The sequence below is a fragment of the Triticum urartu genome, chromosome 4 (assembly GCF_003073215.2).
Source record: "Triticum urartu cultivar G1812 chromosome 4, Tu2.1, whole genome shotgun sequence".
Taxonomy (NCBI): domain Eukaryota; kingdom Viridiplantae; phylum Streptophyta; class Magnoliopsida; order Poales; family Poaceae; genus Triticum; species Triticum urartu.
In genome coordinates, this window is record NC_053025.1 from 514,117,890 (window position 1) to 514,262,068 (window position 144,179).

The following is a 144,179-nucleotide window of genomic DNA, read 5'->3' on the forward strand; positions in this document are numbered from 1 at the left end:
GGCCAAGGGGTGGCTTCCCCCCAAGCCAAGTGGGGGGCGCCCCCACCCCTAGGGTTTCCCAACCCTAGGCGCAGGGGAGGCCCAAGGGGGGGCGCACCAGCCCACTAGAGGCTGGTTCCCCTCCCAATTCAGCCCATGGGGCCCTCCAGGATAGGTGGCCCTGAAGGAAATATGCCCTAGAGGCAATAATAAAGTTATTATTTATTTCCTTATATCATGATAAAAGTTTATTATTCATGCTAGAATTGTATTAACCGGAAACATAATACATGTGTGAATACATAGACAAACAGAGTGTCACTAGTATGCCTCTACTTGACTAGCTCGTTAATCAAAGATGGTTATGTTTCCTAACCATGGACAAAGAGTTGTTATTTGATTAACGGGATCACATCATTAGTTGAATGATCTGATTGACATGACCCATTCCATTAGCTTAGCACCCGATCGTTTAGTATGTTGTTATTGCTTTCTTCATGACTTATACATGTTCCTATGACTATGAGATTATGCAACTCCCGTTTGCCAGAGGAACACTTTGTGTGCTACCAAACATCACAACGTAACTGGGTGATTATAAAGGAGCTCTACAGGTGTCTCCAAAGGTACATGTTGGGTTGGCGTATTTCGAGATTAGGATTTGTCACTCCGATTGTTGGAGAGGTATCTCTGGGCCCTCTCGGTAATGCACATCACTTAAGCCTTGCAAGCATTGCAACTAATGAGTTAGTTGCGGGATGATGTATTACAGAACGAGTAAAGAGACTTGCCGGTAACGATATTGAACTAGGTATAGGATACCGACGATCGAATCTCGGGCAAGTAACATACCGATGACAAAGGGAACAACGTATGTTGTTATGCGGTCTGACCGATAAAAGATCTTCGTAGAATATGTAGGAACCAATATGGGCATCCAGGTCCCGCTATTGGTTATTGACCGGAGACGTGTCTCGGTCATGTCTACATTGTTCTCGAACCCGTAGGGTCCGCACGCTTAAGGATTCGATGACAGTTATATTATGAGTTTATGCGTTTTGATGTACCGAAGGTTGTTCGGAGTCCCGGATGTGATCACGGACATGACGAGGAGTCTCGAAATGGTCGAGACATAAAGATTGATATATTGGAAGCCTATGTTTGGATATCGGAAGTGTTCCGGGTGAAATCGGGATTTTACCGGATTACCGGGAGGTTACCGGAACCCCCCGGGAGGTATATGGGCCTTAGTGGGTCTTAGTGGAAGAGAGGAGAGGTGGCCAGAGATGGGCCGCGCGCCCCTCCCCCCTTGGTCCGAATAGGACAAGGAGAGGGGGCCGGCCCCCCTTCCTCCTCTCTCTCCTCTTCCCCCCCCCCTCCGCGAATCCTATTCCAACTAGGAAAGGGGGGGAGTCCTACTCCGAGAGGGAGTAGGACTCCTCCTGGCGCGCCTCCTCTTGGCCGCCCCCCCCTTTGAACCTTTATATACGGAGGCAAGGGGCACCCCTAAGGACACAAGTTGATCCACGTGATCATATTCTTAGCCGTGTGCGGTGCCCCCTTCCACCACAGTCCTCGATAATATTGTAGCGGTGCTTAGGCGAAGCCCTGCGACAGTAGTACATCAAGATCGTCACCACGCCGTCGTGCTGACGGAACTCTTCCCCGACACTTTGCTGGATCGGAGTCCGGGGATCGTCATCGAGCTGAACGTGTGCTAGAAATCGGAGGTGCCGTAGTTTCGGTGCTTGATCGGTCGGGCCGTGAAGACGTACAACTACATCAACCAAGTTAACGCTTCCGTTGTCGATCTACAAGGGTACGTAGATCACACTCTCCCCTCTCGTTGCTATGCATCACCATGATCTTGCGTGTGCGTAGGAATTTTTTGAAATTACTACGTTCCCCAATAGTGGCTTCCGAGCCTAGGTTTTATATGTTGATGTTATATGCACGAGTAGAACACAAGTGAGTTGTGGGCGATATAAGTCATACTGCTTACCAGCATGTCATACTTTGGTTCGGCGGTATTGTTGGACGAAGTGGCCCGGACCGACATTACGCGTACGCTTACGTGAGACCGGTTCTCCCGACGTGCTTTGCACATAGGTGGCTTGCGGGTGACAGTTTCTCCAACTTTAGTTGAACCGAGTGTGGCTACGCCCGGTCCTTGTGAAGGTTAAAACATCACCAACTTGACAAACTATCGTTGTGGTATTGATGCGTAGGTAAGATTGGTTCTTGCTTAAAGCCCGTAGCAGCCACGTAAAACATGCAACAACAAAGTAGAGGACGTCTAACTTGTTTTTGCAGGGCATGTTGTGATGTGATATGGTCAAGACATGATGCTAAATTTTATTGTATGAGATGATCATGTTTTGTAACCGAGTTATCGGCAACTGGCAGGAGCCATATGGTTGTCGCTTTATTGTATGCAATGCAATCGCGCTGTAATGCTTTACTTTATCACTAAGCGGTAGCGATAGTCATGGAAGCATAAGATTGGCGAGACGACAACGATGCTACGATGGAGATCAAGGTGTCGCGCCGGTGACGATGGTGATCATGACGGTGCTTCGGAGATGGAGATCACAAGCACAAGATGATGATGGCCATATCATATCACTTATATTGATTGCATGTGATGTTTATCTTTTATGCATCTTATCTTGCTTTGATTGACGGTAGCATTATAAGATGATCTCTCACTAAATTATCAAGAAGTGTTCTCCCTGAGTATGCACCGTTGCGAAAGTTCTTCGTGCTGAGACACCACGTGATGATCGGGTGTGATAGGCTCTACGTTCAAATACAACGGGTGCAAAACAGTTGCACACGCGGAATACTCAGGTTATACTTGACAAGCCAAGCATATACATAGATGGCCTCGGAACACGGAGACCGAAAGGTCGAGCGTGAATCATATAGTAGATATGATCAACATAGTGATGTTCACCAATGAAACTACTCCATCTCACGTGATGATCGGACATGGTTTAGTTGATTTGGATCACGTAATCACTTAGAGGATTAGAGGGATATCTATCTAAGTGGGAGTTCTTAAGTAATATGATTAATTGAACTTAAATTTATCATGAACTTAGTCCTGGTAGTATTTTGCAAATTATGTTGTAGATCAATAGCTCGCATTGTTGCTTCCCTGTGTTTATTTTGATATGTTCCTAGAGAAAATTGTGTTGAAAGATGTTAGTAGCAGTGACGCGGATTGGATCCATGATCTGAGGTTTATCCTCATTGCTGCACAGAAGAATTATGTCCTTGATGCACCGCTAGGTGACGGACCTATTGCAGGAGCAGATGCAGACGTTATGAACGTTTGGCTAGCTCAATATGATGACTACTTGATAGTTTAGTGCACCATGCTTAATGGCTTAGAATCGGGACTTCAAAGACGTTTTTGAACGTCATGGAACATATGAGATGTTCCAGGAGTTGAAGTTAATATTTCAAGCAAATACCCAAGTTGAGAGATATGAAGTCTCCAACAAGTTCTATAGCTAAAAGATGGAGGAGAATCGCTCAACTAGTGAGCATGTGCCCAGATTGTCTGAGTACTACAATCGCTTGAATCAAGTGGGAGTTAATCTTCCAGATAAGATAGTGATTGACAGAATTCTCTAGTCACCATCACCAAGTTAGTAGAACTTCGTGATGAACTATGATATGCAAGGGATAACGGAAACGATTCCCAAGCTCTTCGTAATGCGGAAATTGATAAAGGTAGAAATCGAAAAAAACATCAAGTGTTGATGGTAGACAAGAACACTAGTTTCAAGAAAAGGGCAGAGGGAAGAAGGGGAACTTCAAGAAGAACAGCAAGCAAGTTGCTGCTCAAGTGAAGAAGCCCAAGTCTGATCCTAAGCCTGAGACTAAGTGCTTCTACTGCAAAGGGACTGGTCACTGGAAGCGGAACTACCCCAAGTGATTGGCAGATAAGAAGGATGGCAAAGTGAACATGAGTATATTTGATATACATGTTATTGATGTGTACTTTACTAGTGTTTATAGAAACCCCTCAGTATTTGATACTAGTTCAGTTGCTAAGATTAGTAACTCAAAACGGGAGTTGCAGAATAAAGACTAGTTGAGGGTGAAGTGACAATGTGTGTTGGAAGTGGTTCCAAGATTGATATGATCATCATCGCACACTCCCTATACTTTCGGGATTAGTGTTGAACCTGAATAAGTGTTATTTGGTGTTTGCGTTGAGCATGAATATGATTTGATCATGTTTATTGTAATACGGTTATTCATTTAAGTAAGAGAATAAATTGTTGTTCTGTTTACATGAATAAAACCTTATATGGTTACACACCCAATGAAAATAGTTCGTTGGATCTCGATCGTAGTGATACACATAATCATAATATTGAAACCAAAAGATGCAAAGTTAATAATGATAGTGCAACTTATTTGTGGCACTGCCATTTAGGTCATATTGGTGTAAAGCGCATGAAGAAACTCCATGCTGATGGGATTTTGGAATCACTTGATTATGAATCACTTGATGATTGCGAACCATGCCTCATGGGCAAGATGACTAAGACTCCGTTCTCCGGAGCGAGCAAATGACTTATTGGAAATAATACATACTGATGTATGCGGTCCGATGAGTGTTAAGGCTCACGGCAAGTATCGTTATTTTCTGAACTTCACAGATGATTTGAGCGGATATGGGTATATCTACTTGATGAAACATAAGTCTGAAAAATTTGAAAAGTTCAAAGAATTTCAGAGTGAAGTGGAAAATCATCATGACAAGAAAATAAAGTTTCTACGATCTGATCGTGGAGACAAATATTTGAGTTACGAGTTTGGTCTTCAATTAAAACAATGTGGAATAGTTTCACAAACTCATGCCACATGGAACACCACAGCATAATGGTGTGTCCGAACGTCATAACCGTACTTTATTGGATATAGTGCAATCTATGATGTCTCTTACCGATCTACCACTATCGTTTTGGGGGTTATGCATTAGAGACAGCTGCATTCACGTTAAATAGGGCACCATCTAAATCCGTTGAGACGACACCGTGTGAACTATGGTTTGGCAAGAACCTAAGCTGTCGTTTCTTAAAGTTTGGAGTTGCGATGCTTATGTGAAAAAGTTTCATCTCGATAAGCTCAAACTCAAATCGGAGAAATATGTCTTCATAGGATACCCAAAGGAGACAGTTGGGTACACCTTCTATCACAGATCCGAAGGCAAGACATTCGTTGCTAAGAATGGATCCTTTCTAGAGAAGGAGTTTCTCTCAAAAGAAGTGAGTGGGAGGAAATTAGAAAACTTGATAAGGTAATTGTACCTTATCCCTTATTGGAAAATAATTCATCACAGAAATCTGTTCCTGTGACTACTACACCAATTAGTGAGGAAGCTAATGATGATGATCATGTAACTTCAGATCAAGTTACTACCGAATCTCGTAGGTAAACCAGAGTAAGATCCGCACCAGAGTGGTACGGTAATGCTATTCTGGAGGTCATGTTACTTGACCATGACGAACCTACAAACTATGAGGAAGCGATGATGAGCCCAGATTCTGATAAATGGCTTGAGGCCATGAAATCTGAGATAGGATCCATGTATGAGAACAAAGTGTGGACTTTGGTGGACTTGCTCGAGGATCGGCAAGCCATTGATAATAAATGGATCTTCAAGAGGAAGACGGACACGGATAGTAGCGTTACTATCTACAAAGCTAGAATTGTCGCAAAAAGGTTTTCGACAAGTTCAAGGTGTTGACTACGATGAGAGTTTCTCACTCGTATCTATGCTTAAGTCTGTCCGAATCATGTTAGCAATTGCCGCATTTTATGAAATCTGGCAAATGGATAAACAAAACTGCATTCCTTAATGGATTTATTAAAGAAGAGTTGTATGTGATGCAAAAAGATGGTTTTGTCAATCCTAAAGGTGCTAACAAAATATGCAAGCTCCAGCGATCCATTTATGGACTGGTGCAAGCATCTCGGAGTTGGAATATACGCTTTGATAAGTTGATCAAAGCATATAGTTTTATACAGACTTGCGGTGAAGCCTGTATTTACATGAAAGTGAGTGGGAGCACTACAACATTTCTGATAAGTATATGTGAATGACATATTGTTGATCGGAAATAATGTAGAATTATTCTGCAAAGCATAAAGGAGTGTTTGAAAGGAGTTTTTCAAAGAAAGACCTCGGTGAAGCTGCTTACATATTGAGTATCAAGATCTATAGAGATAGATCAATACGCTTGATAAGTTTTTTCAATGAATACATACCTTGACAAGATTTTGAAGTAGTTCAAAATGGAACAGTCAAAGAAAAAGTTTCTTGCCTGTGTTACAAGGTGTGAAGTTGAGTAAGACTCAAAGCCCGACCACGACAGAAGATAGGAAGAGAATGAAAGTCATTCCCTGTGCCTCAGTCATAGGTTCTATAAAGTATGCCATGATGTGTACCAGATCTATTGTATACCATACACTGTGTTAAGAGAGGGAGTACAATAGTGATCTAGGAGTAGATCAATGGACAACGGTCAAAATTATCCTTACTGGAATAAGGATATGTTTCTCGATTATGGAGGTGACAAAAGGTTCGTCGTAAAGGGTTACGTCGATGCAAGTTTTGACATTGATCCAGATGATTCTAAGTCTCAATCTGGATACATATTGAAAGTGGGAGCAATTAGCTAGAGTAGGTCCATGCAGAGCATTGTTGACATAGAAATTTGCAAAATACATGCGGATCTGAATGTGACAGACCCGTTGACTAAACTTTTCTCACAAGCAAAACATGATCACTTTTTGGGTATTAAGCACATAGCGATGTGAACTAGATTATTGAATCTAGTAAACCCTTTGGGTGTTAGTCACATGGAGATGAGAACCAATCACATAAAGATGTGAACTATTGATGTTAAATCACATGGCGATGTGATCTAGATTATTGACTCTAGTGCAAGTGGGAGACTGAAGGAAATATGCCCTAGAGCAATAATAAAGTTGTTATTTATATTTCCTTATATCATGATAAATGTTTATTATTCATGCTAGAATTGTATTAACCGGCATAATACATGTGTGAATACATAGACAAACAGAGTGTCACTAGTATGCCTCTACTTGACTAGCTCGTTAATCAAAGATGGTTATGTTTCCTAACCATGGAACAAGAGTTGTTATTTGATTACAGGATCACATCATTAGGTGAATGATCTGATTGACATGACCCATTCCATTAGCTTAGCACCCGATCGTTTAGTATGTTGCTATTGCTTTCTTCATGACTTATACATGTTCCTATGACTATGAGATTATGCAACTCCCGTTTGCCAGGAGGAACACTTTGTGTGCTACCAAACGTCACAACGTAACTGGGTGATTATAAAGGTGCTCTACAGGTGTCTCCAAAGGTACATGTTGGGTTGGCGTATTTCGAGATTAGGATTTGTCACTCCGATTGTCGGAGAGGTATCTGGGCCCTCTCGGTAATGCACATCATAAGCCTTGCAAGCATTGCAACTAATGAGTTAGTTGCGGGATGATGTATTACAGAGTAAAGAGACTTGCCGGTAAAGAGATTGAACTAGGTATTGAGATACCGACGATCGAATCTCGGGCAAGTAACATACCGATGACAAAGGGAACAACGTATGTTGTTATGCGGTCTGACCGATAAAGATCTTCGTAGAATATGTAGGAGCCAATATGAGCCAGTCGCTATTGGTTATTGACCGGAGACGTGTCTCGGTCATGTCTACATTGTTCTCGAACCCGTAGGGTCCGCACGCTTAAGGTTACGATGACAGTTATATTATGAGTTTATGCATTTTGATGTACCGAAGGTTGTTCGGAGTCCCGGATGTGATCACGGACATGACGAGGAGTCTCGAAATGGTCGAGACGTAAAGATTGATATATTGGAAGCCTATGTTTGGATATCGGAAGTGTTCCGGGTGAAATCGGGATTTTACCGGAGTACCGGGAGGTTACCGGAACCCCCCGGGAGCTATATGGGCCTATAGTGGGCCTTAGTGGAAAAGAGAAGGGGCAGCCCTAGATGGGCCGCGCCCCTCCCCTCCCTTGGTCCGAATAGGACAAGGAGAGGGGGCCGGCCTCTCTCTTTTCCCCCTCCGCGAATCCTATTCCAACTAGGATTGGGGGGGAATCCTACTCCCGGAGGGAGTAGGACTCCTCCTGGCGCGCCTCTCCTAGGCCGGCCGCACCCCCTTGAGCCTTTATATACGGAGGCAGGGGCACCAGAGAAACAAGTTGATCCACGTGATCATATTCTTAGCCGTGTGCGCCCCCGTTCCACCATAGTCCTCGATAATATTGTAGCGGTGCTTAGGCGAAGCCCTGCGCAGTAGTACATCAAGATCGTCACCACGCCGTCGTGCTGACGGAACTCTTCCCCGACACTTTCCTGGATCGGAGTCCGGGGATCGTCATCGAGCTGAACGTGTGCTAGAACTCGGAGGTGCCGTAGTTTCGGTGCTTGATCGGTCGGGCCGTGAAGACGTACGACTACATCAACCTAACGCTTCCGTTGTCGATCTACAAGGGTACGTAGATCACACTCTCCCCTCTCGTTGCTATGCATCACCATGATCTTGCGTGTGCGTAGGAAATTTTTTGAAATTACTACGAACAGTGGCATCCGAGCCTAGGTTTTATATGTTGATGTTATATGCACGAGTAGAACACAAGTGAGTTGTGGGCGATATAAGTCATACTGCCTACCAGCATGTCATACTTTGGTTCGGCGGTATTGTTGGATGAAGCGGCCCGGACCGACATTACGCGTACGCTTACGCGAGACCGGTTCTCCCGACGTGCTTTGCACATAGGTGGCTTGCGGGTGACTGTTTCTCCAACTTTAGTTGAAAGTGTGGCTACGCCGCAGATCATGGTTGCAAGTACAAGATGTGGTGATCTACTACCTGTAGACCGACAGCGGAAGCGTTAGCACAACGCGGTTGATGTAGTCGTACGTCTTCATGGCCCGACCGATCAAGCACCGAAACTACGGCACCTCCGAGTTCTAGCACACGTTCAGCTCGATGACGATCCCCGGACTCCGATCCAGCAGAAGTGTCGGGGAAGAGTTCCGTCAGCACGACGGCGTGGTGACGATCTTGATGTTCTACCGTCGCAGGGCTTCGCCTAAGCACCGCTACAATATTATCGAGGATTATGGTGGAAGGGGGCACCGCACACGGCTAAGAGATCAATGATCAATTGTTGTGTCTTTGGGGTGCCCCCTGCACCCGTATATAAAGGAGCAAGGGAGGAGGAGGCCGGCCCTAGGAGGGCGCGCCAAGTGTGGAGTCCTACTAGGACTCCCTAGTCCTAGTAGGATTCCACCTCCCATATGGAATAGGAAAAGAGGAAGGGAAAAGGAGAAGGAAGGAAGGGGGCGCCCCCCTTCCCTAGTCCAATTCGGACCAGACCAAGGGGAGGGGTGCGGCCACCCTTGAGGCCCTTTTTCTTCTTTCCCGTATGGCCCAATAAGGCCCAATACGTATTCCCGTAACTCTCCGGTACTCCGAAAAATACCCGAATCACTCGGAACCTTTCCGATGTCCGAATATAGTCGTCCAATATATCGATTTTTACGTCTCGACCATTTCGAGACTCCTCGTCATGTCCCCGATCTCATCCGGGACTCCGAACTCCTTCGGTACATCAAAACTCATAAACTCATAATATAACTGTCATCGAAACTTAAGCGTGCGGACCCTACGGGTTCGAGAACAATGTAGACATGACCGAGACACGTCTCCGGTCAATAACCAATAGCGGAACCTGGATGCTCATATTGGCTCACATATTCTACGAAGATCTTTATCGGTCAGACCGCATAACAACATACGTTGTTCCCTTTGTCATCGGTATGTTACTTGCCCGAGATTCGATCGTCGGTATCTCAATACCTAGTTCAATCTCGTTACCGGCAAGTCTCTTTACTCGTTCCGTAATACATCATCTCACAACTAACTCATTAGTTGCAATGCTTGCAAGGCTTATGTGATGTGCATTACCGAGAGGGCCCAGAGATACCTCTCCGACAATCGGAGTGACAAATCCTAATCTCGAAATACGCCAACCCAACATGTAACTTTGGAGACACCTGTAGAGCACCTTTATAATCACCCAGTTACATTGTGACGTTTGGTAGCACACAAAGTGTTCCTCCGGCAAACGGGAGTTGCATAATCTCATAGTCATAGGAACATGTATAAGTCATGAAGAAAGCAATAGCAACATACTAAACGATCGGGTGCTAAGCTAATGGAATGGGTCATGTCAATCAGATCATTCACCTAATGATGTGATCCCGTTAATCAAATAATAACTCTTTGTCCATGGTTAGGAAACATAACCATCTTTGATTAACGAGCTAGTCAAGTAGAGGCATACTAGTGACACTTTGTTTGTCTATGTATTCACACAAGTATTATGTTTCCGGTTAATACAATTCTAGCATTAATAATAAACATTTATCATGATATAAGGAAATAAATAATAACTTTATTATTGCCTCTAGAGCATATTTCCTTCAGCAAGCGGCGCACTCCGGGTACTCTATCGCAAACAAACAAGCATACAATAAGTACTCAACTAATGCACATGTAAAACTCGAATCAGAGATCTAACCAGATAGTTCAACTTAAGAACTCTGGTTGGCAAAAGAATCAAATCGAACGAAGCAACAAAAGACAAACGGCAAAAGAAATAAGCTCCGTTTAGTAATTTGAATCTAGGGCAATTTTTACAGAGGCAAAAACTTGTTTGAGTTGGTTAGACGGAAAGAGGGTTTCGAGACGAAACTCCAGACGCTTGAATCGCCTGATTCCGACAAATGAGCGAAAAGTTAAATTAAAACGAACATCGGATCAGAAATCGCGATCAGAAAAATCGCGGATTTAATCCGAGAAAAGAAAAACGACGAACAGGTTAACGACCGAACGTTCGTTAACAGGAACTAAACAATGAACACGTTCATTAAAACGAACGGACGAGCGAACGCTCGCTAAATAAATAAACTGGAGAAAAACTGATCTATTTAAAAAAATGAAAACTAGGGGTTTCAAAAAAAACTGAAACGGCTTTTCTCCAAAAAAAAAACCGGGGCGGCGGCTACCTTGGCTCGGGGCTCGCGGGCGGCGGGTGGTGCGGGCGGCACGGGGCGGCGGGCGGCGGCGGGCGGCGCGGCAGGCGGCGGTGCGGCGGCGCTGGAGGCGGGGAGGCGGCGGCGGGTGTGGGGCTGCAGGGGGGGCGGCGGGGGGTTAAAGGGGGGAGGCGGCGACTTGGGGGAGGGGTCGGCCTCGGGAGGCGGGTCCTCCCCGGACTCGGCGGACGGCGGCGTCGGGACTCCTTGTCCCGACCCGGCAGGAGGCGGCGGCGGCTGGGTGGGCCGGCCTGCTTGGCTGGGCCCTTGGCCCAGTCGGGCGCGGGGTCTCTTTAAAAAAAAACAATTTCGCTGTGACTAAAGAAATTCTAGAGAAATAAATAAAATTCTAAAAATGCCAAAACAAATTTTCATCGTCTAAATAAAATATTTAGAACAGGATGAACATTTTCTTGGCCCTAAATGCAATTTTTGAAAACGTGCAATTTTTCCTAAATTCAAATAAAATAGCAAATAAAACCAAAATAAAACCTCATTTGATTTTTTTATTAAATCCCAAATATTTCTATATTTTGGGAAAGTCATTTTATTCCCACTCTCATAATTTTCATAGTAGAAATAATTGAAGATAAAATAAATAAAATCAAATGATCCTATTTTCAAAATTTGAGAATACTCAAATATGAAAATAATGAAGTCCCCAACTCTTTCCGAGGGTCCTTGAGTTGCGTGAAATTTCTAGGATCAACCAAAAGCAATAAAATATGATATGCAATGATGATCTATTGTATAACATTCCAAGTTGAAAATTTGGAATGTTACAAACCTACCCCCCTTAAGATGAATCTCGCCCTCGAGATTCGGGTTGGCTAGAAAATAGGTGAGGGTGGTCCTTCAACAGATCTTCCTCTCGTTCCCAGGTGGCTTCATCTTCCGTGTGGTGGCTCCACTGAACTTTGCAAAACTTGATAACTTTGCTACGGGTGACTCGGCTGGCATACTCAAGAATCTTGATTGGTTTCTCCTCATAGGTCAAATCACTGTCCAACTGAATCGCTTCCAGCGGTACTGTGTCTCTCAGCGGTATGTCAGCCATCTCTGCGTGGCACTTCTTCAACTGGGAAACGTGGCACACATCGTGAACTCCTGACAATCCTTCGGGCAATTCCAACTTGTAGGCTACTTCTCCCATACGCTCCAAAACTTTGTATGGTCCTACAAAACGTGGTGCTAACTTTCCCTTAACTCCAAAGCGCTTAACTCCTTGAAGTGGAGATACTCGAAGATAAACTCGGTCTCCGACTTCGTAAACTGTCTCCTTGCGTTTCGAGTCTGCGTAGCTCTTCTGCCTGGACTGGGCTACCTTGAGCCTATCGCGAATCAATTTTACTTTCTGTTTAGACTCCTTAATCAGATCCGGTCCAAACAACTGGCGGTCTCCAACTTCATCCCACGACAACGGGGTCCTGCACCTCCTTCCGTACAGAGCTTCGAAAGGGCCATCTTCAAACTGGATTGGTAACTGTTGTTATAGGAGAACTCTGCATATGGAAAATTCTCGTACCAAATAGATCCATAATCTAGCACACAAGCTCTCAGCATATCCTCCAAAATCTGATTGACTCTCTCGGTCTGTCCATCTGTCTGTGGATGGAAAGCTGTACTGAATTCTAGCCTGGTACCCAAAGTTTCATGCAACTGATTCCAGAACTTTGAGGTAAACTGGGTTCCTCTATCCGATACAATGCTCCTTGGAACTCCATGCAGACATACGATTCTAGTCATGTATATCTTTGCCAACTTTGCACTGGTATAGGTAGTCTTCACTGGGATGAAATGAGCTACCTTTGCCAAATGGTCGACTACAACCCATATCGAGTCATAGCCTGAACGAGTTCTGGGCAATCTGGTGATAAAATCCATGCCTAACTTATCCCACTTCCATTCAGGTATCGGCAATGGCTGTAGCAATCCTGCTAGCTTCTGATGTTCCACCTTTACTCTCTGACATACATCACAAACTGCTACATACTCCGCAATATCCTTCTTCATTCCGGTCCACCAGAAAATATCCTTCAAATCCAAATACATCTTGGTATTTCCTGGGTGAATTGAATATGGTGAATCATGGGCCTCTTGCAGAATTAACTTCCTGATCTCCGAATCATTAGGCACATAGACACGGTCTTCAAATCATAAGGTATCGTGCTCATCCTCATGAAATCCTTTAGCTTTTCCTTTACTCATTTTCTCCTTAATAGAGGCAATCTCCTTGTCAGTCTTCTGGGCTTCTCTGATCTTATCCATCAACGTAGACTGGATCTCCAATGCTGCTACATAGCCTCTCGGAACTATTTCCAAACATAGCTCACGAAGATTTTCGGCTAACTCCCTTGGTAAATCTCCTGTCATTAAGGTGTTGACATGACTTTTACGGCTCAACGCATCAGCTACTATGTTAGCCTTTCCAGGGTGATAATGCAAGCTCATATCATAATCCTTGATGAGTTCCAACCATCTCCTTTGTCTGAGATTCAACTCCTTCTGCGTGAAAATGTACTTCAAACTCTTGTGGTCCGTGTACACCTCACAATGATTTCCAATGAGAAAATGTCTCCAAGTCTTCAATGCATGCACTACGCCTGCTAACTCCAAATCATGCGTAGCATAATTCAACTCATGAGACTTGAGCTGTCGTGAGGCATATGAGACAACTCTTCCTTCCTGCATAAGCACTGCTCCAAGTCCTTGATGTGAAGCGTCGCAATACACCTCATAATCCTTGGTCTGATCTCGCAAAATCAACACTGGTGATGTAACCAAACGTTTCTTCAACTCCTGGAAACTAGCCTCACATTCCTCAGTCCATATGAACTTGGTATCCTTCTTCAGCAACTCCGTCATAGGTTTCGCAATCTTCGAGAAATTTTCAATGAATCTCCAGTAGTATCCTGCAAGTCCAAGAAAACTCCGGATCTCTCCAACTGTTGTTGGTGCTTCCCAATTTGTCACAGTGTCAACATTGGTGGGATCCACTGCTATACCTTCTCCAGATATAACGTGTCTGAGAAATCCAACTTCCTTCAATCAAAACTCACATTTGCTAAACTTGGCATATAACTGATGTTCTCTGAGCTTACCAAGTACCAAACGCAAATGCTCCTTATGCTCCTCTTCATTCTTCGAGTAAACCAGGATATCATCAATGAACACTACGACGAACTTATCCAAAAACTCCATAAACACTTTGTTCATCATGTTCATAAAATATGCAGGTGCATTAGTCAGACCAAATGACATAACGGTATACTCGTACAGCCCATACCTGGTGGTAAAAGTTGTTTTAGGAATATCCTATTCTCGAATCTTCAACTGATGGTATCCTAATCGCAGGTCGATCTTGGAAAATACCTTAGCTCCTTGCAACTGATCAAACAGATCATTGATCATCGGTAGTGGGTACTTATTCTTGATGGTTACTTCATTCAATTCTCGATAATCAACGACCATCCTTAACGATCCATCCTTCTTCTCCACTAGAAGTACTGGCGATCCCCAAGGTGAAGAACTTGGGCGAATATAACCTTTATCCAGCAACTCCTTAATCTGCTTCTTAATCTCCACCAAGTCCTTTGCGGGCATCCTATATGGTCTCTTAGATATTGGCCCTGTGCCTGGCAAAAGTTCAATCAAAAACTCAATATCTCTATCCGGTGGCATGCCTGGCAACTCTTTTGGAAAAACATCAGGGAAATCCCTCACTACTGGTACTTCCTCTTGCACAACTCCTGTTAGGCAATTTACTTGAGTCCTTTCGGCACATGCCGGGATACATACTTGATCCTTCTTCCTTCTGGGGTGGTAAGCAAATTGACTCACTGGCACATTCAATGTTCCCTTCATACTTCGATAACCAATCCATGCCTAATATCACATCCAATCCTTGAGATTCCAATACTATTAGGTCCGAGGGAAAAACATAGTTACCAATCCTTAATGGTAATTGATCACACCATAGACTAGCCATATACTCTGCTCCAGGTGAGGTTACTAACATGGGTGACCTAAGGGCTTGGGTTGGCAGTTTATAGTTATCCACAAATCCCCTTGATATGTATGAATGCGATGCACCAGTATCAAAAAGAACGAGTGTAGTAAATGACTTAACCAAAAACATACCTATTACTGCATCAGGCTGGGCTTCAACTTCCTCCACATTTACGTGGTTCACCTGTCCCCTATTGAAAGGGTTCAGCTTCTTCCCAGAGCTTCCATTGCCATTTCCATTTTGGGCTTCAGGACATTCATTGGCATAATGTCTGGTCTTCTGGCACTTAAAGCAAGTGACTTGGCTCAGGTCTCTCTTGGCTGGGGTTGATGGGTTGGTGCGATTCTGGCCGTTACTTCCTCCATTCCCATTACCATTCTTGGTGCCATTGTGATTGTGCGAGCTACCTCCTCCATGGGTATGCTGAAAATGTCCTCCCGATCTAGGGGTAAAATGTGGCTTCTGCTGAGCTCCTGAATTGTACTTCACTTGTCCATACTTCCTCTTGCGGTTCTCAATTTGCTGCTGCTTCCCTTCAATCATGAGAGCATGACCTACCAATTCCTGGTAGTTGTTGAAGGTGGCTACCATCAACTGCATGCTCAACTCATCATCCAGTCCTTCCAGAAACTTCTCCTGCTTAGCTGCATCCGTAGCAACGTCATCTGGGGCATAACGTGCTAGCTTACTAAAGTCCTCCACATACTGGCCAACTGTCCGTCCTCCTTGGTGCAAGTTGCTAAACTCTCGCTTCTTCAGGGCCATAGCTCCTGCTGAAACATGGACAGTATGGAAAGCCTGCTGGAAGTGGTCCCATGTGACAGTGTCAACAGGGAAAGTGACTGTGAAATTCTCCCACCATGATGATGCGGGTCCTTCAAGCTGGTGTACGGAAAACTTCACCTTTTCCGCATCTGTGCATCCTGCCGTGGTCAACTCCCTTGCTGTCTTGCGGAGCCAATCATCTGCTACTATCAGCTCGGTGCTACTGGAAAACACCGGCGGATTCAGCCTAAGAAAACGGGCTAGGTGATCAACAGGTGGTGGTGGTGGTGGTGGGTTGTTGTTGTTCCCCTGATTCTGATTCTGGACTAGCAACTACATCAATGTGTTCTACTGCTGGATCAACTGGGTGAGCTCCGGTGGGAAGGTAAATCCGGGGTCACGTCTTGGAGGCATCTGAGTGTTTAGAAAAGATGAGATTTAAGAGTAGAGAGGGGTCTAGACAGAAAGCAAACAATTCACTTCATTCAATCAAACAAGGGCATACAATCGATCTAACTATCGCAAAAGTGCTCAGACTACTATAATTACATGGTGGACTACTACTACTGTTGGGGTGGTCTTCGAGAAATATTCTTCGGTTGCAGACTCCATGATATCTGCTCCAGCTTCATCAACATAGTCATCATCGCTATCATCTGGATCGGAGTCGGTGTCGTCAATGATGATGTAGTCTTTCGGGCGAATCTCCTTGGGTTCTTCGTCTTCTTCTACTAGTGTAGGGCCTCCCATAAATATTCCGATCTTCATTGTTAGGTCGGCATTCTTATCCACTAGTACTTCGATTTCCTCTTCATAATCTTCACGTGTAGCTTTGAGTTCTTCCTCCAGTTCCTTGATTCTTGTCCTCGCCTTCTTCAGATCTATCATGTCGGCGCACATCTGGTTCTCCTGACGTCGAGTGTGTTGGTTTAACTCCTGGATAAAAGTTGCAATTGATCTATCCTTCCTGGTGCTGATCATCTCCCAGTGCTCATCTCGGCGCCCACAAATCTGGTAGATAGTATCCTTGAGATCATTGTGGTAAACTTCTCCAATGCGTCCCATGGCGATGTGAGCTGCCATGCTCTTTCCTAGACTCCAGGTTGGTGCATCAAAAGAAAACTCTATGGGCTTAGTTACTAGCATGGACATCCTTCCTGGAACTTGAACTTGAATCATCCAGCGCTCTTCTTCAGGTAATGTGGCGTTGTAGGTTCCGGTGAAGCTTGGTACTCCTATGTTCAGGTATCTTGTGACTTCCTTCAAATGACTTCCAAAGGGTGTATCTTCATCCGGTTGCGTGAACTTGTTCCTTGCATCCGCCATCCTAAAATAGTAGAAAAGATGAGAGGTCAGAATGAGAAGAGTGAGTAGTGATCTAGGGCTTTAGCTTAGTGGTTGTGTCCTACAGTCAGCGTGTGCTCTGATACCATCTTGTAGTGACCAAACCTCAAACGGTCCAATCTCTGTGCTCAGGTGTCATCCCTGGATCAGTAATGCTGACACCACACAGTACTTGAAGGATTTATAACAGAGTAGCAATCACACACTTATTGCATCGAGAGTCTCAAAAGAGAACTTATTACAATAATAATGGCTTAAGGACATCTAATAACGATAACAGCGGAAGGCTTGGAAGATATGTGAGTCCATCAACTCCAACGGCATCACTGAGTATAGATCCACGACCTAAAAACACCTTACTCGTCGTCTGAAAAGTCTGCAACATGAACGTTGCAGCCCGAAACGGGTCAGCACATGGAATATGCTGGCAATGTAACACATAGAGAGTAATGAAGAAATAAGGCTATACTACATGCATATTTGGCTCGTGGAAAGCTCTATGGTTACAATTTTGCGTAAAGCCAATTTTTCCCTACTACAAAGGAATAAATTTTGTTTAACTATCATGATAGTTGTTAAACATTGAAAATGGTTGACAGCATTCTCAATCCCAATTAAGCATCATCATTAATAACCAACAAATTAATTAGAGTAGCATGATGAGATTCACATGATAATCCAAGTACTAGATACTCAAGATGTCCATAACCGGGGACACGGCTAACCATGATTAGTTTTATACACTCTGTAGAGGTTTGCGCACTTTTCCCCACAAGATTCGATCTCCTCCGTTGGATTTCTCGCACTGCATGGTGTTTGAGAAACGGATGACCGAGACATAGTCTTTCAGAAGCTCTAGCACCTTACGATGGGTAGACCGTACCACCTACATCCCCTACATCTGCTAGTCTACCACTGTAAGAGTTCGCACGACTTAGTCAACTATGCTAGAGCCCATAGTAGCTTGTGGCTGCACACGGAAGTTTCTAGCATGAATAATCTCATGATCCCTTTGAGCCTGGGTGGCGGTCCGAAGAAAAACAGGCAATCGCTGGAATACCCAGGTGCCTCAATCCACCCAGATGTGTATTTAAGTTGCCACCTTAGATAAACCATTAATTTAACAAACTCACATCTGTCATGGATTTCACTCACCCAACCACGTCTACTGGCATAGCATGGCATAAGCAAACGTAGAAGTAACTCCCAAAGGTTTGATAATAACAGGTAATAGGTACTACCTCATCTACTTCCCAAACCCACAATTTAATTAGATCCTAGTCAATGCAATGTGTGAGGATTGATCTAATGCAATAAAACTGGGTAGTAGGAAGGTATGATCAAAGTGTTACTTGCCTTGCTGATGACCCGCAAAACCTAGCGATTCGAAGTAGCAAGCGGCGCACTCCGGGTACTTTATCGCAAACAAACAAGCATACAATAAGTACTCAACTAATGCATAGGTAAAACTTGAATAAGAGACCTAACCAGATAGTTCAACTTAAGAACTCCGGTTGGCAAAAGAATCAAATCGAACGAAGCAACAAAAGACAAATGGCAAAAGAAATAAGCTCCGTTTACTAATCTGAATCTAGGGCAATTTTTACAGAGGCAAAAACTTGTTTGAGTTGGTTAGACGGAAAGATGGTTTCGAGACGAAACTCCAGGCGCTTGAATCGCCTGATTCTGACAAACGAGCGAAAAGTTAAACTAAAACGAACATCGGATCAGAAATCGCGATCAGAAAAATCACAGATTTAATCCGAGAAAAGAAAAACGACGAACAGGTTAACGAACGAACGTTCATTAACAGGAAGTAAATGATGAACGTGTTCGTTAAAACGAACGGACGAGCGAATGCTCGCTAAATAAATAAACCGGTGAAAAACCGGTCTATTTAAAAAAAACGAAAACTAGGGTTTTCAAAAAAAAACTGAAACGGCTTTTCTAAAAAAACAGGGCGGGGGCTACCTCGGCTCGGGGCTCCGGCGAGGCTTCGGCGGGGCTCCAGCGGGCGGCGGGTGGTGCGGGGCGGCAGCTCCGACGCGGCTGCAGGCGGCGCGGGGCGGCGGCTGCGGCGCGGCAGCGTGCGGCGATGGGGTTAGAGGCGGGGAGGCGGCGGCGGGTGTGGGGCTGCAGGGGGGCGGCGGCGGGGTTATAAAGGGGGGAGGCGGCGACTTGGGGGAGGGGTCGGCCTTGGGAGGCGGGTCCTCCCCAGACTCGCGCGACGGCGGCGATCGGGACTCCTGTCCTGACCCGGCGGGAGGCGGTGGTGGCTGGCTGGGCCGGCCTGCTCGGCTGGGCCCTTGGCCCAGTCGAGCGCGGGGTCTCTTTTTTTAAAACAATTTCGCTGTGACTAAAAAAATTCTAGAGAAATAAATAAAATTCTAAAAATGCCAAAACAAATTTTCACCGTCTAAATAAAATATTTAGAACAGGATGAACATTTTCTTGGCCCTAAATGCTATTTTTGAAAACGTGCAATTTTTCCTAAATTCAAATAAAATAGCAAATAAAACCAAAATAAAACCTCGTTTGATTTTTTTATTAAATCCCCAATATTTTTATATTTTGGGAAAGTCATTTTATTCCCACTCTCATAATTTTTATAGTAGAAATAATTGAAGATGAAATAAATAAAATCAAATGATCCTATTTTCAAAATTTGAGAAAACTCAAATATGAAAATAACGAAATCCCCAACTCTCTCCGAGGGTCCTTGAGTTGCGTGAAATTTCTAGGATCAACCAAAAGCAATAGAATATGATATACAATGATGATCTATTTTATAACATTCCAAATTGAAAATTTGGGATGTCTTATATTTACTAATCAGAAGCACCGTTTAAGGCTCCACGTTAATCCTCAAAAACTAATCAAACTGTCCGTTCGATCTATTCATTAACTATTTAATAGCCGTTCGATGAGTTATCTCTGGAGTCCTCACAAATTTTCCCACGTCCATGCCTTTGGATCTCAGGGAGTCCTCACAAATTATCCCACGCCCATGCCTCTCGAGCAAACTCCTCCACGGGATGCCAAACATCTCCCTTGAAGTAAAAAAATCATCTCTCACCCTAAAAAATAAGATCTCTCTTGCATATTCCTTCCTCTCACGGTCCTACCCTACGCCGCCGACGCAACGACGCGTCATCCACTGACCCAATGCTCCTCCTCATGATCCAATCAGCCACTTCATGCAGCAATGCCCCAAGCCCCCAACTATGCTGCGATCCATCTTGGCTATGAGGACGAGGCCCTTCTCCTTTGCTTGATGCCTCTACCAAATTGCAATCTGCGACGGATGATGGAGCAGAGAAGGAGATGTATCGAAGATAGTTTTAATCAGATCGGACATCTTCCATTGTTTATGAAGGTTCATGATGGAGGTACTATGATACTAATGCCGCCCCGGTATACATCTCCTACGCTGCTGGAGTTCGTGGCCCATCACTCCTGTACTCGCAGTGCAGGCACGTAAGCAATTATCCTCAAATCTGTGCTCTATTCTACAGCCTGTTCAAGCTATAAAACAATGCTCCCTATAAATTTGATTAACGCCTAACGTCTGATCAAGAGAAATTGGTGTTGTGGTGTCCATCTATCAGCACTGCTCATGACCAGATCATGCACTTAATTTAGGGAGCAAGGGGAACCAAAAGGGGTGGTTTGTTGTGTGCATCTCCTACATCGCGCTCAATCCCTGCAGTATAGTATGACAGTTTTGTGCTCTGCCCGGAAGCTGCACATGGTTTCAAATTTCACTCGCATTGTGACTTCAGACATTGAAATAATTTTTGATTAGATAAATGCTTTCATTAGTTTATTTATGTTCTGTATATAATTAGTAATGGTTTAGATTATAAGTCCGAACAATGTTAATGCTAGAGAATTATTCATTATTTTCATCGGTAGCAGTTTTAGTTCTGCCATCGCCAATTCATATAAATAATCTACGAGTTATCAACTATCAGGCTGACTCTGCACATTGATGCGGGCGGTGTATTGTGTATGGGCTCCAATCTGGACTGCAGGCACGGCTGCATGGCGTCGGCGCACGCACATGACTTCGCTGTTGATTCCGATTAGACACACAAGTACATGATCTGGGTTTGGAGTCAAGCTGTTGGATTGATTCAAGTTGGAAACACACACGTACATAATGCAGCCATCTACCTAGCTTTTGATCGGCCAGAAATACACGTACATACTACAACCTGCTGGGCTCATCAATTTCCACGGTCCGCTCCGCTGATGCTTTTTTCCAGCAGCAAAATGTAGCAGTGCAAACATGTTACATGTGGAATGATGAGACAATGGGCAGCACTGCTAGAGTCAGCCAGGGACACCCGAAGGGACAAGATGCATGGACTCGGCCTCGGATGTGTTAACGGTGAACTACAAGCAACCTTGCAAAATTCAGAGTACGGTATTTGTTTTGTCACCTTCAATTCCTCTATGTCCCCTCCATTGGCATTTTTATATTTCTAACTGCATTTATAGGTGTAACACCCCGCATGTAACCTTCCCAATTTGTACTCCAACTCTTGCCGTTTCCGGCGTTAAGTTATATTTATTTCCTCGGGTTCGGGTCTTTGTCTCCGTGTGTTGTTGTCGTTGTCATGCATCTCATATCATGTCATCATGTGCATTGCATTTGCATACGTGTTCATCTCATGCATTCGAGCATTTTCCCCGTTGTCCGTTTTGCATTCCGGCGCTCCGTTCTCCTCCGGTGGTCATTTCTAGCTTTCTTTCGTGTGTGGGGATTAAACATTGCCGGATTGGGCCGAGACTTGCCAAGCGGCCTTGGTTTACTACCGGTAGACCGCCTGTCAAGTTTCGTATCATTTGGACTTCGTTTGATACTCCAACGGTTAACCGAGGGACCGAAAAGGCCTCGTGTGTGTCGCAGCCCAACACCCCTCCATTTTGGCCCAAAACCCACCAAACTCTGCTCCATGTCCTAGAGCGTTCGATCACGATTGTGTGGCCGAAAACCGCACCTCATTTGGACTCTCCTAGCTCCTCCTATGCCTATATATACACCCCCATTCCAAATTCGCGGTTCCTCTCCCCCCTAACCCTAAAAATTCCCAGATCCGCCACTCCGGACGTGTCCGGGCAGAGCCGGACAATGTCCGCCGCCACCGCCGCCCAACCGGGACGCGCCACGTGGCGCCCGGCGCCCGCCGCCGCCACGGCCCGCAGGGGCCCGAGGCCGGCCCTCCCGCGCCGCCTCCCGGGCCGCGCCCCGCGCCGCCTCCCTCCTCCAGCCCGGCGCCGCCCCTCCGCCGCGGCTCGCCCTCGCCGGCCGAACTTGCCGCGCCGCCATCGCCGGCCGAGCCCGCCGCGCCGCCCCAGGCCGAGCAGGCCGCGCCGCCCGCCGCCGCCGCCCGGCCCCGCCGCCCGCCGCCGCCTCCCGGCCCCGCCGCCCGCCGCCGCCTCCCGGCCGCGCCGCCAGCCGCCAGCGACCACCCCGGCCGCCTCCTCCACGCCAGCCCGCCGGCGAGCGCCGGATCCGCCGGTGAACAGTGCGCGAGATCCGATCCGGTTCGCAGCTACAGTAAACCCTAGGAGAGGTTAATTTTTTTTTACTAAGTTCCGAAATTCTTGATCCATATGCTCCTGTTCGCGGCTCCGTAACTTTGCATCCGTAGCTCCGATTCATGCATATAGCATATCAAAATGTTCATCTCAGAGAGTACATCATTTCATTCCATTGCATCATTTTCATTTGAGCTCATATTGATGCCCGAAATGCTGTTAGAAGAGGGCTACTTGAGATAATTGCCAGATCTGTTACTCCATTTAGCACTTTTGTCATTTTTGCCATGATTAATGTGTGCATGCTATGCTCGTGAGTTCTCATATGTTTTGTTAAGGGTTTTGTCATCTATTCAGAGGTGCAACCCATGTATTTTTAGGATGTGTGTGATGAATTGTGCAAGCTTGCAAAGTGGTGCACTTGCTAATTCTGTTTTCAGGGACTTAGTGATTTCACTAAGTCCTGGGATTGTTAATCTCATGATGCCATATGTTCATGTTGTTTCCTAGTGATCCGTGCCTCTTTTGAGGATGATCAGTAAGTGAGTTTTGTTAATCTTGTAGTGCTCTATCCATCCATGTTTTTGTTTGCAATTATGGAGCACCCTAACTTGAGTCAATCGAGCTCTACTTTGCTTCGTTGCGAATCTGGGCAGATCGTCAAATTGTTTGCGATTTTGCCGATGTTATTGTAGTTGATCCGTGCATGCTATGCCATTGTTCTTGCCATGTATAGCTTGTATCTTGTGCCTTCTTTAGGGATGTATGCTTGTCTTGCCATGACTTGCACCGTAGTGAGTACATCGAGCTCGTAAACATGCCTTCGTGAGTTATGTTTCAGCATGTCCATGTTTTTCACTAAGTCTGAAACTGATTATGTTTTTGCTATGTTTGTGTGCTTGTTAGTATATTTTGTGATCCCTTTTGACTCAAGGTCACTAAGGGACTTTTGTTAAGCTTGTTGAGTAGCTCCATGCCATGTCTTTCTTTGTCATGTTCAGGTCCTGTAGCATGTTGTTTTGTTGCTCCGAAGAGGGCTATATGATCTGAAATTCCAGACAAGTGTTAATTTCACTAAGTCTGAGATCTGTTTTACCATTTGCATTTTGCCATGCTTGTTTGAACCTCCTAATGGATGATTTGGCCGTAGCTCAGTGCTAGACTTTTATTAAGCATCTTGTGTGCATCCCTGCCATGTATTTTGTTGTCATGTTTGGGTGCTGCAGCATGTTCATTTCGTTGCATTTAGATGCCTACTTGCTGTAAATCGCAGACCGGTGTCATTTTTGAATCGCATGCCATTTCCAAACCGTAACTCCGATTCCGGCGTTCTTTATATCGTTTTCAAGCGATTTCATCTCATCTTTCCAGTGGCACACTTGGAATTCCATGTTGAGGCCAGGTTCATGCATTTCCTATCATATCTTGCATTTTGCATCCCGCATCGCATCCCACATAGCATATCATCTTTGCATTGTGTTGTTTGAGTTTGCACGTGGTTGATTGTATCCTTGTTGCTTGTTTGTCTTGTTTGGGTAGAGCCGGGAGACGAGTTCGCTAACGAGGAGCCCGTTGAGTTTGCGTTTGAGGATCCAGTCAACTCTGACAACTGTGCAGGCAAGATGATCATACCCTCGAAATCACTACTATCTTTGCTATGCTAGTTGCTCGCTCTTTTGCTATGCCATTGCTACGATGCCTACCACTTGCTTGAAAGCCTCCTATATTGCCATGTCAAACCTCTAACCCATCATTGTCCTAGCAAACCGTTGATTGGCTATGTTACCGCTTTGCTCAGCCCCTCTTATAGCGTTGCTAGTTGCAGGTGAAGATTGGAGGCCGTTCCTTGTTGGAACATCTTTTATTTACTTGTTGGGATATCATCATATTGCCATGTTATCTTAATGCATCTATATACTTGGTAAAGGGTGGAAGGCTCGGCCTCTCGCCTAGTGTTTTGTTCCACTCTTGCCGCCCTAGTTTCCGTCATATCGGTGTTATGTTCCCGGATTTTGCGTTCCTCACGCGGTTGGGTTATAATGGGAACCCCTTGATATTTCGCCTTGATTAAAGCTTTTCCAGCAATGCCCAACCTTGGTTTTACCATTTGCCTCCTAGCCCTTTTCTTTCCCTTGGTTTCTACAGACTCAAGGGTCATCTTTATTTTAACCCCCCCGGGCCAGTGCTCCTCTGAGTGTTGGTCCAACTGAGCGATGTCCGGGGCTACCAGGGGCAACTCTGGGCTGGCCTACCCGATGTCTGGCTCATCTGAGTGTGCCCTGAGAAAGAGATATGTGCAGATCCTATCGGGATTTGTCGGCACATTCGGGCGGTGTTGCTGGTCTTGTTTTAACCTATCGAAGTGTCTTGAATTACCGAGATACCGAGTCTGATCGGAACGTCTTGGGAGGAGGTCTATTCCTTCGTTGACCGTGAGAGCTTGTCATGGGCTAAGTTGGGACTCCACTGCAGGGTTTGAACTTCCGAAAGCCGTGCCCGCGGTTATGGGCAGATGGGAATTTGTTAATGTCCGGTTGTAGATGACTTGAACCTTAATTAATTAAAATGAATCAACTGAGTGTGTTACCGTGATGGCCTCTTCTCGACGGGGTCCAGGAAGTGGACACGGTGTTGGAGTAATGTTTGCGCAGGTTGCTCTCTAGTTTCTCGCCCGCGCTTTGCCTCCTCTTCTCGCTCACCTTTGCGAATAAGTTAGCCACCATACTTGCTAGTCGCTTGCTACAGCTCCACTCATATTTTACCTTGCCATACCTGTAAGCTTAAATAGTCTTGATCGCAAGGGTGCGAGATTGCTGAGTCCCTGTGGCTCACAGATTACTATTACACCAGATGCAGGGCCTGGTGATTCCGCTCCAGGAGACGCGTATGAGCTCAAGTGGGAGTTCGACGAAGACTCTCAATGATACTACGTTTCCTTTCCCGATGATCAGTAGTGGTGCCCAGTTGGGGGTGATTGGGACCGTTGTCGCATGTTGGGTTCTCTTTATTTTGGCGCCGTAGTCGGGCCATGAGTGTTTTGGATGATGTAATGTTATTTATGTACTTGATTGACGTGGCGAGTGTAAGCCAACTATGTTACCTCCCTTTTTATTATCATATTACATGGGATGTTGTGAAGATTGCCTAACTTGCGACATATGCCTTCAATGCGATTATATCTCTAAGTCGTGCCTCGACACGTGGGAGCTATAGTCGCATCGAGGGTGTTACAATAGGATAGATATATATCTACCATATGAAGCAAAATAATTATTTGGAGATAGGCTGACGAATATGTAACAACATGAATGCTCAGTAGTGTTCATCATAATAGATTTTGTAACTTTTGTGGCTGCTTAATTTCCTAAGAAGAAGAGGAAGCGGACGAATGTTGAAGTCAGGTTTCTGAATTGATTTGTGTGACATGTCAAGCAAGCATATACAAATTTCGTCCAGTGGTTGGTTATGTTTTTTATATATACAATGAGAATACATGAGGTAGCAACAGTACTAGAAGGCGATCTCAAATATTTTTAGAATTGAAGATGCTAGAGGAATGGACTTGCGTAATATAAATAAAATTAAACATTAAATTTTTACATGATGTGTGCATGATCTGTTTATATTTTTTCTTTGGTATGTTAATTCTGTGCAAGGCCTTCTGCTCAACCAGACAAAAAGGATAACTAACTATAGCTAGAAATTTCTGGTATATGGAACATGACCGATATCTTTAAGTTTTTGGTATTACAAGCAGTACTGTATGTTCTACTATATGTCTACATGATGTGGTTTTTTTTTGTTTCTTTCGGTCATCGTGCATTGCTTGGGGACAAGTGAGCTGCTTGATTCAATGAGTTTCCGTGTCATCTATACGTAAGAAAGGCAGAAAAGCACCGCCGGTCAAAGGTTCAAATGTGATCTTAATCTATTCTTCTAATTACAAATTTCTTATATCTAGATAATCTGCCAATTAGATTATAGAGAAAACTATTCTATAAATAATATTTTTGTTAAATAAATTTAATGAGCTTGATTCAATGTATGTCAATGCAATAATGTTCCTGATGTGAACATTTTTACTTAGTATGAAGGTAGTGGTTTCCGATGTATGTTATGTACTTCTGGGAATATCTCTATGGTTTATTCTTCATATCTATTCCTTATTTCTAAATCTTATTTCTGTTTGTAGAAACTAGAATTGCTTGATGGCTAAAACTTTTAACACATAACATAATTGGTTTGTTGTTTGTTAACCTCGATGACCTGGCATTTCCATTTATGGTGGTGTTCGAATACAAGTGTAGTTTATCACATTGCTACAATTATATTTTAACACATAACATAATTGGTTTGTTGTTTGTTAACCTCGATGAGTTGGAATTTCCATTTATGGTGGTGTTCGAATACAAGTGTAGTTTATCACATTGCTACAATTATATTTTTCTATATGTTTGATTCCGCTCGAACAAGCTTATGTCAATAATCATCCAATCTATTAGTAAACCCAACATGATTAAGCAACAGTTTGGCATTGTAGTGTATTGTCAACAAGTTCATAATTATTAAAGGTAAACTTAGCCTTAACAAACACAATAAAGCTTCAAATTCTTTGCATTCGTTTTATCCCATAATTATCAAAGGTTGAAGAAATACTATATTTGTTTGCAATATATGATGAGACCAATTATATACATATTTCATGTTCCCTAAAATGCAAGTACAATATATATTTTTGTGAAATCCTACCAAGTATAACTGTATGTGACACTAGCCCGTGCAGATTAACGGGTGGAGGACTAGTTACATCTAATCAAGTTTCCAGTGCAAACATACAAGCTCATGTTGTTCTTGAGCCTGAAGTGTCTAATGAACAGACTGCTAATGAAGGATTTGATGCAAACATTTTACATGCTCCTGGTGATGAACATATAGTGTCTAATGAGGGATCTAATGCAAGCATTTTGTAAGCTCATTGAAGGATTTAGTGTCTAATGATGATCTACTATGTTGAGAGAGACAGAAATTTGCAGGCATTGATGACAAGCAAATTATAGTGCATTTTCATAGCTTGAGGAAACGTCGAGGCCATCTACCAAAAAGTCCCCGTATCATGACAACATAGCATAAATACTTTTCTAATCTGTTGTTTGAAACTATTGGCATACTTGTGCAGGATAGATATATTGATATGCAGTTTGCGCACTGGTTATACATGCAATTACACTTCGATATTTTCAGCCAGAGAACGAATAATTCAAGCAGGTACAGACCATGTTTGTAGTCCTTGTACACCATGTTGCATTTTGTGTTTTTTGGTGCTTGCATCATTTAGTGTTTATAATCTCAACTACTTTGGATCATTAGCTGGTTTTCAAAGTGCATGTAGCTTCACATTTCTCAAGTTATGCTCATTTCCAGAGTGCAAGTTCCTTCATATTTTTTAAGTTAAATGTTCGCCCCTGGTAACTTGAATTCATGGATCAGCCACTGCACACAAATCATATACGAATGCCAGTACAAATTAAATGAAATGCAGGGACTTACGCTAGCTCATTGTACAGGCTCACTGCAGCTCTGCTTGCGCTTGGGATGTTCCATGTACAAGTCCATGTTACCACTTGCTTGGATGTGCAGGCCTTGTGCTCCTTGCATCCCCCTCTGCATTTTTGACACGGCGAATGGTTGATCAAATAAGAGGAATCGACCTTGATGTTGTACCGGAGGACAGATATTTACAAGGTTATACGGGTGTGCAGGATGTGTACCAGATCCCGTAGCGCCATCATGCTTCGCTAAAATATGGATTTGCTTGTTTCAAATGATATCTCTAGAAGAAATAAGAGTTAAGGTCAGACTTGCATAGGCGTGTAAGCTAAGAGAGCAGTGAAAGGATATCCAAACATCGTCGGAACAGTGCACAAGGGAGTGATGTGTGGATACCTAGTTCGGGCCGGCGTTTGGGCATGCTCGCCTAGCTAGAGTACGGGTCACTTCAGAGTCGTTGAGGGTGATGCGCTGGCGTTGGCTGGCCGCGCACGGATGCAGATCTTGAGTGGCAGCGGAGCGCTACGATGCGGTGGACGAGACTGTTGGTGAAGCCCCAACGGCCTCGGGGGGCGGAGGTGCGACGATGTGCTCGGTGAAGTAGCCCCGATGAGCTGGGAGACAGCATCGGTGAAGCGGACCTGATGCGGTGGAACTCGGTGTCTGTGAGGCACATCGGTTGCAGCGGCCGACGTTGTTGGTGGACCACCCGGTGCAGTGGACGAGGGCGTAGATGAGGTAGCTCCGGTGCGGTGGTGAAGCACGACCGTCGTCTTCGTTGTCGTCGTCCGGCACAGAGGTGGGGAACGGTGGGGAAAGAGACGAGACGAGGGTGATTCGAGGGTTGGCGGCGAATTAGGGATTTGAGGAATCTGGGCGCGGAAGGGGACGGTGGAGAAGAGAGATTTTGCAGGGCTGGAATTGGGGCCGCCAGATATTTCAATCCGCAACGTGGAAGCGCGAACTTATATTGTCGTCGTCCTTTTTTTGGGGGGGAGGGGGTGGGTGGCTGGGTGCTACACGTCCGTCCGACACACGCGACCACCCCGACAGGACTATGCTTCGGTGCCTTAAGGCACCTGCCTTTCTGTCCATGACATATGGTCCCAACAGGTGGCTGGCCCACATGTCAGTGACCCAAAGGCAGTTGCCTTTAAGGCACCGAAGCAGCGTCCACCCCGACAAGACCCTGGTTTGCCTGGTGCGCCTACATTTGAGAATGCAAACGAATCTTCTTTCATTTGCAAACGAATCTGTATGTATTACCATGCCCGTGTTTTCCTTGCAATAATTAGTCATTCAAAACGAGATACTCCATCCGTTCACTTTTGTAAGCCGTTTCAGACAACTTAAAATGAACTGTTTTCCACATTGTCTGAAATGTCTTCAAGGTCTTGTAAAAGTGAACAAAGGGAGTACTATAAATTAATTAATGAGGAGTTATTTGAAAAAAAAAATCGAAACAGTACCCATGCTAACGTGGATTAGAGTGTGTGGCACATAATTAGTTATTTGAATTAGAGTGTGTGTCACGTAGTTAGTTATTTGAATTAGAGTGTGTGTCACGTAGCGATCTCCAATTCTAACGTGGATTTCGCATTTCACTGTATCCACGCTACTTTTTAATACAAATTCATATGTATATGATGAACATCATGGTAATGAGAAAACTTTTGGATGGATTCAAACATATGACCTACAAAATAGCACAACAAACTGAGTCAATGTCAACTTTTCGAAACTTAGTATGGCACAAATTCGAAATAATTACCCATATGCCTGGTCCTCGGTTCAAATCTTACAATGTACATCGAATTGAAACATCGATATTAAGTCTCGTACTATGTACATTCAAATGTTGTTTTTAGCCCCCCCCCCCCCGCACAAACGCTACATACTTCCTGTATCGGTCAATCTTCCTCTCCTAACCACCTTAGGAAGCTATCGGTTTCCAACACACGTTCATTCTTTATCTTCATGTTTCGATCTCTAAGTCTCTCAACTACACAACCCCTTTTTCCACTCTGTTACCAAATGTATTTACCTCACACACCCGCCATTGCACCCCATGCCGAGCTCTCTCTCTCTCCCCCTCTCCCTCTCACCCTCTCGCGCTAAATACATGCATTGCCTATCTAGCCCCCCAACCTCTCGTGCATGCGCACGCACGCACGTTGTATATCTAGGTCACTCCCTCGAGACTGTCTCACTCTTTCTTCCGCACGGCGGGCCACACTCGCTCAATCTCGCTCTCTTTATCTGAGTCTCGTTTAACCTCGTTTTCTTTCACACACAAATGATATATCTCCCTGTTCGGGCCTCGATCGTCACACTCTATACTCTCTCACGCAGATTGTCTATCTAGGTTAGTCCACCCAAGCTGCCACCACTCTTTCGACCTCATGGTGGGCCACGCTCACTCAATCTCTCTCTCTCTCTCTCTCTCTCCGTATGTCTCGATTGACCTCGCTCTTTCTCGGACAAAAACGATATATCACCATGTTTGATCCCAATTCGACCTATTCACATTGTATACTCTCTCACGCACATCGTCTATCTAGGTCACTCTCTCCAACCCATCTCACTCTCTCGATCGCACGGTGACCCTATGTGATCGGTTGACCTTGCTTCCTCCCACGCACAAAATATATCTACACGTCTGTGACTGGATCATCTCTCAAGCTCTATCTTACAGCCCTCACCCTTGCCAAAAAGCTCAATCGGACAATATATCTCCAGAGCATATATATTTGTTCAATGAATGTCGGACCACACTCACTTTGTCTCTCTATCTATATGTCTCTCGATTGACCTCGCTTTCTCACACTGTATCTTCCACGCGTTGAAGCTACTACCTCTCCATCCCTCACAAAGCCGGAGCTATTTACATTGCGAGGGGCACTCCAACCTTGGATTAATTTGTGTAGGCATTTATTCCGGTCGGTTTAGATTATATTTTCGTAGCATTCGGCCCACAACTACTCCAATCGCCGTAGCGGGTAATTAAGCTACGGGGAGCACTTAATATGAGCACCGGGGAGCCGTTGGATCGAAGATGCAGCGGCACACACGAGGCCTGAATGTTTTATTTGCAAAAAAACCTTTGGAGAGTTTGGAAATTGCGCATAATTACAAAGACTACTCCCAAGCCATTGGATCTCACTTCCAACGATGTAAAAACTCGTATCACCATAGTATCTAAGCTGCGGGGTGGATGTGATATTCTATGCCGCTGTCATTTTTGTTCGTAAACTTGCAAAAAACGTGTAACTCGTGCCGTTACTTGTCTAACCGCGCAAAGTGTTTGTTCAAAAAAACCATCCTACACTGAAATATCAGAACAACACACGGGGGTCCCACTTGTCATTAATAAAATTTGGACCTAAAACTAACAAATCTGAAAGATGAGATTCGAACTGGCAACCTGGACTACAAATCGTAAGTCGATAGCCTGAAAAAACCAACGGTTGTTGGCTTTGTCCCATAACTTGATTTTATACAGTACTTGTCGTGGATTTGTCACGGCAGATGTCCTTGTAAAAGGACTTAGTCGTGGAGCCATCGCTACGGGTTAGATTAAGGGGTTAAACCGGACAAGGGGACACGGGGAATTTTATACTAGTTCGGCCCCTTCGAGGAAGGTAAAAGCCTACGTCTAGTTGTGATTGGTATTGCTAGGGTTTCGAAGGCCAGGGAGCGAATCCGCTTTGTCTGGCTCTCGAGTTGTTGTCTGTCCCTAAACCACTGCCGGGTCGTCCCTTTATATACATAGGATGACGCCCTCCGGTTTACAGAGTCCCGGAGCCGGATCATAAACGTATCCAGTTCGGTCTCTATCCTTCCAATCTTATAATACAAGTTACATGACTAAGCCGGTTTACATTACAGGCTTTAACCCGCCTTTGGGCCTTGGGCCTCCATGAAGTGCCATCATCATTGCATCTTTATGGGCTTCTAATCTTCCAGGAGTCAACCCGACTACATAAGGCCGGTTTACCTTCAGTAGTAATATCCCCAACATTAGGCCCCGGATTGGTTTGAACTCGTTCATGTCAATCTTCTATAGTTAGAAAAATTCTTCCCACATATCTTCACCTCGATCTTGTAAACCGTCGTGACGTCATAATTTAAGATTATGATAAACCTCCCTGACATCATCTATCCGTTGATGTCGAAGATTACCTTCATTTAATATGTCTTCAGCCATCGAGGCGACACCCCTATTAACTTATCCATTTTGGGGCTCCTCGATTCCCGCACTTGCCGTTTCATCTCTTCGGCCTATAAATAGGGACAGCAGACCCCTTTTCTTTTCTTTCCGCTACCCATTCATCTCTTCTTCTTCCTCTCGATGACCTCGCACCCGAGCGCCGCCGTCATCTTCGAACTCCGCCTCTGCTTCGCCGTTGGCCGCTGCATCAACCTGTTCGCATCAGAGTTTTCCGCTGCTTCCACCGTCGCAGTAAGTCTTTTCCCCTTTATTTCTTAGATCCATTAGGGTTTCCTTGTTCTTCGTTGTTCTTGAGGTTCGTAAAGCTTTCAGTGTTGCTCTTTCATGGCCTTTAGGTGAATACTTCGTATCTGACGCACTCCTTGCCGTAGCTAACCTTCCATTATCACCACAAACCCTTATGCGCAAAGAACTGATCTAGTCCTTCATAAGTTGCTTCGGTTCTGCACCCCTTCTAGATCCAATTATTTTTACTTTTCTGTCTTATATTAGATCCGAAAATTTCATATGTCACTGTGAGATATGTTCCTATGTCCCTGTGAGATCTGTCTCTCCTTGCACCAACATAGGCGGTTTAACCTTGTATGAGCAGTCTATGCCATTAGCCCTTTGATAAACCGGAGGAGCATTTTACCTTCATAATTATGCTCCGGTTTAACAGTGTCTGAGTAATCCTGTGCTACTATTACCTTTTTCCCTTATTGCATTAGTCTCCGGTTTACACCATTTCACATATCAGTATGTTTCTTACTCCCTTGTCTCTTGCATATAATCATGCGTAATTTATAAACCGGTCTTTCATTTTCAGCTTGTTTGTTTCACAATGGCCAAACAATTCACTGCCTGCAACTGGGCTCGTTCTCGGGTTACTGAGACTCAGTTGAATAAGATGGTTAGCATCGGCTCCCTGCCTAAGAAAACTGAAATCAAATGGCGAGTTCCGGGAACAGAAAATCCTCCAACCCCAAGGCAGGGCGAGGTGGTGGTCTTTGTTGACCATATAGGTTGTGGCTTCAAACCGCCAGGGTCAAAGTTTTATCGAGATGTGCTTGCCAACTTCCAACTTCATCCGCAAGATATTGGTCCCAACTCAGTTTCCAATTTATGCAACTTCCAGGTCTTCTGTGAAGTATATTTACAAGAAGAACCAACTGCAGAAATGTTCCGGGATTTCTTCCACTTAAACCGGTGCATAGAGTTTGTAAATGGCCCGAACACAGAACTTGGTGGTGTCTCGATTCAAAAGCGGAAAGAAGTTGAATTTCCTCATGCCAAACATCATAGCTACCCAAAGGAATGGAACCAAACATGGTTTTATTGCAGAGACACTTCGCCTAAGGATGAAAATCCCCTCCCCGGCATTCGTGATCACAGACTATCCAATACTTACCCAATGCCACAATGCCTGAGCTCTTCAGAAAGGGCGAAATACGCTCCTCAACTCGCCAAACTCCGGGCCTTTATGGCAAACGGTTTAACAGGCGTGGACTTTGTGCGCTGTTGGATATCCTGGAGTATCTTGCCACTAAGCCGGCGTCCTGGTTTAATGTGTGAATATACCGGTGAGGTTGGCAACCCTCAACGCCATTGCAACATCCAATTATCTGAGGAAGAAGTTACTAAAGGTGTAAAGAAGATTCTGAATGAGTCGGAACTGATCTGTAGTAAAACCAGTTTGAGTCCCTTCTATGCCAAGAACAAACTGCCTGTTGTAAGCATTATACTCCCTCTTCATCTCTAATATCTTTAACTTATGCAACCTGTAACCCTTCTTCTTTATATGTAGGGTGATGACCCCTTCTGGAAATGGAAAACCGTAGAGAAAGCGGCAAAGCCGACTGGAGACAAAGCGGTCAAGCCATCCTGCCCAAACACCAAAGCCGTAAAACGAATGTCAAAACGGAAAACGGCTGACCGGATTAATATGGAGGTTGATGATGATACTGATGATCCAGAAGTTGAGGTAGAACTTGACTCACTTGGCTCTCTTTTCATGCATCTCATTAACAATGATCTTCCTCAGGAGGACGCAGAAGCTAGTCAAGCTGATGACGTAGAGGTAATTACCCTTTCCTCTGGTTCAGACTCTATGACAACACAAAAAACTTGCCAAGCAGTCCAGAAAGTAAGCTCTTCTCATCCTCTTGCTCACTTGGATCCAACATTTATTTTGAAGACTCAGCAGCATGAAGCTCGCCGGACAACCCGGCACAGTGGCCAACAGGTCACTTCAGCCGGTTTACCTGATACTCCGGTTCGGAAGCGCTGGTCTGAGGTCTCTCCTACTTCTGACCATTCTTACCCCAAGGCAGGTTATTTCAGACAGCCTCTTAATCCGTCTGATTCAAATTATCAGGTGACACCTCCTTCATCTTCTGGTGAATCGACAGCAACTCAACTCCCCCCCTTTGAAAAATGTGGTCAGGTGAGTTATAAAAACATTTCCTTTCACTGCGCCATAAATCCTTTGAATAGGATGTTAATCCTCTTTTATTCTGTTTGCAGGGCCAAAGCCAGACCCAGCAAGAAAGCTCGGGTCACCAATCCGCCAAAAGACCCTGTCACCGAAGAAGAAGAACCAAGAGGTGAACTGGAACAGACTGGTGAACCGGAAGGCCCTCATCCTGAAGCTACTTTTGATGATCCACCCCTTGAAGGCCAACATACTAATGAACCAACAGATGTTGAGCCTGCCACACCCGGTACTGAACCGGCAGAACCAAACTGAGCTAGTCCGGTGAAAGACACTGAAATTCCAGTATCATCAACCAAAAATCCTGAAGGCCAAGGTGATGATGTTATTATTACTGGAATGGGCCACAGCTCTCCTGGCCATCCCGTCATTTTGGCTCAGCACAGTGCCAAAGAAGAGCAAGCTGCCCGGGATAAAGGTAAATGGAGCAGCGACTTATCAAGCTATGCTCATCTTAACGCTGATGAGCTTCATTCTGGCTTCTTGAACCGTCTGCACTCAAACCGGAATTATGAAGCCGGCTTGGTGAACTTGATGAAAGAACGATATGAGGTAAATTCCTCTCCTTTGTTGATTGATTTACAACTGAATTACTATCCCAAGTGGCCCCCAAGGGCCGTTTATATGATTATTAATCATAAACCGGGTCTTTGTAACACTTTACACTTCTCATCATTGATCCTAGCAATGGCAGGTCTCTAATAAGAGATAAAACTCATCTTGAAATAATTAGATAACATTCTGCAGCATAGCCCCCAAAGGCCGGTTTAACTTAGAAGGTTAATCCGGGTTTTAATCTGCACCTCCACTTTAGAATCGATGCACATTAGCCCCCAAGTGTCAAGGATAATGCTTGCATTCTTTTGGAGACTTGCAAAAATTGTAGCACTTTTAGAACAAATAGGCATTAGCCCCCAAGTATGAAGTGTATAACTTGTTATATGCTTTATACTTAGCACATATATATGTTGTTTGTTGAATATACTTTCAATGTTTGCAGGCTGAACTGAGAAGCAAAGATGCCTGAAATTCTGACTTGCAAGAAAATGTGAAGTCTCAACAAGCCGAGGCTGCAAAAGCCAAAGAGGAGCTGACCCAGGCCCTGGCCGGAATGGAAAAGCTAAAAGAATCCTTCAACCAAGAGCGTGTTGAATGGGAAACCGAGAAATCCGGTTTAACTAAAAGAGCTGTAGAAGCCGAGGCAGCCCTGAAACCAGTGGTTGAAGAACTAGCCGGTTTGAAACGCCAAATCAATGCTATGACCTCTGCTATCTTTGGTAAGTGTCTGCTTATGTGTGTTGCGCCAGTCGATGAATCTTATAACTGACCAAAATGTTGATAAAATCTTTGGCAGGCACTCGGATCGCTCATCTTGGTACAGATATGCGGATGAAGCTCAAAGCGGCATATACATTGGTTGAACAGCTATAATCTGGGTCTCAGCGGGTTATTAGCACGGCAGCTTATAACAAACCGGCTCCAACTTTGATTAACGAGACCCTTGAGAAGCTGGGCATGTTACCAGCCCGTATTGTCGAGTTGAAGAGAGCAGCTGCTAGAGCAGGAGCTTTAACCGCCCTTATTCGAGCCAAAGCCTGGATTCCAGACCTTGAAGCGGAGGATATCATTAAAGGATACCCAGGAGTTAAAGAAGACGGTTCAAACTTCAACAATGATGATCTTTGATGGCTGACCAAACAGAAGCGGCCAGCAGCCAGCAAGTTGGCTGATGATACCGATCTGTCCCATTTTCAACCGTTTTATGATGCAGAAGGGAAAAGACAGCCGGCCGACATCCATGAAGTCGAAGAACTTGTGCCTCTGATTCGTAAGCACACTTACGCCCCTGATATTAACCCTTCCAATCTTATCCATGAGGAAGCAGTGTTCCAAGCGTTAACTGGAATCGATTGGTCAACGGCTGATTTCCAGCGTCTGGGGAGGGATGAAGAAGTGCCTACACCAACTGACCCTCAACCGTCAAACCGTCGCGATGAAGAGTCCTGATTCGGTCGCCGGTTTATATGGCTACTGTGAAAAACAATGATACTGTTTGAGCCGCTTTGAAGCTTCATGTAATAGGATAGCTGAAACTCCGTTATCTGCCATGCCATCGAGTATGTTTCGTAATACTTTTTGACAATCTGTGCTGCCCTTTGGGATATATTTATGCATAACCCATGATGAATTGCGTTCCTGGGTACAACAACTTAAAAGTATCTAGCGGTTTACCGCTAGACGTGTCATGATGTCCAAGAAGTATATAGTACCTAGATGAATAATCAAGTGTTTGTACAAAAAGTAATGTAAAGAACATACCTCATTGGTTGACCAAACGTGTATACGGCAAAGGTGTTAATACCAATCCGGAACGTTGATAACTCCATCTTCATAATGCTGGTCTATATATTAAACCGGACCGGGATAACCACCAGATTTTCTTATAACACTGGCGATTTAGTCAAACCAGACCGGATCAATGAACACCGGTTTATAATTCATCATGTGCCCACAACTTGTACTTGAGAAGCAAGCCGGTTCAAGGACGCCGGTTTACCAAAAAATACTTATGATTTTCAACAAACAAAATGCAAACAGGAAAATATGCAAGGCTTTTTATGAGTTGCCAGGCTCCAAATCGAGGCTTTTCATGGGCTGCCAGGCCTCTGAGTGAAACCATTTAACAAAGCCTTTTAAGATGGGCCTCCAATTAACCAATCATCATTTTAACTGTGACAAGTTCAGGGTCTGTAAAATATTGACTTATCAAACATTCGATGGGTCATACCAGGATTACCTGGACAGGAGTGGCTTACTTGATGAAGGAAGGTTAACCCGGGTTTTTAGGTGAATACACCAGGCTTCCAAGTCGTGGCTTGATAGCCAATTACAAGGGTCCTTTCAAACTCTTTGTTGCTTTGCAAAAAGAACCCCCAAGTAACTTTGTGAGCGATGCTCAGTGTGTGCCCATGTTTGAGTCTGTACTGTGTACAACACTCTCTTTGGCTCCACAAATTTTTCCCTTTGTGGCTTAAATGCCTATCAAGAGGTGTAGCTCTAGTGTGAGGACAACCAAGCCCGCTAGTGATATCCCTTCGTGATTTAAAAACCGATCAAGAGGTGTAGCTGTAGTTCAAATATGACCAAGCCCCCTAGTGATTTTCTTTATATCTATGCAGCTGCTAAAGTCGGATTTAACAAAAACTCCGCTTTGTCAGTTAACTTGTAAAAGCACACATAGGATATAAAAAGAACAGATACCCCGCTTATAACGGAGGCTCCGGTTTATTATATGATATATACACTGTCATAAATATGTACAGATGAGGAGCCTATGGCTTCAAGTATAGTAAGGCCTAAGGAGAGCTATGTTCCATGGCCGCTTGGTCTCCTCCTTCGATTGACATGAGTCTTCATGCTCTCGAACATCAATGAGGTAGTAAGATCCGTTGTGCAGATTTTTGCTGACCACAAAGGGTCCTTCCCATGGTGGGGATAACTTGTGCATATCAGTCTAATCCTGGATGAGCCGGAGCACCAAATCACCTTCTTGAAAGGTTCTGGTTTTAACCCAGCGGCTGTGGTAACGTCGGAGATCTTGTTGATAAATCATCGATCGTGCTGCTGCAAGATCACGCTCTTCATCCAACAGGTCCAGTGAATCCTGACATGCCTTCTCATTATCAGCTTCAACATAAGCTGCCACACGGGGCGAATCGTGACGGATGTCACTAGGAAGAACTGCCTCCACTCCATAGACCATGAAGAAAGGTGTGTAACCCGTAGACCTATTGGGTGTGGTGTTAATGCTCCATAACACAGAAGGTAGCTCCTCAACCCAACAACCCGGCGTCCGCTTTAAGGGAACCATAAGCCTTGGTTTGATACACCGTAGAATTTCTTGGTTTGCCCTTTCTGCTTGACCATTAGATTGGGGGTGAGCCACCGACGCTAGATCAATCCGGATGTGCTCACGTTGACAGAATTCTTCCATCTCCCCTTTTGATAGATTAGTAGCATTATCTGTTATAATGTTGTGTGGAAAACCAAACCGGAATATCACCTTCTTGTTGAATTGAACCGCCGTGGCTGCATCACACTTGCTGACTGGCTCTGCCTCCACCCATTCAGTGAATTTATCAACTGCTACTAATAGGTGGGTCTTTTTGTCCTTAGAACGCTTGAAGGGTCCAACCATATCAAGCCCCCAAGTTGCAAACGGCCACGTAATTGGAATCATCCGCAACTCTTGAGCCGGAACGTGCACACGGCGGGCAAATTTTTGACATCCATCACATCTCTTGACTAAATCCTCCGCATCAGCATGCGCCGTCAACCAGTAAAAACCATGGCGAAAAGCTTTGGCAACCAACGACTTTGAACTGGCGTGGTGACCGCAATCCCCTTCATGTATTTCTCGCAAAATCTCACAGCCTTCTTGGGGAGAAACACAGCGCTGAATTGGTCCTGAAACACTGTAATGATGTAACTCCCCGTTGAGTATGGTCATGGACTTGGAACGCCGGATTATCTGTCGAGCCAACGTTTCATCATCTGGTAACTCGCCCCGGTTCATGTAAGCCAGATATGGGATCGTCCAATCCGGTATGGCATGCAGAGCTGCCACCAACTGAGCTTCCGGATCAGGAATAGCCAAATCTTCTTCGGTTGGCACTTTGACCGACGGATTATGCAACACATCAAGAAAGACATTGGGCGGGACCGGTTTGCACTGGGAACCAAGACGACTTAAAGCGTCTGCCGCTTCATTCTTCCGCCGGTCTATATGGTCCACCTGATAACCCTTAAAGTTACTAGCCACTGCGTCCACCTCTCGCTGATATGCAGCCATGAGCAGGTCCTTAGAATCCCAAGTGCCAGACACCTGCTGAGCCACTAGATCTGAATCGCCGAAGCACTTAACCCGGCTCAAATTCATCTCCTTAGACATTCGAAGACCGTGGAGCAAAGCCTCATATTCAACTACATTGTTAGTACAAGGGAACATTAAACGGAGGACATAACAAAACTTGTCACCTCGTGGGGAAGTTAGTATGACTCTAGCCCCCGAGCCCTCCAACTGTTTGGACCCATCAAAATCAATAGTCCAATATGTATTATCTCGCTTCTCCTCCAGTGCCTACAACTCCGTCCAATCATTAATGAAGTCCATGAGTGCCTGGGATTTTATCGCTGTGCGGGGTATATACTTGAGCCCGTGAGGTCCAAGTTCAATAGCCCACTTGGCAATCCGGCCAGTTGCTTCTCTGTTTTGAATGATGTCGCCCAGAGGAGCTGAACTGACCACTGTGATGGGATGGCCCTGAAAATAATGTTTAAGCTTCTGGCTCGCCATAAATACCCCATACACCAGCTTCTGCCAATGCGGATACCTCTGCTTTCACTCAATGAGCACCTCGCTGATATAATAAACCGGCCGTTGAACCGGATATTCCTTGCCAAGCTCCTTGCGCTCTACCACAATGGCTACGCTAACAGCCCGGGCATTAGCAGCCACATATAATAATAATGGCTCTTTATCGATCGGCACTGCAAGCACGGGCGGTTCAGCTAGCTGCCTCTTTAGATCCTCAAACGCTTTATCAGCTGTCTCGCTCCAAACAAAGTTATCTATTTTCTTGAGCATCTGATATATAGGGATGGCCTTCTCTCCAAGGCGATTGATAAACCGGCTCAAGGCTGTAATCCGGCCGGCCAGACGTTGAACATCGCTAAAACACGCCGGTTTAGCCAAGGATGTAATTGCTGCAATCTTTTCCGGATTAGCCTCAATGCCTCTGTTTGATACCAGAAAGCCTAAGAGCTTACCTGCCGGGACACCGAAGACACACTTCTCCAAATTGAGCATCATCTTGTAAACTCGGAGATTGTCAAAGGTTTCTCGTAGATCATCTATCAATGTCTCCTCTTTTCTGGACTTGACCACAATATCATCCACATATGCATGAACATTGCGCCCAATTTGTTTATGAAGGCAATTCTGAACACATCGCTGGTAAGTTGCTTGGGCACTCTTCAGTCCAAAAGGCATGGAAACATAGCAGAAGGCTCCAAAGGGAGTTATGAAAGCTGTCTTCTCCTGGTCCTTAACCGCCATTTTGATCTGATGATAACTAGAGTAAGCATCCAAAAAACACAAATGGTCACAACCCGCCGTAGCATCAATTACCTGATCAATGCGAGGGAGAGCAAAGGGGTCTGTAGGGCAAGCCTTGTTTAAATCTGTGTAGTCCACACACATGCGCCAGGTGCCATTTTTCTAAAGAACCAGTACCGGATTAGCTAACCACTTTGGATGAAAAACTTCGACGATAAACCCTGCGGCCAACAGACGGGCTACCTCTTCACCTATAGCCTTACGTCTCTGTTCATTGAAATGGCGGAGGAACTGTCGGACCGGTTTAAACTTAAGATCAATGTTGAGTGTGTGCTCAGCAAGTTCCCTCGGTACACCTGGCATGTCAGAAGGTTTCCGTGCAAAGATGTCCCGATTCTCATGGATGAACTCGATGAGCACGCTTTCCTATTTGGGATCCAGGTTAGCGTTGATGCTAAACTGTTTGGATGAATCACCAGGAACAAAGTCAATCATCTTAGTGCCTGTAGCCGATTTGAACTTCAACGCTGGATCATGTTCTGTAGTTGGCTTTTTCAAAGAGGTCATGTCTGCCGGATCAACTTGCTCCTTATAGAATTTCAGCTCCTCCGTGGCACAAACCGACTCAGCATAAGCCGCATCACCTTCTTCACACTCCAAAGCAATCTTTCTACTTCCATGTACTGTGATAGTCCCTTTATGACCTGGCATTTTAAGCTGTAGATAAACATAACATGGCCTTGCCATAAACTTAGCATAAGCCGGCCGCCCAAACAAGGCGTGGTACGGACTTTTGATCTTTACCACCTCAAATGTCAATGTTTCTGACCTTGAATCATAGTCATCTCCAAAAGCTACCTCCAAAGCTATCTTGCCAACAGGATATGCAGACTTACCAGGCACCACACCATGAAAGACCGTATTTGACGGTTTAAGATCCTTATCTGTCAACCCCATACAGCGGAATGTATCATAATATAAAATATTGACACTACTTCCCCCATCCATGAGTACTTTAGTGAACTTGTATCCCCCAACTTGAGGGGCCACCACCAAGGCTAAGTGACCTGGATTATCGACCCGGGGTGGGTGATCATCTCTACTCCACAAAATAGGCTGCTCAGACCAGCGTAAATACTGAGGTACTGCTAGCTCAACAGAGTTTACTACCCTTTTGTGAAGCTTCTGATCACGTTTGCATAAACTAGTAGTGAAGACATGATATTGCCCGTTATTCAGCTGTTTGGGATTGCTCTGATAACCCGACTGCTCCTGATGATGATTCCCCTGATGGTTGTAACCTCCCTGGTTGCCTTGGTGCCCTTGATTGAAGTTTCCGGTTTGGTTGCCTTGAAACCCTAAACCGGAACCACCACCTCCGTAACCCGGCCCGTGGAAACCTCCTCCTGAACCGCCGGGCGGGCTGTTGTCATATTGGAACATATTGGAATTCTTGAAATCCCGCATGATATAACAGTCCTTCCAAAGATGTGATGTCGGCTTCTCCTTCGATCCATGCTTTGGACAGGGCTGATTTAACAAGCGCTCCCAATTGGGGCCTGAACCTCCACCCCTCTGGGGCTGCTTGCCCTTACGGCGTTGGCCATTCTCCTGCGCGTTGGTATTTGCAACAAAGTCCAAGCTACTGTCGGCCTTGCCCTTACCACCATTTCCATGGCCTGCCAGATTATGCTGTTGACCCTTGGCATTGCCGTTCTTCTTACCTTTCTCCGGTTTGTCCTCCTCTGAATCCGGATCCTTGGTATTATCTGAATCGGCGTATTTAACCAAAGCGGCCATGAGTGTTGACCTTTCATTGCAGTGACGTTTGAGCCTTCCCAATTTCTGTTTTAGCGGTTTGAAACGACAATTGCCCTCTAATGTTAACACTGCGGTGTCTGCATTGATACGATCTGATAAATGCAAAATTGCTGAGACCCGTTTGACCCAATGGGTTGTGGACTCCCCTTCCTCTTGGACACAAGCGGCCAGATCCATGATTGACATCGGCTGCTTACACGTATCCTTGAAGTTCTGGATAAACCGGTGCTTCAATTCGGCCCATGATCCAATAGAGTTGGTCGGCAAGCTCTTCAACCAAGTGCGAATTGTTCCTTCCAACATCATGGTGAAATATTTAGCACACACTGCCTCATCCACATCTAACATCTCCATTGCCATCTCATAGCTCTCCACCCACGCTTCTGGTTGCAAATCGGCAGTGTAATTTGGTACCTTACGAGGTCCCTTGAAATCCTTAGGCAGTCTCACATTACGCAAAGCGGGGGTTAGACACGGCACCCCTAAGGAACTGAACATCACTCCTGGCTCCACAGAGGCCGTGGGGTGAACCGGAGTATGCTGTCGTGCTCCATGTCGAGCCGCCAACTCGGCCTCCCGACGTGCGCGGCCATGGTCCACAACATCTTGCGCATTAGCGCCTCCCCCGACCGGGTTGTTCCCTCATGGTGAATTTCGGCGACGTGCACTACTAGACACAGCGGTTCGTCCTCCACGTGTCTGCTATAGCTCCGGCTTGGACGGGGAGTGGAATGAATCCTCTCACGACTGTGTGAATACACCTGATGTTGATTTAGTGCTGTTTGAAGGAGATCCCTGGCCCGACGTGCTTCCACTGCAACTGGTGACTCGCTGTCGGTTGGGAGGGCCGCCAGGTGTGAAGCGGCGACCACAATGTTGTCCAATGGGTTGGAATCATGCCCGGGCGGTGTTGGTACATACTGTGGCACAATGTTGTTCTGGCGAGGCGGGTCCGTCGTGCGCATTTGAACCGGCGCTCCTGTTCCCGGTGCCCCTGCCCGGTTTAGTGTGGGTTGGCTACCAGCTCCTGCTCCTGGTGTGTTGAAGAGATTCTGCGGCTCATAAACCAACGGGAGACGTGATCGATACCTTCTTCTCATGACTTCCTCTGAAGCATTCTGATCCAGTCTAATCCGGTAGGCCTGTGCTTCCAATTCAGCCCGCTCTGTAGCCATCCTAGTATTCTCTGTTGCCAGGTCCGCTTTAGCCTGGGCTATCTGATCTTTTACCTTTGCAATCTCCGCATTGTGCTGATCCCTGGCTGCTGCATCCACCTCCGCGGCCATCAACGTTGCCAAAGCATCGAACAAATCAGATAGGACTTGGGACGGAGGCGGCGCCGAGCTTCCTGCCCCTGCTGGTGTGGCCGTTGTTGAACCGGAGAGCATTGCTGCGGCGGTAGATGAATGAGGCGCCGATTGTGTGCCGGCCATGAAGATGGCGGCCCGGTTTGGTAGATCAGGGGAATCCGGAATACTGTTGCCCTCGGATCCTCCATCAATCCGGCCGTCCTGCAACTGGTAAAGTGATTCGGTCTCTCCAGAAGACTCGTCATCAGAATAGACCACGGTCTCTCCATCGGACACCGGTCCATCCTCGTACCTCGATCCATGGATGACACCCACGAAAACATGCCTTGCCTCGGGCTGAACCGGCGAAGGACTTGCACGCCGAGCCGTTTCGATGATGTCGGTGCAGATGTCTGGCTTAGGGGCCGGTTCGCCGATCTTGCCGATGAATACGTGAATCCCACCAAAGGGGACCCGGTACCCGTATTCGATTGAATCGGCCTCGGGACCCCATCCTGCGTTGTCGATGTAGAGCTTGCCGCGACGACTCTTCGTCATCTGGCCCACAGCGTATCTGTCGGTGTCAAAACCGGCGGATCTCGGGTAGGGGGTCCTGAATTGTGTGTCTAAAGCTGATGGTAACAGGAGGCAGGGGACACGATGTTTTACCCAGGTTTGGGCCCTCTTGATGGAGGTAAAACCCTACGTCCTCCTTGATTAATATTGATGATATGGGTAGTACAAGAGTAGATCTACCACGAGATCGGAGAGGCTAAACCCTAGAAGCTAGCCTATGGTATGATTGTATGTATATATCTATCGACTAGCCTGGCCTCGGTTTATATAATGCACCAAAGGCCTAGGATAACAAGAGTCTTAGCCGAATACGCCGGTGGGGAGGAGTCCTTGTCTTGATCACCAAGTCTTGTGGAATCTTCCATGTATGCGGCAACTGTCCTAACTGGCCCATGAGTATACGGCCATGGGGGTCCTTGGCCCAATCTAACAGATCGGGAGATGACGTGGTGAGTACCCCCTAGTCCAGGACACCATAACTAGCCCCCTGAACCGGTCTTCAAGTTAGAGACGCTCCTCGATTCTTCCGAATTGTTCTTCATCTTCGGTTGTCGGTCTTGGAAACTGGTTCAACAAATCTTCCCATCTTCGATCTTGAGGATCGCCGAAATGCATTCGACGAGTTTACACGTCGGGTATCCAAGGAGCCCCTTTAAGCTTCCGGCCTTTATCAAAGCCTTGTTATTTTTATGCCACACCTCGGGTTTGAAGTTGTTCCCGGGAGGCAGTGTCCTCTTGCATCCGAGCTCTAACACCGGGTAGCATTCGAGGTATCTTTTGCAGCCGAGCACTAATGTTGGACTGCTTCTGAGCTCCAACGCCGAAATATATCCGAGCTCCAACGCCGGACTGTGTCCAAGCTCCAACGCCGGACTATATCCAAGATGACATAGATCATCTTGGTCCAAAAAAGTTGAAGGAGTTTAGCCGAGCTTAATGCTGGAAATGCCCTCTATGGAGCCAGCCACTAGGGCCCGAGCTTTATGCCAGACTGCTTCCGAGGTGGTGCACCACCCCGACTGTGGGCCGATTTTTGTCAATATTTTTGATTGGTGCAATTTATTCTCTGCCGAGATATATAGCCAGTAGCCCTCAAGGTGTGTATCGGTTTAAAACCCGAGATGCACCTGAAGGATGACGTAAGACTGCTAATCCCAGTAGCCGCTGAGACTCAGGTTGATTTGTAAAATTGGCCTGAGGATCAAGTCCTAGCTCGGCAGGATACTTCGGGACACAAAAGGCGGCATGCTCAGTCCTCGAGACTCAGGTTGGGTGTGGCCGACCAACCTGAGGATCAAAATCTCCTCGGAAACTGTATTGCACTTAAAATTTTCTGCATTGGATAGGCAATGCAGTAGCCCCCAAGACACTGGTCGGGTGGCAACACCGGATCAGGGGATCGATGTGCCCCTTTAATATTTGTAAATAATAAGCCCAAAGGCCAGTAGCCCCCGAGCCTTAATACGGGCACGGGTGGCCGAATTAAGGATCAATATCCATAGAAAAATCACAAATTATGTGTAATGACTCTATGTATCCAAGTAATTTACGTCATTAATGCTCGGATCTTCATTGTACAAAACTTTGTTGACCGACCATCGGCTTCCACCTCCTCGGCCAGTAGCCGAGGAGTGTTTGTCCTACTTTATAAAGCCTTTATGAGGGCAAAGATTTGCGACAAACAAGGCAATCTGGCCATACGGTTTTATAAACAAAGGTACACAGAGAGATATGTTATATTACGGTTTAACATAAGAAATGTCTTCCAAAGAAAATAGTCCCGCTATCGGTTTCTTTCTTTGGGTTGTCATGCTAAGCATGATCATGAAACCTCAGCTCTAATGTAAGAGAAAATATCGAGGATTTAGTTTGGGAGGCAAGTTAATAGCCCCCGGTAGTGTTCGGCGACAGTCGAGGTCAAGCCATAAACACTTCGTCCATTGTTATGAGTGGCCCGTCATTTAACACAGTCATCGGATCGCTGACCAGTTTACGCTTATTGTGACAGTCAGTTTTCGGCTTTCTCCACTGAGGTGCTTAACCGTGTGAGCTGGAAGCACAATCGCAGTGGTTCTCCCTTTGCACGCCTAGCCGAACAAAGCGGAACATAGGAAGCAAGTGCAGGAGCCGGGCAACCCAACTATTGACCGAAGACACAATTCGAAACCGATGCATATATAGCAATATCCGAGAATATTTTTGCTGAATCTATAAAGGTGTCCGGCATTGCACTACGAGACTTGTGCTGAAAACACACAAATAATTTAAAAGTGCCATAAGCTTGGAAAACCAAAAAACGTCAGTAAAAACTTGACGTCCGAACAAGATCAAGTGTTCGGTGCCAATCCGAAAATTGGTCTTAGAAAAAAAGAGTTCTTCTGTCGTGCTTTAACATTACACATCCGATCTCAAGACTTCAAGCGGGTCAGCCTACGGCAGCAGCCTCCTATCCCGAAAGCGGAGTGCTTCTCGTTAGACCATTTTAGCGAACTAAACTCGAGCGGTCACTAGAGAGAAAATGGGTTATCTGGCTATTGACCACACACTCACGTCGAAAAAGGAGCGATAGAAAAAGACTTTGCAACGACCAAGAAGAAAACACATTTACTATAAAATAGCTCATATAAATTTTAAGAGCTCCCAAGTGACTTGGGTAAAATATTTTATGTATAATGATTGTATGTACCGAAGTACTTATATCATATCTTTGTTCAACCGAACTTTAAACGTGTCTTAACTGACCGTCGGCTTCTCCTTCTTCGGTCAAGGACCGAAAAGTGTTATGTACTCCACCTGTTGAGAATATCGACATTGTTTCCAATAACCAGGCAACCGGGCCATAAGGCTGTAACAGACAAAGCGCGCTCAGGGAACTTATGCTATATTACAGACGAAGTGTAAGGAGCATCTTCGAAGAAAATAGTACCCCCACCGATACCTTTCTTTGGTGCTCATTATTACTATGAGACTTGTGCAATAGATTTTTTGTACTCATGAGTTCCGTTGTGTGCCGACCATGATTGAAAACAATAAGAGCGCTAGCTTTCGGCTTCACCCAGTCTGAGGTCAGAGCTCGGAGGACCCGGTCGTGACAATCGCAGAGGTGCTCCCTTTACTCCCTAGCCGAACAATCGGGAACGTAGGGGTAAGCATAGGAGCCAGGCAACCCAGCTTGCAAATCGCTTAAGTCAATATGGTGCATATTGTGGCGTAATACACGAACAAGGTACGAAGACGTACAAGTATAATCATATGCAAGAGGAAAAGCTTCATAAAGGAAGCCCCCAAATAAACGGGGTATTTGAATTTGTGCGTCACAAACAAAGTTTGGACAAGGGAATTCTCTACAAGCAACTTTTTTTTCAAAAAGGTAAAATGCTTGGTCGAACCGAACATAAGTTAAAATTTTAAAACTTTGAGCATGAAGGCAACTTAGCTGGTTAATGTGTTCGGAATTGATGACGCGGCCCGAGCTTGATGCGGGACAAGGTTCCATCCCCCAAGCCGGTCCCAAGGTGGCGGAGCAAATAGCTTGGCACTCCGAAGTGGTGACATAGCACGGTCAATGCGGGCCGGCAGAGTGATGCCAAAGTCCCTGGCATGGGGTAATGAAGTGTTGACGAAGCCCCCCATCTAGCCGAGGTGGCATGGCATGCCAGTACGCCGAGTTGACGATACTGCCCAACCCGGATCATTTTCCTGTGCACAAAAAATAGTGCAAACCAGAGATAATAGTAGTAATAATAATAATAATAATAAATCATCGCATAATAAATAATTTATGCAAAGTGAGTAATAAAAGAAATATGGCCTGGCGCCAAAGTCAATGTTGATGCAGGGCGTCGGTGTGATGTGGCAAAGGCGTGGCAAAGCCTGAATTCACAGGTCGGTCCGAGTTCCGGATGCGGCATTCGCCGGACTATGTACGAAAACTGACCGAACCACCACGTGACCGTCGTTAATGCGGCCATCATTTGATAGACCTATGTACAGATGATGGACAAGCCAGAGTAATAATTCCTTGGGAAAAATAAACCCAAACAAGCAAAAAATACTAGGATTAATAGCACCTGGTTTATTTGTTGTAGCAATCCGAAGAAAGGTGATTCCCAAAATTGGGATTCGATCTGCACACCCATTGCCTGATGGTCGATAAAGCGACGGTATGGCGATGCTGACGAAGGTTGGCTCGCCGAGGCAAAGCCCTCGGTCCAGCTATCATGACGGAACTGGTCGGCTAGTGACGCCGAAGTCTCTGGAGTAGGTTGATGAAGAGATGGCGAAGCCCCCGGTCCAGCCGAGATGTCGAAGCCTCGATGTCAGCCGATGAGTTGAAGTAGGTCGGCGTGGTGGACACCAGCTTGAAGAAGCAATAGTGCGGCCCTGCCGATGCAGGTCGTGACGTGGTTGATGCCGGCTTGATGAAGTGACCGTGCGGCGATACCGGTATGTCCGCTTCGTGTAATCCGTGGGGCGGTGATGTTGGTGATGATTTATCCTTCGCGATGCTGGACTCTTGTTCGGCTTGCCGAGATGATGATCCGAAGAAGTTGAGCTCAGCTCAATAAAGTGACGACGTGTCTAGCGCAGGTCGGCAGCCTTGGAGCAATATCGCCGGTCTGGTTTGACACCAGCATGATGATGAAGGCGACCTCAAGGGAGGCTTAAAAATTTATGGACGCGTGTTTAAAAACAACGCACAATACCCTAGAAGAGAATTCCTCTAAAAAGGTTGTCCAATGTCACGTTCATAAAGGAACATGAATTCGGGTCGGATCCGTATTCGCGCAGAAAACGGATCCGAAAATTGATCCACTCATCGGAAGTTTCCCGGAGTTTGAACCGTCGGATCGATCTGAAATTTGGAGGAGTGGTAGATTTGGGAATTCCGCAGTAGATGAACGGTTGGATCTTCCAAAGGACATCCGAGCTAGGCTCTGGAGACCACGCCCTAAACTCGTCCAGATTCCCGTCCAGATTTGACAGGGCTTCGGTATATCGTAGATTGTCCGAGATTCCTCCATCGGAATTCGACGAAATTTTGCATGGCTGTTGTAGACTCAATTCCACACAATTCCACCAAAGGGATTGTCAAAGCGATGCTCTAAGAGGTGGTGGCAGCGGATACAAGTTTGCTGTTCGGAAAAACAGCACGGTCGCCCGAGGGCAATGTTGACGTTGAGCCCCCGAGCTCCATGGATGATTCCTCCATGATCTTGATAGAGATCGGAGTTGATGTTGATGAAGGCCCTCGTCCGAACATGATGATCGGAGATGGAGCATGGTCCTCGGTTGAGCCGGCGAAAGATGCCGGCATCACAGTTGACCTGCAGACGAGCCATCGATCCTTTTGCCGATCACACAGCGGAACTCTCAATGAAAGCACCAATGTCGGTGTCAAAACCGGCAGATCTCGGGTAGGGGGTCCCAAACTGTGCATCTAAAGCTGATGGTAACAGGAGGCAGGAGACACGATGTTTTACCCAGGTTCGGGCCCTCTTGATGGAGGTGAAACCCTACGTCCTGCTTGATTAATATTGATGATATGGGTAGTACAAGAGTAGATCTACCATGAGATCGGAGAGGCTAAACCCTAGAAGCTAGCCTATGGTATGATTGTATGTATATATCTATCGACTAGCCTGGCCTCGGTATTTATAATGCACCAGAGGCCTAGGATAACAAGAGTCCTAGCCGAATACGCCGGTGGGGAGGAGTCCTTGTCTTGATCACCAAGTCTTGTGGAATCTTCCATGTATGCGGCAACTGTCCGAACTGGCCCATGAGTATATGGCACAGGGGGTCCTCGGCCCAATCTAACAAAACGGGAGATGAGATGGTGAGTACCCCCTAGTCCAGGACACCGTCAGTATCCCTTAAGTCCACCGAAGCTGCCCTTCAAGAACTCAAAACCATCATGCGATAGCCCCACGGTGGGCGCCAACTGTCATGGATATGTCACGGCAGATGTCCTCGTAAAAGGACTTAGTCGTGGAGCCATCGCTATGGGTTAGCTTAAGGGGTTAAACCGGACAAGGGGACACGGGGAATTTTATACTAGTTCGGCCCCTTCGAGGAAGGTAAAAGCCTACGTCTAGTTGTGATTGGTATTGCTAGGGTTTCGAAGGCCAGGGAGCGAATCCGCTTTGTCTGGCTCTCGAGTTGTTGTTTGTCCCTAAACCGCTATCGGGTCGTCCCTTTATATACATAGGTTGACGCCCGCCGGTTTACAGAGTCTCGGAGCCGGATCATAAACGTATCCAGTTTGGTCTCTATCCTTCCTATCTTATAATACAAGTTACATGACTAAGCCGGTTTACATTTACAGGCTTTAACCCGCCTTTGGGCCTTGGGCCTCCATGAAGTGCCATCATCCTTGCATCTTCATGGGCTTCTAATCTTCAAGGAGTCAACCCGGCTACATAAGGCCGGCTTATCTTCAGTAGTAATATCCCCAACAGTACTTGCGTTGAGTAGAGTAGAGGGAGTGCCTCGTCAACACGTGCATGACCATTATCTCACTTACTGGTGGGTCCCAGGTCTGCGATCTCAATCTATCTTCTCTCCATCGTCTAACCTTTGCACGGGCACACACGAAGAGCGGCGCTAGCTTGCCGTGGTGTTATTACAACTAAAAAAAACTTGGAAAATAGAAGAATTGCCTAGAACAAGAGACGTTGTGGCTGGTCGAGATGGAGCTAACCACATCTATCCTCCGTGCCACGTTTGCATGATGAAGTTGTGTGGCTAGTGGGCTGTTTTCAACCGACTGGCTGGGTCCCGAGGTCGAACCATAGGTACTACGTCTAATACAATATATTTTTACACGCACATTTTTCCTCCGTGCCGAGACGTGGCACACCCTACCGCGCGGTTTCGGGGTCCTCCCGGGTGGTGCATGCATATATTCTTCCTGAAGTGGGACGCCCTACCGCGCGTTTTCTGGGTCCTCCTCGGTCGTAGCGCCGAAGCAAGTAAATGAGTCGTCAAATCACGAAAGACCACCTTTCCCGCCAAGTACATCAGTGAAGCACGGTGGCTAGCTAGTTGGGCTAGTTCGACCGATTAGCTAGGCCGCCGCCACATTTGTTTTTTCACCCCTTTTTTTATCTACTTGCCGGCAGGTAAATTTAAATATCCACCGCGGCGTTGCTCTGGTGTTTGGGTGCGGCAGGATTTTTAATTTTTTGATTGACGGGAGCAGGCGCGGCAGGATTTTTAATTTTTTGATTGACGAGAGCAGGTGCGGTAGCAATTAGTCACGATGACTCCGCCTGTACCCACTGCTCCCTGATGTGAGAAGTCATCGACTGGTGTTTTCCTGTGGTGAAAACCAGAAGATTCCCCGCTCCCTCCGCCTTTTCGTAGATTGCATTGCCTTTCAGCCGTTTCTCCCCCTTTGCTTCCTCTCCCCATTGCTTCTACCTGGTGCCATGGCGGCGCAGCAGATCACGGAGTCCGAGGTGAGGCTCCTGACACAGGAGCTCCATGCCAAGGATGTGGACCTCAGGGCCAAGGACGTGGAGCTCCGTGAGCTCAAGGAGGAGAGGAGTGCCATGCTTCTCTGTTATGTGTGGGAGTTCACAGAGCTTCAAAAGCGGCAGACATCCACCACAAAGATGCTCGAGGTGTCGGCGGCGTTGCTGCAAAAAGCGGGAGATACGATAGGCCGTCAGGGGAGCCGGCTGGAGCGCGAGCGGACCGATCGTGACGAGGTCCAGGATCGCCTCAGCCACTTGGTGAACCAAGTTCCACGCACGTGTTGCGGCTGCGCGATGCCTACCCTCGTGCCAGCGCAACGATGCCGGCCGTCGGGCTAAACCCGTTCGACCACCCGGTCAACTTCAACGAGTTGCAGCTTCCTGACCTGGTCTCCTTCTTCACCTATATCTCCCAGGAGCTGAGCCATCTCCGCGCGATGGTGGGGGCTGAGCTGGACGAGGAGGGGTTGCAGGCTGCCGTCGCCGTTGCCGGGCGAATCCTTTCAGGGCTCCGTCACCAGAATCCATTCGTGCCATTGGACGCCGTCTTTGACGAGCTGGCTCCCGTCGACCGGGAGTGGGCTCTACGGGCGGTTGCACCCTGCATCACCAACGTCGTGCGCCTCGAGAAGCAGAGGGACTTCGGTGGTGTTTAGGCTCCCTCTGCATGGGCATGTCCATGTCTCGGCGCAACATGACCGTTGGATCAAACTCAGACGGTGCAGATCAGTCACTGTAGCACAAAGTGTGTGGGTGTGTTTGGTTGCATTCTCATATCAATATAGTTGTTTCCTCTTCGTGTATTTTTGTCAACCTACTAGTGTGGACTCATGCACCCTTCATGCACTCTGCCAAACACCCAAAAGTGGGTCGAGAAGGGAACTTTTGCTCCCATCCCGTGCACCCTTCATACACCCTGCCTAACACTATTCGTGCTTCATATGGTTCATGTTTCGTGGAGTACTGTAGCACCGTACTCTCTGTGCGCTGTGGATCTAGTTCTGTTAACATTGATCTCACCGTCCATTCTCGACCGGACAGTCGAAAAAGCGTTACTATGTTACATATAGGAGTAGTTGACATGCGCACAACATCATTTGTTATCGTCATATCTTACTACACTAGCAACAAGATTGTGTGGTACTGACGTATGAACCACTGCACATGCCTAGTAGTAGGAGCACTGTGTATATTCAAATGGCTGTCGTGTTTCGCACTCCTCCGTCGTAAGAGTGGAAACGCTTGCTGTAATCATTTTTTTCTTCTGAAAAACAGTGGACACGCTCTACCGTGCGGATCCTCCTCCAGCCATGCACTAAATTACTCACTTTCGCTGACATCTGGGACAGCCAGGATCGGGGTCCACCAGCCATGCACTAAATTACTCTGTAGTAGAGTGACGGTAGACTACCCCGATCGAAGTGCCGCAGTAATTCCCAATGAGCCGTCAAATCACAAAACCCCCTCCTTTCCAGCAGTAAGTTGGACGGACGAAGCAACCATCATTTCACTCTTCTCTCTCAGCTTCCTCTCTACCCAACCCTCGCTTCTGCCTCATCTTGTTCCTCATTTCTTCAAGAAAACCCCGACCTACTTCTGCCATTGTTCTTCTCTCCCAAAGAAGGAAAGGTGAGCGCATCAATGGTGTTGATTCTGGCCAAGGCCCGGTCTTGCAACCCCAAGACTGATCCTATAACTCCCTCTCTTTTCTTCTTTTGGGTTTGTGATTATGGTTTCTTTTCTTTTATTTCTATTTGATAGTTTCTTGATGGACACTGGAGCACCGACCGAAGTGATGTCTATGGCTCCGGCCAAAACCGTCGAGGCTCATGGTACAAAGAAGCGCAAGCACCCCGCCGAGACTACCGCAGACAAGCTCAAAGCCATCGCCCTGTCCAAGCCCCCCTCTCCGGGATCCCTCATTAAGCAAGTCCAGGTAATATCTCTTCTTGACGATCTTTTTCTCGATCTTGATCGTGTTTTTTCATCTAACACGCAGTACTAGTACTAGTAGTACAACTTTCTGGGTGATCTTGCATGTGATTTTTGTGTGCCAAATGACGGTTCTAAATTCCTCTTTTGACCAAAACATGCGAGAGGTTGACACTAATTTCTTATAGATTACTTTCAACTACTCCCTCTGTCCCAAATTTCTTGTCTTAGATTTGTCTAGATACGGATGTATCTAATACTAAAATGTGACTTGATACATCCGTATCTAGACAAATCTAAGACAAGAATTTTGGGACGGAGGGAGTACTTTATGAACATCAATGCTACCTTTTAAGAGGGTATATTTGCCTCAGTAACTTGTGTTATGGATATTGCATGTAATCCCTCTGCTCTCATGCCTTTGGAGACATGTTCTAGTGTCTTTGTTCACTCATTTCTGTGTGTATATGTAGTCATATATGGAGTATAATATCAAAAATCATCTTATATTTCTGAACGGAGGTAGTAATAAAATATGGTTTCTATTTGAATTAGAACCAGGTCCGTGGTGGAGATGAAGTTCTCAAAGTCATGCCGCGTGAACTGGAAGACCTGATGATGAGTCCTACTGCTGAACTATCCAGTTGCTGTGTCCTTGTCGCCACGTGTCCTGAACTAGTGTTTTCCTGTAGCATTGTTGTCAGGCGTGTTCTCGAGGCTGTACTTGACCACAACAATTTCCTGGCTGTGCCTTCGATTACGAAGGGTGTGGTTCTTGTAAAGCATCCCAACAAATATGATGCAGCCTGTCTTCATCATCATGTTTATGAGTGGAAAGACCACTCTGTTAGGTTCTCCAAGGTTGACAAGATGGTGATGGTGCATGTAGACATCTCACACAAAGTCCATGGCCTATTCAGTTATGCGGGGTTCATCCCGTAGGTCGGTGGAAAAAAATAGTCTGCAGAGTTTAGTTAGTGCAACTTTGCTTGTCTGTAGTAAGTACTATTGTTCAGTACTTGATTTGTGTTTGTGAACCCTGTATTGTTTATTAGTACTGCCGCTTTTGGTGTGTGGTCAGTCCTGAGAACGGTCTATGTTAATGTCTGTCCACTCAATTCAGTCTGTATATTTTGAAGTATCCATATCATATTTTTTGTGAGGACGGTCTATCAATTATGGTTACACTCCAATATCTGTATGCATTGCAGGGTTTATCGCACCCACCAGGATTTCCAGCCCCATGGATGTTCGGTCCATATGATTTGTCACGACCTTTGGACTGTCCTGCTTGTGGGAGTAGGCGGGGCCCCTGCATGCCACGCGTAGTTGGACGATCAATCTTCTGTTTAGTACTTCAACATAGTGATTTCCTGGTAAGGATTCACTCGTGTCACATCAAGTAAATCTTATTGATTTACTATCTAAATCTTATTGATTTAATGTCATGTTTTCTTTCTTTTCCTGCAATTTTATGATGCAGGTTTTGCCATGTGACATTCATCACAGAATAAACCGTTTGGTTTGCTCTACGATGGCTATTTTTGCAGGTTTCACTTCTTATGTCGTGTCAGTAACGAAGGCACTGTCCATCACTTATATTACTGGGAAAAAATTGGATCAGTCTGTTGTCTGAGTACAAGCTGAATCCCTATGATGAACTGCAGTTTGGTTTAACAAAATGCCACAATTAGTCCTTCTCGCGTTTAAAAGAAATGAAGAAAAAAACTGGATCACGGTCACGGATCCTAGTAAAGTTAGAAAGCTGATCATAGCAGACCAGACACGATCGCCGCTGTCTCGCACAGATCGAGCACCGACAGCGGCAGCAGCTCAGTCTGATCCAGCTGAGGATTGGGCACCGACCGCGTCAGCGGATCAGTCTGATCTACCGGAGGATCGGGCATCGACACCGGCACCAGTTCTACAAGGAGCACCATCTCCGGCAGCAGCGGCGGCTTCAGCACCTGCACCAACACTTGCACTTGCATCTGCTCCGGCCCGTGTAGTTGCACCGGCAACAGACTGGGCTGCAGTTCGCACTTCATATGCCAAAGTCCTTACAAAAACCGACACGTCCACCTTCTTGGTAAGCATTGGCCGCCCAAGTGCTTCGTTCTTTTTTCTTTCCATGTTGTTTCACATGATTCACTGTGTTGATCTAACTATTTGGGTATGTCTTCTTGTTTGCAAACAGAGAATTCCTAGAGCAACGAGGGAGTCGTTCAACAATTCGGGCAACCGCGGCCAAGTTTCTCTTACCATGCGCAGCCTTGGTGTGAATGAACCTGCTCAATATATCGTAAGTACAAAGGATGGTCGCATCATGATTGATGCTAAAGGATGGTCAAGGTTCAAATCTAAATCATATCTTGCGGTAGGGGATGATGTCAAAATCGAACTTTCTCGGCAAGGAGAGCTGGTCCAAATCAACTTTGAAATTCTTCAGTAGCAGCACACAACTGCCTAACTGATCTATCCTCCGAGAGATTTTGATGTAATAATTTGGCATGGTGAAACAAGTGTCCTGTGTGTATAAGTAGTACGATAGTATTATTTATCACATGGTATATCATTGATAGAATTGCAACTCTGATTGTTGGTTAGGAATTGTCGTTCGATTTCATTCCAACAGCTACCGTGCTTTATTCAATTTTGTGTATTCGCCTTGTGACATCATCTAAAACCAGCGCCGTACCGATCGCTTGCAATATGAAAAGCGCTGAGGTAGAACACATGGGCCCCCAAACATGCAGGGTCAGCCTGCGGCCCAAAGTCTAGAACCTGGTTTCGAGAAGCACTAGCTCAGTGCAGAAGTGGCGTCCTCCTCCTGCTGTGGGTTGGGCGAAGATGAATGTTGATGCTGCGTTATCTCGCAATGGTGAAAGGGAAGCCCTGGCAGTTGTGAGCCGGGATCATATAGGCTTCTTCTTTGGAGCATCGACACTGGTGTGCGAAAGTGTTACTAATCCAGAGATCCTAGAGGCAATGGCATGTTGCGAGGGGCTATCTCTGGCTCTTGACTTAAACCTGCAACAAGTTCAGATTAGCACCGATTTTTCAGCAACAGTCAAGCATATCGGAGAGGCATACTTGGGGCCCAGCAAGTTATTATGGACGAGATCAAGATGAAGAAGAATATGTTCCAAACCATGGAGATCATACATGAAAAACGCGAGTGTAATGTTGAAGCGCATGTGCTCGCAAAAGCTGCTACTTCTTTGCCCTGTGGACGCCATCCTTGGCTCACAGGAACCCCCGAAATTATTTGTATACCTATGACTGTCAATCTTCAATAAAGCAGCTTTTATCCCTCAAAAAAAATCTGAGTATTATATTCTCAGATGAACCCCCATAATGCCCGTGCGTTGCACAGGAAGTATATTTCTCGGCAAGGTGAGCCTGTGATATAAAAGATTTGTATATTTCTTTACAGAGGGAGTATCTCTCTGTCAAAAAATATATTTATGTGACACTAGTTACTCATGTCTTTCTACTTCCTTTCGCTGATATGTGGGGCAACAGGCAACGGGGTCCACATGCCATATGCACAAATTAGAGTGCACAACTTCACGGTAGACACACCCGGTCGTAGCGCCGCAGTAATGCCCAATGAGCCGTCAAATCACAACCCCCCTTTCCAGCTTTAGCAGTAAGCTGGACGGACGAAGCGGCAATATTTCACTGGGCCTGAATCCCCTTCTCCCTCATCTGCTTGTTCAGAGAAAACCCCCTCTCGGCGATTGCATAGGGTTTTCTCATGGAGAACCAGGTACGAATTCTTCATCCATCCCTGATAAACCCAAGTCCCTTGGTCGCAGGTAATCCTAGGATGGCAGCCGCCGCCGTTGATGCATTTTTCTTCCTACTGAATCTAGTGTGTTTCATTTGCAGTGCCCGAAGTGCGAGTACCCTACAGGTTTCTGCACCCTCGGCGAGACGCCACACTTGTTCCTTCTCATCCTAACACAGCATTTTGAAATGCGCACAGTATGTTCCTAGAATCCTCTTTTCTATCCAGGAGGGTGCGGGTTTTTTGAACATGCTGTGTTCTCATATTATTTTTCCTGTAGTGTATTATTTGCTCTGCCAGAACACATATACTCAAGATGCTCGGCCTTGCCATAACTGAATACACTAGTTTAATGGTCACAGTGAAGACAAGCCATGTATATAAGTTCCGAGTTGGGTTCATGAACCAAGAAGATCGCTGCTTTTTTTATGGCCAAACTTGGATAAACTTTCTCAAGTGTCACGGACTGAAAGTTGGCGCATGAATGTTGATGGAAATAGCAGAACCTGGTCTCATCTTCACTGCGATCTTCCACCCCGACGTCGTTCCAATTGTTCATCCATGTTAGTTTTGTATCTGGTTCTTGCTTGTTGCCTCGATTACTTCTTAATCCACCTATTATGTCTAAGTAATCACAATTAAACTTTAGAAGTAGCAACGAATCTCTCAGAAGATGCTACTTCTAACTAATATTTTCTTATAATTGGTGGCACGTGTAGGTTTTTTCAGAGTTAAGCAGTCTGCTCGTTTGTTACTCTGTAATAACTCGGCTGTTACTAATGGCACTGAAGTTGACTGGATCGACATCCACAAGTTCCTACACTTTATTGATCATCTTGAGGTCCTTGTGGGGCGTTTCAATGGTGGAAGGCCACGTGGGATATGTGTGCCACTACTGCACTCGTTGAACAGGTCCAACTGTGTCGAGAAACTTATGGTACGAGTTGTTTTCTGTTATATATGTTGTTCATAAACTATTGCTTATACACAGTTTTACAGTTGTGATCTTCTTGAAACAGGAACAGCCGAGTTCTATTGTTCCTATACAGATGCCTGACCATGGTCGGGTCAGACTTGCGCTTGGTCACAACATGATGTTTATGTCGACCCACTCAATTCCCCTTGGAGGTGAAAAGATACTTATTCATGGGTGGTCTCAAATAATGAAGGCCCGTCCATCTTGGAGAATAGGACAGAAGATTATGTTCATGCTTTCCATGGCTCTAAAGTGAATATCCTGTTTATTAACCATGTTGCGAGATGAAGCCGCTTTCAGAAGGTTGTGGATGCATGGGGTGGCGCCTGGGCCTTGTCCTGGGGCTTAGCGGCCTCACCCTTGGTTAACTGTAGGCAAAGTAGCACTGTTCGAGGCGTGCTTTGTACGGTTGAACCTGTATAAGTACTCATACCGCTTCCAGCTTTGGTTGTTAAGTGCCCCTGCTGGTTTCAGTTAAGGTTGTTAAGTACTCCTACTGCGTTTACAGTCTGTCGTGTTTCTTCAGTCATGTCTTCCTCCAGCCACCAAAACCAAACCAGCGCCGGCGGGGCCGCCTGCTTCCGCCTCCCACGGCTGGCTGCGCCTCAGCGCACGCATCGCCGCCCCACCGTCTCCTAAATTGTTAACGCTGACGTCCTCCGCGCGCTTTGGTGCGCTCGCCGCGGCGCCGCCCTCTCGCGTTGTCAACATGGTCAGCAAACAACAGGAATCAGCAGAAGTACGTGGAGAGGATGACAGTAGGGGCCCACCACATCAGCGTATGGAAAAATAAAATGCTTCCTCCTAGTGTTTTCCTGACATCTAGGACCCACGACATTGTGAGCGTATCTAGTCAATAGACAAGAGAACAGCACAAGATCGGCTGACACCTGGGACGTAGCTACTCGAGCAGTATTTTCTTTTGTTTGGTATTGTTGAGACGGAGCAGGGCTTGAACTGGGCTGTGGCCTGTCTAGCCCAGGCTTATATTTTATGTTCACCATGTGACCAGCCCAGCTATTTTTTTTGTGAAAATGAGCCCAATTTATTTTTTCTGAAGAATACCCAATCCAGGCCTACTTATTTTTCTACGCCTTGATGGGCTGCAACTCTTTCAAGACGCCTGCAAATCTTGAAAGTAATATGAAATGGGTTGTAAATATAAAAACAGATGACAAATTGGCAATTACTTTATAATTTCGGAATTTTATTACATTTTCAGATTCCTATTTCACTGGGCATTAACCTAATTTAAATATATCTTCAAAGTACTTTAAATATGGCTGGACATTTCGGTATTAAAAATAGTCTGGAACCCACAGAAATATGTGAAATTGGCCCTGGCCAACCAAAAAAAACGACTGCAATAAATTGCATAAGAAGTTGCCATGAGCTATATATAAATTATTTAAAAGGAGGGAGTGGTCTGACTTGTGGGCCTGTTTACTTGACGCGTATGCAAGATTTTTTTAGTTCTTATATACGTCAACAAACGATTCTAGCAGACGTAACCGTTGGATGTCAATCCAACGGCCGTCGTGTTTCTTCAATCTTTGATCTTCTTGCTCCAGCCGCCAAAGCAGCGCCGGCGGGACCACCTACTCCCGCCTCCGGTGGCCGGCTGTGCTGCCGCGCAGGCCTCAGCGCCCCCTACTACTCCCACCGCTGGCCAGGGCATCCCTCTACTCACCCACACCCCCTGTTATTCTGCGGCGACGGCGGCCTCACACCACAGCCGAATTGGTGAACGCTCGTACTCCTCTCCGCGTGGGCATCCACTGCCGCGTGTTCCCCGGCTCCGCGTCGTCCCCTTCCTATGCCTCACCGTCGTCCACCGCCGTGGTGCTCTCGGCACGTCATGGTCAATGTGGTCAACGACCGACTTCCATTGGAAGAGTACTGTACGTGGAGAGGCTGACAGCTGGGTCCACGGCAGCCGCAAGGAAGTGCCTCCTTATTACGCGGAAAATAATTATTTCTCCACCTGACAGCGGGGACCCACCGGACGGGCCACCAGTATTTTGCGAAAATAAACATTTCCCCCTGACTGTTGGGACCCACCGGACGGGCCACCGTATTTCGCGAAAAAAACGTACCCCCCGCTGTCAGCTCGGACCCACCGGAAGTGCCTCCTTATTACGCACAAAAAAATGAATACTCCCCCAGCTAGCTGGGACCCACCTTGGTGGGAGGCTGACTTGTGGGCCTACTAAGTTGACGGGGACGAAGGGCTTTGTCAACTTAGTCAATATGAACGATTCTAGCTCCAGTGACCGTACAATGTCCATCCAACGGCCGTAGTGCTTCTTCAACCTCTGGTCTTCTTGCTCCAGCCGCCCAAAGCAGCGCCGGTCGTCCCGCATGCTCCTGCCTCCCGTGGCCGGCTGTGCTGCCGCGGAGGCCTCACCGCCCCCTACTATTCCCACCGCTGGCCAGGCCCTGCGGCGACGGCAGCCTCACATCGCAGCCAAACCAGTGAACCCTCATACTCCTCTCTGCGCGGGCTTCCACTGCCGCGTCTTCCCCGGCTCCCGTCGTCCCCTTCCTAGGCCTCGCCGTCGTCCACCGCCGTGGTGCTCTCGGCGCGGCGTGGTCAATGTGGTCAACGACTGACTTCCATCGGAAGAGTACTGTGCGTGGAGACGCTGACAGCTGGGTCCACGGCCGCAGCAAGGAAGTGCCTCCTTATTACGCGCAAAATAATTATTCCTCCACCTGACAGCGGGGACCCATCGGACGGGCCACCGTATTTTGCGAAAAAAATGTTTGCCCCTGACTGCTGGGACCCACCAGCTACATCTTCGCACACAAGGAAGTGCCTGACAGTCGGGACCCACCTGGTCGAAGCGTACGTAGCGTTGTCATTCTGGTCGCGAACGTGTACGTACATATATACTAGTCGATGTAGAGGCGCGCACGTGTCGTAGTAGAGGCACGCACGTAGCATGTACACGTACGTACAGTGGCCAGGGTGCAAGAAAGAAAATACGGCCATGTATGTGTACATACGGGCGGGGTCTCGAACGCCTACTCGCGCATACGTACGGCCAGGGCTCGTGTACATGGCTGGGTCGGAACAGAGAAATAGCGTCGTCGTCGTGTTCATGGGGAGGCAATGGAATGCGTCATGTTCATGGGGAGGCAACGGAATGCGCCATGTTCATGGGGAGCCAATGGAATGCGTCGTGTTCATCGGGAGGGCTTGGACGGAACAGGCAATGGAAACGAGGCCTGGCGTACCGCAGAACAGAGGAAACGGCCTTGTGTTCGACCGGCCACGTTCGAAACGGGATCCTGTTCATCGGGAGGGGTCTGGCATACCGCAAAACGGAGAAAACAGACCTCCTACGGTCGAAACGGGGGTCCTGTTGATCGGGAGGGGTGTGACGTACCGCAAAACGGACGAAACGGACTTGTGTTGGAGCGCTACGGTCGAAACGGGGGTCATGTTCATCGGGAGGGGTGTGGCGTACCGCAAAACGGGACTCCACGGGATACTGTTCATCTCCACCGTCGACCCCTCCAGCCTCCACGAGCTACTGTTCATCCACCGTCGACCTCCTCCAGCCTCCACCTGCGACTGTTCATCCACGGGCTCCTGTTCATCCAGCCTCCACCGCGCGCTACTCCACTGGCTACTGTTCAACTAGCCCTCTCCACGGGCTCTTGTTCAACCACCCCTCCACGGGCTACTATTCATCCTGCCCTCCACCGTCTACTGTTCATCCTGCCCTCCACGGGGTGGTCCTGTTCATCCAGCCCTCCACGGGGTCCTGTTCATCCAGCCCCAACCGGCTCGATCGATCGGGGTCCTGTTCATCCAGAGGCAACACCACGGGGTCCTGTTCATCCACCCCCACCGGGAACTGTTCATCCAACCCCCCCCCTCCCCCCCGCCAGCGCTCACTGTTCATCCAGAGGCAGCATCGATCGGCTTCAGTTAGCAGCAGTAGCGAAGGAATCGCTCGACCGGGTTCAGTTAACAGTCATCGATCGATCGCTCGGGTTCAATAACGCGTAGCCTGTAGTGCAATCGCTCGGGTTTAGTTAGAACCCAACGCCTCGCTCCGGTTCAGTTAGAGCCAACGCCTCGCACACACGCGCGTACGTGTACGAGAGAAGCGCGCATCGCTCGGCCCCCGACCTCCCACCGTAACCGGGAACTCCCTGAAATTTTCCTCCCCCTCGCTTCTACCACGGTTTTTTCCATCATGGACGGCCCAAAGAATGTCATGCAGCTGCGTCTCCGGCCCGCCCAGGACGAAAAGCCCATTTTCTGTCATGATTTTTTGTCATAGAAGTAGGAGCCCACCACATCTATGATGATACTGGGTTTTGTCACAATTATCGACATAGAAGTGTCATATGTATGACAGAAAAAAAAATTGTTTGGCCCAAAATGTCACGGATGTGTCTTTTTTTGTAGTGGTACAAGTACAACACTACCCTTAGGAATTGAATACCTTAATTAAGACACTCACGAAAAGAATACCTTAATTAATTAGCCGTGCGGCAACCTTCACCCAGTAGACAGAGAAGCGCGATGCGGTGGCACGCCGAGATAGCAGGGTCGAGGAGCAAAGTTTAGTGCGACTGCCGCCTGAAGTTTGACCTCCACTATGCCGCCATCATCCGTGATGGATGTGCTCGAATCACGTCGCCGCCGACCTCGGTGGTCGAGCTCCTCCTATCTCCTGCCATAGGCTGATCACCCACAAGTATAGGGGATCGCAACAGTTTTCGAGGGTAGAGTATTCAACCCAAATTTATTGATTCGACACAAGGGGAGCCAAAGAATATTCTCAAGTATTAGCAGCTGAGTGGTCAATTGAACCACACCAGGAAACTTAATATCTGCAGTAAGGTGTTTAGTAGCAAAGTAATATGATAGTAGTGGTAACGGTGGCAAAAGGTAATGGTAGCAAAAGTAATATTTTTGGGTTTTATAGTGATGGTAACAGTAGCAACGGAAAAGTAAATAAGCGAAGAACAATATAGGAAAAGCTTGTAGGCATTGGATCGGTGATGGAGAATTATGCCGGATGCGATCGATCATGTAACAGTCATAACATAGGGTGAGACAGAACTAGCTCCAGTTCATCAATGTAATGTAGGCATGTATTCCCAATATAGTCATACGTGCTTATGAAAAAGAACTTGCATGACATCTTTTGTCCTACCCTCTCGTGGCAGCGGGGTCCTAATGGAAACTAAGGGATATTAAGGCCTCCTTTTAATAGAGTACCGGACCAAAGCATTAACACATAGTGAATACATGAACTCCTCAAACTACGGTCATCACCGGCAAGTATCCCGATTATTGTCACTTCAGGGTTAACGGATCATAACACATAATAGGTGACTATAGACTTGCAAGATAGGATCAAGAACTCTCATATATTGATGAAAACATAATAGGTTCAGAACTGAAATCATGGCACTCGGGCCCTAGTGACAAGCATTAAGCATAGAAAAGTCATAGCAACATCAATCTCAGAACATAGTGGATACTAGGGACCAAACCCTAACAAAATTAACTCGATTACATGATAAATATCATCTAACACATCACCGTCCAGCAAGCCTACGATGGAATTACTCACACACGGTGGTGAGCATCATGAAATTGGTGATGGAGGAAGGTTGATGATGACAATGGCGACGGATTCCCCTCTCTGGAGCCCCGAACGGACTCCAGATCAGCCCTCCCGAGAGAGTTTAGGGCTTTGCGGCGGCTCCGTATCGTAAAACACGATGAATCCTTCTCTCTGATTTTTTTCTCCCCGAAAGTGAATATATGGAGTCAAGGTTGAGGTCGGTGGAGCGTCAGGGGCCCACGAGGCAGGGGGCGCGCCTAGGGGGTAGGGCGCACCCCCACCCTCGTGGACAGGTGGTGGCCCCCGTGACGTAGATCTTTCTTCCAGTATTTTTTATATATTCCAAAATAATTCTCTGTTGATTTTTAGGTCATTCCGAGAACTTTTATTTCTGCACAAAAATAACACCATGGCAATTATGCTGAAAACAGCGTCAGTCCGGGTTAGTACCATTCAAATCATGCAAGTTAGAGTCCAAAACAAGGGCAAAAGTGTTTGGAAAAGTATATACGACGAAGACGTATCAACTCCCCCAAGCTTAAACCTTTGCTTGTCATTAAGCAATTTAGTTGATAAACTGAAAGTGATAAAGAAAAACTTTTACAAACTCGGTTTGCTCTTGTTGGTGTAAATATGTAAAGCCAGCATTCCGGTTTTCAGCAAAGATTATGAACTAACCATATTCACAATAACATTTAGGTCTCATGTTTACTCATATCAATGGCATAATCAGCTAGCGAGCAATAATAACAAATCTCGGATGATAACACTTTCTCAAAATAATCATGATATGATATGACAAGATGGTATCTCGCTAGCCCTTTCTGAGACCGCAAAACGTAAATGCAGAGCACCTTTAAAGATCAAGGACTGATTAGACATTGTAATTCATGGTAAAAGAGATCCAGTCAAGTCATACTCAATGTAAACTAACATTAATGGATGCAAATGACAGCAGTGCTCTCCAACTGGTGCTTTTTAATAAGAGGATGATGACTCAACATAGAAGTAAATAGATAGGCCCTTCGCAGAGGGAAGCAGGGATTTGTAGAGGTGCCAGAGCTCGGTTTTGAAATAGATATGAATAATATTTTGAGCGGTATACTTTCATTGTCAACATAACAACCGAGAGATCTCGATATCTTCCATGCTACACACATTATAGGCGGTTTCCAAACAGAATGGTAAAGTTTATACTCCCCCTCCACCAACAAGCATCAATCCATGGCTTGCTCGAAACAACGAGTGCCTCCAACTAACAAGAGTCTCAGGGGAGTTTTGTTTGCAGTTATTTTGATTTGATTTGCATAAAACATGGGACTAGGCATCCCGGTGACCAGCCTTTTTCTCGTGAGTTAGGAGCGGAGTCCACTCCTCTTGAGAATAATCCGCCTAGCATGGAAGATACAGACATCCCTAGTGGATACATGAGCTATTCGAGCATACAAAATAGAAAGTTTATTTGAAGGTTTAGAGTTTGGCACATACAAATTTACTTGGAACGGTAGGTAGATATCGTATATAGGTAGGTATGGTGGACTCATATGGAACAACTTTGGGGTTTATGGAGTTGGATGCACAAGCAGTATTCCCGCTTAGTACAAGTGAAGGCTAGCAAAAGACTGGGAAGCGACCAGCTAGAGAGCGACAACAGTCATGAACATGCATTAAAATTAATCAACACCGAATGCAAGCATGAGTAGGATATAATGCACCATGAACATAAATATCATAGAGGCTATGTTGATTTTGTTTCAACTACATGCGTGAACATGTGCCAAGTCAAGTCAGTCAAATCGTTCAAAAGAGGATACCACCATATCATACCACATCACAACCATTTTAATAGCATGTTGGCACGCAAGGTAAACCATTATAAACTCCTAACTAATTAAGCATGGCATAAGCAACTATAATCTCTAATTGTCATTGCAAATATGTTTTTTCATAATAGGCTGAATCAGGAACGATGACTAATCATATTTACAAAAACAAGAGAGGTCGAGTTCATACCAGCTTTTCTCATCTCAATAAGTTCATCATATAATCATCATTATTGCCTTTCACTTGCACGACCGAATAGTGTGGATAATAATAATAATAGTGCACGTGCATTGGACTAAGCTAGAATCTGCAAGCATTCAATTCAAGAGAGAAGACAAGGTAATATGGGCTCTTTGTTAGATCAACAGTAATGCATATAAGAGCCACTCAACATTTTCATTATGGTCTTCTCCTCTCGACCCTCAAAGAAAAGAAACAAAACTATTTACACGGAAAACTCCCAACAAGCAAAAGAAGAACGAGAAATCTTTTTAGGTTTTATTTTTAATTACTACCACTACAGGCATGGAAAGTAAACTAGCTAAAAAGCTACAACTAATTTTTTTTGTTTTTTCTTAAGGTTTATCAAACATACAAGAAGAAAGCATAAAAAGGAAAATAAACTAGCATAGATATTACAGCGAAAAAGTATGAGCACCGACAACTAGCATGAATGTGTGAACATGAATGTAATGTCGGTGAGAAATACGTACTCCCCCAAGCTTAGACTTTTGGCCTAAGTTGGTCTATGGCCACGGTTGGCCTGGCGGATATCCAAAGTTGTAGTTGGGGTCGTACTGATAAAAATACCCCTGGTGCCACTGGTTGGCAATCTCTTCCGGATTCCACTGATAAATAGACTACCGGTGAGGATCAAATTGTGGTTCCGGCTCTGGCTCTGTAGCTGGTGTGGGGTTTCGGTAGGCGTGAATGGCCTCCGACGAAACAAGGTACTTGCCTGCAGATAAGTCAAACAAGGAAGGAGCAGGCAAAGTAATAGTCTCAGGGTGATTTTTATCAAATATCAGCTTGTACTTAAGCATCTTTTCCTTATTCTTAATGATAAAATCATGTGCTGCCATACTCTTATAGTGTAGAAAAACAGGAGGCAGCAACTTTTCTTCCTTCTCATAATGTCTAATAGGTATGTTAAAATGTGCAACGAGGTGCGAGGCAAAAATACCTCCCAAGATGGGGCCCTTAGTACGGTTAAGATTTAACTGCTTTGCAACAATAGAGCCCATACTAAATGTGTCATCACAGAACAAGGCATGGCACAAGATAACAATATCAGGGGCACTAAGGTTGCCACAGTTTCCGCGACCAATTAAGCATCTACTAGCAAATATTGCAAAGTAACGTAAAACAGGAAAACGTATGCTAGTAATTCTTGCATCGGAAACTTTCCTCATTTCCCCTACAACAATTGTATCAATAAACCCTTCCACATTGTCACGACGTGGTTCCTCTACAGTGCCCTCGAAAGGGATCAAACAAACCCGACAAAAATCACGAAGTGACATCTCCTTATGCTCATCATATAAATAAAATTCCACCATAGGTGGTGACCTCCTAGCATGGAAATGAAAGTTTTGCACAAAGATATTGGTGAGTAAGAGATATTGTTCGCGTTGGTCGTGGAGGAAGGCGGTGAGGCCTGCATTCTCAGCCAACTCATAGAAATCATCATCAATCTCGGCCGCTCTCAAGAAATCATCACAAGGCCATTCACATGGCCGGACCTCCGCGGTGCGAGGGAGATTATACTTGGGCTTCTTGTTCTCTTCACTTTGTTTATCCTTCGAGCTTAGGCTCGATGAGCCCCTCAAAAATCTCCTCATCTTTTTCTGAATTTTTTAGCAACTTCAAAATAAAAGTGAATCAAACTCAACAAAATTGATAGCAACTACTCCTACAAGTGCCTAGAGACTATATCATGCATTAGAACTACTTGGGACCATATAAATTTGACATGCAAGCTCAAGAACAGGGTCACCTGGGCAGCAAAAATTTGCAATGAATAAAGCACTAGAACAAAAACTAATTGGACCATTGGAGGAGTCACATACCAAAGAACAATCCCCCAAAGCAGTTTTGTGAATGGAGCTGTGAGCTAGAAGATCGAAAATGGTAGCAAGATGAGCTTGAACTCGGGTTTGAGCTGGTTAGTGATTTTTGTGGGAGTAAGAAGGAGTGTGTGGTAGCTGGAATAAGTGGAGGGGAGCCACTGTGGGCCCACGAGGCAGGGGCGCGCCCTCCACCCTCGTGGGCACGTGGCTGCTCCCCCTGCTGTGTTTATAGTGCCAGATATTCTCAAATATTCTAGAAAAAATCATATTTAATTTTCAGGGCATTTGGCGAACTTTTATTTTCGGGGTATTTTTTATTACATTGATAATTCAGAAAACAGACAGAAATTACTATTTTTGATTTATTTAATATAAATAACAAAAAGTAAAAAGAGGATACAGAGAGTTGTGTTTTCTAAATTCATCCATCTCATGCTCATCAAAAGGAATCCACTAACAAGGTTGATCAGGTCTTGTTAACAAACTCACTTCGAAGAACATGAAACCGGAGAATTTTCGAATAACACTAGGTTACCTCAACGGGGATATGCATGTCCCCAACAATAAGAATATCATATTTCTTCTTGACAGTAGGAAGAGGAAATTCAAAACCTCCAATAGTGATTGTTGAAATTTTTCTAATAGAATTGATACTGTGGACTTGAGGTTGTTTCCTCGGAAAGTGTACCATATGCTCATTACCATTAACAGGAAAAGTGACATTGCCTTTGGTGCAATCAATAACAGCCCCTGCAGTATTCAAAAAGGGTCTTCCAAGAATAATAGACATACTATCGTCCTCGGGAATATCAAGAATAACAAAGTCCGTTAAAATAGTAACGTTTGCAACCACAACAGGCACATCCTCACAAATACCGACAGGTATAGGAGTTGATTTATCAGCCTTTGCAAAGATATTTTAGTAGGTGTCAACTTATTGAAATCAAGTCTACGATATAAAGAGAGAGGCATAACACTAACACCGGCTCCAAGATCACATAAAGCAGTTTTAACATAGTTTCTTTTAATGGAGCATGGTATAGTTGGTACTCTTGGATCTCCAAGTTTCTTTGCTATTCCACCCTTAAAAGTATAATTAGCAAGCATGGTGGAAATTCCAGCTTCCGGTATCTTTATTTTATTAGTAACAATTTCCTTCATATATTTAGCATAAGGATTCATTTTAAGCATATCAGTCAAATGCATATGCAAAAAGATAGGTCTAATCATTTCAGCAAAGCGCTCAAAATCCTCATCATCCTTTTTCTTGGATGGTTTAGGAGGAAAAGGCATGGGTTTCTGAACCCATGGTTCTCTTTCTTTACCGTGCTTCCTAGCAACAAAGTCTCTCTTATCATAACGTTGATTCTTTGATTGTGGGTTATCAAGATCAACAGCAGGTTCAATCTCTACATCATTGTCATTACTAGGTTGAGCATCGACATGAGCATCATCACTAACATTATCACTAGGTTCATGTTCATTGCCAGATTGTGTTTCAGCATTGGAGATGGAGATATCATTGGGATTCTCAGGTGTGTCTACAACAGGTTCACTAGAAGCATGCAAAGTCCTATCATTTTTCTTTTTCTTCCTCTTAGAAGGATTAGGTGCATCAACGTTATTTCTCTGAGAATCTTGCTCAATTCTCTTAGGGTGGCCCTCAGGATAAAAGGCTCCTGAGGCACTTTACCTCCTCTAGTTGCAACTCTAACAGCAAAGTCATTATTTTTACTATTCAATTCATTGAGCAAATCATTCTGGGTTTTAAGTACTTGTTCTACTTGAGTGGTAACCATAGAAGCATGTTTACTAATAAGTTTAAGTTCACCTTTAATACTAGCCATATAATCACTCAAGTGTTCAATCATATAAGCATTATGTTTCAATTGTCTACCAACATAAGCATTGAAGTTTTCTTGTTTAACCATAAAATTATCAAACTCATCTAAGCATTGGCTAGCAGACTTATTACGAGGAATATCACCTTCATCAAATCTATAGAGAGAATTTACCTTTACTACCTGTGTTGGGTTATCAAGACCGTTTGTTTCTTCAATAGGTGATGAATTAAGGCCATGTATTTCTTCAACAGGAGGTAAATTCTTAACATCTTCAGCTTTTATACCTTTTTCTTTCATAGATTTCTTTGCCTCTTGCATATCTTCAGGACTGAGAAATAGAATACCCCTTTTCTTCGGAGTTGGCTTAGGAGTTGGTTCAGGAAGTGTCCAATTATTTTCATTGGTCAACATATTATTCAATAGAATTTCAGCTTGATCAACAGTTCTTTCCCTGAAGACACAACCAGCAGAACTATCCAGGTAATCTCTGGAAGCATCGGTTAGTCCATTATAAAAGATATCAAGTATTTCATTCTTCTTGAGAGGATGATCAGGCAAAGCATTAAGTAATTGGAGAAGCCTCCCCCAAGCTTGTGGGAGACTCTCTTCTTCAATTTGCACAAAATTATATATCTCCCTTAAAGCAGCTTGTTTCTTATGAGCGGGGAAATATTTAGCAGAGAAGTAGTAAATCATATCCTGGGGACTACGCACACAACCAGGATCAAGATAATTAAACCATATCTTAGCATCACCCTTTAGTGAGAACGGAAATAATTTAAGGATATAATAGTAGCGAGTTTTCTCATCATTAGTGAACAGGGTAGCTATATCATTTAATTTAGTAAGATGTGCCCACAACAGTTTCAGATTCATATCTATAGAAATGATCAGATTCAACCAAAGTAATTAACTTAGGATCAACAGAGAAATCATAATCCTTATCAGTAATAAAGATAGGTGAAGTAGCATAAGCAGGATCATATTTCATTCTAGCATTCAGAGTTTTTATTTAATCTTAGCTAATAGTTTCTTAAGATCACTTCTATCATTGCAGGCAAGAAAGTCTCTAGCAGTTTCTTCATCCATAACATAACCCTCGGGAACAATAGGCAATTCATATCTAGGGGAGAATCTTCATCATCACTTTCATCAATATTATCAGTTTCAATAATTTCATTATCCCAAGCCCTAGCAAGTTGTTCATCAAGAAATTCACCTAGTGGCACAGTATTATCAAGCATAGAAGTAGTTTCATCATAAGTATCATGCAAAGCAGAAGTGGCATCATCAATAACATGCAACATATCAGAATTAATAGCAGAAGTAGGTTTAGGTGTCGCAAGTTTACTCAAAACAGAAGGTGAATCAAGTGCAGGGCTAGATGGCAGTTCCTTGACTCCCCTCGTAGTTGAGGGAAAAATCTTGGTTCTTTGATCTTTCAAGTTCTTCATAATGATAAGCAGATATAAATCCCAAGTGACTCAAGGAATAGAGCTATGCACCCCGACAACGGCGCCAGAAAATGTTCTTGATAACCAACAAGTATAGGGGATCACAACAATTTTCGAGGGTAGAGTATTCAACCCAAATTTATTGATTCGACACAAGGGGAGCCAAAGAATATTCTCAAGTATTAGCAGCTGAGTTGTCAATTCAACCACACCTGGAAACTTAATATCTGCAACAAGGTATTTAGTAGCAAAGTAATATGATAGTAGTGGTAACGATAGCAAAAGTAACGGTAGCAAAAGTAATATTTTTGGGTTTTATAGTGATGGTAACAGTAGCAGCAGAAAAGTAAATAAGCGAAGAACAATATAGGAAAAGCTCATAGGCATTGGATCGGTGATGGAGAATTATGCCGGATGCGATCGATCATGTAACAGTCATAACATAGGGTGAGACAGAACTAGCTCCAGTTCATCAATGTAATGTAGGCATGTATTCCGAATATAGTCATATGTGCTTATGGAAACGAACTCGCATGACATCTTTTGTCCTACCCTCCCGTGGCAGCTGGGTCCTAATGGAAACTAAGGGATATTAAGGCCTCCTTTTAATAGAGTACCGGACCAAAGCATTAACACATACTGAATACATGAACTCCTCAAACTACGGTCATCACCGGTAAGTATCTCGATTATTGTCACTTCGGGGTTAACGGATCATAACACATAATAGGTGACTATAGACTTGCAAGATAGCATCAAGAACTCTCATATATTGATGTAAACATAATAGGTTCAGATCTGAAATCATGGCACTCGGGCCCTAGTGACAAGCATTAAGCATAGCAAAGTCATAGTAACATCAATCTCAGAACATAGTGGATACTAGGGATCAAACCCTAACAAAACTAACTCGATTACATGATAAATCTCATCCAACCCATCACCGTCCAGCAAGCCTACGATGGAATTACTCACACACGGCGGTGAGCATCGTGAAATTGGTGATGGAGGAAGGTTGATGATGACGATGGCGACGGATTCCCCTCTCCGGAGCCCCGAACGGACTCCAGATCAGCCCTCCCGAGAGAGTTTAGGGCTTGGCGGCGGCTCCGTATCGTAAAACGCGATGAATCCTTCTCTCTGATTTTTTTCTCCCCGAAAGTGAATATATGGAGTCAAGGTTGAGGTCGGTGGAGCGTCAGGGGGCTCACGAGGCAGGGGGCGCGCCCAGGGGGTAGGGCGCGCCCCCCACCCTCGTGGGCAGGTGGTGGCCCCCCCTGACGTAGATCTTTCTTCCAGTATTTTTATATATTCCAAAATAATTCTCCGTTGATTTTCAGGTCATTCCGAGAACTTTTATTTCTGCACAAAAATAACACCATGGCAATTCTGCTGAAAACAGCGTCAGTCCGGGTTAGTTCCATTCAAATCATGCAAGTTAGAGTCCAAAATAAGGGCAAAAGTGTTTGGAAAAGTAGATACGACGGAGACGTATCATAGACCGAGGATTGACCTCCTATGACGCCGCCACCGCCCACCGACCGAGGATTGACCTCTTGTGTGGTAGCCGCTGCCTAGGCCGCCGCCGCCATCTCTATATGCAGAGCGGCTGTTTTTTTACGGATATCTGCGGAGCGGCTGTTTGCACGGTATCACTGTAACTCAATTATACGGACAGGGTAGTACGTCACATACGGTTATGTAACGGCAACCGTGTCTAACCTATGTTGTCTTCTCACACAGTTTGGTGCGGAAATCGTGTGTGATGTTGTAATACCTAACACAGACGACATGTATAAACAGTGTGCCATATACAACATATAGTGCCATAAGTAGTTCCTGACCGTTAGCTTATCCCCATAGTTTCCCCATTTCCTCCAAATCCCTACATAGCCTTCAAATTCCCTCGTGTGGTGCTGACATTGGGGGAATGCGGACAAGTGGTGCTGATGGTTTCGGTGCGGCTGATCCTGCTCGTATCGCCGCCACGACGGCGGTCGCCGCCGAGCACTTGCCTAAGGTCATTAGAAGGCAGGTGTACTACGGATCCGAATCGTCCTGTCAGGTTCTAATCTATCCCGATCTTTTTTAGCATGTCCAAAGTATAGCTCCTTGCTGAATCCGTCCTGAATGACAACCCCCTTCCCTCCAGGAAAGCGATCTGCCGCCGGATCTGGAGCATGACTCCAGACTCCCGCAACTCGAGTTCGACTCCGAGTTTGGCGCCACCAAGAAGTACCAAAAGCTGAGTTGTGTGCACGGGCACACTCCCGCTCGACGTGTATACACAGAGGGATTCGACGTTGGCAGGCGGTTTCTCAGTTTCCCCTTAGAGGTTAGTGCTAAGTTCATCATTTTACTTCAGTTAATTTCACCGCTCATCCTGAATACTATTTAACATTGGCAGGAATATGAGGCTTGTGCCTTTGTTAACTGGCTGGATGAAGAATGGCATGGCAGGGCTCAGAGTGTTATCACCAAGCTCACAGAAGATAACATAAAGCTGAAGAACAAACTAGTTGATCTGGAATGTACAATTAGTACGATGAAGCAAGAAAGAATCAATCACATCCAACAGATGAAAGCAAGAGACAAGAAGGAACTAGCATGTGTAGTTCTGGTTGTCGCATTAGCCATGTTCTATGCGCTGTTTGCAATGATGATTAGGGGTTTTGTTTGACAGTATTGCTAAAGCACATCTAGATGTGCTCTAAGTAATGCGCATCTAGGTCCTATGCCATTGATGTTACGCGATGATTTGTGCAAATATTTTCCTTTTTTGTCTTTTTTTCTTTTTCTTTGTAGTTTGATTATTACTGGCTTTATCAATAAGAAGAGCTCAATGTATTGCTTGCCAACTGTCCTACTCCATTCGTACCGCTACCGGTGCATAATCCCAAAACTCGTTCCTTCTTTTTGTCCTGAAAAAATAAAGCAGCCAATAGGAGTCCTACGCAACCCCGGGAATTTGGAGCGGCTGGGTACAAATAATTGCGGTTGATTATATCAGCGGTTAGATAATACATCAATCCCCGCTTCAATTGGCATTTTCTCTTCTCTGCATACCCCGCTTAAGTGTCCACCATCTTCATCATCCCCGGCAGGCCGCGCTACACGCTGGCACACACTCTGCAGCCATGTCGAGCGACAACGGGGACAACAGTTCGGCCAGCAGTCTGGCGCCCGATGATAGGTCAACATCGGAATCATCCCGGTCATCTTCCATGAGTCTGGCGTCGAGCCCGGACCTTGATTATATCCGGATCATGGAAGGGACGCCGCCTCCGGAGTCGCCAGACGACAACCAGACAGACGAGGAGCCGTTGGAGGACGGAGAAGAGGAAGACGATGAGGAGGAGGAGGAATGTCGAACAAGGAGGAGGACGTCGACGACAGCAACAACGATGACGACGACTGCGGCGATGAAGAGCCAACAGTCACCGGCAAGAAGTGTCCTGCCAAGACAATGTCGCGGGGCCATCCAACAACAACAACAAGGACTAAATTAAGCAGACTATACATATCTCTGTTTCCATTCGCTCATATTAATTTTTTATCTATGTTTATCCTGTCAATCTCATCACAAACGGTTAGTAATAAGCATTCGACAGAGATCTTCTACATTATCGCACACAGGTTCGTTTGTTGAATTGTGTGCCCTGATGAGCACACAATTCACAAAAAAAGTCTATATGGGCTGTCTATAATGATCGCACACAATTCTGATTATCGGCCTATTTGCCGGGTATCACACACATCTTGTTACGCTGAATCATTTGTGTTCACCTCGATCATCGCAAACAGTTCATCAGAGTGAATTGTATGTCGTATATCGCACACACATTGATATGGTTGCCCGTTTCTGTTGTTCTGTCTAATCGTAAATAGTTCGTATGGATCAACCGTATGCTCAACATCACACACGCAACTAAAATCTGAACCGTGTTTGATGTGCCTGCCATCACAAACGGCCTGCACCTTTTTTTACGGTTATTTCACACCACTGTTTGCGATTATTGCATCGCACACAGTTTCTTTGAAGAGTCTCTGATCGTAGTGTCGCGTTAGCAGCATCCTACAGTAGTGGCAGAGCATTGAGACAGGCATTAAGTTGTATCCAAGGGATTCAACAAGCATCACTTTATCCATGTGTTGATCCTTTGAGATAGCAACTCTACCGAGGCCCAATACCTTGTTTTTACCAGTGTTAGTGAACGTGATGTGGCTTTTAGTAGATGGACATAGGGTTGAATCCATCAGAAGACTTCGATCACCAGTCATGTGGTTAGTGCATCCACTCAGTAGCTTTTGGAGTCGTACCCTACAGTGCAGTTAGTGGGATAGGCTTCACCAAGAGTATTGTGAAGCACAAACATATAACGAACAAGCATACTATCAAAGTTACGATTCTTGTTTGGTAAGATAGGATGCTCGTCAAGAAACCCTGGGACGAAATACATGGTAAGACCATTTTGGCACTTCATCTTGCATCTCACAAGACGTTTTACATGCCCAACATTGTCTTCAGAAGTCTGTTATTTCTGGCTAGAGACCTTTCCCTTGGCACCTCGTGCCATGAAGCAGTAGGTCAGAGCAGAGTCATCCTCATCATCGGCTTCAGCGTCGGCGGTGTGACCATTGTCTTCAGTGTTGAAGATGGACTTGGCGATGAATGCCGAAGCTAGAGCCAGGCGTGCCATGCCTGAATCAGACTCCTCCTCAGACTCCACCTCTGCCTCCTCAAATGCAGACTCCTCCTCTGAATCCATTTCCTTGCCAATGAATGCACGCGCCTTGCCAGATGAGCTCTTCTTGTAAGACGAAGACTTTGATGAAGACTTTGAAGAAGACTTTGAGGATTTCTTCTTCTTGTTGTCATCATAATCATATTCCTTGCTCTTCTTTTTTTCTTAGCTTCCTTGTCCCATTGAGGACATTCAGATATGTAGTTGCCTGGCTTCTTGCATTTGTGGCATGTTTTCTTCTTGTAGTCACGAAAGGAAGCCTCATTATTTCTTGAGCTGGATCTTGTAGTCGAGCAGATCCGGGTGAAAACCCTGCTCTCGGCTAGTTGCCACGGTCTGTAATGATGGCGCTATTTTGTGTCGTCCCCTTCTTGAAGGCATCGCCGTGGAATCCGCTACCTCCGGGGGGAACCCTAGATCAGTCGATCGGATGACGGCGGAGCTCTTGTGCCCCCCATTGGGGGCGTCATTCTTGGAGATGTGCATTGGCTCGAGGGACATGTGGACAGTTTCAGTGGTGGAACCGCATCTCATGTGACGCATCGACAACGTGGAGACTTGGCGGCATGGTGCAGCAGGGTCTCGGCAAAGGATGTGTGATGATGGACGCACACAGGGAGGTGATGTCGTCTGGTGCTGTGGTGGCGTCGACTGCAGGCCTGGCAAGGTCGATGCGTCAGTACCTGCTCTGAAGTTGGATTGGAAGACGGTGGCGACGGCCTCTGCAGCATGCACATGCGATGCCCGTTGAGAGTGCGCCGGACCAGTATGTGACCCAGATCCAGCAATTCGGCTTGGTTGGGGCCTCCGGCTTTAGATGTTGGACTTTGATGTGAGGTCTGGGTATGCAGTCCCGACAATCTGCACCCCTTCATCCAGTGGATAGGAGCAGCGACAATTATTGTCAAGATAGTGGCGTCAAACTCATTGATGTATTACTTTGTAAGGTCTTGCTGAATAATTAATAAAATGGTTGCATGCATCATCTTGATGCAGAGGCCGGGGGTCATCCTTCTTTTCGAAAAAAAATCATCTTGATGCTTTAATAAAATACCCTTTATATAAAAAGTTGAACCACTCCTCGTTTGCCAGTGCTCCAAGGGAATATGCCTTCCTCCCTTCGTGCTCCTTCCGATCCGTATTAACTATCGCTGATTTATACTACAATATCGTTTTTAGAAAAAAGCTGCAGACTACATATTGTATTACTTTGGGCTTTCGATGTTCACATTATGTTCTGTTATTTAAGTGTACATGATTCCTAATCATATATCCACTGCCAACCATTTCTGAAAAAATTTAGGCATCGCATGTATATGCGCAAAGTTCAGACAATGCTATTATGAATTTCTGATACATAATACATTACTCGTACAAACGGGTGTGTTTCCATGAGACTGTCAGAGCAAGGAGCTGCTACAATTTAGACACAATGCACACATCTGATTATTTTGTCATCCTCATTTAGCTCTGGGTGTCTTATCAGTTTCAGTGCCCTCAATTGTTCATACTGTCACTAATTAAAACCCGGTCAATCATTGTTTTGAAACAGAAAAATGGCAAGCAAGGGTGGGAAAAGGGAGCTGTTGGTTGACGTGTAACCAGAAGGTACGCAATAATCATAATCATGCAGAATTATATAACTAACCTAGTTGATTAGTACATACAAAGCTGAGTCATTAGTGGCTATAATGATCACCATGGGTACGGGCAATTCCTTTTTAATTATATTCAAATATATATTTCGGCAAAAGCCCGAACGATTTTTTAGGAAAAAGCGAAGGGCCAATCCATTACTCGTTACTTTGATACTTTCTGGACCCGTTTTATGGTTGCGTCAGTGTCTGAAATATCATTGTACCCAGCACTGCAAGATACTTGTTACTTTTGTTAGACCTTTTGCAACTTTCAGCGAATAGCTCCCGAAAAGAGATTGTACCAAGTATTAAGTAGCATAAAGCATTCTGTCATATATTCATCTATACTGCAATCTCGTGCCGCAAAAGAGAAATAGCTTACTCCGTAGATGTACGAAAAGTTATGTTTCAATTTGGGCAGTTGAGTGTATGCACTAGATGTACATAAATGAACCAACAAGCCGGCAACCTTAAATTGTCAAGGTGCTCAAGGATTTAGAGGAGGATAAAGCTATCCATTTATCATATGTACATTATTCTTAGGTAATGGAGAAGAGCACCTCCCCCAGACTCTGCACCAGAAGATGCACACTGCCTAATTCATCACAAAGTGATTACAAGAGAAAAGGTCACGGGATGCTTTTATTTTTTAAGAAGAGATCATAAGCTACAGCTCAAGAGACGATGAGAACTCAGTGGCACCTGCTCAGTGGTAGAACCAAGCCCATGTGCATGTGAAACATCATCTTTCATCTGAGAAGAGAGAGGACATGGCCGAATGAAAGGTGAATAAATTTTGAAAAGGGTTCTCGGGAAATCTTTAATTGATATATTCTCGATATTAATATATTTCCTTTATGAAAAAAATGGCGTCTTTAATTCTGAAAGTGACCCTTTCAACATTATTCTTGTTCCTGGTAAATGGATGATTCCCTAACTTCGGCTTTTTCTCCATGAATATTTGAATTTGGTAACCACTTGTCATTTACTTCAGTTTCATGAAGGTATCTTTGTTAGAATATATTTGAACACTTATATTATTATTTTTGGACGAACACTAATTTTAAATTACTCTAACCTTCTAGGTGCCACATCATCAAGAGTTATAGAAATCATTCAAGAAACATCCATGTAAGGGTCTCAAGAGTCAAGATGTCTTACCAATGTCTCACATTAGATTTTTTTTTTAGATTTTTCAGAATGTCTGCAACTTTATTTCTTCACTGTACTCAAGGATTAAGAGGATAATGTTCTCCATTTCAGAAATGTACATGTAAAAGCATCTTTAGTTTGAGAAGAGAGAGACCAGCTAATCCTCCTTTTCGAAGAAAAAAAATTCTAATACCAAAGGTTCATTTTATGGCTGAAAAAGCTTCCAGGGCATATTTAAATTTCTAAACAATTTACTTTTGTCATTTCGTCATGGTATCTTTGTTAATTTTTTAAGAATTATTCTCATCATTGTATTTGTTTTTTGGACGAATTCTACTTTAATCTATTGTAGCCTTCTAGGAGCCACATCATCAGAAGTTATAGAAACATCGCAAGATGCCTTTGAATGTCTTACACTAGAATTCTTGTAGATTGTTCAGAAAAGAATCCGGCTGCATCCAATGAATGGGGCATGAAAGTCAGGTCAAGGAGCAGTAGCCTTTGCAAGTTTGCATAAAAGATTGATCATAGGAAAACCTAAGGACAGCTCAAGATTCTGCACATACATTGCTTCCATCAGAGATAGTAACTAAACTCATGGAGCCAGGAATATTTCTTTTAATTATGACCTGAAATGCTGTTACATTTCTATCAACAGGGTAGCTGCTACATACATATATACATATGTTTATTTCTGAAAACAGTCAGCTCACAAAAATCCAACATTAATATTTCTGATCCAGGCAAATAAAATTAAAATGGCCTCACAAACTACGTTTTCACTCATCGGTTCCGGATAATCTGCTGGATCAGAGAGAACAACATCCACGTCAGAGAACACAAATTGTGGAGATATTCATGAATGGGACTCGTGGAGCTGCGTGAGCCAGTCATACGACTTGATTAACAAAATGAAATGTTCTCACTGCAAGTTGCAACTAAAAGTTTGTCATGTGTGAGATCAGGAGGCACCTAAAACTATCTCAGCAGCAGTCATTAGGACAACGCAGAGCCGGGCAAGGATTATATAATGTATGTACCTTGTCAGAAGAGAGAGTAAGCAACAGCAATATAGTAGCGGCCAAGTTGCCGGTGCTGATGCCGAACGTATCCGTTTCGATCTTCCCGGGGAGAAAATTATGGCAGGTTAAGTACCAACAGCTTCTACCTGTACATGGACATATACATTTTGTATGATACGTAGTACATATACATATACTAGCGTCCAAGTATTCCAAGGATTAACCAAATGTGAGGGATTAACTAACAGATTTGTCGCCTAACTCTCGTCCAGGTTTTTTATTTCAAATTGGCCCCAAATACTCGTAGGCTTCACACCAATCGGTCTGCACGTAGGTAGGTTAGCCTGCCTGCCAAGTCAAAACTCTACTATGCTTCCAATCATGCTGCAACAAAACGGTGGGCGCTGCCGAATTAAGAGAACACATTCGATCACAGTCAAGGGGGCAACTTGTTAGCTGTTACCACATCAGGATTTGTTTTAGTCGGCATTGTAATATCTGAAATTAATCGGTCACGGTCTAGCGGGTGTAACATAGTAGTGTGTAAGCATCTTTGCCCAGATCAGCTGTACTTTTTCCTTTCATCTTTGTTGAAATGACAGGAGCTTTGCCATCATCCATTGGTAGAAGAGGTAACGGGGTACCAAACTAAGCAACACAGGCTGCACACAAGGCTTTGGTTACGAAAAGAAATAGCTGCAAACCCTGCTGATGCAAGTCCTCCATTGCCTGAAAGTACTGTGATATATAGTTACATATGCGCATACATGACTGCACTTGTCATGGGAGCCACTCACTGTGGGTAAGTACGCTCTAGAGGGCAACAGGACTATCATGTCTTAGCTCAGAGTCGCTTGTCTTGGCTTCCCGAACCTTCCACGCCCCAACCTACCGGCTCTTGCCTGATTCTGTCGTATGGATCCATCATGATATCTTTGTATGTTTCCTCCGACCGATCGTCTAAACTTGTTTATGCCTGTCGTGGGACAGACTGGGAATAGTCCATTGCCCAGGAGGTCAATGTCAATCGTCAAGTGGCATCAGCAGGTTAACATTTCCAGCAATAGTTTTGGAGCCACTTGCTTCGCCAGGTGCGCCTGCGATCAGGCGCAAGAACGTCCACAAACCTGTAAATTAAGATACATTTACCAAACTTATCATCGCCAGCTTTCACATGATCACGATGTGTCTTAGTTTACAGGTCGATGGACAGGCAAGTTGATCGTTTCTTTCCCATTTGGGGCCGGTCCGTCGACGCCGCCGGTGCTCGCTGATAGGGCGGTAAAGACAAGCCGATCAGGTTCGTTAGTTAATAACGGAAGGCGAAATTATTGCCGCCTGCAAGAGCGCACCGGACACATCAGCCTGCTTTGGAGTTTTACGGGGTTGGCTGTTGGCATGCATGCATGCATGCATGTGCGGTCTGACCTTGTGATTGTATGTGAGTGTAGCTTCTTAACAAGATTAGCTCATAAAGTAAGCACTTAGGCGATGTAACCCGCTATATAACAATGTACTGCGGGGCCTGCATTTTATCATAAGATCATTATTAGTTGGTGGTGATTGGAAGGACCGGGCTGAGCTCGATCGATCGGTCCCTCGCTAATCATGCGAGTAAACTATGCCCTCCGGGTTGTAGTTTCATATGCGGACACGCTAGCTAACTGGTCGACATATCGGTCTCGATCATGATCGTTTCCTTTCGTCCGGTTGATTGCGATCGATGGAGATATGTGCAGGAGCAACAGCATATACAAAGCTAACGAGCTGTGAGGGGCGATCCAGCAAACAGGCACTAGTAGAAAACAGGGCTATGGTCCAGGCCGGCTCAGCCCATTAGTCCCGGTTCAGTGTAGAACCGGGACTAATGTGGGAATTGGTCCCGGTTCGTGAGCCCAGGGGACCGGCCGGGCCAGTTGGGCCATTGGTCCCGGTTCGTCTGGACCTTTTGATCCCGATTGATGGGACGAATCGGGACCAATGGGCCTCGCTCCTGGCCCACCATCATTGGTCCCGATTGGTGGCCTGAACCGGGACCAAAGGCTCCCCTTTAGTCCCGGTTCTTGCCACAAACCGGGACCAATGAGGTGCCTACATATACCCTCGCCCGCGAGCAGAGCACTACAGTGCTCTGTTTTTCTCTGGCCGGCGAGGGGAGGGATTTGTGGTGCTCTAGCTCACCTCCTATGCACATGAGGTGTTCGATGGAATGCCCGAGCCACACTACTTAAACTTTCTCCTCTCGAAGCTCGACCTCCAAGCTCCATTTTCCTCGAGATTTGTCTAGATTTAGCGGTCCGTCACGCCCCGTCCCCGTCTTCACCGCCGTCGATCACCCGCGCTGATCTCATCACTGACACCACCGTGGTGAGCCTCTTGTTCTTATCTTCTTTCTGAAAGGAAAAATATTCTTACTTGTCTGTTTAGATAGATACTTGTATCATTTTCTTACATTTATTATTGCATCTTATATAGTGCGATGGTTTTGGTATCCGCCCCCGTCGGCCCTCGTCCTGTCTATGATTCGGATTTGGTATGTATATTATCTTCATAACTATTGGTTCATTTATTGTTTATGAAAATTATGCCGACCAACGTGACATAGATTTTATTTATCTAGGATGTATGTGAATCGGAAATGCCAACCGACCCTATTGTCGAGAGGTTAAATTTAGTTGAAGAAGAAAACAATTTGTTGAAGGAAAAAATAAAAAAAATTGAGGAGGAGAAGATGATATTGGAGTTGCATGTTGCGGATGTCGTCGATGATCACAAGATCAAGATGGATGCAATGCGCTTGAAGATTAGAAAGATTAGAAAATATGCCATTCATACCGAGGCTTGGTATCATTATGCCGTTGGATCAATTGTTACCTTGGTTGCGATTATGATCGCATTTGTTTTCGCATTGAAATGTTTTACATAGTTTCAATGTATGGTTTAATTAATTAGATGCTCTGGAGAGCTATATGTTGTTAGATGAGAACTATGTATGCATTTTGGTTTTAATGTGATGATGAACTTCTATTAATTTGGACACTTAATTATATATAATGCACGCAGATGAACCGGCAATGGATGTACGGTGACAGACACACCCGCGAGTACATTAAGGGCGTGCATGAGTTTCTCGATGCGGCTGAGGCAAATAAGCAGAATGGTTTTATGTGTTGTCCATGCACTGAATGTGGGAATACGAGGTCTTACTCTAACCGGAAAATCCTTCACTCCCACCTGCTTTACAAGGGTTTCATGCCACACTATAATGTTTGGACGAGGCACGGAGAAATAGGGGTTATGATGGAAGACGGCGAAGAAGAAGAGTACGATGACAACTATGTGCCCCCTGAATACGGTGATGCTGCAACAGGGGGAGCTGGTGAAGATCAAGAGGAACCAGACGATGTGTCCAATGATGCTGCCACGGGTGAAGCTGCTGAAGATCAAGAGGAACCAGACGATGTGCCCGATGATGATGATCTCCGCCGGGTCATTGTCGATGCAAGGACGCAATGCATTAGTCAAAAGGAGAAGCTAAAGTTCGATCGCATGTTAGAGGATCACAAAAAAGGGTTATACCCCAATTGCGAAGATGGCAACACAAAGCTCGGTACCGTACTGGAATTGCTGCAGTGGAAGGCAGAGAATGCTGTGGCTGACAAAGGATTTGAGAAGCTACTGAAAATATTGAAGAAGAAGCTTCCAAACGATAACGAATTGCCCGACAGTACATACGCAGCAAAGAAGGTCGTATGCCCTCTAGGATTGGAGGTGGAGAAGATACATGCATGCCCTAATGACTGCATCCTCTACCGCGGTGCATACAAGGATCTGAACGCATGCCCGGTATGCGGTGCGTTGCGGTATAAGATCAGACAAGATGACCCTGGTGATGTTGACGGCGAGCCCCTCAGGAAGAGGGTTCCTGCGAAGGTGATGTGGTATGCTCCTATAATACCACGGTTGAAACGTCTGTTCAGAAACGAAGAGCATGCCAAGTTGATGCGATGGCACAGTGAGAACTAAAATAAAGATGGGAAGTTGAGAGCACCCGCTGACGGGTCGCAGTGGAGAAAAATCGAGAGAAAGTACTGGGATGAGTTTGCAAAGGACCCAAGGAATGTATGGTTTGCTTTAAGCGCGGATGGCATTAATCCTTTCGGGGAGCAGAGCAGCAATCACAGCACCTGGCCCGTGACTCGATGTATGTATAACCTTCCTCCTTAGATGTGCATGAAGCGGAAGTTCATTATGATGCCAGTTCTCATCCAAGGCCCTAAGCAACCCGGCAACGAAATTGATGTGTACCTAAGGCCATTAGTTGAAGAACTTTTATAGCTGTGGAATGGAAACGGTGTACGTACGTGGGATGAGCACAGACAGGAGGAATTTAACCTTAAGGCGTTGCTGTTCGTGACCATCAACGATTGGCCCGCTCTCAGTAACCTTTCAGGACAGACAAACAAAGGATACCACGCATGCACGCACTGTTTAGATGACACTGAAAGTATATACCTGGACAAATGCAGGAAGAATGTGTACCTGGGCCATCGTCGATTTCTTCCGACCAACCATCAATGTCGAAAGAAAGGCAAGCATTTCAAAGGCGAGGCAGATCACCGGAAGAAGCCCGCCATGCGCACCGGTGATCACGTGCTTGCTATGGTCAATGATTTACACTACGTAATCTTTGGAAAGGGTCCCGGTGGACTAGCTGTTCCGAATGACGCTGAGGGACACGCACCCATGTGGAAGAAGAAATCTATATTTTGGGACCTACCCTACTGGAAAGACCTAGAGGTCCGCTCCTCAATCGACGTGATGCACGTGACGAAGAACCTTTGCGTGAACCTGCTAGGCTTCTTGGGCGTGTATGGGAAGACAAAAGATACACCCGAGGCACGAGAGGACCTGCAACGTTTGCACGAAAAAGACGGCATGCCTCCGAAGCAGTATAAAGGTCCTGCCAGCTACGCTCTTACGAAAGAAGAGAAAGAAATCTTCTTTGAATGCCTGCTCAGTATGAAGGTCACGACTGGCTTCTCGTCGAATATAAAGGGAATAATAAATATGCCAGAGAAAAAGTTTCAGAACCTAAAGTCTCATGACTGCCACGTGATTATGACACAACTGCTTCCGGTTGCATTGAGGGGGCTTCTACCGGAAAACGTTCGATTAGCCATTGTGAAGCTATGTGCATTCCTCAATGCAATCTCTCAGAAGGTGATCGATCCAGAAATCGTACCAAGGCTAAGGAGTGATGTGGCGCAATGTCTTGTCAGTTTCGAGCTGGTGTTCCCACCATCCTTCTTCAATATCATGACGCACGTCCTAGTTCATCTAGTCGACGAGATTGTCATCCTGGGGCCCGTATTTCTACACAATATGTTCCCCTTTGAGAGGTTCATGGGAATCCTAAAAAATTTGTCCGTAACCGCGCTAGGCCAGAAGGAAGCATCTCCATGGGCCATCAAACAGAGGATGTTATCGGGTTTTGTGTTGACTTCATTCCTGGCCTTAACAAGATAGGTCTCCCTAAATCGCGGTATGAGGGGAGACTGACTGGAAAAGGCACTCTGGGAAGAGACTCAATAATATGCAGGGACGGATATTCTTGGTCTCAAGCACACTACACAGTTCTACAGAACTCTACCTTGGTGACCCCGTATGTCGATGAACACAAGAACAGTCTGCGCTCCAAACATCCGGAGCAGTGCGACGACTGGATTACATGTGAACACATCAGGACTTTCAGCAGTTGGTTGGAAACACGTCTCAGAGGTGACAACACTGTTTGTGATGAGTTGTACTTGTTGTCCAGGGGACCATCTTTGACTGTATTGACTTACAAAGGATACGAGATAAATGGGAATACATTTTACACGATCGCCCAAGATCAAAAGAGCACCAACCAAAACAGCGGTGTCCGCTTTGATGCAGCAACCGAGAGCGGAAAGGACACATATTATGGTTACATAGTGGACATATGGGAACTTGACTACGGACCTGATTTTAAGGTCCCTTTGTTTAAGTGCAAATGGGTCAATCTGTTAGGCGGCGGGGTACAGGTAGACCCACAGTACAGAATGACAACAGTGGATCTGAAAAATCTTGGGTACACTGACGAACCGTTCGTCCTAGCCAATGATGTGGCACAGGTTATCTATGTGAAGGACATGTCTACCAAACTGAGAAAAAGAAAAGATAAGGAAGCGAATACATCATACGATGAGCCAAAGCGCCACATAGTTCTTTCAGGAAAAAGGGACATCCTGGGAGTGGACGGCAAGACAGACATGTCTGAAGATTATGAAAAGTTTCATGAAATTCCTCCCTTCAATGTCAAGACTGACCCAAGCATCCTGATAAACAATGAAGATTATCCATGGTTACGGCGCAATAAGCAAATGACACAAGCGAAGAAAAAGTGAAGACTTTCTCCCGCAATAAGCAAATGCATGTCGGTGAAATTATGATACCATCCCAACTTTCAACTTTTTCAGAGTTCATTTGAAATGCTTTCATGTCTTATGGTTCGAAACTTTGATACTTCGAAAGTGATTGTCCATTTTGTACATGAAGTGCATCAAGTTTTTGTCGTAACCCTCTCTACTTTTTGGAACATGCTATGTGGGTGAAATGATGATACCATGCCAACTTTCAACCTTTTCAGAGTTCATTTTGAAATGCTTTCCAATTTCAGAGTCATTTAGCTCAAAGAATGAATTAATAGCAAACAGAATGAACTACAAAACTTTTATGAAAATAAAAACAATCAATTAAAATATTATGTTATGATCAACTAAAATAAAACTATAATATTCTTCAATAGTAAAAATAATATAATTTGTGTGACCTAAAATCAAACTATAAGTATTTAATTGAAGTATAAATAAAAAATAAATAGCAAAGAAGAAAAAAAATTCTAATTTTATAGTAAAGTTATTCATAAACTAGTGATTCACACAAATTTTTAAAAATTCAAATTTAAACTATTTAAATTTAAAACTAATGGCACTAACAGAAAGTTTATAATTTTTGTGACCTAAAAGCAAAAAGAAATCACTAAAAAACTGTAAGTATTTAGTTGTAAGTAGAAATAAAAAATAAAAAAAAATTCTAATTTTATAGTAAAGTTATTCATAAACTAGTGATTCACACAAATTTTTAAAAATTCAAATTTAAACTATTTAAAATTTAAAACTAATGGCACTAACAGAAAATTTATAATTTTTGTGACCTAAAAGCAAAAAGAAATCACTAAAAAACTGTAAGTATTTAGTTTTAAGTAGAAATAAAAAAATAAAAAACCAAAAAAATGTAGAAATAAAAAAGAAAAAACCAAAAAAAATGCCACCTACTGGGCCTCCACGGCCTGAATACGACTAGAAACCCTACATGGGCCAGGATTCAGGCCCGCAGAAGGCCCAATAGGCCCACAGGCAAAGCAGTGTCAAATTAGGCCTATAGGCCTGCTGTTCAGAGGAGTTCGAGAGGGAGGAGGCAGCAGAGCTTATAAACTGGTGTTGGGCGCTGTCAACTAGCGATGTGGGACTAAACTTATGGGCGCGGGGCAGCACAAGGGTATTGGTCCCGGTTGGTGGCCCTAACCGGGACTAAAGGTGGCATTGGTCCCGGTTGGTGGCACCAGCCGTGACCATTGCCCCCCTTTAGTCCCGGTTGGTGCCACCAACCGGGACCAATGGGCTTCGCTTCCCGCCCTTTGGGCTGCCGAAAAGAGGCCATTGGTCTCGGTTTGTGGCACCAACCGGGACTAATGCCCACCTTTAGTCCCGGGTGCTGCCACGAACCGAGACTAAAGCCTCTTCTATATAAGGCCACACTTTGGAATTTTTCATTCTCATCTTGCAGTTGCCGCCCCTGACGCCGCCAGGCTGCCCCGACGCCGCCCCGCCCCCATCGTCGCCGTCGCCCGCGCCCATCGTCGCCGTCGCCCGCGACGCGCACCGCCACGGCCCGCCCCCGTCGCCGTCGCCCTCGTCCCTGCCCCGACGCACACCGCCCCGTCCCGCCCTCGCCGTCGCCCGCGCCGGCCCCTTGCCCGACGCCCGACGCCCCGGCTACCGTCCCCGTCACCGCGTCCCCGAGCCCGCCGTCCTCGTCGCCGGACTCCAGCCGTCGCCGCCCCCCTCAAAGTGAGCCCCCCTCTCGAGTGCCACTCTTGCGCCGCCCGAGCGCCCTTGCTCCACCCCTGCTCCATGGTCGCCGCCGCCCGAGCGCCCCAGCTCCGCCCCTGCGCCCTTGCTCCGCCCCTGCTCCGCCGGCCCCGAGCGCCCGAGGAGAAGTAGAGGAGAGGAGAAGTGGAGCAGCAGCAACGCGCTGTCCACTTTTCTGAATTTTTTGGAACGGGAGGAATTTTTTTGTCCATATAGAAGGTGTTTGATGAAATACTAGATGGCTTTGGGCATTCTTGGAATTTTTAAAAAAAATTTGTGGTGAGGTACTGATGCAAGACAAAGGCGATGGCAAAATTTCAGAATTTTTGGAGAGGTTTAGAATAGGTTTTCAACAAGTTATTTGAATCCGATTCAAATTTCATTTGAATGAAATTTGAAAATTTTGAACTATGGATCAGAATATGCTAAATATGTCAAAAATGTTTTTTTATATGATGTTTTTTTCATATATGTATTCATTTTTTTATTTAGGTTGTTAATTAGTAGATATCGATTTTAGGTTAGTGTAGAGGAAAAAGTAAAATAAGGAAAAGGAAGAAAAGAGGAAGAAGGAAGAAGAAGAAGAAGAAAAGGAAGGAGTTTGGAAAGGAAAATAAGAAGAGGAAGGCTTCTTTTTTTTTCTTCGATCTTCTCCTCTATTTTGTTCATGGATATATGCTAAAGAAAACGAGGGGGTGATAGATGATGATGAGGGGTCGAGAGTGGGACGAGAGGTCGAGAGGTGTCGAGGGGAGAAAAAATATGTTATCAGGGACGAGGGTCATCGAGGGGTCGAGAGAGGGATGAGGGGTCGAGAGAACTAAATAAGAAGAAGAAGAGGAGAGGAAGTAGAGGAGAAATAAATAAGAAGAAGAAAAAAGAAGGGGAAGAAGAGGGAGAAGAAGAGGAGAGGAAGAAGAGGAAGTCTTCTCCTCTATTCTTTCTTTTCTTCTTTTTTCTTCTTCTTCTTCCTCTTTATTTTATCAGGAACGAGGGTCGTCGAGAGGTCGAGGAGCGGTAGAGGAGAAACCCTAAATAGAAAGTATCGTCGGTGTGAGATACATGTACCGTCGGTGTCGGACACTACACCCACATCCCACAAGTGGCGCGGGCTTCGACGCCCACGTCACTTGTGGGACGTGGATGTAGTGTCCGACACCGAAGGCCACATGTATCTCACACCCACGATACTTGCTAGCTATTTAGGGTTTCCTCTACCGGAAAGAAGAGGAGAAATAAATAAGAAGAAGAAAAAAGAAGAAAAAGAAGAGGAGAAGAAGAAAGGAATAGTGGTGAAGAAGAGAAAATAGAATATATTTTATTTTCTCTTTTCTCCACTATTCCTTTCTTCTTCTCCTCTTTTTTTTCTTCTTTTCTTCTTCTTATTCTTCTTCTTCTTCTTATTCTTATTAGCCGGAAGTAGAGAGAGGTTTCCTAGTGTCAAAGTATTGAAGAAATCCATGCCTTCATCATTAGCTGGAAGTAACCAGGGCATGTTGGTACGAAGTTCTGCAAAGTTGTTTTGGAATGGAGTCCCGGATAGAATAATCCGCCTTTTGGTACCAATTCAGCAAAGGCCTTCCAAATAGCGATATTCGGAAGGCTCTTGCTGAACTTTGTACCAAAAGGTGGATTATCCTATCTGGGAGTCCGTTCCAGAACAACTTTGAAGAGCTTCGTACCATCATGCACATGTTACTTTCGCCTAATGATGAAGACATGGTTTTGTTGAATCCTGAGACACTACGCAACCTCCCGACCCCTCGGCGATCCTCTCGAACATGAGAGGAAGAAGAGGATCGTCGAGGGGTCGAGGGTTCCAGGGTCGTCGAGGGGTCGAGGATCGCCGAGGGGTCGAGAGAGGTTTCCTAGTGTCAAAGTATTGAAGAAATCCATGCCTTCATCATTAGCCGGAAGTAACCAGGGCATGTTGGTACGAAGTTCTGCAAATTGTTTTGGAATGGAGTCCCGGATAGAATAATCCGCCTTTTGGTACCAATTCAGCAAAGGCCTTCCAAATAGCGATATTCGGAAGGCTCTTGCTGAACTTTGTACCAAAAGGCAGATTATCCTATCTGGGAGTCCGTTCCAGAACAACTTTGAAGAGCTTCGTGCCATCATGCACATGTTACTTTCGCCTAATGATGAAGACATGGTTTTGTTGAATCCTGAGACACTACGCAACCTCCCGACCCCTCGGCGATCCTATCGAACATGAGAGGAAGAAGAGGATAAAAAAAGAAGAGGAAGAAGAAAAAAAGAGGAGAAGAAAGAATAGAGGAGATCCTCTATTCTTTCTTCTCCTCTTATTTTTCTTCTTCTTCCTCTTTTTTTTATCGGGAACGAGGGTCGTCGAGGGACATAGATGTAGTGTCGTCGTTGTCGATATATACCCCCTCCCAATAGCTTACTATGATTAGGTAGCTAGTTCTACGTTTGGCACTAATATATCCATCTGTCATGTTTGAATAATAATTGCCATGTTGTAAATATTTGTAGAAACTATGGACACCGCCCTAGACGAAGCAACAAAAGAAGCGTTGTTGAGGGACATAATCGCAGAAGGAAGTGATGCCATCTCGTTGTTTCTCAACGAAACCGATGGTCTGGAAGGAGAGGGTGAACAAGCTGGCTACGGTGACCTAATGCCGGTGCAAGAAGAAGAACATGAGGACGGCTCCGGTGACCGAACCGAGTCCGGCCAGGTATATATATTAGTTAAGCCTATGCTGACTAGCTGATTGATGCATTCATTGTTTTGGTATGTACACATATTAATTAAGTCTTTGTTCTTTTTTCTAGCCCTCCGGATCGAGCACAACTTCGGTAAAGAGACGAGGCCCGAAGAAAAAGTTGAGCTCGGATGAAAAGTTTGAGATCATAGCAATCGCGCCCGACGGCCAACCTATTGAACCCCTCCAGACAAAGAGCGCATTTGTTGCTCAGTGCGGGGTTCTGGTTAGGGACAAGATCCCGATAAGCATCCAGCAATGGTTTAAGCCGGCTACAGAAGACCCTGAGGTCTCTTATGTCAATGATATACAGAAAAATGATCTTTGGACTGAGCTGAAGTCAAATTTCACCCTACCGCCTGAGGATAATCCAGAGAACCCAGTTAAAGAGAAATTAATCAAGTCTTTTGCTCTGAAGAGGATGGCAGAACTATTCAGGAGGTGGAAGAAAGAGCTGAATAAGTTTGTCGAAAATAATGAGACACCAGAATTTAAGGGCAGATATGAGAATATCAGAGATCACTGGCCCGCATTTGTGGCCCACAAGACATCGGAAAAGAGTAAGAAGATGTCGGCGACAAACAAGCAAAATGCTGCGAAGAAGAAGCTTCACCATCGCACGGGGTCAGGTGGCTACCTCGTAGCCCGGCCTAAGTGGTCCAAGACTGAGAATGATCTGGTTCATAAAGGGATCGAACCAGAGACAATTAACTGGCCAGACCGTTGCCGGACTTGGTTCTTCGGGGCTGGCGGAACACTGGACCCTGTAACAGGGAAGTGCATTTGGACGAACGATCAAATGGACATACCAGTCAGTAAGCTTAAGCAGTATATCGAAGCAGCGCAGGAAGGGACGTTCTTTCCAGACAGAGAGAACGACGAGCTCACAATGGCCCTCGGGAATCCTGAGCACCCTGGACGGACACGAGGCACGCCAGGCTCCATTCCGTGGAAGGTTGGGTTTCCGGACGCAGGCGGTTACAAATCCCATGAGAGGAGGAAAAAAGTGCAGCAGACCCAAATGCAGGCGCTGCAAGCAAGGGTAGACGCGATAGAGGAACGAGAAGCAAATCGCAGCAAACGTACTGCCGAAGCCTCCCCCGAAGCTACCCCGCCATCTCAGCGCAGAAGCAGCGTGGCTTCCACCGAGCTGCTTCAGCGGAGCATGCCTTGACGGCTCCTGCAAGCTATCCCATGGATGCTATCACGAAGTCTCAAAATTGCCACCTTATGACGCAATGGATGAATTTGAAGGTCAAGGCAGCTGTTGGCTCTGTTTATCCTACTGAACCCGGTGCAACTTTTCACTACCGGCCGATTCCAGAAGGATATGCTAGGGTGATGGTGGATGAAATAACGGAGGGATTTGAGGACCTCCAGCTTGACCACCCTACCGGTGAAGGGGAGACTCGGCTGGGGTCTGCTCTGAAGACTCCATGCCTATGGCGGAAGGAGGTCATCAACCTTTCGAACTGGATGCCTCCACCTCCTCCTCCTCCTCCGGCTAGTCAGGGCACTCTGCCTCCTCCACCGCCTCCTCCTCCGGCGAGTGACGATCAGGGCCCTCGGCCGGCTCCTTCTCCGGCGCGTGGCACTCCGCCTCCTTCTCCGCCTGCGCCGACGCGCCCGAGCAGCCAGCCTCCTCCTTCTCTCGCCTCGTCAGCAAGGGCGGAAGAGACCTGCCGCCGCTCCAGCTGCTCCGGCGCGTCGTAGTCCTTCTCCTCCGCCTTAAGCAAGTAAAGAAGACAACCGCTACGTCTGCTCGGTCGGCGTCTAGCAGTACAACCAGAGGCGGGAGGACATACAGATTCGGTCCTTCTCTGAAGACTCCAGAGAAGTTACCATACGAGAGGACCCAGGAGGAGAACGCCGAGATCGCGCGAGAAGAAGTGAAGAAATTCTTTGAAGGGGTGAAGCAAAGAAACATCCACCTCCGGAGGAGAAGGTAGATCGGGTGAAAGTGAAGCGCACTCTGGCTGCCCTGACAAAACCACCGAAGTCTGATTCGCCGAAAGGAAACTATGACCGCATTATTGGAAAGGAATTTGCCGAAGCGGAGCGGTCGGGAAGTACTGTCAGTGATCAAAGGCTGAAAGAACGACGAGCTGGGAAACAAATTGCCCAGCTCGGCGAACAAGCGAAGCAATCGTGCCCCCCCTCAAGGTGCCTAGCGAGATTGTCGATCCGAGGATGGTGCCCGGTTATGGCAATGTTGACGATTACCTGCTCGACGCTGTACATTATGATCCCATGGAGGTGCAGATACACAGATACGAGTACGGGAAGCCTCTCGTCAAAGATGAAAGATCTCTATCAACGATGATGCGAAGATTGCATGATTGGTACTTGAAAATCCGCAGAGATTCTGGGGGAGGAGTACTTTGTATGCGAGAGTTAAACCAGAGCATGACCTCGTTGGAATTGAACTGTTGCCTATTCCATTTGAGGAGTTCTATCAGTTTTTCAATCAATTGGCCCTCGATAAAACAACGGTCGCCTGCTACTGTCTGTAAGTAGTACTACTTCTGTCATTAAGTTTCTCTATATAGCTTAGCTCTTTCATTGCATGTATTTATAATCATCCTCACTATATTATGCAGATTGAAGATCGTCGAATTGAAGAAAAGACAAGTCGGTGATATTGGGTTCATTAACACATATCTCATAGATGCAACTCAGGTTAAACTTCATGCCGCAGCTACCGAGGCCAGCTTGCTACGATCGTTCGTAATAAATCAAAACAAAGATATAATACTCTTTCCTTACAACTTCAGGTGAGTGTTACTGTCTTGTGCGTATTCGGTTTCCCTTATATATTAGTCAAGGTTATAGTAATGTAATTGATGAGTTATGCATGTGTGTGCAGTTACCACTATATTCTCCTAGAGATTAAGCTTGAGCAGGGAGTAGTAACCGTCTTGGACTCTAAACGAAAAGATCCCAAGGAGTATGCGGACATGACTGAAATCCTCAAGAAGTAAGTTAAATCGATCATTATCCACCATATCAGCAACTTTGTTCATTTCCTGATATCAAGTAATTGTTTTCTTTGTCCGGCAGGGTTTGGAGAAAATTCACCAAAACAGTTCCGGGACTGCCGAAGGAGCTGGAATTTAGACACCCGAAAGTAAGTACTATAGTAGCATGTTCCGCGCATCTCCTAGTGATTCAAGCGCCTAGTTTCATCAATACCATTTAGCATTCTTGCTTATCAGTTTGATTGACCTCTATTTCTTGTAAAGTGGTTGTGGCAGGAACAAGGGAATGATTTCTGTGGATACTACATCTGCGAGTCCATCCGCCACACGACCTGTGAGCGGGGCGGGTACTCTAACGAACAATATGAAGTACGTAAATAACAACATTCACAATTTTATTTTATTACCATCATTTGTGTTGAGTTTCATTCATTTATATATATATATGTATTGACCCCCTTCTTCAAATTAGATGTTTCGGAAGCGGGATGAACTCCTAGCACCAGCTCGCATGCGAGCAATTCAAGAGGAATTGGCGGCATTCTTTCTTGACCACGTGATCCCTGAAGACGGAGAATTCTATGTGGACCCTGAGTCCGTATGATTATATTTGTAAGAGATAATTATTGTATATATGTAGCCGGTACTGTCAGATAGATATACGAGAACTTGTTGTTCGACCAATCTCTCGGAGAAGGAGAGGTGGTCGATATCACTTCTCTCTGTATATATGCATATATGTTCATGATGATCTTCTGTTTCCTTCGTTTGCTTACTAGCTAGCTAGCGTGTCTAGTCCTCTCTATATACGTATGTATAGTACGTAGCGTCGACCAAGCACGGACATAAGAGAGGACACTTCTCTCTATTAATTATAAATAGCTAACACAATATATGAAACACCTAAATTAACCCCGCAAAACCCCCAACCCCCCCCCTTTCAAAAAAAATAAAAACCCCAGCCACAGAAGTGCTGACGCGTGGATGCCTATTGGTCCCGGTTGGTGCCACCAACCGGGACCAAAGGGTCTCCTGACTGGGCTCTGCGCAATGCCCACATGGAGGGCCTTTAGTCCCGGTTCTGGATTGAACCGGGACTAAAGGGGGGAGGTATTAGTACCGACACTTTAGTCCCGGTTCCGGAACCGGGACTAAAGGCCCTTACGAACCGGGACTATAGGCCCTTTTTCTACCAGTGAGGTAGTATGGCTATGGTAATGGGCAATGTGTGTATAAGAGCATCTCCAACAGGTGTCGGTCGCGCCGCGCGCAAAAAACACATATACCGCGCGCGCATCGGCTGGTTTGGCGCGGCGCGTTGCGCCCGCTCCAGCAGCCGCGCTAAAATGCAGCGGGCGCGCCGCTCCAGCAGCGCGCAAAAAAGCAGCGCGCGCGCTCATTCTAGGCTATTGGAAAATAGATAGATTGTATAGATTTTAACGATACAAAGGTATTTTACATCGGAAACATAGATTGCATAATAAAACAGGAGATAGATTGCATAAAAAAACTAGTCTAAGTCGCTATCATCACTATCGTCATCCTCCTCGGCGGTGTCGTCCGAGGTATCCAGCCAGATGTCCAACCACCGATCATCATCAGGCGTGAAGAACGACTGTCCACCAGCTTCAACGAGATCGGACTACGCGTTCGCCAACGCCTTGCGCCGACGCCTGTCCAACCGCGCCTCGTGGCGCCTTGCCCAGTAGGACTGCTCGTAGGCGACGTCCTCCGGGTGGCGGCGGCGCCACTCGCCATGACCAGCTCGTCCTCCTGCGCGACGAGGAGGCGGCGCTGCCGCTCGGCGTGCTCCGCACGGTCTTGTGCCGTGTTCAGACGCGGCGGCGGGGCACGGTCGAGCGCTTGCTGGAGCGTGTAGACATCCTGGAAGTTCATCTGGCCGCGCGGCCGGCCTAGGCGCCACGCCGCCGCGTCGTACGCGCGGCCGGCCTCGCGCGCCGTCCCGTACGTGCCGAGGCCGAGCCGGAGATCGCCGGAGCGTATCTCCGCGTAGTAGCCGCCATTGGGGCGCATGCGGGCGCCGCGGTAGCCGGACGCTCCTCGGCGGCGCGGCGGCATGGCGGCGCGTCGGTGGCGGGGCGCCGGGGCGGCGGAGGTGCGTCGGTGGCGGGGCGCTGGAGCGGCGCGTGGCAGAGAGAAAGAGGAAAAGGAGAAGAGGAGACGTGGAGAGGCGCGTGGCGCGCGCCGCACTTTATAGGCGCGCCGGAAGCGGCGCGCAAAAGATGGCGCGCGAGCTAGCGCCTTTTCGCGCGCGCGCAAGCGGTTTTCGCGCGCGTGGTTTTCCCGCCGCCGCTGGAGCGCGGCAAAACGCCCCGCGCACGCTAAAGGCTGCGTTTACCGCGCGCGCACGTCGTTTCACGCGGCTATTGGAGATGGTCTAAGACACTGAACCGTGTTATTCAATCAGTTCATGCTAGGCAACAATTGACAGGTTCTGTAGAGGCAAGGCAACCCTAGTATATGATGATCCGTATAATAGTATACTCAATCGGTCCATGAAAATGTACATATAAAAATTTATAGAGTGGAGTAAAAAAATGCATTGCAAAGGTGCAAGCCCACCATCTCTCTCCTCTTTAAGGATGTGTTTGTTTGGGCTGCAGCTTCATCGGCTGCGGCTGCAATGGCTGCAGCTGGAGAAGCAACTGTAACTGCTAGCTGTAGCTGGAAGGTTGGAGCTGAAATGCAGTCGTTTGATAATTATGTTGTAGCAGCTGTGGCTGTAGCTGAAACATGTTGAAATGATTAGAACATCCTTTGTTCTTGTGTTTTGTGTAGATTGGATTTAAGTGTTGACTATACTATTTTAATAGTAAATTACCCCACCCGCAATAAGCTACGTGCATGTAGAAAGTGAAAGACAAACATTTTTTCTATGTTAAAGTGCATTAGGAAGATGAAAATACACTTTTTTGTGGACAAATTTTAAATACCAAACATACATTTATTTGTGGACGGAAGAACTATATTGTTTCTCATCAATCGGGAAAGTAGCGATGTCGGCTCAGTGCTGTCAAATTTCGTGGGAGGTAGGCCAAATCCAAGAGCTAGCAAGAGAGGCATATTGTTTCAGGAACAAGCAAAATTTGGCTTTTCGTGGCCACATGGCGCTGCGATAGGAATTAAAATTTAGTTCGTGTATTAAAATAATTAATTTGTTAAAATATGTTCCAGAATTATTAAAATGTTACGACTTCCTTAAAATATATTTAGGAATTTTAAAACTATGTCATTAATTAAAAAATCACAAATTTAAAAAGATATTCATGGATTTAGAAAACGATCTGAATTTTAAAAGTGTACAGACCTATTAAAATGATGTGCGTAATTATTTTAAAAATCATGAATTTAATAAGTTTCTTGTATTTATACATGAATTTTATAAAAATACTCGTGATTTTTCAAAAAAAATCATAAATTTTAAAAATATAAAGAAAAGAAAAGAAACAATAAAGAATGAAAAGACACAAAAAATCTAAAAAATAAATAAACTGACAGAAAAATGAGAAGAAACAAATAATGCTCGCGCATTTGCTCATTGTCCAGCGACTAATGCACGGAATAAGATTCCCTTCTTGCGGTGCCAGAGGCCGCACCAAAGTTGGCATCACATCTTGAACCTCAACCCAACGTACACAGATGCTTGACGCGCACGACATCGCCTTTCCTACATGATCCAATTTTCATGACTTTTTGTACATTGGTTGATAAAAGCGATATTATTTAGGAATCGTAGGAATATGATATGATAGGGTCTCTCAAAATTAAGGTTGACGACGAGACGGTTCGCGGCGAGTAAGTCCCAATTGAACTCGGCCCGGTTGCCTGCCCATTAGATTATCCCTCAGCATATCTCTGTCGATGCCCTTGTATCCATGGAGCCCATGGGCACAAAGAAAAAGTGAACATCCAATCAACTTAGGATCATACACAATGGAAAATTCTATTTGACGCTTTGTTCGTCTAAATGTCGACTTCACACACAAAATGCCAATCCGTGGGCTGACCACTAGACAGCGAGCAGTAAGTTCTTTCAACGGCTTTCTTCTATTTTTCCACTAGAGAATTTTTTCCCCTGGTTTTTCATGTTAGTTTTCTTCGGCTTATTCTAGTTTACTTTACTCTTTATTTTTTTTGTCTTTTCTTATTTTTTTACGTTTTACAATTCATGGATATTTAGAAGTTTAGGAACAATTTATGAATTGGGATTATTTCTAAATTTGCGAAAATTATAAATTCATAAACATTTTCTTAATTCAGAAACAATGTTAAATTGGTGATCACCTTTTAAAATAGTCAAACCAAAAATTCGTGATGTTTATAAAATATAGAATTTTTTAATTTATTTTTTCTCTTCACTTTTGAATTTCAAAATAAGGGCTTTCTTTTAATTCCAAGATCATTTTTAAAATATATTATTGTTTTTAACATTTCCAACTATTTTTTAAAAATGATGAACATTTTGTAAGTGATGATCATCTTTTAAACGGGAAACACGTTTTAAAATTCATGAGAAAATTAACGGGCAAGGGATCTGTTGACCTGTATATCAGCATATAGTTTCTCATTGATCGGGAAAGTACCGGCACCGGTTCAGTGTTGGCAAATTTCGTGGGAGGGAGGCCAAATCCAAGAGCTAGCTAGAGACGCATTGGTTTTATGAACAAGCAAATTTTGGCTTTCCGTGACCACATGGCGCTGCGATAGGAGTGGGAATTTGCTGTTTTATAAAAAGAATCTAAAAATCCAGAATTATAAAATGTTCTTTTAAAAATAAAAAATTCAGAAATAATCCCTTAACTAAAAATGTTCTAATACTTTTTAAAAATATGCATGAATTTAGAAAATGTCTAGATTTTCTAAAATTTTACAAACATTTTAAGAAAGGTCCGTCTAATTTTAAAAAAAATCATAAGCTTTGATATATTTAAAAAAGCAGGAACTTTATATAAAATGTTCATGATTTTTTCACAACAAACTGTTCGTGATTTTTAAAAAGTAAAAATAAAGAAAAAGACACACATTAAAAATAAAATAAAATAAAATAAAATAAGGGGAAATGAGAAGGAAAAAAAAGACACCTCGCCCAACACTTGGCCACCCCAAAAGCTCGCACATTCGTTCATGGTCTAGCGACCCATGCGCAAAATAAGATTGCATTGTTGCAGTGACGAAGATTGCACCAAAGCTGACATCACATCTTGAATATTGGCCCAACGTACAAAGACGCTTGACGTGCATGATCCAAATTTCATGACTTTGAGGATATACACTGATTTATAAAAAGCGATATTGTTTAGGAATCTTAGGAATATGATATGGTAGGGTCTCTCAAAATTAAGGTTGGCGACGAGACAGTTCGAGGCGAGTAAGGCCATATTGAACTCGGCCTGCTTGCCCGCTCATGAGATTATCCCTCGGGATAATCTTTGTCGATGCCTTTGGGCACATAGAAAAATTGGACACACAATCAACTTAGGGTCACACACAATGGTAAAGCAAATCCTATTAGACGCTTTGTGTGTCTAAATGTCCACTTCACGTATGAAACATTGATCCTTGTCTTGGCCAGTAGACGACGAGCAGTATGTTCGCTCAATGGCTTTCTTCTGTTTTTTCGTTGGAGATTTTTCTTCTGGTTTTTCCTGTTAGTTTTCTCTTTGGTTTCTTTCTAGTTTTTTATTTATTTTTATTTATTTGTGTTTTTACTTTTCTTCATGGTTTACCTTCAAATGTTCGTGAACATTTACAAATTTAGGAATAATTTTTGAGTTGGCCAAAAACAATAATTCATATAAACATTTTCTTAATTCACAAAAAAATTAAATTGGTGTTCTTCTTTTAAAATTTTCAATAAAAATTAAATTCATGATTCTTTCAATTATACTATTTATAAAATTCATAAAAAATTAATTTATTTTTAAAATGCATGAACCTTCTTATATATCAAAAAACATTTTTAAGGTTAGATTATTATTTTAAAATTTCCCAACCATTTTTAAAAATTAGTGAACATTTTTTTAAGTGATGACCATTTTTTAACAGGAAACACTTTTTGGAATTCATTAAAAAAATGTTCTCAAACATTTTCAAGTTCTCAAACGTCTGGTTATAAAAAAATTCAAGAAAGTTTTTTAAAAATTCACAAAGGTTTTTTAATGTATTTTAAATTTTGAGAACATTTTCAAATTTCGTCCACAATTTTAAAATCCCTAATTTTTTCCAGAATTCGTGCACATTTTTTAGGACATCTGTTTTTTAATTTTAGTGTAATGTACAGCCGTCGGTTTTTTGGTGGAAAACCAACCGAAAAACTAAAGGGAACTGAACTCTCGAAATTGACTAGAGTTGCTAACATTTTTTAACCAAATCCCTCCTGGCTGTCACATGAGAGAGGGTGGGGGTGTTGAAACGCAATAAATCGAGTGATCGGTGCTTTCTGCAAAATTATTTGAAAAGTAGCGGTTTTTGCAATGGATTAATGATTAGGTGCTTTTCTGTAAACCTAGCGGCAAATGTGATAGTTTTTTTTTGCAACTAACTCCTTATTTTCATGAGCTATTCTCATGTGATGAGGATGGGGCTTGCCTGCTCCCCACATATACTCCCATCCGTGCTCCCATCTGGTTCAACGGACGAGATTGTTTTATGTGAAGGCCCACGTCTGCACCTTCCCTTTCCTTCCCCAGCGTCTCTTCTCCTCGTCCCTTCCTCTGTAACTCATCATCGATCATGGCGTCCGCCTCGCACGATCCCAGAAAACTCCAGCCGGCTTCTATCAAGAAAGATCGATCGATTGATCATTCGATCGACTGGTGTGTATATGAACGCTTGCCGGAGCTGATCACGAAAGCTGACATGAATAAAGCCTCATATCATATGATATGCGTACACGACGGCCGGTGGCCGGAGGGCACCACAGTACAGTGCGTGTAGGGGCCAGGACATGGGATAGATGCTACTTAGCTAGTCCTGAGCGAGCGAAGGACCGACTGCGGACTACACGCCAAATTTTACCGGCGCCGCTTTTATCTTTTTCATGGCTGCTGCAAGGACCCACTGCTGTAGTAGCACGAGGAACCTGGAACCCCTTTCGCCACAGTGTCCTGTGTTCTCATCGCCGGGCGACTCACAGTGTTCCTTCGATTTTGGTCGTGATATTTTTGGGTTAAGAGATTGATAGAAGCCGGTTGGAGATTTTTGGGATCGCGCGAGGCGGACGCCATGATCAATGATGAGTTACAGAGGAAGGGATGAGGAAAAGAGACGCTGGGGAAGGAAAGGGAAGGTGCAGACATGGGCCTTCACATAAAACAACCGCGTCCGTTGAATCAGATGGGAGCACGGATGGGAGTATATGCGGGGAGCAGGCAAGCCCCGTCCATGTGATGAATCCCTTCGTCCTCTCTCGGCGGCTTGTGGTGTGTCACATAGGAGATGAATGGAAGGTTGTGTGTTGCGTTTTTCGATAAAGAAATTAGCGACAATCTTTTCAAATTTGACCATTGAATGCACATGGGAAGGATGATTCTTGGCGCGTTTTTTCGCACAGGAATTGGCTGGTTCTCAAAGAAGATATTATTTCAGCAGTACAAGTTTTCTTCTACACCAGTATCATGCCAGCGGCTGTTAGGGCATCTCTAGCCGTTGGCCCCCCAGGAGGGGCAAAAAATCGCCCCCCGGGGGCGCACCGGCGCTAACCGCGCACTGGGGACGTGATGCCCCCCAGTCGCAGCCCCCCACGGGTTTTTAAAATGTTCAAATTCGGTGCAAACACAACGCAAACACGGGCGAGTTCGTTCAAATTTAAACATATTTTACAAAAAAAGAAAAAAACTACCGCGGGCTACCCCCGCCGTCTCCCTCGCCGCCCGCCCACGCGGTTCTACATGCCGAGGAGGCTGTAGAACCGCGTGTAGTCACCGCCACCGTCGTCGTCGTCCTCGTCGTCGCCCCCGCCTACGCGTCCGCCGTCCCTGCTGCATCCCTCCCCCGGTTGGTGCGGCGGGTTGGACGGTCCGAAGGCGGCGTCGTCGTCGCTATCGAGGACGATGACACCGTCCCCGTCCTCGCGCCCACGTTTGCAGGCGGCGATCTCCTCCAGGGCCCGGCGCTGCCGGACCATCTCCTCGCGCACGTAGTCGTCGCGCGACCACCGCATGGCGTCCTCGTCGAAGAAGCCGCGCCGGGCTATCTCCTCGTACTCCGGGGGGAGGCTGGACTCCACCTTGAGCTCGACGAGGGCGCCGGAGCTGCGGGTACGCGCGCTGACAGGCGTGTCCTGGGGCTCCGGCTTGACGGGGCGGAGGTGGAGGCAGGGAGAGCCGCCGGAGCTGCGGGCACGCGCGCTGACAGGCGTGTCCTGGGGCTCCAGCTTGACGGGACGGAGGCGGAGGCAGGCAGAGCCGCCGGACGAGGAGGAGGACGCCCCGGTCTCCATGCGCCTCGGCCTCCAGGAGCTTCACCGGCGGCGTGAGAAGGACGGGGGAGCGGGATACTCGATGCGCGGCGTGTTGCCGCCCTCGATGTACTCGAGGACGGCCTCCAACGTGCGGCCGGGCACGCCCCACCACCGGCGCCGGCCATCGGAGTTGAGCCTGCCGGAGGGCACGACGCCGTTGGTGGCCTCGAGCTGCTCGGCGTGACGGCGACGGAAGTAGGGTTCCCAGAGCAGGCTGTCGGGGACGTACCGTGGCCCCTTCCTCGCCGCCCACGGCAGGGACGCGCGGATGCGTGCGATCTCCGCACGCCGCGTCGCCCCGGTGGGTGGTGGTGGCACCGGCACGCCGCCGGCGCTGATCCTCCAAGCCCCGGGCACCCGCATGTCCGGCGGGACCGGGTACTCAGCCTCGAAAAGGAGGCGAGCCTCGTCCTCATGCAGATGACGGCGCCCGAATCCGTTCGCCGCCGCACCGTCGCTTGGGAAACGCTCGGCCATGCTTTCTCAATTGGTGACGGTGAGAGGAGGAAAGGGGGAGAAATGAGCGCGTCGTCGGTGGATGATCGGGGTGAGCCTCTCCGGCGCGCTTGCAGCCGGCTTTTATAGGCGGAGGCGCCGCGTGGTAGGCTTGGCCGGCGTGTTACGCGTGGCGTGATTGCGTGGCAGCCGAGGGACGCGCCGCCCAGCCTTCACTGTGCTGCCCGTGAGGCATCAATGGAGGCTGACTGGCGCGGCAGCGCGTGGCAGCTTTGGCATTGATTCGCCGCGGGAAACGAGGCGATGAGGACGACGAAGGGGCGAGAAGAGGGTAGAGTCGCTGACGCGGCGGGCCCGCGGCTCTTCGCGCCAAAAATGATTCGCCCAGCACCCCCGAGCGACCCCCAGCGCGCCGGGTTCGGGTTGGGTCCGCCGGCGCCAATTTCGGCCCGAGCTGGCGAAAACTGGGCTCTTGGGGGCGTGACTGGGCCGATTTTTTGGCGCCGGTGGACCGAAAGACGCCTGAATGGCCTTCTTGGGGGCGCGGCTGGAGATGCCCTTAATGAGGTTTTTTATCATTGTGTTAATGCCAAAGGTAGTCTCCAAGCACTCCTAGCTCGCCAGGCGTGGAGATTGATCGAGCGACTGGACTCGCTATGTGTGAGGGTGTTAAAGGCAAGGTATGTAGCGACCCGGTCCCAATGGATCGAAGTCTGTGTGCTTAAGTGTCATCCCTGAATTGATATACTGACACACACAGTGCTCGAGGATTTATAACAGAGTTCAATCACACACTTATTACATTGAGGTCCTCATAAAGAGTATTTATTATAAAAATATGGTTGAAGGCCAACTAAATAAAATAACTGCGGAAGCTTCGAAGATAAATGAGTCCATCCAACTTCAGCGCCAAATTCTTCATTATGATCCCAGATAACCAACTTAATAGTATTTTTGATAGTTTAAAATTTGAATTCAAACATATTTGCATTTGAACTTCTTTTGATCATAACTTGAGTTTCGTAACTCCGATTTGGTTGATTCTTTTTGCAAATCGAAGCTCTTGACCTAAACTTTCTGTTAAGACCTAATCCACATAATTTAGGTACTGTTGAAAATTGTTTCTATTCGCAAGAGTTATTTGCTTGTTTTCAAAGTTTTCCGAAATCTTTTCTTTGAATCTTATGCTTGAGTGCTTGTGTATGCTATTGTTTGTTCACGATAGATTTTCCAGAGTGTGAAGCTTACTACTACGAATCTCTAGTGTTTAACGATCGTCGGCAAGGCAAGTTACACTTTGATCATACTCTTTCATACCCAGTTTTATTATGCATTAGTTGCACCCTCAAAGATTGCATGAGTAGGATTGGGAACATGTGGTTATTGCTATGTAGTTCATGAGGTAGGAACCTATTACCTTTGATCACCCCGGGAATATACGTTATGCTCATATTGCTTAGCCATGCTCGTAGACAGGGATTGGTATGTGAGAATCATGCAAGTTGTGAGAGATAATAATTAAGGGTAACTTAAGGTGGAAACTTCAATACACATCTGGGTGGAGTGGTTGCGGGCACCTGGAGAATCCAGTGTTGTCCTAGGATATCACGGAGTACCCGCGTGATCATCCTATGGAATGCCACCTAGTCTCAAAGGGATCATATAACTATTCATGCCTAGAAACTTCTGTGTGCAGCCACAAGCCATTATGGGCTCTGGCATAGTTGAGTAAGTTGTGTGACCTCTTTCAGTGGTAGACTAGTAGATATAGGGGAAAGTAGGTGTACCGGTCTACCCAGAGTAAAGAGTTAATGATTCACAAAGACTGTGTCCCGATCTTCCGATCATGGAGGTGGTCGAGTCTTGTGGGGAAAAGTGTGCAATCTCTGCAGAATGTACAAACTAATCACGATTACTCGTGTCCCCGGTTATGGACATCTTGAGTATATAGAAGTGAATTATTTGTTGATCTCATCATTCTGTCTAATGAAATTGTTGGGTTAATATTTATACTTGGTAATTTGGGATTGAGTTGGAGGAACCTTCTTAATAATGGCATAAACTTGGTAGTAAATAAAATGTATTCCTTTGTTGTAGGAAAAAATTACCTTTATGCAAATATCAAACTTAGAGCCTTCACCAGCCAAATATGCATGTAGTGATAGTTATTGTTCATCATTGTTCTATAGTGTGATCTTGCCAGCATATTCCATGTGCTGACCTACACGGCTGCAATGTCTCATGTTGCAGAATTTTCAGACGATGATTAAGGTGTGACAGGTCATTGTCGTGCACTCAGTTTTGCCGTGGAGTTGGATGGACTCATTTATCTTCGAAGCTTCCGCAGTTATTGCATTTAGTTAGCCTTCAGCCATATTTTTGTAATAAATACTCTTTATGAGGACCTCAATGTAATAAGTGTGTGATTGAACTTTGTTATAAATCCTCGAGTACTGTGTGTGTCAGCATACCGATCTAGGGATGACACTTAAGCACAGAGACTTCGATCCATTGGGATCGGGTCGCTATAAGGTATTACCCTAATCTTGTCAACATTGCATTTTTCAAGTAATGCATCTCTACGTGGCATGCCATTCAACATGGCCTCGAGCCGCTACGAAAAGTTCTTATTTGGCATGTAGGAAACTGTGAGCATATATGAGTTTGGCATGGTCTGTGGATTCCATGACCAACGTCAATACCATCCCATATCCCACCGGCAAACGTGCTGAATCCGGCATGTTGCTGAGTTGTTGGATGATCATGGTCACTGGAATCAAGACCTTCTGCAGCGGCATTTTATGCTCATGGACGTCGCTGCAATTCTGAAGATCAAGGCATCCCCTAGCCATATGGATGACGTTCTTGCTTGGGCGTCTGATCCTCCAGGTCTCTTTAGCATCCGTTCCGCATACCAACTCGCCAAAGACGAGAAAACCCGCACTAAAATGTGTGCCATGAGTAGGGCACCAAACAGCCGACACGCCGTCTAGAAGGCAGTGTAGGGGTCTTTGCGTGGAAATTGGCAACAAACTCTTTAGCCACCATGGAGAATAAAGTTATTCGTAATCTAGCAAATTTTGAAAGTTGTTTATTATGTGGAATAGACCGAGAGGATACATTCCATGTCTTCTGCAGATGTCTTATGGCGTTTAAGTTGTGGCACGAAGTCAGGGAAGATCATGAGATGTCATGCATAGAAGAGGTCATTGTACTAGACCTAAATGGCTTGTTCACCTTCTAGACAATTGCAACAGCAATGGACACATGCCTCCCCTAATGACCCTCTGGAAAATATGGCTGGTAATAAATGAGGTGACGCACCACAAGCCTCCACCACCCTTGGAATCTTCAAGGTGTTTCATTACTGGTTGCACCAACTCTTTGCTTTGCATTCAAAATCATCCTTATGCGGAGCTCGGGGGTAGTCCTCCTTTTTGAAAAACAAATCATCATGATGAGGACACGGTCCGTGGGAAAATGGGAACTCAGAATCGTGGTGAACAAGGGAAGGGGAAGCATGTGGTGATGGCAGATAGCAAGCGACCCCCATAGCAATAGGTTAAACGGTCAGCCAGATGGAACAAGCTGAACATTGACGAAGCATACTTTGACTCCGACGATATGGGAGGGTTGGACATGATTATTCGGGACGAGAATGGTGCCATTGTATTCTCGGCTTGCCGGTCCTGCACACATGCGATAATGCGTTGGACGCAGAGCTTGTGGTGTGCTTGGGGGCATTGTTGTTACTCTTGATTGGAGCTCAATGTCATTCATTGTCGAGAACGATTGTGCGATGGCGGCGCATGATAATGTAGCCGGAGCTAGATCGATCACTAGGTGCGGCTATAGTGGAGGCATGAACACACCATTTCTTTGATTCGTCACCCCCAAAACTATGTTGCTCATTGTCTTGCCCAGTGGGGGCATAGCTCTATCTATACTGTTGTGTGGTTGACATTACGTCCTCAAGAAATACATGTGCTCAACCAAAATGATTATAATCTCCATGATTAAACAATGAATTTATTTTTCTTGCAAAAAATAGATCTAGGTCCTTTTCCGAAAAGAAAAAGAAAACACTCCCTCTACCCAAAAAATCGCAGGAGCACCAAGGTGCGGGGGAACGCACTTGACTAGTCCTTTCCGGCTGTCCGATTGCTTTAATATTCATGATTTTTTTTAGTATTAGACATGTAATAGGTGTAGGTTGGGTCCATCCATGCTTGTTTTTGGTAGCTTTTGCCACAGCTGCATGCGTCGACCACCCCACCTATCATGCCTTTTCTATTTTATCTTTTAACTTTTAATCTACTATATCTTTTGAATCAAAAGTCAAAATTAAGTTGTGTTCGCATATTTGTGTTCATCAAGAACTTTCGAACAAGACCAATCTTGAATATAGTTGCCTATTTTCTTAGAAAAAATACTAAGTTTCAAAAAACTTGATAATTGTAACATTAAGTTTTACCCAGTTTCATATGCTTTTAGGATTTTAAGGTTCTGGGTTTAATGCTTAGGTCTTTTTGTCTTAGGGTTTACGGTTAGGGTTAAAAGTTTTAGTTTTAGTTTTTGAAACTTGCTAAATTTATCAAGTTTTAAGCTTTTAATACTTGAAACTTACCTGGCTGCCTGATTTGGCTCGCGATCCGCAAAGTCGTTGGATTCCAGAGGGTACACCAAGTTTTAAGTCTCAATTTTTGAAACTTACAATTTTGTGATTTGCTCGTACCAAGTTTCGGTAGTTCAAACTTAACGGTTTTTTAAAAACTTGTCAAAAATGTATTCTGTTCGTCCCATAATATAAGATGTTTTTGCAATCTAATATATAGCTTGCAAAAACGGCATATATTGTGGAAGAGTAAATATCATAAAACTACTACTTTATTGGCTAGGGTTTCAAAAAACTACCGGTGTTTATTTTTTCTCAGATAACTACCAAATGGGTGGTCGGCTGTTTCAAAAAACCCAAATCATCGAGTCTTTATCAGTTGATCACGATTATGATAGTTGGGGCCCACATGTAAGATAACTGTTTGTTTGACCATTTACTTTGACCGTTAACTTACATGTGGGCCCCACATGTAAGTTTTGTAAAAAGCAATCGGGTCCCTATAATTTTTCTAAAAAGCAATCAGGTCCCTGTGAGTTTTCCGAAAAAGCAATCGGGTCCCCGTGGTGCTAGGAGCTCAATCCCGCTCTATAGGGCAACACTGCCTCCTCCAGCTGGCGAGCCGCGCATGCAGCGGCGGAATCCACACAGTGCACCATCTGAGGTCGGCGAGCCGCACCCACAGCGACTGGATTCACGCCGGGCATCACCTGCAGCCGGCGAGCCACGCCCGCATCGGCCGCCATGCCGTGCCTCGCCTGCGGCGGCCCCCACACCGTCCCTCGCCTATGGCCGCCGCCACGCCGTGCTGAAGGAAATATGCCCTAGAGCCAATAATAATGTAGTTATTTATATTTCCTTATATTATGATAAATGTTTATTATTCATGCTAGAATTGTATTAACTAGAAACTTGATACATGCATGGATACATAGACAAAACTCAGTGTCCTAGTAAGCCTCTACTAGACTAGCTCGTTAATCAAAGATGGTTAAGTTTCCTAACCATAGACATGTGTTGTCATTTGATGAACGTGATCACATCATTAGGAGAATGATGTGATGGACAAGACCCACCCGTTAGCTTAGCATAATGATTGTTAAGTTTTATTGCTATTGATTTATTCATGTCAAATACATATTCCTTCGACTATGAAATTATGCAACTCACGGATATCGTAGGAATACCTTGTGTGCTATCAAACGTCACAATGTAACTGGGTGATCATAAAAATGCTCTACGGGTATCTCCAAAAGCGTTTGTTGGGTTGGCATAGATCGAGATTAGGATTTGTCACTCCAAGTATTGGAGAGGTATCTCTGGGCCCTCTCGGTAATGCACATCATGATAAGCCTTGCAAGCAATGTGACTAGTGAGTTAGTTGCGAGATGATGCATTATGAAATGAGTAAAGAGACTTGTCAGTAACGAGATTGAACTAGGTATGAAGATACCGACGATCGAATCTCGAGCAAGTAACATATACCGATGACAAAGGGAATAACGTATGTTGTCATTACGGTACGGCCGATAAAGATCTTCGTAGAATATGTGGGAACCAATATGAGCATCCAGGTTCCGCTATTGGTTATTGACCGGAGAGGTGTCTCGGTCATGTCTACATAGTTCTCGAACCCGTAGGGTCCGCACGCTTAACGTTCGATGACGATGTTGTATTATATGAGTTATGTGATTTGGTGACCGAATGTTGTTCGGAGTATCGGATGAGATCACGGAAATAACAAGGAGTCTCGAAATGGTCGAGAGGTAAAGATTCATATATAGGACGATAGTATTTGGACACTGAAAGTGTTTCGGGGGTACCGGGTACATATCAGGTCACCGAAAGGGGTTCCGGGCTACCCACGGCAAACTATATGGGCCTTATGGGCCAAGACGGGAAACACACCAGCCACAAAGGGGCTGGTCCCCCCCCATATGAGCTGGCCAAATTGGAGAAGGAAATGGGAAGGAGGAAAGGAAAAGAGAATAGGATTCTCCCTTCCCCTTCTTCCCTTCCTACTCCAAATAGGAATAGGAAAGGGGGGAGGCCGAATTGGGAGGTGCCCAAGTAGGATTCCTCCTACTTGGGGCACCCCCTTGGCTGCCTCTCCTCCCCTCCAACCTATATATATGAGGGGGGCACCGGTAGAACACACAACAAACATTGTTAGCCGTGTGCGGCACCCCCCTCCACAGTTTACGCCTCCGGTCATATTCACGTAGTGCTTGGGCGAAGCCCTGCGTGGATCACTTCACCATCACCGTCACCATGCCGTCGTGCTGACAAAACTCTCCCTCGACACTTTACTGGGTCAAGAGTTCGAGGAACGTCATCGAACTGAACGTGTACAGAACTCGGAGGTGTCGTATGTTCGGTGCTTGATCGGTCAGAACGAGAAGAAGTTCGACTACATCAACCGCATTGTCAAACGCTTTCGCTTTCGGTCTAAAAGGGTATGTGGACACACTATCCCCCTCTCGTTGCTATGCATCTCCTAGATAGAGCTTGCGTGAGCGTAGGAATTTTTTTTGAAATTGCATGCTACATTCCCCAACAGTGGCATCCGAGCCAGGTCTATGCGTAGATGATATGCACGAGTAGAACACAAAGAGTTGTGGGCGGTGATAGTCATATTGCTTACCACCAACGTCTTATTTTGATTCAGCGGTATTGTTGGATGAAGCGGCCCGGACCAACCTTACATGACCATGTTCATGAGACCAGTTCCACCGACAGACATGCAACTAATTTTGCATAAAGGTGGCTGGTGGGTGTCTGTTTCTCCAACTTTAGTTGAATCGAATTTGACTACGGCCGGTCCTTGTTGAAGGTTAAAACAGCAAACTTGACGAAACACCATTGTGGCTTTGATGCGTAGGTAAGAACGGTTCTTACTAGAAGCCCGTAGCAGCCACGTAAAACTTGCAACAACAAAGTAGAGGACATCTAACTTGTTTTTGCATGGCATGTTGTGATGTGATATGGTCAACACATGATGTGATATACGTTGTTGTATGAGATGATCATGTTTTGTAAAAGTTATCGACGACTGGCAGGAGCCTTATGGTTGTCGCTTTATTGTATGAAATGCAATCGCCATGTAATTGCTTTACTATATCACTATGCATTAGCGATAGTTGTGGAAGCAATAGTTGGCGAGATGACCACGACGCTACGATGGAGATCAAGGTGTCAAGCCGGTGACGATGGAAATCATGACGGAGCTTTGGAGATGGAGATCAAAGGCACAAGATGATGATGGCCATATCATGTCACATATTTTGATTGCATGTGATGTTTATCTTTTATGCATCTTATTTTGCTTAGTACGGTGGTAGCATTATAAGATGATCCCTCACAAAAATTTCAAGGTATAAGTGTTCTCCCTGAGTATGCACCGTTGCGACAGTTCGTCATGCCGAGACACCACGTGATGATCGGGTGTGATAAGCTCTACGTTCACATACAACGGGTGCAAGATAGTTTTGCACATGCAGAATACTCGGGTTAAACTTGAGGAGCCTAGCATGTACAGACATGGCCTCGGAACACTGGAGACCGAAAGGTCGAACGTGAATCATATAATAGATATGATCAACATAGAGATGTTCACCATTGAAGACTAATCCATCTCATGTGACGATCGGACATGGTTTAGTTGATTTGGATCATGTAATCATTTAGATGACTCGAGGGATGTCTATCTAAGTGGGAGTTCTTAAGTAATATGATTAATTGAACTTAATTTATCATGAACTTAGTCCTGATAGTATTTGCATATCTATGTTGTAGATCAATAGCTCGCGTATAGCTCCCCTGTTTTATTTTTGATATGTTCTTAGAGAAAACTAAGTTGAAAAATGATAGTAGCAATGATGTGGACTGGGTCCGTAATCTGAGGATTATCCTCATTGTTGCACAGAAGTATTATGTCCTTGATGCACCTCTAGGTGACATACCTATTGCAGGAGCAGATGCAGACATTATGAACGTTTGGCAAGCTCGATATGATGACTACTTGATATTTTAGTGCACCATGCTTTATGGCTTAGAACCGGGACTTCAAAAATGGTTTGAACGCCATGGAGCATATGAGATGTTTCAAGAGCTGGAAATGATATTTCGGACTCATGCCCGTGTTAAGAGATATGAGACCTGTGACAAGTACTTTGCCTACAAGATGGAGGAGAATGGCTCAGCTAGTGAGCATGTGCTCAGAATGTCTAGGTACTACAATCACTTGAATCAAGTGGGAGTTAATCTTCCAGATAAGATAGTGATTGACATAGTTCTCTAGTCACCATCACCAAATTACTAGAACTTCGTGATGAACTATAATATGCAAGGGATGACGAAAACGATTCCCAAGCTCTTCATGATGCTGAAAATAGCATCAAGTGTTGATGGTTGACAAGAATACTAGTTTCAAGAAAAATGGCAAAGGGAAAGAAAGGGAACTTAAAGAAGAATGGCAAGCAAGTTGCCACTCCCGTGAAGAAGGCCAAAGCTAGACCCAAACCTGAAACTGAGTGCTACTACTGCAAAGGAAATGGTCACTGGAAGCGGAAATACCCCCAAAAACTTGGCGGATAAGAAGGATGGCAAAGTGAATAAAGGTATATTTGATATACATGTTATTGATGTGTACTTTACTAGTGTTCATAGTAGCCCCTAGGTATTTGATACCGGTTCAGGTACTAAGATTTGTAACTCGAAACAGGAGTTGCAAAATGAACCGATACTAGTTAAGGGCGAGGTGACGATGTGTGTTGGAAGTGATTCCAAGGTTGATAACATCACCATCGCACACTCCCTTTACTTTCGGGATTAGTGTTGAACCTAAAATAAATGTTATTTGGTGTTTGTGTTGAGCATAAATATGACTGGATCATGTTTATTGCAATACTGATATTCATTTAAGTCAGAGAATAATTGTTGTTTTGTTTACTTGAATAAAACCTTCTATGGTCATACACCCAATGAAAATGGTTTATTGAATCTCGATCGTAGTAATACACATATTCATAATATTGATGCCAAAAGATGCAAAGTTGATAATGATAGTGCAACATACTTGCGGCACTGCCGTTTAGGTCATATTTGTGTAAATCGCATGAAGAAACTCCATGCAGATGGGGCTTTGGAATCACTTGATTATGAATCATTTGATACTTGCGAACCATGCCTCATGGGCAAGATGACTAAAACTCCGTTCTTTGGAACAATGGAGCGAGCTAATAACTTATTGGAAATAATACATACCAATGTATGCGGTCCGATGAGTGTTGAGGCATGCGGCGGGTATCATTATTTTCTGGCCTTCACAGATGATTTGAGAAGATATGGGTATATCTACTTAATGAAACACAAGTCTGAAACATTTGTAAAGTTCAAAGAATTTCAGAGTGAAGTGGAGAATCATCGTAACAAGAAAATAAAGTTTCTACGATCTGATCGCGGAGGTGAATATTTGAGTTACGAGTTTGGCCTTCATTTAAAACAATGTGGAATAGTTTCACAACTCACGCCACCTGGAACACCACAGCGTAATGGTGTGTCCGAACGTCGTAACCGTACTTTATTGGATATGGTGCGATCTATGATGTCTCTTGCCGATTTACCACTATCGTTTTAGGGTTATGCATTAGAGACAGCTGCATTCACGTTAAATAGGGCACCATCTAAATCCGTTGAGACGACACCGTATGAACTGTGGTTTGGCAAGAAATCTAAGTTGTCGTTTCTTAAAGTTTGGGGTTGCGATGCTTATGTGAAAAAGCTTCAGCCTGATATGCTTGAACCCAAATCGGAGAAGTGCGTATTCATAGGATACCTAAAAGAAACTGTTGGGTACACCATCTATCACAGATCCGAAGACAAGATCTTTGTTGCTAAAAATGAATTCTTTCTAGAGAAGGAGTTTCTCTCGAAAGAAGTGAGTGGTAGGAAAGTAGAACTTGATGAGGTAGTTGTACCTTCTCTCGAATTGGAAAGTAGCTCATCACAGAAAACCGTTCCCAGTGACGCCTACACAAACTAGTGAGGAAGCTAATGATAATGATCATGGAACTTCGGATCAAGTTACTACCGAACCTCGTAGGTTAACCAGAGCACGTTCCGCACCAGAGTGGTACGGTAATTCTATTCTGGAAGTCATGTTACTAGACCATGACGAACCTACGAACTATGAGGAAGCGATGATGAGCCAAGATTCTGATAAATGGCTTGAGGCCATGAAATATGAGATAGGATCCATGTATGAGAACAAAGTGTGGACTTTGGTGGACTTACCCGATGATCGGCAAGCCATTGAGAATAAATGGATCTTCAAGAGGAATATGGACGCTGATGATAGTGTTACTGTCTACAAAGCTCGACTTGTCGCAAAAATGTTTTCGGCAAAGTTCAAGGTGTTGACTACAATGTGATTTTCTCACTCGTAGTGATGCTTAAGTCTGTCCGAATCATGTTAGCAATTGCAGCATTTTATGAAATCTGGCAAATGGATGTCAAAACTGCATTCCTTAATGGATATCTTAAAGAAGAGTTGTATATGATGCAAAAAGAAGGTTTTGTCGATCCTGAAGGTGCTGACAAAGTGTGCAAGCTCTAGCGATCCATTTATGGACTGGTCTAAGCATCTCGGAGTAGGAATATACGCTTTGATGAGGTGATCAAAGCATATGGTTTTATACATACTTTCAGAGAAGCCTATATTTACAAGAAAGTGAGTGGGAGCTCTGTAGCATTACTGATATTATATGTGGATGACATATTGTTGATCGGGAATGATATAGAATTTCTGGATAGCATAAAATGATACTTGAATAAGATTTTTTTTCAATAAAAGACCTCGGTGAAGCTGCTTATATATTGAGCATCAAGATCTATAGAGATAGATCAAGACGCTTGATAGGACTTTCACAAAGCACATACCTTGACAAGATTTTGAAGGAGTTCAAAATGGATCAGTCAAAGAAAGGGTTCTTACCTGTGTTACAAGGTGTGAAGTTGAGTAAGACTCCAAATCCGACCATGGTAGAATATAGAGAGAGAATGAAAGTCATTCCTTATGCCTTAGCCATAGGTTCTATAAATTATGCTATGCTGTGTACCAGACCTATTGTGTACCTCACCATGAGTTTGGCAAAGGGGGTACGATAGTGATCCAGGAGTGGATCACTGGACATCGGTCAAAGTTATCCTTAGTTGCCTAAGAGGACTAAGGAAACATTTCTCGGTTATGGAGATGATAAAGAGTTTGTCATAAAGAGTTACGTCGATGCAAGCTTTGACACTAATCCAGATAACTCTGAGTCTCGATCTGGATACATATTAAAAGTGGGAGCAATTAACTAGAGTAGCTTGATAACCCACAAGTATAGGGGATCGCAACAGTTTTCGAGGGTAGAGTATTTAACCCAAATTTATTGATTCGACACAAGGGGAGCCAAAGAATATTCTCAAGTATTAGCAGCTGAGTTGTCAATTCAACCACACCTGGAAACTTAGTATCTGCAGCAAAGTGTTTAGTAGCACAGTAATATGATAGTGGTGGTAACGGCAACAAAAGTAAAGACAACAAAAGTAATGTTTTTGGTATTTTGCAGTGATTGTAACAGTAGCAGCGGGAAAGTAAATAAGCGTAAACCAGTATATGGAAAACTCGTAGGCACCGGATTAGTGATGGATAATTATGCCGGATGCGGTTCATCATGTAACAGTCATAACATAGGGTGACACAGAACTAGCTCCAATTCATCAATGTAATGTAGGCATGTATTCCGTATATAGTCATACGTGCTTATGGAAAAGAACTTGCATGACATGTTTTGTCCTACCCTCCCATGGCAGCGGGGTCCTATTGGAAATAAGGGATATTAAGGCCTCCTTTTAATAGAGAACCGGAACAAAGCATTAGCACATAGTGAATACATGAACTCCTCAAACTATGGTCATCACCGGGAGTGGTCCCGATTATTGTCACTTCGGGGTTGCCGGATCATAACACATAGTAGGTGACTATAGACTTGCAAGATAGGATCAAGAACTCACATATATTCATGAAAACATAATAGGTTCAGATCTGAAATCATGGCACTCGGGCCCTAGTGACAAGCATTAAGCATAGCAAAGTCATAGCAACATCAATCTCAGAACATAGTGGATACTAGGGATCAAACCCTAACAAAACTAACTCGATTACATGATAAATCTCATCGAACCCATCACCGTCCAGCAAGCCTACGATGGAATTACTCACGCACGGCGGTGAGCATCATGAAATTGGTGATGGAGGATGGTTGATGATGACGACGGCGACGAATCCCTCTCTCTGGAGCCCCGAACGGACTCTAGATCAGCCCTCCCGAGAGGTTTTAGGGCTTGGCGGCGGCTCCGTATCGTAAAATGCGATGATTTCTTCTCTCTGATTTTTTTCTCTTCGGAAGCGAATATATAGAGTTGGAATTGGCGTCGGAGGGTTTCTAGGGGGCCCACGAGGTAGGGGGCGCGCCCAGGAGGGGGGCGCGCCCCCCACCCTCGTGGACAAGGTGTGGGCCCCCTGGTCTTCATCTTTGGCGAGGATTTTTTATTATTTTTTCTAAGGTATTCCGTGGAGTTTCAGGACTTCCCGAGAATATTTGCTTTCTGCACATAAAACAACACCAAGGTAATTCTGCTAAAAACAGCGTCAGTCCAGGTTAGTTCCATTCAAATCATACAAGTTAGAGTCTAAAACAAGGGCAAAAGTGTTCGGAAAAGTAGATACGACGGAGACGTATCAACTCCCCCAAGCTTAAACCCTTGCTTGTCCTCAAGCAATTCAGTTGACAAACTGAAAGAAAGAAAGAAAAACTTTTACAAACTCTGTTTGCTCTTGTTGTTGTAATTATGTCAAGCCAGCATTCAAGTTTTCAGCATATATCATAACTAACCACATTTGCAATAATTCTCAGGTCTCATAATTACTCATATCAATAGCATAATCAACTAGCAAGCCATAATAATAAATCTTGGATGACAACACTTTCTCAAAACAATCATAATATAATATAACAAGATGGTATCTCGCTAGCCCTTTCTGAGACCGCAAAACATAAATGCAGAGCACCTTTAAAGATCAAGGACTGACTAGAGATTGTAATTCATGGTAAAAGAGATCCAATCATAGTCATACCCAACATAGATTAATAGTGATGAATGCAAATGACAGTTGTGCTCTCCAGCTAGTGCTCTTTAATAAGAAGGTGATGACTCAACATAAAAATAAATGGATAGGCCCTTCGCAGAGGGAAGCAGAGATTTGTAGAGGTGCCAGAGCTCGGTTTTGGAATAGAGATAAATTGCATTTTGAGTGGTATACTTTCATTGTCAACGTAACAACTAAGAGATGGCGATATCTTCCATGCTAAACAAATTATAGGCGGTTCCCAAACAGAATGGTAAAGTTTATACTCCCCCTTCACCAACAAGCATCAATCCATGACTTGCTCGAAACAACGAGTGTCTCCAACATACATCAGGTCTCAGGGGGAGTTTTGTTTGCTATTAATTTTGATTTAGTTTGCATAAAGCATGGGACTGGGCATCCCGGTAACCAGCCATTTTCTCGTGAGTGAGGAGCGGAGTCCACTCCTCTTGAGAATAACCCGCCTAACACGGAAGATAAGGACAGCCTTGGTTGATACATGAGCTATTCGAGCATACAAAACAGAATATTTATTTGAAGGTTTAGAGTTTGGCACATACAAATTTACTTGGAACGGCAGGTAGATACCGCATATAGGAAGGTATAGTGGACTCATCTAGAATAACTTTGGGGTTTAAGGGATTGGATGCACAAGCAGTATTCCTGCTTAGTACAGGTGAAGGCTAGCAAAAGATTGGGAAGCGACCAACTAGAGAGCGACAACAGCCATGTACATGCATTAAAATTAATAAACATTGGGTGCAAGCATGAGTAGGATATAATCCACCATGAACATAAATATCATGAAGGCTATGTTGATTTTGTTTCAACTACATGCGTGAACATGTGCCAAGTCAAGTCACTTAAATCATTCAAAGGAGGATACTACCCCATCATACCACATCATAATCATCTCAATAGCATGTTGGCACACAAGGTAAAGCATTATAACTCATAGCTAATCAAGCATGGCACAAGCAACTATGATCTCTAATTGTCATTACAAACATGTTTATTCATAATAAGCTGAATCAACGACGGGCTCATCATATTTACAAAAACAAAATAGGTCGAGTTCATACCAGCTTTTCTCATCTCAGTCAGTCCATCATATATCATCATAATTGCCTTTCACTTGCACGACCGAATGGTGTGAATAATAATAAGAGTGCACGTGCATTGGACTAAGCTGGAATCTGCGAGCATTCAAGAAACAGGAGAAGACAAGGCAATATGGGCTCTGGGTTAAATCAACATTAAAGCATATAAGAGCCACTACAACAATTTAATTATGGTCTTCTCCTACTGACCCCCAAAGAAAAGAAAAGAAAATAAAACTATTTACACGGGAAAGCTCCCAACAAGCAAAAGAAGAACGAGAAATATTTTTTGGGGTTTTCTTTTTAATTACTACTACAGCAGGAAAGTAAATTACTACTTTTTTGGTTTTCTTAAGGTTTAACAAACACACAAGAAGAAATCAGGAAAAAGAAAATGAACTAGCATGGATATTACAATGAAAGAGTATAAGCACCGACATCTAGCAATGAGTGTGTGTGAACATAAATGTAATGTCGGTGAGAAATACGTACTCCCCCAAGCTTAGGCTTTTGGCCTAAGTTGGTCTACGGCCACGGCTGGCCTGGTGGATATCCATAATAATAGTTGTTGGGGTCGTACCGTGATGAAGAAGGATAGTTGGGATCATATTGTGATGAAGAAGAAGACTCTGACTGCCACTGGCTGACAGTCATCTCTGGATCCCAAGAATAAACAGATTGTCGTGGGGGCTCATTTTGTGGTTCCTGTTCTGGCTCCTCAGTGGGTGCAGGGTTCTGGTAGGCGTGAATAGCCGTCAACAGAACAAGGTACATGCTGATCGCATTGGTCGTGGAGGAAAGCGGTGAGGCCTGCATTGTGAGCCAATTCATAAAAATCTTCATAGATACCGGTTGCTCTCAAGATATCATCAGAAGGCCATTCACACGCCCGAATCTCCGCGGTGTGCGGCAAATTATACTTAGGCTTCGGTGCCTTTTCCTTCGAGCTTTGGCTCGATGAGCCCCTCAATAATCTCCTCATCATTTTCTGAAAAATTCTGAAATTTTTAGTAACTTCAAACAAAAGTGAACCAACTTCAATAAAATTGATAGCAACTACTCCTACAAGTGCCTAGAGCCTATATCAAGCATTAGAACTACTTGGAACCATATAAATTTGACATGCAAGCTCAAGAACATGGTCACCTATGCAGCACAAATTTGCAAAGAATAGAGCACTAGAACAAAAACTAATTGGACCAATGGAGGAGTCACATATCAAGGAACAATCTCCCCAAGCAGTTTTGCGAGAGGTGCTTTGAGCAAGGAGATCGAAAATCACAGCAAAAGTGGCTGGAACTCGTGCTTGAGTTGGTTTTTCGGGTTTGTGTGAGACAGAGGAAGAAGATGGGTGCTGGGATAAGTGGAGGAGGGCCACCATGGGCCCACGAGGCAGGGGGCGCGCCCAGGAGGGGGGGGGTGCGCCCACCACCCTCGTGGCCAGGTGGCAGCTCCTCCCGTGGTAATTTTTGCACAGTAAATCCTCAAATATTCCCGAAAAAATCATATTAAATTGGCATGGCATTCTGAGGACTTTTATTTTCGTGATATTTTTATATTGCAGAGATAAGACAGGAAACAGACAGAGAATACTATTCTTACTTTATTTAATATAAATAACAGAAAGTAAAAGTGGGGTACAGAAGTTTGTGCTTCTAGTTTCATCCATCTCATGCTCATAAAAAAGAATCCACTAACAAGGTTGATCAAGTCTTGTTAACAAACCCATTCCGATAATCATGAAACCGGAGAAATTTCGAATAACACTAAGTTACCTCAACCGGGATAAGCACATCCCCTATAATAAGTATATCATATTTCTTTTTGACCGTAGGAAGAGGAAATTCAAAACCTCCAATTATAATCGATGGAATTTTTTCAATGGAGTTGATACTATGAACTTGAGGTTGTTTCCTCGGAAAGTGTACCGTATGCTCATTACCATTAACATGAAAAGTGACATTGCCTTTGTTGCGATCAATAACAGCCCCTGTAGTATTAAGAAAAGGTCTTCCAAGAATAATAGACATACTATCATCCTCGGGAATATCAAGAATAACAAAGTCCGTTAAAATAGTAACATTTGCAACCATAACAGGCACGTCCTCACAAATACCGACAGGTATAGCAGTTGATTTGTCAGCCATTTGCAAAGATATTTCAGTAGGTGTCAACTTATTCAAGTCAAGTCTACGATATAAAGAGAGAGGCATAACACTAACACCGGCTCCAAGATCACATAAAGCAGTTTTAATATAATTTCTTTTAATGGAGCAAGGTATAGTGGGTACTCCGGGATCTCCAAGTTTCTTTGGTATTCCACCCTTAAAAGTATAATTAGCAAGCATGGTGGAAATTTCAGCTTCCGGTATCTTTCTTTTATTAGTAATGATATCTTTCATATATTTAGCATAAGGATTTGTTTTGAGCACATCAGTCAATCGCATACGTAAAAATATAGGTCTAATCATTTCAGCAAAGCGCTCAAAATCCTCATCATCCTTCTTCTTGGATGGTTTCGGAGGAAAAGGCATGGGTTTCTGAACCCAAGGTTCTCTTTCTTTACCCTGTTTCCTGGCAACAAAGTCTCTTTTATCATAACGTTGATTCTTTGATTGTGGGTTATCAAGATCAACAACAGGTTCAATTTCTACATCATTATCATTACTAGGTTGAGCATCATCATTAACATTTTCACTAGGTTCATGTTCATTACCAGATTGTGTTTTAGCATCAGACAGAGATATCATTTGGATTATCAGGTGGTTCAGCAATAGGTTCACTAGAAGTTTGCACAGTTCTATCATTTTTCTTTTTCTTCTTCTTAGAAGAACTAGGAACATCAATATTATTTCTCTGAGAATCTTGCTCGATTCTCTTAGGGTGGCCTTCAGGATACAAAGGTTCCTGAGTCATTCTACCAGTTCTAGTAGCCACTCTAACAGCATAATCATTTTTCTTACTATTCATTTCATGGAGCAATTCTTTTTGAGCTTTAAGTACTTGTTCTACTTGAGTGGTAACCATAGAAGCATGTTTGCTAACAAGTTTAAGTTCACCTCTAATATTAGCCATATAATCACCCAAGTATTTAATTATATCGGAATCATATTTCAATTGTCTACCAAAATAAGCATTGAAATTTTCTTGTTTGGCAATAAAATTATCAAACTCATCAAAGCATTGCCTAGCAGACTTATAGTGAGGGATATCACCTTCATCAAATCTATAGAGAGAATTTACCTTTACTACCTGTGTCGGGATATCGGGATCAGGAAGTTCTTCAGTAAATAAGTGATCAAGTTCATATGTTTCTTCGACAGGCGGTAGATTAAGACCATGTATTTCTTCAATAGGAGGTAAATTCTTAACATCTTCAGCTTTAATACCTTTTTCTTTCATAGATTTCTTTGCCTCTTGCATATCTTCGGAACTGAGAAATAGAACACCTCTCTTCTTCGGAGTTGGTTTAGGAATAGGATCATTAATTGGAGCAGGAGCTGGCTCAGGAGGTGCCCAATTATTTTCATTTGTCAACATATTATTCAATAGAATTTCAGCTTCATCCAGTGTTCTTTCCTTGAAAAGAGAACCAGCACAACTATCCAGGTAATCTCTGGAAGCATCGGTTAGTCCTATAAAAGATATCAAGTATTTCAGGTTTCTTAAGAGGATGATCAGGCAAAGCATTAAGTAACTTGAGAAGCCTCCCCCAAGCTTGTGGGAGAATCTCTTCTTTAATTTGCACGAAATTGTATATTTCCCTCAAAGCAGCTTGTTTCTTATGAGCAGGGAAATATTTAGCAGAGAAGTAATAAATCATATCCTGGGGACTACGCACACAACCAGGATCAAGAGAATTAAACCATATCTTAGCATCACCCTTTAATGAGAACGGAAATATTTTGAGTATATAGAAGTAACGCGATCTCTCATCATTAGTGAACAAGGCAGCTATATCATTTAACTTAGTAAGATGTGCCACAACAGTTTCAGATTCATAGCCATAAAAAGGATCAGATTCAACCAAAGTAATTATATCCGGATCAACAGAGAATTCATAATCCTTATCAGGAACACATATAGGTGAAGTTGCAAAAGCAGGATCAGGTGTCATTTTATCTCTAAGTGATTCTTTGTTCCATTTAATCAATAACCTTTTAAGCTCATATCTATCTTTGCAGGCTAAAATAGCTAAAGAAGAATCTTTATCAAAAAGATAACCTTCAGGAATAACAGGCATATTTTCATCATCACTATCATCATCGTATTCAGTTTCATCAATTTCTCTTTCTATAGCCCTAGCAATTTGTTCCTCAAGAAATTCACTAAGGGGCACAGTAGTATCAGGCATAGAAGCAGTTTCATCATAAGTATCATGCATAGTAGAAGTGGCATCATCAATAACATGCGACATATCGGAACGAATAGCAGAAGCAGGTTTAGGTGTCGCTAGCTTACTCATAACAGAAGGTGAATCAAGTGCAGAGCTAGATGGCAGTTCCTTACCTCCCCTCGTAGTTGAGGGATAAATTGTTGTCTTAGCGTCTTTCAAGTTCTTCATAGTGTCCAGCAGATATAAATCCAAGTGACTCAAAGAATAGAGCTATGCTCCCCAGCAACGGCGCCAGAAAAAGGTCTTGATAACCCACAAGTATAGGGGATCGCAACAGTTTTCGAGGGTAGAGTATTTAACCCAAATTTATTGATTCGACACAAGGGGAGCCAAAGAATATTTTCAAGTATTAGCAGCTGAGTTGTCAATTCAACCACACCTGGAAACTTAGTATCTATAGCAAAGTGTTTAGTAGCACAGTAATATGATAGTGGTGGTAACGGCAACAAAAGTAAAGACAGCAAAAGTAATGTTCTTGGTATTTTGTAGTGATTGTAACAGTAGCAGCGGGAAAATAAATAAGTGTAAACCAGTATATGGAAAACTCGTAGGCACCGGATTAGTGATGGATAATTATGCCGGATGCTGTTCATCATGTAACAGTCATAACATAGGGTGACACAGAACTAGCTCCAATTCATCAATCTAATGTAGGCATGTATTCCGTATATAGTCATACGTGCTTATGGAAAAGAACTTGCATGACATCTTTTGTCCTACCCTCCCGTGGCAGCGGGGTCCTATTGGAAACTAAGGGATATTAAGGCCTCCTTTTAATAGAGAACTGGAACAAAGCATTAGCACATAGTGAATACATGAACTCCTCAAACTATGGTCATCACCGGGAGTGGTCCCAATTATTATCACTTCGGGGTTGCCGGATCATAACACATAGTAGGTGACTATAGACTTGCAAGATAGGATCAAGAACTCACATATATTCATGAAAACATAATAGGTTCAGATCTGAAATCATGGCACTCGGGCCCTAGTGACAAGCATTAAGCATAGCAAAGTCATAGCAACATCAATCTCAGAACATAGTGGATACTAGGGATCAAACCCTAACAAAACTAACTCATTATGATAAATCTCATCCAACCCATCACCATCCAGCAAGCCTACGATGGAATTACTCATGCACGGCGGTGAGCATCATGAAATTGGTGATGGAGGATGGTTGATGAATCCCCCTCTCCGGAGCCCCGAACGGACTCCAGATCAGCCCTCCCGAGAGGTTTTAGGGCTTGGCGGCAGCTCCGTATCGTCAAACGCGATGATTTCTTCTCTCTGATTTTTCTCTCTCTAGAAGCGAATATATAGAGTTGGAATTGGCGTCGGAGGGTTTCCAGGGGGCCCACGAGGTAGGGGCATGCCCAGGAGGGGGGGTGTTGGAAATATGCCCTAGAGGCAATAATAAAATGGTTATTATTATATTTCATTGTTCATGATAATTGTCTATTGTTCATGCTATAATTGTGTTATCCGGAAATTGTAATACATGTGTGAATACATAGACCACAACACGTCCCTAGTGAGCCTCTAGTTGACTAGCTCGTTGATCAAAAGATAGTCATGGTTTCCTGACTATGGACATTGGATGTCATTGATAACGGGATCACATCATTAGGAGAATGATGTGATGGACATGACCCAATCCTAAGCATAGCTCAAAGATCGTGTAGTTCGTTTGCTATAGCTTTTCCGAATGTCAAGTATCATTTCCTTAGACCATGAGATTGTGCAACTCCCGGATACCGTAGGAGTGCTTTGGGTGTGCCAAACGTCACAACGTAACTGGGTGACTATAAAGGTACACTACAGGTATCTCCGAAAGTGTCTGTTGGGTTGGCACGAATCGAGACTGGGATTTGTCACTCCGTATGACGGAGAGGTATCTCTGGGCCCACTCAGTAATGCATCATCATAATGAGCTCAATGTGACCAAGTGGTTGATCATGGGATCATGCATTACGGTAAGAGTAAAGTGACTTGCCGGTAACGAGATTGAACGAGGTACGATCGAGTCTCGGGCAAGTAACATACCGATTGACAAAGGGAATTATATACGGATTGATTGAATCCTCGACATCGTGGTTCATCCGATGAGATCTGTTGGGGAACGTAGTAATTTCAAAAAAATTCCTACGCACACACAAGATCATGGTGATGGAGAGGGGAGAGTGTGATCTACGTACCCTTGTAGATCGACAACGGAAGCATTAACTTGGTTGATGTAGTCGTACGTCTTCACGGCCCGACGATCAAGCACCGAAACTACGGCACCTCCGAGTTCTAGCACACGTTCAGCTCGATGACGATCCCCGGACTCCGATCCAGCAAAGTGTCGGGGAAGAGTTCCGTCAGCACGACGGCGTGGTGACGATCTTGATGTACTACTGTCGCAGGGCTTCGCCTAAGCACCGCTACAATATTATCGAGGACTATGGTGGAAGGGGGCACCGCACACGGCTAAGAATATGATCACGTGGATCAACTTGTGTCCTTAGGGGTGCCCCTTGCCTCCGTATATAAAGGTTCAAAGGGGGGGCCGGCCGGCCAAGAGGAGGCGCGCCAGGAGGAGTCCTACTCCCTCTGGGAGTAGGACTCCCCCCCTTTCCTAGTTGGAATAGGATTCGCGGAGGGGGGGAAAGAGGAGAGAGAGGAGGAAGGGGGGCCGGCCCCCTCTCCTTGTCCTATTCGGACCAAGGGGGGAGGGGCGCGCGGCCCATCTCTGGCCACCTCTCCTCTCTTCCACTAAGGCCCACTAAGGCCCATATACCTCCCGGGGGGGGGTTCCGGTAACCTCCCGGTAATCCGGTAAAATCCCGATTTCACCCGGAACACTTCCGATATCCAAAGATAGGCTTCCAATATATCAATCTTTATTTCTCGACCATTTCGAGACTCCTTGTCATGTCCGTGATCACATCCGGGACTCCGAACAACCTTCGGTACATCAAAACGCATAAACTCATAATATAACTGTCATCGAATCCTTAAGGTTCAAGAACAATGTAGACATGACCGAGACACGTCTCCGGTCAATAACCAATAGCAGGACCTGGATGCCCATATTGGTTCCTACATATTCTACGAAGATCTTTTATCGGTCAGACCGCATAACAACATACGTTGTTCCCTTTGCCATCGGTATGTTACTTGCCCGAGATTCGATCGTCGGTATCCTATACCTAGTTCAATCTCGTTACTGGAAAGTCTCTTTACTCGTTCTGTAATACATCATCCCGCAACTAACTCATTAGTTGCAATGCTTGCAAGGCTTAAGTGATGTGCATTACCGAGAGGGCCCAGAGATACCTCTCCGACAATCGTTGTGACAAATCCTAATCTTGAAATACGCCAACCCAACATGTACCTTCGGAGACACCTGTAGAGCTACTTTATAATCACCCAATTACGTTGTGACGTTTGGTAGCACACAAAGTGTTCCTCTGGCAAACGGGAGTTGCATAATCTCATAGTCATAGGAACATGTATAAGTCATGAAGAAAGCAATAGCAACATACTAAACGATCGGGTGCTAAGCTAATGAAATGGGTCATGTCAATCAGATCATTCAACTAATGATGTGATCCCGTTAATCAAATGACAACTCTTTGTCCATGGTTAGGAAACATAACCATCTTTGATTAATGAGCTAGTCAAGTAGAGGCATACTAGTGACACTTTGTTTGTCTATGTATTCACACATGTATTATGTTTCCGGTTAATACAATTCTAGCATGAATAATAAACTTTTATCATGATATAAGGAAATAAATAATAACTTTATTATTGCCTCTAGGGCATATTTCCTTCAGTCTCCCACTTGCACTAGAGTCAATAATCTAGATTACAGAGTAATGATTCTAACACCCATGGAGCCTTGGTGCTGATCATGTTTTGCTCGTGGAAGAGGCTTAGTCAACGGGTCTGCAACATTCAGATCCGTATGTATCTTGCAAATCTCTATGTCTCCCACCTGGACTAGATCCCGGATGGAATTGAAGCGTCTCTTGATGTGCTTGGTTCTCTTGTGAAATCTGGATTCCTTCGCCAAGGCAATTGCACCAGTATTGTCACAAAAGATTTTCATTGGACCCGATGCACTAGGTATGACACCTAGATCGGATATGAACTCCTTCATCCAGACTCCTTCATTCGCTGCTTCCGAAGCAGCTATGTATTCCGCTTCACACGTAGATCCCGCCACGACGCTCTGTTTAGAACTGCACCAACTGACAGCTCCACCGTTTAATGTAAACACGTATCCGGTTTGCGATTTAGAATCGTCCGGATCAGTGTCAAAGCTTGCATCAACGTAACCGTTTACGATGAGCTCTTTATCACCTCCATATACGAGAAACATATCCTTAGTCCTTTTCAGGTACTTCAGGATGTTCTTGACCGTTGTCCAGTGATCCACTCCTGGATTACTTTGGTACCTCCCTGCTAGACTTATAGCAAGGCACACATCAGGTCTGGTACACAGCATTGCATACATGATAGAGCCTATGGTTGAAGCATAGGGAACATCTTTCATTTTCTCTCTATCTTCTACAATGGTCGGGCATTGAGTCTGACTCAACTTCACACCTTGTAACACAGGCAAGAACCCTTTCTGTGCTTGATCCATTTTGAACTTCTTCAAAATCTTGTCAAGGTATGTGCTTTGTGAAAGTCCAATTAAACGTCTTGATCTATCTCTATAGATCTTTATGCCTAATATGTAAGCAGCTTCACCGAGGTCTTTCATTGAAAAACTCTTATTCAAGTATCCCTTTATGCTATCCAGAAATTCTATATCATTTCCAATCAGTAATATGTCATCCACATATAATATCAGAAATGCTACAGAGCTCCCACTCACTTTCTTGTAAATACAGGCTTCTCCAAAAGTCTGTATAAAACCAAATGCTTTGATCACACTATCAAAGCGTTTATTCCAACTCCGAGAGGCTTGCACCAGTCCATAAATGGATCGCTGGAGCTTGCACACTTTGTTAGCTCCCTTTGGATCGACAAAACCTTCCGGTTGCATCATATACAACTCTTCTTCCAGAAATCCATTCAGGAATGCAGTTTTGACATCCATCTGCCAAATTTCATAATCATAAAATGCGGCAATTGCTAACATGATTCGGACAGACTTAAGCATCGCTATGGGTGAGAAGGTCTCATCGTAGTCAACCCCTTGAACTTGCCGAAACCCTTTTGCGACAAGTCGAGCTTTGTAGACAGTAATATTACCGTCGGCGTCAGTCTTCTTCTTGAAGATCCATTTATTCTCAATTGCTTGCCGATCATTGGGCAAGTCAACCAAAGTCCACACTTTGTTCTCATACATGGATCCCATCTCAGATTTCATGGCTTCAAGCCATTTTGCGGAATCTGGGCTTACCATCGCTTCTTCATAGTTCGTAGGTTCATCATGATCTAGTAGCATGACTTCCAGAACTAGATTACATTACCACTCTGGCGTGGATCTCACTTTGGTTGATCTACGAGGTTCAGTAGTATCTTGTTCTGAAGTTTCATGATCATTATGATTAGCTTCCTCACTAATTGGTGTAGGTGTCACAGAAACAGTTTTCTGTGATGCACTACTTTCCAATAAGGGAGCAGGTACAGTTACCTCGTCAAGTTCTACTTTCCTCCCACTCACTTCTTTCGAGAGAAACTCCTTCTCCAGAAAGTTTCCGAACTTAGCAACAAAAGTCTTGCCTTCGGATCTGTGATAGAAGGTGTATCCAATAGTCTCCTTTGGATATCCTATGAAGACACATTTCTCCGATTTGGGTTCGAGCTTATCAGGTTGAAGCTTTTTCACATAAGCATCGCAGCCCCAAACTTTCAGAAACGACAACTTTGGTTTCTTGCCAAACCATAGTTCATAAGGCGTCGTCTCAACGGATTTTGATGGTGCCCTATTTAACGTGAATGCGGCCGTCTCCAAAGCATAACCCCAAAACGATAGCGGTAAATCAGTAAGAGACATCATAGATCGCACCATATCTAGTAAAGTACGATTACGACGTTCGGACACACCATTACGCTGTGGTGTTCCGGGTGGCGTGAGTTGCGAAACTATTCCGCATTGTTTCAAATGTACACCAAACTAGTGAGTTAGTAGCCAAATCGGAAAAATGCGTCTTCATAGGATACCCTAAAGAAACTATTGGGTATACCTTCTACCTCAGATCCGAAGGCAAGATCTTTGTTGCCAAGAATGGGTCCTTTCTAGAGAAAGAGTTTCTCTCAAAAAAAAATAAGTGGGAGGAAAGTAGAACTTGATGAAGTATTACCTCTTGAATCGGTAAGTAGCACAGCTCAAGAAAATGTTCCTGAGGTCCCTGCACCGACTAGAGAGGAAGTTAATGATGATGATCATGAAACTTCAGATCAAGTTGCTACTGAACTTCATAGGTCCACAAGGACATGTTCCGGACCAGAGTGGTACGGCAACCCTGTCTTGGAAATCATGTTGTTAGACAACGGTGAACCTTCGAACTATGAAGAAGCGATGGCGGGCCCGGATTCTGACAAATGGCTGGAAGTCATGAAATCCGAGATAGGATCCATGTATGAAAATGAAGTATGGACTTTTACTGACTTGCCCGATGATCGGCGAGCCATAGAAAATAAATGGATCTTTAAGAAGAAGACAGACGCGGATGGTAACATAACCATCTATAAAGCTCGGCTTGTCGCTAAGGGTTATCGACAAGTTCAAGGGGTTGACTACGATGAGACTTTCTCACCCGTAGCGAAGCTGAAGTCCGTCCGAATCATGTTAGCAATTGCCGCATTCTATGATTATGAGATATGGCAAATGGACGTCAAAACAGTATTCCTTAATGGTTTCCTTAAGGAAGAATTGTATATGATGCAGCCAGAAGGTTTTGTCGATCCTAAGAATGCTGACAAGGTGTGCAAGCTCCAACGCTCGATTTATGGGCTGGTGCAAGCATCTCGGAGTTGGAACATTCATTTTGATGAGATGATCAAAGCGTTTGGGTTTACGCAAACTTATGGAGAAGCCTGAATTTACAAGAAAGTGAGTGGGAGCTCTGTAGCATTTCTCATATTGTATGTGGATGACATACTGTTGATGGGAAATGATATAGAATTCTTGGAAAGCATAAAGGCCTACTTGAACAAGTGTTTTTCAATGAAGGGCCTTGGAGAAGCTGCTTATATATTAGGCATCAAGATCTATAGAGATAGATCGAGACGCCTCATTGGTCTTTCACAGAGTACGTACCTTGACAAGATATTGAAGAAGTTCAAAATGGATCAGTCAAAGAAGGGGTTCTTGCCTGTACTGCAAGGTACGAGATTGAGCACGGCTCAATGCCCGACCACGGCAGAAGATAGAGAAAAGATGAGTGTCGTCCCCTATGCCTCGGCCATAGGGTCTATCATGTATGCTATGCTGTGTACCAGACCTGATGTAAACCTTGTCGTAAGTTTGGTAGGAAGGTACCAAAGTAATCCCGGCATGGAACACTGGACAGCGGTCAAGAATATCCTGAAGTACCTGAAAAGGACTAAGGATATGTTTCTAGTTTATGGAGGTGATGAAGAGCTCGTCATAAAGGGTTACGTCGATGCTAGCTTCGACACAGATCTGGATGACTCTAAGTCACAAACCGGATACGTGTATATTTTGAATGGTGGGGCAGTAAGCTGGTGCAGTTCCAAGCAGAGCGTTGTGGCGGGATCTACATGTGAAGTGGAGTACATGGCAGCCTCGGAGGCAGCACAAGAAGCAGTCTGGGTGAAGGAGTTCATTACCGACCTAGGAGTCATACCCAATGCGTCGGGCCCGATGACTCTCTTATGTGACAACACTGGAGCTATTGCCCTTGCCAAGGAGCCTAGGTTTCACAGGAAGACCAGGCATATCAAGCGTCGCTTCAACTCCATTCGTGAAAGTGTTCAAAATGGAGACATAGAGATTTGTAAAGTACATACGGACCTGAATGTGGCAGATCCATTGACTAAACATCTCCCTAGAGCAAAACATGATCAACACCAGAACTGCATGGGTGTTCGATTCATCACAATGTAACTAGACTATTGACTCTAGTGCAAGTGGGAGACTGTTGGAAATATGCCCTAGAGGCAATAATAAAATGGTTATTATTATATTTCTTTGTTCATGATAATTGTCTATTGTTCATGCTATAATTGTGTTATCCGGAAATCGTAATACATGTGTGAATACATAGACCACAACACGTCCCTAGTGAGCCTCTAGTTGACTAGCTCGTTGATCAAAAGATAGTCATGGTTTCCTGACTATGGACATTGGATGTCATTGATAACGGGATCACATCATTAGGAGAATGATGTGATGGAGAAGACCCAATCCTAAGCATAGCTCAAAGATCGTGTAGTTCGTTTGCTGTAGCTTTTTCGAATGTCAAGTATCATTTCCTTAGACCATGAGATTGTGTAACTCCCGGATACCGTAGGAGTGCTTTGGGTGTGCCAAACGTCACAACGTAACTGGGTGACTATAAAGGTACACTACAGGTATCTCCGAAAGTGTCTGTTGGGTTGGCACGAATCGAGACTGGGATTTGTCACTCCGTATGACGGAGAGGTATCTCTGGGCCCACTCGGTAATGCATCATCATAATGAGCTCAATGTGACCAAGTGGTTGATCACGGGATCATGCATTACGGTACGAGTAAAGTGACTTGCCGGTAACGAGATTGAACGAGGTATTGGGATACCGACGATCGAGTGTCGGGCAAGTAACGTACCGATTGACAAAGGGAATTGTATACGGATTGATTGAATCCTCGACATCGTGGTTCATCCGATGAGATCATCGTGGAGCATGTGGGAGCCAACATGGGTATCCAGATCCTGCTGTTGGTTATTGACCGGAGAGGCATCTCAGTCATGTCTGCATGTCTCCCGAACCCGTAGGGTCTACACACTTAAGGTTCGGTGACGCTAGGGTTGTAGAGATATTAGTATGCGGTAACCCAAAAGTTGTTCAGAGTCCCGGATGAGATCCCGGACATCACGAGGAGTTCCGTAATGGTCCGGAGGTAAAGATTTATATATAGGAAGTCCAGTTTCGGCCATCGGGAAGGTTTTGGGGGTCGCCGGTATTGTACCAGGACCACCGGAAGGGTCCCGGGGGTCCACCGGGTGGGGCCTGTTGGGGAACGTAGTAATTTCAAAAAAAATTCCTACGCACACGCAAGATCATGGTGATGCATAGCAACGAGAGGGGAGAGTGTTGATCTACGTACCCTTGTAGATCGACAACGGAAGCGTTAACTTGGTTGATGTAGTCGTACGTCTTCACGGCCCGACCGATCAAGCACCGAAACTACGGCACCTCCGAGTTCTAGCACACGTTCAGCTCGATGACGATCCCCGGACTCCGATCCAGCAAAGTGTCGGGGAAGAGTTCCGTCAGCACGACGGCGTGGTGACGATCTTGATGTACCACTGTCGCAGGGCTTCGCCTAAGCACCGCTACAATATTATCGAGGACTATGGTGGAAGGGGGCACCGCACACGGCTAAGAATATGATCACGTGGATCAACTTGTGTCTAGGGGTGCCCCTGCCTCCGTATATAAAGGTTCAAAGGGGGGGGCCGGCCGGCCAAGAGGAGGCGCGCCAGGAGGAGTCCTACTCCCTCTGGGAGTAGGACTCCCCCCCTTTCCTAGTTGGAATAGGATTCGCGGAGGGGGGGAAAGAGGAGAGAGAGGAGGAAGGGGGGCCGGCCCCCTCTCCTTGTCCTATTCGGACCAAGGGGGGAGGGGCGCGCGGCCCATCTCTGGCCACCTCTCCTCTCGTCCACTAAGGCCCATATATCTCCCGGGGGGGTTCCGGTAACCTCCCGGTAATCCGGTAAAATCCTGATTTCACCCGGAACACTTTCGATATCCAAACATAGGCTTCCAATATATCAATCTTTATGTCTCGACCATTTCGAGACTCCTCGTCATGTTCGTGATCACATCCGGGACTCCGAACAACCTTCGGTACATCAAAACGCATAAACTCATAATATAACTGTCATCGAATTCTTAAGCGTGCGGACCCTACTGGTTCGAGAACAATGTAGACATGACCGAAACACGTCTCCGGTCAATAACCAATAGCAGGACCTGGATGCCCATATTGGTTCCTACATATTCTACGAAGATCTTTTATCGGTCAGACCGCATAACAATAGTACCGGAGAACGGCGTTTTAGTCATCTTGCCCATGAGGCACGGTTCGCAAGTACCAAGTGATTCATAATCAAGTGGTTCCAAAAGTCCATCAGTACGGAGTTTCTTCATGCGCTTTACACCGATATGACCTAAACGGCAGTGCCAAAAATAAGTTGCACTATCATTATCAACTCTGCATCTTTTGGCTTCAACATTATGAATATGTGTGTCACTACTATCGAGATTCAATAAGAATAGACCACTCTTCAAGGGTGCATGACCATAAAAGATATTACTCATATAAATAGAACAACCATTATTCTCTGATTTAAATGAATAACCATCTCGCATCAAACAAGATCCAGATATAATGTTCATGCTTAACGCTGGCACCAAATAACAATTATTTAGGTCTAATATTAATCCTGAAGGTAGATGTAGAGGTAGCGTGCCGACCGCGATCACATCGACTTTGGAACTGTTTCCCACGCGCATCGTCACCTCGTCCTTAGCCAATTTTCGCTTAATTCGTAGTCCCTGTTTCGAGTTGCAAATATTAGCAACAGAACCAGTATCAAATACCCAGGTGCTACTGCGAGCATTAGTAAGGTACACATCAATAACATGTATATCACATATACCTTTGTTCACCTTGCCATCCTTCTTATCCGCCAAATACTTGGGGCAGTTCCGCTTCCAGTGACCAGTCTGCTTGCAGTAGAAGCACTCAGTTTCAGGCTTAGGTCTAGACTTGGGTTTCTTCTCTTGAGCAGCAACTTGCTTGCTGTTCTTCTTGAAGTTCCCCTTCTTCTTCCCTTTGCCCTTTTTCTTGAAACTAGTGGTCTTGTTGACCATCAACACTTTATGCTCCTTTTTGATTTCTACCTCCGCAGCTTTCAGCATTGCGAAGAGCTCGGGAATAGTCTTATTCATCCCTTGCATATTATAGTTCATCACGAAGCTCTTGTAGCTTGGTGGCAGTGATTGGAGAATTCTGTCAATGACGCAATCATCTGGACGATTAACTCCCATTTGAATCAAGTGATTATTATACCCAGACATTTTGAGTATATGCTCACTGACAGAACTGTTCTCCTCCATCTTGCAGCTATAGAACTTATTGGAGACTTCATATCTCTCAATCCGGGCATTTGCTTGAAATATTAACTTCAACTCCTGGAACATCTCATATGCTCCATGACGTTCAAAACGTCGTTGAAGTCCCGGTTCTAAGCCGTAAAGCATGGCACACTGAACTATCGAGTAGTCATCAGCTTTGCTCTGCCAGACGTTCACAACATCTGGTGTTGCTCCAGCAGCAGGCCTGGCACCCAGCGGTGCTTCCAGGACGTAATTCTTTTGTGCAGCAATGAGGATAATCCTCAAGTTACGGACCCAGTCCGTGTAATTGCTACCATCATCTTTCAACTTTGCTTTCTCAAGGAACGCATTAAAATTCAACGGAACAACAGCACGGGCCATTTATCTACAATCATACATAAACAAGCAAGATACTATCAGGTACTAAGTTCATGATAAATTTAGGTTCAATTAATCATATTACTTAAAGAACTCCCACTTAGATAGACATCCCTCTAATCCTCTAAGTGATTACGTGATCCAAATCAACTAAACCATGTCCGATCATCACGTGAGATGGAGTAGTTTCATTGGTGAACATCACTATGTTGATCATATCTACTATATGATTCACGCTCAACCTTTCGGTCTCCGTGTTCCGAGGCCATATATGTATATGCTTGGCTCGTCAAGTATAACCTGAGTATTCCGCGTGTGCAACTGTTTTGCACCCGTTGTATTTGAACGTAGAGCCTATCACACCCGATCATCACGTGGTGTCTCAGCACGAAGAACTTTCGCAACGGTGCATACTCAGGGAGAACACTTCTTGACAATTAGTGAGAGATCATCTTATAATGCTACCGTCAATCAAAGCAAGATAAGATGCATAAAAGATAAACATCACATGCAATCAATATAAGTGATATGATATGGCCATCATCATCTTGTGCTTGTGATCTCCATCTTCGAAGCACCGTCGTGATCACCATCGTCACCGGCGCGACACCTTGATCTCCATCGTAGCATCGTTGTCGTCTCGCCAATCTTATGCTTCCACGACTATCGCTACCGCTTAGTGATAAAGTAAAGCATTACAGCGCGATTGCATTGCATACAATAAAGCGACAACCATATGGCTCCTACCAGTTGCCGATAACTCGGTTACAAAACATGATCATCTCATACAATAAAATTTAGCATCATGTCTTGACCATATCACATCACAACATGCCCTGCAAAAACAAGTTAGACGTCCTCTACTTTGTTGTTGCATGTTTTACGTGGCTGCTACGGGCTTAAGCAAGAACCAATCTTACCTACGCATCAAAAACCACAATGATAGTTTGTCAAGTTGGTGCTGTTTTAACCTTCGCAAGGACCGGGCGTAGCCACACTCAGTTCATCTAAAGTTGGAGAAACTGTCACCCGCAAGCCACCTATGTGCAAAGCACGTCGGGAGAACCGGTCTCGCGTAAGCGTACGCGTAATGTCGGTCCGGGCCACTTCGTCCAACAATACCGCCGAACCAAAGTATGACATGCTGGTAAGCAGTATGACTTATATCGCCCACAACTCACTTGTGTTCTACTCGTGCATATAACATCAACATATAAAACCTAGGCTCGGATGCCACTGATGTGTTTCGTAGTAATTTCAAAAAATTTCCTACGCTCACGCAAGATCATGGTGATGCATAGCAACGAGAGGGGAGAGTATGATCTATGTACCCTTGTAGATCGACAACGGAAGCGTTAGGTTGATGTAGTCATACGTCTTCACGGCCCGACCGATCAAGCACCGAAACTACGGCACCTCCGAGTTCTAGCACACGTTCAGCTCGATGACGATCCCCGGACTAATCTCGAAATACGCCAACCCAACATGTAACTTTGGAGACACCTGTAGAGCACCTTTATAATCACCCAGTTACATTGTGACGTTTGGTAGCACACAAAGTGTTCCTCTGGCAAACGGGAGTTGCATAATCTCATAGTCATAGGAACATGTATAAGTCATGAAGAAAGCAATAGCAACATACTAAACGATCGGGTGCTAAGCTAATGGAATGGGTCATGTCAATCAGATCATTCACCTAATGATGTGATCCCGTTAATCAAATAATAACTCTTTGTCCATGGTTAGGAAACATAACCATCTTTGATTAACGAGCTAGTCAAGTAGAGGCATACTAGTGACACTCTGTTTGTCTATGTATTCACACATGTATTATGTTTTTGGTTAATACAATTCTAGCATGAATAATAAACATTTATCATGATATAAGGAAATAAATAATAAATTTATTATTGCCTCTAGGGCATATTTCCTTCAGTCTCCCACTTGCACTAGAGTCAATAATCTAGATCACATCGCCATGTGATTTAACATCAATAGTTCACATCTTTATGTGATTGGTTCTCATCTCCATGTGACTAACACCCAAAGGGTTTACTAGATTCAATAATCTAGTTCACATCGCTATGTGATTAAGACCCAAAAAGTGATCATGTTTTGCTTGTGAGAAAAGTTTAGTCAACGGGTCTGTCACATTCAGATCCGCATGTATTTTGCAAATTTCTATGTCAACAATGCTCTGCATGGACCTACTCTAGCTAATTGCTCCCACTTTCTTGGTTGATTATGTATGTTAGTTGATATTATTGATCCATTTACTCTATAAGTGTTTATATGTCTATTAGTTTCGTACATTCTTGGTTGATTGACTCGGTATTTGAATCTTGATACATCGCTTTTGTACATATCTAAATGGGAGTACACATTATGCTGCGTGTGACATTTGAGTTGGACATGAAGTGTTGCAAATATTCGAATTCACCTTAAACTGGATTCTAGTTTCTGAATTTGAGTATCGGCATTTGTAAACCATATTCATATATGACAGTGGAATACATCTTTGTCGTCCTTTTGAAGATATATAAAACACACAGAATGTTTTGTAAAGATTCATATAGGAATACAAAATGGCTTCGAATTTAGTTGCCAGGGTAAACGTGGATGCTTATTGTCCCAAAATTCGAAAGAAACAGCAAAATATCCACTCCCACATCGGCTGGCCGAAGCCAAGTGTTTGGGAGATGGAAATTACTGTCTACCCATTACACGGACAATCCATCGGCCCGATTTCCACTAATCTAAATAGGGGTAGGTTAGTAACGTCAATTAGACGTGACACGGCCGCCTCTGAGCCCACTCCGACACGGTGGGCGTCAAACATGGGCGGCAAAACTCATTTGATTCAAGCTTGTCTGAAAGACCTCTGTTTCTCCCTCCATTCCCCATTCATACACGGTGGGCGGCAAAACACCCTCTCCTCGTCCGAAATAGATGTAGGCTAATATTTTAAATAGGGGCAGATGTGTAACTTCCATCAGACGTGACACAACCGCACTACCTGTCAGCCCCGTTCATACACCATGGGCGCCAACCGTGGGCGGCAAAACACCCTCTCCTCGCCCGAAATAGTTACCGGCAAATATTTGGGAGATGCGAGATTACCGTCCTATCCCCAACCGACGAGACGTCCAAATTTGAAATGGGGGATAAGTTCGTAACTTTCCCATATTTCAGACAGGCGCGTCCCAAAACATGGTTCCCCGTACCTCTCCCTCCATTTTCCCATTCATACACCGTCCGTGCTAGAACACCCCATTCCCACACCAGCCTCCGTCCGCCAGCCCATCCATCGCCGCCGTCCTCCACCACATCCATCGCCACCGTCCTCCACCATGCCGGAGCGCCTACCAAGACCGCGTCGTCCACTGCTAGAGATGGACGTTTCTCATCCACGGCGACGGACCAATAGCCTTGCATCGCGTCCTCTCGCTTCATCGGCGCTGTCGTCCTCTTTGCCAGGGCCGCTCACATGACCTTCTCTTCCACCGCAACGCGACTTATCCCCCGATGCACCCATCTACCGTCGCAGATCTGCTTCAATGCCACCGACAGCCATCGCACCCCCGATGCCTACACGGCGCCGCAAGAGAGGTGGTACTTCATATCTCCTCAACTTTTTGATCTCAACCAGAAAATAGATCTTAACTTGGTTACTCTACTTTCTTTTCAGCTTTTAGAATTTAGTTCTTAGTTCGAAGCAAACAATGGATGCTAAATATCATTTCTCCGGTTTGCAGCTTCAAATCTGCCATGGCACATCCATAATACGGTTTAATTGATCATGCTTAGGGTTTAATTGATCATGTTGGTTCCGTGGTGGTTTCTTTAATAGAAATCAGAGGGGAAACCCTCTTTTGCTAAAAAATATATGCTTAGAGTTTCCCCCTTTTATGATCACTATACGATCAGAATACATGCTTCGTGTCATAATAACACTACTCCACCCATCAAGCTAAACAAGCTTAGTTGTTCAAATACGAATCTGATATTATGAAAACAGAGTTGTTTAATTGGTCAGCTAAATGTTCCTAAATTAGTTTCGAAAATGCATGTTCGCCGCTCGGGTGTGTATCTCTGTGTGTGGTCTGGTCAGCACGGTTGGGGAGGTGAACTTTGCATATGCAGGGGTTTATAGGGAGACACTCTCCGAGTTGAAACCGCAATGCATTCCATAGATAATCTGACTACTTTTTATGTTTTCATGAATCTCATATTCTGAACAGCATCATAATGATTATGAGCTTGCGTGCATAAAAAGAATAAAGCAGAACAATGCCATGGCTGTCAAACTTGGCATTAAGGGACTGAAATCAAGTCTGGATGCAATGCAATGCAAACACTCTCCACCTACAGATTCATGCTCAGAATATGATCCTAACAATGATTCTGAGCTAGAGGGATACCTAAGTCAATGTAGCTCCCTAGTGGAGGAGTCAGAGGAAGATGCAGTATCTTATTCACCCATCAAGGTACTTGCTCTAACTTTCCAAGGTTACATTCCTCGCACATATCTTGCAACTGATGCTTTGCATTGCTTCTACTTTGTTGAACTACCATTAGCTTAGTTTACACATCATGTATGTGAATACGCCCTGCCTATCCATTTTTAGTACATATTCCATCTATCATCATACCATATTTGTCCATTCAAATGTTGTTCTTGTGTATCAGACGTCCAAAAGGAAGAGGGCGATTGCTAATCGTGGAGGAGCACAAGAAAAGTATTTGGAAAAGGTAGTGGCACCTGATAAATAAAATAGCCCATTAGGTGTAGTTGCAATATCACCTGACCCACAAAATACCCCAACTCTAGCAGACTCTACCCCTACTACACTGGTCATTTCTGATGCCCCAACTCAGCAGACCCCAACTGCAGCAAACAGTATGATTATGCCAGTTGACATAGCACTAGTTGTATGACGCAAAACCCCCATTCCAGCAAAGAGTACACCAAATCCAGTTGCCAAATCCCTTTTCGAACCAGAGAGAGCCCCAATTGCAGCAAATAGGACCCCTGTTCCATTTCTTCCCAGTTTAGAAGACGAAGCTTATGTTGTTGTCAGGAACTTTGTGCGCATCTTTCCTTCATGGAAAGATTATACCGCAGACATAGAACAATTTCCAGTCTTCCTCGGCAACTTACGCGTAAGTAATGTACTAATGTTATTCATGGTCATTACTACATATGTTTCTGCTGACAGAAGACACAAGATTTCATTCTTTTAAATAGGCGAGGCGCAAACTGGATTGTGATGACGAGCAAGGGTTGGTTGCGCTTTTCAAGCACTCGTTGATGAAGTATCGTTCCTACCTGAGGCAAGCGCACTTCGATGGCAAGCCTCTGAACGAAATTTCTGTAAAGTCTCTAGTGCTACATTTATCCGACGGTGACTGGAATAATCTTGTTACACATTGGTCTCGGCTGCATCGTAAGGTACGGTCAATGATATCACATCACAATTTGAACTACATTTCTGCATTTGCCTTAATGTCTCACTTGTATGAAAACTGTTAGCAGAAGAACATTCGTTCTCAAGGGACCACAGAATCTCGCAACTATACTGCACACTGCATTGCTCTTGTGAGTACCTCTTGCCCTGTATGACCATACTTACTTTCATAGCTGTTTGATTATGTAGCGTCATTGCACATGTTAGCCTCGTAATCGTCGATTTGGTGGACATTATAAGATCCGTATGGACTCTTACATAAATTTAGAATCAACCCAATGCTTTTGAAGAGGTTTAGCTCTGCAGTCCTCTTGTAAGGACTGAACGTGGTCTATCACTATACTTACATTAACAGCTACTCCCTCCGTCCCATAATATAAGAACGTTTTGTACAGTACACCAGTGTTCAAAACACTCTTGTATTATGGGAAGAGGGATTGGTTCATTTTGTAGCATTCTGCATCTTATCTCCCTCGCCCACCATTTACTAAAAAAGATCAGATCTATATTTAATCTTACCAACAAGTAGAATAAACAGACAATGCCAGTGTAGAAGTGTAGCCCATTGCTCTTGTCAGTACATTTTGTCCTGTAACGCTTGTACTTCCAGGGATTGGTAGTTGATTATGTAGCATCAATCTGCATCTTATCTTCATTATCCTCTACACCTTCCAGTATTATCATATCTATAATTACTCTCTACAAAATGTAGAGTACATGCAATGCTTATGAAGAAGATTCTGTGCTGAAATTCTTGAGTTATCCTTCCCTTACCATGGAGAAGGGCATTATAAAGCCGGTGTTAACTGTTAATGTAAGTCAGTCCTTCTAAAGCCTTTATCCTCAACTACTGTTTAATTTGCTCATACTCCCTATCGTTTACTGCTGTTAAGTTTGCTGTTTCTACCAAAATGCATGTTCGTAAGAACCGTAAGTTCTAAGTTTTACTTGTAAAACCAAATTACTTATTCATACCATGCACATTACTTAATACTCCCTATATGTATGCTTGTTTTGTGGATCTATAATCCAGTGTGTGGTGAAGCAGCCCAGGTTTGCACCTTGTCATCTCCTGTTTTATCTTACTGATGTGGCTGATGATATGAACAACATGCCATGCACATTATCCAAAATAGATACAATGATTTTCTTTGCCCTTCATCTATGCTTGTTATGTTGACATGGTAATCCAGTAATGTGGTGAAGCTCCCCGCATTATGAACAATGCCAAATTATGCTATTGATATTTTGAACATACTCTTTATTTTCTAATTTGAAATTGGATAGAATTGACAGAATAGTTATCATCTTTGTTTATACACGTGCAAAACTTGTCATCTCTCTGCTTTGTTTCAGGGTGATATGCCTGATGGCATGCACAAGTCTACTGAAGGCTGTGAGACAAACCCAACATATATTGCAGCAAAGAAGGAAAAACATCTTGAAGATAGCAAGACAACCCCAAAGTCTTGTCTTGATGCAGTGTTCAAGTTACTTGAGACTAACAGTCAGACAAGCTCACAGAATTCGTTGTCTGAATCAGTTTGACTTCTTCAGTCCCAAGTTCTAGCAGAAAGGCATTCTGCAACTCAACTTCGACTTGAAGTCCTATCTCTAAGAAAGATTGTGGAGAACACCAATGAGAACCTCATCGCTAAACAGCTACACCTGGAAGCTATGACCGACATGCTAGGCCGGTCTCACAGCCTTGCTCAGCAGCTTGCGCAGCAGTTCCCCCGCAAGGCTAACCTTTCTTGAACTGTCTTGGAAGTGGTCTCGGTTCAGTATTATTTTGTTACGCTGCAATGGTGCCCAGTTTTTGTAATCTGCTTCTTCGTTGCACTTTATGATCACTGGTGGCGAACTTTGATGCCCAGTGGATGTAATATACCTTAAATCCTTTATTGTGTAGTGTAGGTTTATTCTTAGTCACTATGTCGTAATTTCTTTATTGTATAGAGTAGGTTTGTTCTTAATTCCTACTAGTTATGCAGCAGCCCGAAATGAACCCCGGCCCATGATTGTGCGAATCAAATCACGGGCTTTTAACAGGCCAAAATTGTGTGGGTCCTTGTTTGGCCCAATCAGGTATCGGCTGCGAGCAGGCCGGATGCAAACCGGGCCGTAGTTAGGCCCAGCTATATGACGGGATTTTAACAAGCCGAAATTAATATAGGGCCAAAATGTTAAACGGGCCCGAGGAAGTCCTGGATTAGGGGGTCTCTGGACAGCCGGAGTATCTCCATTGGCCGGACTCATAGACTATGAAGATACAAGATTGAAGACTTCGTCTCGTGTCCGGATGGGACTCTACTTGGCGTGGAAGGCAAGCTAGGAAATATGTATATGGATATCTCCTCCTTTGTAACCGACCTTGTGTAACCCTAACCCTCTCTGGTGTCTATATAAACCGAAGGGTTTTAGTCCGTAGGACAACAATCACAACATACAATCATATCGTAGGCTAGCTTCTAGGGTTTAGCCTCTCTGATCTCGTGGTAGATCTACTCTTGTAACACCCATATCATCAATATTAATCAATCAGGACGTAGGGTTTTACCTCCATCAAGAGGGCCCGAACCTGGGTAAAACTTTGTGTCCCTTGCCTCCTGTTACCATCCGGCCTAGACGCACAGTTCGGGACCCCCTACCCGAGATCCACCGGTTTTGACACCGACATTGGTGCTTTCATTGAGAGGCTCCTCTGTGTCGTCGCTGTTAGGCTTGATGGATCCTACTATCATCGATAGCGATGCGGTCCAGGGTGAGACTTTTCTCCCCAGACAGATCTTCATATTCGGTGGCTTTGCACTGCGGGCTAATTCGCTTGGCCATCTCGAGCAGATTGAAAGCTACGCCCCTGGCCATCAGGTCAAATTTGGAAATTCGAATTGCACGGCCAACATCCGTGGGGACTTGATCTTCGACGGATTTGAGCCACAGCCGGGTGCGCCCCGCTGTCGCGATGGGTATGACCTAGCTCTACCGCCGAACAGTACCCCAGAAGCCGCGCCCGCATCAGCTCCGACCCTTAGTTCGGAGCCAACTGCGCCAATCGAGGATGGGTGGTTAGACACCACCTCAGGGGTTGCAGTCTCAACGGCGGTCGAGCCGAACACCAGCGCAAATCTCCGTGCAGCCCGTGACTCCAAGGTGCCGGACTCTCTTTCGGAAACCGAACTATCCGCACCCCTGCCAATCGAATCTGATTGGGCGCCGATCATGGAATTCACCGCCGCGGATATCTTTCAGGACTCGCCCTTCGGCGACATTCTGAATTCACTAAGGTCTCTCTCTTTGTCAGGAGAGCCCTGGCCGGATTATGGCCAACAGGATTGGGATGCAGACGACGAAATTCGACGCCCACCCACCACCCACTTAATAGCCACTGCCGATGACTCAACCGACATGCTCAACTTCGACTCCGTAGACATCGGCGGTATGGACGACGATGCAGGAGGCGGAGAGGAACCACCACCCAAAGGGCGCTGGACGTCCAATTCATCATATGATGTATACATGGTGGACACACCAAAGGAAGACGATGAGGAACGGAAGGACGCACCGAAGGCTTATTCCCTCGAGAAGCAGTCAAAGCGGCGGCGCAAGCACCGCCCCAAATCACGCCTCGCCAGAAATAACGATAACACAGACCCAGCGTTGGAGCAGGGCGAACCACTGCCGGACCACGGCAACACGGAGAATCAAACCGAACAAACCAATTCTGTCAAAGATAATAGTCCGGACGACACAACGCCGGACAGACATCCGGAGCAGCAGAATGCCCGTCAAAGACTTGTTGCCACCACGAGGAGTCTGAAAAAGCAGCAGCAAAGGCTCAAGGCTGTGCAGGACACACTCCAAATCAGATGGAGTAAATTACTCAACACAGCAGCGAAGTATGGCGACAATCTCCCCACCAAGAGCTACCCAAAGCGGAAGTTGCTACCTAAATTCGATGAGGAAGCCTCAGACCCCTCACAACCAAAAATCAAAACAACCACCTGGCTGGATAGACGACCTCACGACCAACATAGAGCGGCAAACAATGCCACCTACAAGACAATACGCGATTCACGCGAGGGCTTGCACCAAAAGGACAGCGCAACCAGATCCATCTATGGACCACGCAAGCGCGCCCCAGCATACGATATAACACAACAAACATCCAAACAACGCGGTACACCCAGATACAGGGGTGCCACACACCCCCTATGTTTCACCGACGAGGTGCTGGATCATGAATTTCCAGAGGGATTCAAACCTGTAAACATAGAGGCATATGACGGAACAACAGACCCTGGGGTCTGGATTGAGGACTATATCCTCCACATCCATATGGCTCGACGAGATGATCTCCATGCCATCAAATACTTACCACTCAAACTCAAAGGGCCAGCTCGTCATTGGCTTAAAGGCCTCCCCGAAAACTCCATTGGAAGCTGGGCAGAGCTTGAAGACGCTTTTCGGGCAAACTTTCAAGGGACTTATGTCCGA